Source organism: Macrobrachium rosenbergii, chromosome 43, assembly GCF_040412425.1.
Source record: "Macrobrachium rosenbergii isolate ZJJX-2024 chromosome 43, ASM4041242v1, whole genome shotgun sequence".
Taxonomy (NCBI): Eukaryota; Metazoa; Arthropoda; class Malacostraca; order Decapoda; family Palaemonidae; genus Macrobrachium; species Macrobrachium rosenbergii.
In genome coordinates this window covers 50,138,110-50,282,288 of record NC_089783.1, presented here as the reverse complement: position 1 = coordinate 50,282,288, position 144,179 = coordinate 50,138,110, and the positions used below count along the sequence as shown (strand labels likewise).

At 37.0% G+C, this 144,179-nt stretch overlaps 7 protein-coding genes across 8 annotated transcripts in view; 4 read left to right on the top strand and 3 right to left on the bottom strand.

Moving 5' to 3' along the window:
- The window catches only part of LOC136828888 (kelch-like protein diablo), a 69,368-nt gene extending 19,930 nt beyond the window's left edge, over nucleotides 1–49,438 (bottom strand). Inside the window, 8 exon segments of the mRNA XM_067087185.1 lie at nucleotides 4,313–4,543; nucleotides 8,177–8,389; nucleotides 9,938–10,029; nucleotides 10,032–10,141; nucleotides 10,764–10,929; nucleotides 37,607–37,654; nucleotides 48,278–48,399; nucleotides 49,314–49,438. Coding sequence (XP_066943286.1) covers nucleotides 4,313–4,543; nucleotides 8,177–8,389; nucleotides 9,938–10,029; nucleotides 10,032–10,141; nucleotides 10,764–10,929; nucleotides 37,607–37,654; nucleotides 48,278–48,398 — 981 coding nt within the window. The 5' untranslated portion in view covers nucleotide 48,399; nucleotides 49,314–49,438.
- Nucleotides 49,439–50,485: 1,047 nt separating this feature from the next.
- On the top strand, nucleotides 50,486–65,093 carry LOC136828885 (ankyrin repeat and SAM domain-containing protein 3-like). The gene is made up of 9 exons (XM_067087182.1): nucleotides 50,486–50,653; nucleotides 52,686–52,860; nucleotides 53,903–54,101; nucleotides 55,904–56,025; nucleotides 58,587–58,777; nucleotides 59,096–59,212; nucleotides 60,429–60,570; nucleotides 61,192–61,363; nucleotides 63,292–65,093. Exons 2-9 carry the CDS (start codon nucleotides 52,697–52,699, stop codon nucleotides 63,598–63,600), a joined length of 1,416 nt encoding a protein of 471 aa, XP_066943283.1. The 5' UTR covers nucleotides 50,486–50,653; nucleotides 52,686–52,696; the 3' UTR covers nucleotides 63,601–65,093.
- A 10,064-nt stretch (nucleotides 65,094–75,157) lies between these two features.
- On the top strand, nucleotides 75,158–85,162 carry LOC136828884 (delta(24)-sterol reductase-like). Its single transcript, XM_067087181.1, has 11 exons — nucleotides 75,158–75,453; nucleotides 76,482–76,620; nucleotides 77,744–77,899; nucleotides 78,551–78,656; nucleotides 79,766–79,884; nucleotides 80,243–80,337; nucleotides 80,544–80,715; nucleotides 81,168–81,311; nucleotides 83,258–83,455; nucleotides 84,272–84,450; nucleotides 84,890–85,162. The coding sequence occupies exons 1-11, from the start codon at nucleotides 75,401–75,403 to the stop codon at nucleotides 85,041–85,043; spliced, it is 1,515 nt and encodes a 504-aa protein (XP_066943282.1). The 5' UTR covers nucleotides 75,158–75,400; the 3' UTR covers nucleotides 85,044–85,162.
- eEFSec (eukaryotic translation elongation factor, selenocysteine-specific) lies at nucleotides 84,944–93,250 on the top strand. 2 transcript variants are annotated; one of them, XM_067087180.1, is made up of 2 exons: nucleotides 84,944–85,080; nucleotides 91,304–93,250. In XM_067087180.1, exon 2 carries the CDS (start codon nucleotides 91,315–91,317, stop codon nucleotides 92,989–92,991), a length of 1,677 nt encoding a protein of 558 aa, XP_066943281.1. In that variant the 5' UTR covers nucleotides 84,944–85,080; nucleotides 91,304–91,314; the 3' UTR covers nucleotides 92,992–93,250. The 2 variants fall into 2 exon arrangements, with proteins under 2 accessions (XP_066943281.1, XP_066943280.1); XM_067087179.1 differs by lacking the exon at nucleotides 84,944–85,080 and adding an exon at nucleotides 88,947–89,095.
- Nucleotides 93,251–95,813: 2,563 nt separating this feature from the next.
- Nucleotides 95,814–125,737, bottom strand: Slh (sec1 family domain containing Slh). Its single transcript, XM_067087178.1, has 14 exons — nucleotides 125,618–125,737; nucleotides 122,780–122,942; nucleotides 122,327–122,540; nucleotides 120,515–120,602; nucleotides 118,516–118,605; nucleotides 116,649–116,799; nucleotides 114,168–114,385; nucleotides 112,155–112,373; nucleotides 108,324–108,421; nucleotides 107,571–107,750; nucleotides 105,860–105,988; nucleotides 102,238–102,378; nucleotides 99,168–99,314; nucleotides 95,814–98,660 (listed from the first exon to the last, which is right to left on the bottom strand). Exons 1-14 carry the CDS (start codon nucleotides 125,646–125,648, stop codon nucleotides 98,631–98,633), a joined length of 1,899 nt encoding a protein of 632 aa, XP_066943279.1. The 5' UTR covers nucleotides 125,649–125,737; the 3' UTR covers nucleotides 95,814–98,630.
- A 1,783-nt stretch (nucleotides 125,738–127,520) lies between these two features.
- On the top strand, nucleotides 127,521–136,635 carry LOC136828881 (pyrimidodiazepine synthase-like). The gene is made up of 6 exons (XM_067087175.1): nucleotides 127,521–127,840; nucleotides 131,556–131,661; nucleotides 132,093–132,312; nucleotides 133,679–133,832; nucleotides 135,121–135,218; nucleotides 135,458–136,635. Exons 1-6 carry the CDS (start codon nucleotides 127,657–127,659, stop codon nucleotides 135,581–135,583), a joined length of 888 nt encoding a protein of 295 aa, XP_066943276.1. The 5' UTR covers nucleotides 127,521–127,656; the 3' UTR covers nucleotides 135,584–136,635.
- A 2,329-nt stretch (nucleotides 136,636–138,964) lies between these two features.
- On the bottom strand, nucleotides 138,965–140,116 carry LOC136829070 (synaptonemal complex protein 1-like). Its single transcript, XM_067087452.1, has one exon. The coding sequence runs from the start codon at nucleotides 140,114–140,116 to the stop codon at nucleotides 138,965–138,967; it is 1,152 nt and encodes a 383-aa protein (XP_066943553.1).
- Nucleotides 140,117–144,179: the final 4,063 nt, after the last annotated feature.

Below are 144,179 nucleotides of genomic sequence, written 5' to 3'. Positions count from 1 at the left end.
CTGAATTTCTCCATAAAATGCTGCCTTTGATCAGCCAGTGTAATGTTTTCTAGTATTCCTGTGCTACTTATAATGAAATAACTACTTTAGTAAGTTGACAATTACCATGAGTTAAACTCATTTCATTGCTTATTTTCAAGTTACTAATATCTGTTCCTCCTTATGTTAATTTGTTGCTCAGTGGTACATAATGTTTATTTATTATGAATTCAATATCATGAGTAAGTGTTTCTTTACTGCCTTTATTCCCCCTTGTCTTACTGATCTGATCATATGAAATTATGGCCATCAAGCCAAGCACTTGGGCACTTTCAGGCATTCAGTGCTTAACACATTGACAAGAAGGACCTAGAGTGGTTGGATGGCAAGATTAAGAAATCCAGAAAATAAAGGAGATGACGTACAAAGATCTAAAGGTAAAATTTGGTGAAAACTCCACAGAAATATTAAGAAGTACAGGTTTACTATCCATTATATGGAAAGCTCTAAAAATGTTAATTTTTAATGGATAGTATCAATTTGAAAAAGTCAAATATAGCATAGTTGTATTTAAAATAGTGATATTTTTTTGTTTTTCATACTGAATCTAATTACAGTATACTGCATGAGGTATTATCATTGTATTATAAACTATAAGCAATGCAATCATGTACCATTTGCATTCTGGTGATGTTCACATTTTCAAAAATCATCAGCTGACAGAGTTTTACTGACGCTGTCATTATGTAGTTGCTGTATGATAAATAATTTGGGTACTCTTTTGTATACAGTATTAACAAAGCTGAGCTAAAAAATGCACCTTACCGTCATTTATTTTAAATACATTATAAGTGCAATTTTGTCAGTTATGGATGCTCCTTCTGCCTATTCCAAAATGTTTTGCAGCCTGCACGTCATTTGTTTTTTCAGCTGCAGCTACAAGCTGCAGCTAAAATTTAGCCATATACAGCACTTTCTTAAGACCTTCTCCATTACGTGAAGGATGAAAAAAAAATTTATTTTATTTTTACTTATGGAAGTCATCATTGAGAATAAGCAAGTCTTTCACAAGTTGACAACTGTGACGTAACTCTTCATAAATGTGCAATAGCTACAGTAACTATAACTGGGAAACAGCTGTTTGTCAATTCAGTTATCTCAGAATTTAATGTTGTTTGAGCCAGTGTTTTGTAAGATACCATAACTGGTTGTTAATTGCAAGAAATAGTCAGTAATGAATTATTAGACAAGCTATAAGTCTAGTAAGCCTGGCTGAATGTATGATGTTTTGCATGTTGACTACTGAGCCTTCGCTCCTAGACCTATTACTATACAGGTACTTAGTTGAAAAGCTAACTAGATCTAATAAGCATATCAATGGAATTTAAGAAAACAGACAAGCATAGTACAGTAAGCCTAACATAGTATAACCTACCAAACACTAAATTCACAAATTAAGCACAGCCTAGTGTAATCTACTGAAAATGAAACTTGCACAAGACACAAGATACATGATGAAATCACATATCTCAATGATGCAAAAGTATATACAGGCGGTCCCCGGTTTACGACGGGGGTTCCGTTCTTGCGCCACGTCGTAACCCGAAAATCGTTGTAAACCGGAAAATCATCGAAAATCGTCAAAAATCATAAGAAAACCTTACTTTTAATGCTCTGGGTGCATTGAAAACGACGTAAACTGCATTATTATTGAGTTTTACATAAAAAAAAAACCTTCAAATTATGATTATTCTGCCGTTTTGGGGCCAAATTTCTTCCGTCGGATCGGCGCGACGACGACGCGTCAGAACCCGAACATGCGTCATAAGCCGGGAAATAATTTTTGATGAATATATTTGAAAAGCGTCGTAACCTCGGAACGTCGTAAGCCGAAACCGTCGTAAACCGGGGACTGCCTGTAATTATAATTCTTTCAGTGCTGTATATATTTGAGCTTTACAGAATGTTTTTATTGGAAATAAGATGAGTTAGTGTACTGTATTTATAGTGCAAGCTTCAGTTCTGAAATTAAAAAAAAATCGAAAATCCAAAATGCAGCTGGCCCCATGAGTTTTGGATAAGGGATATTGAACCTGAAACAGTCAGCAGCTGGAGACAACTGAAGAAAGGAGGCAAAAACTGAAGTCAAGTAAAAGGCTAAAAAGTGGGTGCATAATGTCAGGTGCACTAACAGCACTACTTCCCTACAGCTTTTTCTTACTGATGGTAGTACTGCACTATATTAACTAATTAACAAATTGTAGGCCACTTGTTTGTGGGTTAAGTCTCCTGCTGGTGCTCTTGTAACTCTGTTGGTGTATTTAGCATTAGAATGATTTATATATATTTTAGGTGTATTTAGTATTAGAATGATTTATACATTTCAATTTTATTATTTTAATAAAGTGAAAGAAATTTCTGTGCTTTCCTTACCCTGCTTTAGCTACTTGATACCAAGCCATATGTGTGGATGGCTCACTAATCACTGGAATGTCTTGTATTTTTTCTTCAGTGCAAAGTAACTGCTGTTTTTCTTTTTTATGTGAATTTACGGGACTTGGAGTTAGTATTCTACCATATCATTTCAGTTTTGGCGAAGTTTCGAATCAAATAACCTGCTAGATGCGTTACATGATAATTAAATCAATAATGTTTTCGATTCTTTATTTGTGCAATTTGTACAAAAAAGTTAGCAGAAGGAAAAAATCATGTTAAATATTACTGTAACTCCAAATTCATTTTCAGATAAATCTTTTAATTTCCATAATATTAGTAGTGAAAGTTTTCTGCTAAACTTTATACTGTACCTTCAATGTCAAAAATTTTTTATACACTGTGCTGTATTTTATATTTTGCATTTTGTTATGCCTCTTTTACTATGTTAACCACAGAATTTAAAAGTAACTAATATGTACATAATATACATACACTATCATATTAGTTTTTGACAGTGAACTGTTTTAGCTTTGCAATTACCACCTGGGAACAGTGGATTCTCCTGATCTCAACCATCAGCCTGCAGGGTTTTGCATCAACCAGATGGGACTAAGTCTTTCATACAGAGTTCATTTTTGCCAAATCTAATATCTTTTCCCTATTGCGGCTTTGTCTGGAAAGTGTTCTACCCTATCAAGCACTAAGAACCTGGGACTGGCAGAGAGAGATTATGCTCATGTTAGAACCAAAGGAATGACAGGAGTAACTGATACCTGGAACTTGGTGGTGGTGGTACTGCGCTTGATTAATATGGTTAGCACAATCAACCAAGAGAGAGAGAGAGAGAGATGATGGGACACAGCCAGGTTCCAGGGCCTGTATTACAGTCAGGGTCTTGTGCTCAGCTAAGATGACCAATGGAGTCTGTGGATATGGCAGAGGAGGCTGACATGTCAGGGTCCCATGCCTAACAGAGACTGCACGGAGTACTATGTGGATTTAGCAGAGGAGGCAGACATGGCCAAAGTAATAGACAGGAACACGGCTGGTGATACCCTAAAGGACAAGGGCAGCTGACAGAGCCTGTGGATGTGGTTGCAATTATGTCTGCAATATGACCTTGGTCCCTGTCCAACTGAGTTACTCAATACCTATTTCATTTGTAAGATAGAGTGACTGGTTTGTCAACTTCAACTATCCCTCTGTTTCGTGATGACATCCTTCAGGATATGGATGGCTGAGGGTGTTTCCCAATACATGTTGTGAATATGGTCAACTACTACAATTATTCTATGAAGTTTTCATAGAAGGGGCTCACAATAACTGACTATTTGATTTAACGTCTTTTGCAGGGCTTTAACCTCACAAAATCTGTTTACTTTACAACCAGGAGGCCTTTGTTAATCTCAATCCCATGATTTTCAAGTTGGACCATTCTTTCCAGTCAGCTAATTTCAAGGGTTTCCTTTGGCAGTTTGCTCTTTCCCATCTAGACTGACTTGGGCTAATGTAAATGATGGAATTCTTGGTACAAAAAATTAACTTTTTTCACACAAAAAAATTATTTTTTTTTAAATAACATCCCATCACTCCCATAAAATGTATCACTAGGAATCCAAGAGCCACAGGGTCCCAGCAAAAGATCATATTTTGAATCACGAATGGAGTATCTAGGATTCATGAGGACTACCAATTTAGGTTAATTCAAATGACTGGACAGTATTGAAAAACAGTAGTTTTTTTAAATTCCAAATTTTATGAGAACAACTACTTAGGCAAATAATAAATAATAAAACATTTATGCACCATACTACATGCTTCTAAATTACATGACTAAAGTATAACTTGTTTGTTAAGTTAATTTGCATTTCAACAAAAGTTTTATAAACAAACTTACCTCTTCTAGATGATCATTCCTTAATCTTTCTTCATATGAATTAGCATCAACAGTGTCATAAGGAATAATTGTTTCTTTGACCTCTTTCGTTAATAGTTTCCTTTCGCGCAGTGTTTCTATGGACCTCATCTTGGTATCCGATGCTACTAAATCTAATTTGATTTTTGTCAAAAGCTTACACAAATATTCAGCCCGAGAACTTGGACTATCAGAAACCCATTCAATTACAGCCTGAAAAAAAATTAATTGACTTTATACTTTTAAATGTACATGAAACTGAAAAAATAATTTACTGGATAGTTGACAAAAACTACAGTATTCATTCACATATATTTTACACTTTTCACTCAAGCTAATAACATTTTAGTTGAAAATCAAACTCACAGATATGAAGAATATCTGAAAAAATTTGCTTCCTAAATTTAGCCCTCCATTTTTCCAGTTTTACTAAATTGGATATAACTGTTTCATGATCCAGATACCAGGTTATTAGAGAAAAAATTAGAATTAAAATGACAAAGGACCTGACACGCTAAACATATTTACAGATTCTTTGTGTGTGTTCAGAGCACAATCCTAAAATTACACTACCCTTGGCCACTTCCTGAAAAATTTTTCATTTCGGTACTAATATATACTACCCATAATCTGGTCTTCAACTGTCACCAGATCAGTAACAGATCTACTCATGCACAAACTGGAGCCTCAGGTGCCCACCATCCACCTGACTCGCTTCATCAGTCAAGCGGCATTGTTAACAGATGAGCAGAATTCCTCACTGTTCCTTTCACTAAAGGATCATAACTATTTATTGTTACAGTAATACCTTGAACATTTGCGAGGTTAGGTTCCAGAACCTGTTGCAGATCAGGAGGAATCGCCATTGTTTGGTATGAGTCACTAAAAATGCAAATAAAAGCTTATTTCTAGAGTTTAAACCTTAAATATGAGCCAAATCATGCTCCCAAAGCACTTTAATTTCATTTAAAAGTTAGCTTAATACATTACCCTGAAAAAAGAAATAAATGGTTGACGTGGAAATATGTAGAGTACAATATCGTCCAATGGTTATCTGCCATACTAGCGCATTTACAGTACGGTATACTGATGTTACCCTTATACTAATTCATTGGTTGCTGTTTTCTTTTGCAGTTACAGTAAGGTAAAACCAAGTAATGACTGACATTTTCTTTATCACTGTCAGCAAGGTAAACTAGGTAAACTTCAATTTCACAGAAGTCATATAACGAAGGTACAATTCAATAAAACAAAGAAAACGTACGTACTGTATGCAGAGGATATGTGTATTTAAATAATTTAAAATTACGTACACGTACAGAGAAATAATAAGTTGTAAAAATATGTGTGCGCACTAACTATGAGAAAGGAAGAGGCAGAGAGAGAGAGAGAGAGAAACAAATTTTGCAAATTTGTGAAAAAATCGCGAATGCAAATTAGTTAGGTTCCAATGAAAATCTGGAGAATCCATGAATTCACAAATCCAGGTATTAGGTACGACTGTATTCCTAACTTATTACGTAATCCATTTATTCTCATGTAGTTCAATCTTCTATAGCTTTTCATCCATATTTCATGTTTCACAGTGTGATCTTTACAACACAGCAAGTAGTTATCTTTTGCCAGTTACTGCCTTCTGAATTACCAATTATGAAGTTAGGAAGTGAAATCAAATGCTTATTTCCTGTGATTTTTGTATATTTTTTTACTTTTGTATCATTTTTGTGCATTTAATACATTTTAATGCTCACGGCTAGTTAGCTGATGAGTGGTTAACTAGAGGTTTAAATTTGGTGTTGGCTTGAATAGATAACTTTAGGCTGCATACATTTCGCTGTACTGTGAGCAAAAAATAGGTTGGATTTTCCTTGCCTCTTCATATTGTAATTCTAGTACTGTACTTTATTTTTTTATATTTTGGGTGACTGTAACATGAACTTTGCAGTCTAAACTATTTTGGGGCTTTGCCTTGCTAGTTTAACTTGTGGTATCAGTGTATTTAGGTAGGCCAGTTTGTATACCTACTTGTATTTTTTATTTTTTTGTTTTGTTTTAAGGTGTTTCACTTAATTTCATTACAGCGCTGTGTTGGTAAAATTATTTGCTATCTTTTATTTGTTTGAGTCTGCTAACACTGTTACACTTGTCTCTTATAATAATACTAATACTGTATTGGGCTTTGATCCATACTGGTAATATAGTAATATTGTGGTGCTGGCTCTTCCATTCTGTGGTTTTTGCACTGTATTGTACAGTTTGCATTGATTCTTTTTAATCTCTAGCCTTCTACAGGGTAAAGTGTTGCCAGGTAAGCCCTACTACTTATTCATATCAGATATAAACTGAGACCTGCATCTGTTGTGGGCTCTCCCTACTTCACCTGCAAGTTGTAGCGTATCTGGTTGTCCACTCAAGTGCTTCAGAATCTTCACTTTACATCTCCAATTTGTTAGTGGAATTTTCATGCTACTTACTTTTGGCAAAAGAACACCTCTTATTCATTAATAGTATATGAATCCCAGAAAGGATGACTTCTGGGGTTACTAATTTTATGTTTCACATATCGGTAAGTGTCCTTGTTTTTCTGAATCAGTCTACATTTACTTTAGCTTCAACAGACTTTCTCTTCCTTTAACAGCCCTTGAGCTGCCAGAAACTTGGTTCCTCACCTATCATAGTCTCCAGTGCTTTCATGAATCATTCATGTCCTGATCAACATTTTGGGAAATTTATTAGCTTAGTTCTCCTATGTAAATTGGGACTTGGGCAAATAGGAGTTTTGGGGTTGTAATGAGACAAACTGAATTATTTTATGAGGCATAATCATTCTTTTCATATAAACCCCTCACTCATCTAATGAGCTACCTCCTCCCTGCCCCCCCTGATCTTGTAGTTTCATATCCAAACTACTGTACATGAAAAGTAAGGCACATGACTGATAGTTACCCAAGGCTCCAGGAAACATGTACTGTGCAACTACTGATCTTCATCTTTTGTTCAACATTAGAAGATCAGGAACGTAGGATGAATTATAGGTTTGTATGAAAATGCAAACACTAACAAAAAAAATAAGTTTTTTTTTTACTTTCCTCTTTATAAGTATTCATTATACGTAATCCTAAAATAGCCGAATCAAACCAATTGGTCATAATGATTCTGCTTAACTTGTTTAATGTTAATGAAAAAGTTCTGGTAACAGACGACCTCTTCTGTAGAAAAAATATATAGTAGTCCTTGTACATACAAAGAAAATAGGAAACTCGGCATGAAATCGTTTATCATAAATCTAAACTTTGTGTAAAAAGGTTAAAAACTTCAATAACTTGAAAAATTTCCTTCAATACAAATTACTAGTCAATTATTGGGGGGCATAACGCTGAAATCATCTGTGCATAGGTACACTGCCTTTATTTATGATTTTTTGGGTCAACTCAGATGTTAAATTTGGCTGTAAAAAAGCCTCTATGCTATTGCCTTCCACAGCCAAGGGTTAAAGTTCCCTTGCTTAATGGAACACTCATGCACAAGGTAGCTTGATTCTTTTTTTGCTTTTTGTATATCCATTTTACTTACTGTATATCATGTAAAAAGTGTGGATAATGCAAAAGGTTCTGACTAAATGGCTAGTATGAATGTTGAAAGAGAAGGACCTTAATAATCAGAAAGCCCAATTGTGTGTGAAAAAAAAACTGTCAGTAACATAGAGACTGTGTGTGTGTGTGTGTGTGTGTGTGTGTGTGTGTGTGTGTGTGTGTGTGTGTGTGTGTGTGTGTGTGTGTGTGAGAGAGAGAGAGAGAGAGAGAGAGAGAGAGAGAGAGAGAGAGAGAGAGAGAGAGAGATACTTACCTTTAATAGTTCATCTTCCGAGTCAATACTTAAGTAAGACTGCTCCAACAACTTTATAACTGTTTCTGGATGAGCAGAGAGAAATGTTGGATGACTTATGATTTCTGAGCACTGTGATGTGGCAACAAACAAGGAACTTGTAGCCAAATCATGGCAGTTGTGAAGTTTGGCCAGCTCATACACACCAAGACAGTTTTCTGCTGTCAGATTATTCTGTAAATAGAAAAACCTTTAGTATGTGACAAAACAGTGACATAATTAGCATGTGCAGTCAACCCCTGCTTATTCACAGTTCAGCATTCGTGGCTTCCGTTATTTGAGGTTTTTCTGTCGAACATATATCCACATTATTTGTGGAAACTATCATCCTAAATATGTTAGGATGATAGTTTAAGGTATATTTGGTGTTTGAACTACTAAAATAGACAGTTATAAGCATTTTAGAGGGGGTTTTTGGTGTTTGAACTCTTAAAATAGGCAGTTATAAACGTTTTTAGAGGGGGTTTCGGTTTTCGCATGTGGGTGTGGTATGCATCGCCGCGAATACCGGGGGCCATCTGTATATACTGACTTTTATACTTTCTCATTAATATATGAATCAATTCAAAGCTATACTGTATTTGTTTATCACAAGCCAAATATTTTACAATAAACTATCCTGTGAATCTTCAGACACACTCCAAGAACACCTCCACCTGGTCAGGCATGTATCCAAGTCCCTCTGTGCCCCTGGTGGCAGTAAAAACATTCCATATCCTGTGTGTCTGTTTGGCCATTCACATCTTTCAATTTGGTCATAGAGTTGGTAACTTCTATATTAATTCTCTTTAAAATTACACATTTTTATATCAAACTTTCCCACAGGCTTCCTTGCAAATCATAAGTGAGTGGTTTTCCTCCACTGCTCAAATAATTCTAAAAGTGCCGTCTGTCTGTTGCATTTTGCTTAAGTGGCTGGCTGACTACCTGCACCTATAAATTTTGGTTGCTAGGTAATCTCAGAAGCCAAATTTACTTAACTTACACTAATGGATGACCATATAATCAATTATCTTTATCCCTGGCTGTGCCACAGCCTCTGTGCCATGACATTCCAAAATGTTGGGTTTGAGTTCACTTGTTTGGGGGTTGTTATTCGTTGTAACAACAGCACATATATCCAGTTTGATTTCATATTCAATATTCAGTTCTATTTCTAGTTACTCTATTTATTGCTAGCCAAGTATGAGATTCAAGATGGATCAGTACGTGATGTATCCAGCAGGATATGAAAATTAATTAAAGCAACATTACGACAATACTGTACAGTGCAAATAGGTTGACATTACCTTTGCCTCAAATATTTTTGTTTTTCAGAACTTCACAAAAAAAATATCATTTAATGCTGAAAAGAAAGTTAGGTACTGTTGCAAGTCTGTATACATATTGCTTTACCACTGTTGATATATTTATCTCATATTTAGATGTCAAGAGCAAAACTGCTAAAAGTGCTTAATGCTACATGAAATATTTCAAAGTTCCCTGTCCTTTGTAATACTGTGCAACATTCAGCTATTGCTTGGAAAAGACCCACTCATATGCATTAGCAGTTATTACTCACAAAGTCATTCAACCAAGTATATAGTTTTATTCTAGAAGTAGACTATATCTGAATAACATGAAGACTAGTCTTCTGACAGATTTGTAAAAAAAAAAAAATGACACTCAAAACTATTTATGTTATCTTTACTGCTACAAGAGCAAAAAAATTAATACACTCACCGCAAGATAGTAGCAACACAGTTTTCTGAGAGCATGTATCTGGAAATAATCAGAGAGCGTTAGCACCTCCTGTACATTGCTTTCTGTAAGGGGGCTTGGCCAGTGTAGATGTATGTGAGGACGATTCGAATCAATTCTCCAGGTATGTCCTCTAAAACAAGAGTCTGTGTCAAGCCCTCCATCAAGCCACCACTTAGCATGGCACTGTGAAAAAAATCAATGCAATGTTTTGACGCATGCTTAAGGATATGATATAAACATTCATGATAAGATGTAAAAGAGATAATAATAATAATAATCACAAGTTGTACTCACCCTTTTTGCCAGAGTTAAGGTTAAAATGCAAAGTAATAATACCTGGTTTTATATTAAACAAAAAAATCTGTAATATTATAAAATTCTAACTGATGCTGATTATTTGACTGCAATACTTTTTAAAGAGCTGAACTGTATATGTCCAATAAAGGTTAGGCCTATGTGTAGGGCAAGCTTCAAAACCTAAAAAGTTTAATTATCAGCTTACAAATAGTGAAATACACAACTACTGAGTGTTGAACAACTAATCTACTAGCTTCTTAGGCAGATTATAACAAAACACTTGAAACACTTGTTTCTAATAGAGTTATAGCCAATACAATAAAATTCTTTTTATAACCCTCTCAAACAAAGGTAATAAAATTCATGACTTGAGTCATGAAAAAGACTGTTCTGTGTTTGTCTCAAGAATGCAGATTCAGCCATCTCCAGAAACATTATTCGTCCTTACAAAAATGTTCTTTGTACAGTCTTTACCAACAATGCAGCCACGATAAACACAAATACTCACCTAAAATAAGGTGAAGCAGCAGCGAGAACAACTTTGTGAGCTTGGATGACTTCATCCTGAGTCTTAATGACGAGATCAGTGAAAAGCTGCCTCTCCCAAGCACTGTGGAGCCCAACACTTAGGGCAGCTGGCCATCCGCTATCTGTTAGAGCTTCGGTTTTCATGCCTGAAAGCAGAAAAAGTCCATGATGAACAGGCAGTCATTCCTCCATATTTTAGAGTTGAAAATATAATGAAGTATTACCTAATGCACAGAGAAGATCATCTGTCTGAAATAACCATTTTCATGAAAGATGCCAGCGTTAAAAATTTTCCGAGATGTACTTTTGACATTTTCAAATACAATGGTGTTACCTCATTAACTGATCTCTGGAAACACTCTCCAATATCAGACTCTCTACAAAATTATATTTTTGCAAGTAAAATCACCTGAAATTGTCAACAAACAATATTTCACTTTTGAGTGCTCCTGAATGAGGTGGAAATTCAATTGACTGAGAGGTGATTAGTGAGTGAAGGTCAGTGATATAACCTGCGACCTCTGGGCGGTGGGTCCAGATGAAAAATGGAGGCATGTAACCGTCAAGCAAGGCTCAATGGTTACCTCTGGCTTCGTTGCTAGTCCTATTCGGAATGCCTTCATTTTCCAACACCTGCACTGTCAGATGTGCAAGAGCTTAAAGAACCTTTGAAAGACTGGATTTCAAGGCTACGTTAATTAGTAGGTGGACCGGAATGTGAGTGCGCCAGTTAAGTTTTCAGTACCATGCATGATACCTTAACAAGAAACTACAGTAACAGGCCACTGTATGTATAAAACAATAACAATAAACAGTATAAAATAATCCAGTGCATTTCAACTGGAGAGAGAGAGAGAGAGAGAGAGAGAGTGAGTGAGTTTGCCTTAATTATGAAGCAATCAAATCTGCAACAACCACATGCAACTGATTTCTGTCTTTGACCATTACAAATATTTAAACTCAAGTCGCTTCAAAGTTAAAGCAGGTTTCCCACGTGAAAATTTTAATGAATAACCGTCTGTTGCCTGACAACACACAAATATGTGTGTATATGTGTGTGTATATATATATATATATATATATATATATATATATATATATATATATATATATATATATATATATATATATATATATTATGAGTGTGTGTACGGATGTATGTATGTTCGTATATAACATCAGTGGGTTGGTGTTTGTATCAGAACCTATATATATATACTGGCTTTGTGTATAGAGCTATGCCGTAGTAGCAGTAGTAGTAAACAGGAGTTTCCTTTGAAACGGCTCCAGGAGTAATAAGAGTAATGACTAACAAACAATAGTGAAGTCACTCGTAAAAGTTCAAGGGTGTTGTAACTATAATGCTAATATACAGGGAGGGAATAACATGTTACTAAATCTTAACAGCTATTACTTGAAATATCAAAATGAACATACAGCAATATCGATAAACTCCTCGATATAAACAAAAATGAGAGACAAAAAATACATGACATAGAAAGAGCAGAGACTCTGGATTCAAAAATACGAAAAACTGTAGGAAAGGCTAAATTTAAGATTTTCCTGGCAACTGCCAGAGCCACGAAAGTAGCATGCGCATGCGTCTTGAGTAGGATAAGGACCAAGGGACTTCTTAACACAAATGAAAGGCTTTGATAGATAAACAGAGAAGTCAGCTGCCCAGCATGTCCAAGGGCACGAAGCCTTTGGAAATGCCCACTGGATTCTCCAGGAATGCTTCATGAGTTGAAGCCTGCTTCAGTGGATCCTGGAGTCGTGAAGACGCCTTCAAGTATACCCAGAAACCTTTGTAATTCCTAGAAGTCTTCTCTCGTCGTCGGGAGATTATATATATATATATATATATATATATATATATATATATATATATATATATATATATATATATATATATATATATATATATATATATATACATATACATACATGTATATACAGCATATATATGTATATTTATATTTATATATAGATAACTCCCGACGACGAGAAAAATGGATACGAAGATGATTTTTCGCTAAATTTACATTTCTTTCTTTCTTTCTTTAAAATATTGATATTTTCGTGGCAATAAACTTTCAAGATCGACTAAAAGAGATTTTCCAGAGGGGAAAAATATATCAGGAGAATGACGGACAACTCCAGTCTACAATTGTTTACCGATGAAAATATGGATTACTTTGCGGAGCAGTACGCAGTCGAGGGTCCTGGTTTCTGCGATTATGGATTTATTCAGCATCTCTACGGTTGGATCGTCGCTTTGGACGCAAGTTCTTCATTCGCAATAAGGGAGGAAATGATCAAGAAGAGAGGAAGACAGTGGCGTGGAGGAACTGAAGAATTTATACGAAATAAAAGGTAGAGAACTTGGGGTGTTTTCTAGGCTGACTGAGAGGAGATTTTGGATGCCCAAAATTACCACTTGGGGCAGTTCTTCGCTCGATATAAGAAAGATAAGGAATAAAGAAAAGAGGACATCGGTGTGGAGATACACTGAAGAACGCTGACGTGGAAAAAAAAGTAGAGAATCTGAGTTGTTAGAAGCTGCCCGAAAGATTTTGGATTCAAAGAATTCCTTTTTGGAGAAGCAAGGAAAAGTCGAGGGGATGATCAATATCGTCAGTAAGAGGGAATCCCATAAGATTATAGAAGACGACTCGTTAAAGAAAAGAAACTGCTTATGTATCAAAAAAATAACTCTAAGTAATGGTTAACGCGGTGTTAAAATGATCTTAAACCTTCGGGAATCCTTCAGTCTCCGGCTCCTGGGAGGACGAGAGAATAATCACATTTGCACAAGCGCCGAACTCCAAAGTCACCAGGAACAATCTCCGAGATGCTTCAAATCGTCTGGAAGCCTTCAGAGGGAGTAAGTGTCATTTCTGAAAAGCAGGGTAAAAGAAAGCAAAGAGTATGGTGAAGGGACTTGGATATCAACGCAGATCGTTTAAAAGGAGAAGATAAGGAAACTAAAAAAGAAGTTCCTGAAGAAAACTGCATCACGGCAATGGAAGTGGTAATTCAGAAGAGGACGAGAAAACAAGAAATTCAGGATGGAGACGACGCAAGAAAACAAGAGTGAGGCCCAAAAGCACCCAAGGCCCTCACCAGTCTCAGGATGGAGTCCAAAAGCTGCCTCGGAGGAAGGCAATCCCCAGGCTGGGGAAGCGGGCCTGGAGAGGGCCCAAAGATCAAGAGTGAGGCCCAAAAGTCTCTTGAGGGCCCTTGAAGGGAAGGGTCCAAAGGCTCGCCAGTCTCTTGAGGGCAGCCTTGAAGGGAAGGGTCCAAGGGTAGCCTTGAAGGGAAGGGTCCAACCAGAGGCTGCTTCCTCGGAGGAAGGCAGGTATCCTGCCAGGCTGGGGAAGCGGGCCTGGAGAGGGCCCAAGAACTTCAAGGATGAGGCCCAAAAGCCCCAAGACTCGCCAGTCTCTTGAGGGCAGCCTTGAAGGGAAGGGTCCAACCCAGAGGCTGCTTCCTCGGAGGAAGGCAGGTATCCTGCCAGGCTGGGGAAGTGGGCCTGAGAGGGAAGAACTTCAAGGATGAGGGCCCAAGAACTCAAGGATGAGGCCCAAAAGCCCCAAGGCTCGCCAGTCTCTTGAGGGCAGCCTTGAAGGGAAGGGTCCAACCCAGAGGCTGCTTCTCGGAGGAAGGCAGGTATCCTGCCAGCGGGCCTGGAGAGGCCCAAGAACTTCAAGGATGAGGCCCAAAAGCCCCAAGACTCGCCAGTCTCTTGAGGGCAGCCTTGAAGGGAAGGGTCCAACCCAGAGGCTGCTCGGAGGAAGGCAGGTATCCTGCCAGGCTGGCCCAAGAACTTCAAGGATGAGGCCCAAATCCTGCCAGGCTTGAGGGCAGCCTTGAAGGGAAGGGTCCAACCCAGAGGCAGCTTCCGGAGGAAGGGGCCCAAGAACTGGGGAAGGATGAGGGCAAGAACCAAAAGCCCCAAGACTCGCCAGTCTCTTGAGGGCAGCCTTGAAGGGAAGGGTCCAACCCAGAGGCTGCTTCTCGGAGGAAGGCAGGTATCTTGCCAGGCTGGGAAGCGGGGAGAGGGCCCAAGAACTTCAAGGATGAGGGCCCCAAGACTCGCCAGTCTCTTGAGGGCAGCCTTGAAGGGAAGGGTCCAACCCAGAGGCTGCTTCCTCGGAGGAAGGCAGGTATCCTGCCAGGCTGGGGAAGCGGGCCTGGAGAGGGCCCAAGAACTTCAAGGATGATGAGGCCCCAAGACTCGCCAGTCTCCCCAAGACAGAGGCTGCCGGAGGAAGTCTCTTGAGGGCAGCCTTGAAGGGATGAGGTCCAACCCAGAGGGGCTGTCCTTCAGAGGCTCTTCTCGGAGGAAGGCAGGTATCCTGCCAGGCTGGGGAAGCGGGCCTGAGAGGGCCCAAGAACTTCAAGGATGAGGCCCAAAAGCCCCCAAGAGTCTCTTGAGGGCAGCCTTGAAGGGAAGGGTCCAACCCAGAGGCTTGAGGAAGGCAGGTATCCTGCCTTGGGGAAGCGGGGGAGGGGCCCAAGGATGAGGCCCAAAACAAGGCTCGCCAGAGGGCAGCCTTGAAGGGAAGGGTCCAACCCAGAGGCTGCTTCCTCGGAGGAAGGCAGGTATCCTGCCAGGCTGGGGAAGCGGGCCTGGAGAGGGCCCAAGAACTTCAAGGATGAGGCCCAAAAGCCCCCAAGACTCGCCAGTCTCTTGAGGGCAGCCTTGAAGGAAAGGGTCCAACCCAGAGGCTGCTTCGGAGGAAGGCAGGTATCCTGCCAGGCTGGGGAAGCGGGCCTGGAGAGGGAAGGCAGGATATCCTGCCAGGCTGCCAGGGGGCAGCCTTGAAGGGAAGGGGCCTGGAGAAGGGGTATCCAAGCCAGGCTCAAGGATGAGGCCAAAAGCCCCAAGACTCTACCAGGCTGGGGCCAGTCTCTTGCCCCCAAGGAGGCAGCAGCCTTGAAGGGAAGGGTCCAACCCAGAGGCTGCTTCCTCGGAGGAAGGCAGGTATCCTGCCAGGCCAGGCAAGGATGAGGCCCAAAGCCCCCAAGACTCACCAGTCTCTTGAGGGGGCCTGGAAGGGTCCAACCCAGAGGCTGCTCCTCGGAGGAAGGCAGGTATCCTGCCAGCTGGGGAAGGAGGGCCCAAGAACTTCAAGGATGAGGCCCAAAAGCCCCTGAGGCTCGCCAGTCTCTTGAAGCCTGAAGGGCGGGGGTCCAACCTAGAGGCTGCTTGCTCGGAGGAAGGCAGGTATCCTGCCAGGCTGGGGAAGGGCCTGGAGAGGGCCCAAGAACTTCAAGGATGAGGCCAAAGCCCCAAGACTCGCCAGTCTCTTGAGGGCAGCCTTGAAGGGAAGGGTCAAACCCAGAGGCTGCTTCCTCGGAGGAAGGCAGGTATCCTGCCAGGCTGGGGAAGCAGGCCTGGAGAGGGCCCAAGAACTCAAGGATGACAGTTCTTGAGGAGCCTTGAAGGAAAGGGGCCCAGAGGCTGCTTCCTCGGAAGGCAGGTATCCTGCCAGGCCAAGGATGAGGCCCAAAATCCCCAAGGCTCGCCAGTCTCTTGAGGGCAGCCTTGAAGGGAAGGGTCCAACCCAGAGGCTGCTTCCTCGGAGGAAGGCAGGTATCCTGCCAGGCTGGGGAAGCGGGCCTGGAGAGGCCCAAGAACTTCAAGGATGAGGCCCAAAAGCCCCAAGACTCGCCAGTCTCTTGAGGGCAGCCTTGAAGGGAAGGGTCCAACCCAGAGGCTGCTTCCTCGGAGGAAGGCAGGTATCCTGCCAGGCTGGGGAAGCGGGCCTGGAGAGGGCCCAAGAACTTCAAGGATGAGGCCCAAAAGCCCCCAAGGCTCGCCAGTCTCTTGAGGGCAGCCTTGAAGGGAAGGGTCCAACCCAGAGGCTGCTTCCTCGGAGGAAGGCAGGTATCCTGCCAGCGGGCCTGGAGAGGGCCCAAGAACTTCAAGGATGAGGCCCAAAGCCCCAAGGCGGGCCAGTCTCTTGAGGGCAGCCTTGAAGGGAAGGGTCCAACCCAGAGGCTGCTTCCTCGGAGGAAGGCAGGTATCCTGCCAGGCTGGGAAGCGGGCCTGAGAGGGCCCAAGAACTTCAAGGATGAGGCCCAAAAGCCCCCAAGACTCGCCAGTCTCTTGAGGGCAGCCTTGAAGGAAGGGTCCAACCCAGAGGCTGCTTCCTCGGAGGAAGGCAGGGAAGGGCCCAAGTCAAGGATGAGGCCCAAAAGCCCCCAAGGCTCGCCAGTCTCTTCTTGGAGGAAGGCAGGTATCCTGCCAGGCTGGGGAAGCGGGCCTGGAGAGGGCCCAAGAACTTCAAGGATGAGGCCCAAAAGCCCCCAAGGGTCCTTGAGGGCAGCCTTGAAGGAAAGGGTCCAACCCAGAGGCTGCTTCTCGGAGGAAGGCAGGTATCCTGCCAGGCTGGGGAAGCGGGCCTGGAGAGGGCCCAAGAACTTCAAGGATGAGGCCCAAAAGCCCCAAGGCTCGCCAGTCTCTTGAGGGCAGCCTTGAAGGGAAGGGTCCAACCCAGAGGCTGCTTTCGGAGGAAGGCAGGTATCCTGCCAGGCTGGGGAAGGCCTGGAGAGGGGAAGGATGAGGCCCAAAAGGCCAATCTCTTGAGGGTAGCCTTGAAGGGGGGTCCAACCCTCGGAGGAAGGCAGGTATCCTGCCAGGCTGGGGAAGCGGGCCTGGAGAGGGCCCAAGAACTTCAAGGATGAGGCCCAAAAGCCCCCAAGACTCGCCAGTCTCTTGAGGGCAGCCTTGAAGGGAAGGGTCCAACCCAGAGGCTGCTTCCTCGGAGGAAGGCAGGTATCCTGCCAGGCTGGGGAAGCGGGCCTGGAGAGGGCCCAAGAACTTCAAGGATGAGGCCCAAAAGCCCCCAAGACTCACCAGTCTCTTGAGGGCAGCCTTGAAGGGAAGGGTCCAACCCAGAGGCTGCTTCCTCGGAGGAAGGCAGGTATCCTGCCAGGCTGGGGAAGCGGGCCTGGAGAGGGCCCAAGAACTTCAAGGATGAGGCCCAAAAGCCCCCAAGGCTCGCCAGTCTCTTGAGGGTAGCCTTGAAGGAAAGGGTCCGACCCAGAGGCTGCTTCCTCGGAGGAAGGCAGGTATCCTGCCAGGCTGGGGAAGCGGGCCTGGAGAGGGCCCAAGAACTTCAAGGATGGGGCCCCAAGAACTTCTTGAAAGGAAGGGATGAGGCTGCCTCGGAGGAAGGCAGGTATCCTGCCAGGCTGGGGGCAGGCCTGGAGAGGGCCCAAGAACTTCAAGGATCAAGACTCGCCAGTCTCTTGAGGGCAGCCTTGAAGGAAAGGGTCCAACCCAGAGGCTGCTTCCTCGGAGGAAGGCAGGTATCCTGCCAGGCTGAAGAGGGACCAAGAAGGATGAGGCCAAAGGGCTTGCCAGTCTCTTTGAGGCAGCCAAAGGGCAGGTATCCTGCCTTAGGCGCCTTAAGGAGGCCAGTTCTTTGAGGGCGTCCTTGAAGGGGAGTGTCCTCTCCAGAAGAGGAAGGCAGGATTCCTTGGAAGATTTGATAAGAAAATCATTGCAGCTTGATTTCACATTAATATAATGTTCTTTATTACTCTACTTCTGTTTTCCAGGTGATTAAAATATATATTTTTTTGTATTGTGCTCTGCATCACTTAGTTTGCATCAAAATTCTCTCATGCAAAGAATTCATTCATGGGAAGGTGCATTTAGTATTACTGCAATCAGTCTGTGTGTAGCACTTTGCGTTGGTTCAGAGCCCCAACCTTGGGGACTTGAGAAACCGTTTCTTCCCAGAGTTCGCTGATGAAGAGGGTAATTATCGTCTTTCCTGGGATGTCGGAGAGGATGTTTTGAAGTTTGTGGAGGCAGCTGGTTTTCTTGAAAATTTATAACGTATCGTCAATTTATTTTTACCATTTTATCAATTTCTTGGAAATTTTATGTTTTTTATTCCCTTGAGGCCACATTATTTATTAATGGCGATGATGACCATAGGTATTGCAACGTTGATTTGTATGAGGTCAATGTAACTCCCGAAGTGAAGTCCTTTAAGACGAAGGACCCAGTTCACGACTGGCAGCCGTGTTTAAACAGGGAGTCCTTCGACTGCCTTCCTGCCCCGAGCAGCATAGCGCACGCCTCTCGCTTATATATATATATATATATATATATATATATATATATATATATATATATATATATATATATATATATATATATATATATATATATACCCTGATGTGGTGTATCAAAAATACACGAAAGCGCTGGGTAGACACATGTATATATGTGTGTATAGACTTTAATTACAAATGCATGCATAGTGACAAGCATAGAAAATACGTCTGCATACATAAACAACGTGGAAATTACGTCTTATGACAACGAATAATGCAGCATTTGCCAACAACTCCATTTTGGGTCGAAGGAATAACGAGGGCTGGGGCGGCGTTAATTGGAATGGACAACAGTTCAGATGGCCTTCTTCTTACAACAAAAATTATGCTGACATTTCTTGCAACCATTACGACTGCTCCTGTTGATGGTCATTCTTGCATTATTGAGTTGCATTCTTCAGCTGTCTAAAAAAAGATTTAAAAAAACTGAATTTTTGAGGTACATTGCAGTCCATGTACTACTTAGTCAGTTTCCTAGTAAGTACAGCAGAGATTATGCTACTGCTTTAATTTTCGATATCCTACACTCCTACAGGTACAAGACGTGACTGTCACTGGCCTCGTGCACGAGGATCCTTAATCATTTAGGTTATTCCTTATCCTAAAGAACCCAAAACCATTTTCAAGACAAAGTCCTGACTTAGTGCACTAGCCCACTGGCATTTACTAAGGTAGCAATGCTCAACTGGTTCCACATACTTGTCGAGGCAGTAGGCAACCGCTGCATATATTGCATTTACCTTCAAGGTCTTGAATCCTACTCGTTAGTGGCACCATCACTTTTTTCTGAAAGACAGCACCACAGCCAAGTCCACATTCATCCTTTCACCGCTGAAATATCAACAAAAAGACGCGGCCATATCAACAAATGCATAGCCTTACGGAAACAAAGTCGAAACCAATGCGAGAATATGTTATCGTAAAAACAGTGAGGAGAGAATACTCATACTTTCACTCTTGTCGCACATCTTGTTCTTACAGTATATCTTAAAGTCCACAGCCTGTAGTTATCAGTTACTGCGAGTGTTAAGATCAGCGCGGCTTGTTGTCAAGAAGCTATCTCAAAACATCAGGATCATTTTCTTTAAAATGATTTTTTATAATGTTTCCGTCCAATGATTCAAGGCCTTAAATCCTCATTGCTATGGAATAGTTGGTTGCAAGAGGTTTCCATATATGTCGGTTGCTTGTCCTGAAAGCTCCTTCAGAATAAAAACCGCCGTTTACAATTTGATTATGGAGCGATCAAGATTAGTTTTATAAAAAAAACACGTGCCTTTCTTAAGTGATATATATATATATATATATATATATATATATATATATATATATATATATATATATATATATATATATATATATATATATATATATATATATATATATATATATATATATATATATATATATATATACCTATATTACAGTATTGTGTCTGTGTGCATAATCATTAGCAAAATGCTATGTTTTACCTCTTTTTTTTAAACATGAAATCTATGAGAAATTTACCTGCGAGCTCTTGTCAGATGAAGTAGAGTTTGTTATAGTTGGCAAAAGCACTTCTGATTCAATCCTTGAATTCCTCGGTCTCGGGAAGCAGCGTCCTACCAGCCTGGGATGGAGTACCAAAATTCATCGGCACTTGTGACAGAATTATTTTCTCGACTAACCAGAGGGCTTCGGTCAGACGCTCCCATCCGTGCGCATCTACGAGAAACAGCTGTTTATCCGACACTGGCGAGAGTGTGTGTGAACTGTGTGATCCACTAAAGTACCTGTTGTTGGGATGTTGGTGAGGGCCGGGCTGTACCTTGGTTGTACCCTCTTAATCTCACGTGAACCTGCAACGCGGACTCGCTATGAAGAGGGCCGTATTTATGTGATCATGTGGTGGCAACAGAGTGTAACTCCTCCCGCTCTCTCCGTTCCAGACAAACTTATACACATGGCTGCCGTTATCTTGGGCTGTTTCTGTCTTGTACTACGACATCGTGCCAAATAGAGGCAACATTACTTCTATCCTAAAACAATGTTCTTTCTTAACTAACCCACTGGATAACTTCTGTAGCACATAAGGCACTATTGTAAAACAACATTCCATTCCTGGCTTTTTATGAGAGAGAGAGTGGGGGAAGGGAACGGAATTTGCAAAACCAGACTGCAACTTGGCAAATGGTAATCATACAATCGCTCAGCTTGCAACCTACTTAAGCCAAACTGCCATTACACTAAATCTACATGAAAGGTCAAAGTAATGATGAGACTAAACCATCAAAATTGTTAAGGGTGGGAAAAATTAAGCCATCAAAATTGTTAAGGGTGGGAAAAATTTTCAAATTTCATGAAACGGCCCTTGCAATCTACAATGAAAACAAGTCGAGAACACCACGATCGCGTGGGAATACCAACGACATAGTATATATCTTTTTGTACCGTTTTACAGATGAAAAGGTATATATTGTCAGCGTTCGTTTACTCTTTCTCTCTCTCTCTCTCTCTCTAGTAATAATGATGGTAACGTGGTGTACTGGGTGCTACAATCTTGTCATAAAGATGAAAAACTTCTCTGAAGGATAAATTATATGAATAAATACTATAAGCCAGCGACATTAAGACTGCATAGTGTTCCTTGCTGACCGGCCAGAAACACCTGAACCCTAATTGCCACGTGATTCTTTCGCGATGTATAACCCATATTAAGAAGTAAGATGGCGAACCTTATTCAGATAGTCAGTCCTCCACGGACTGTTTAAAAGTTGCATCTGTCAGACTGGTTAACGATCTCAAATTGATCAGACTTTCGGAGCGTCTCATGGCTAGGCCTAGTTGTGGATGAGTCCTTTAACGTAGGAATCTTCACAATACATAAATTAAAGCTCTCTCTTCCACTGGGCAATGGAAAAATGCCAACACAACAATTGTCACCAGCAACATCAAGATTCATCAGCGAAACTTTAGATTTTTCTATTTTATTGGCATGTAGTTTTGATCGTTCAATGCAAGCCGTTCCTTCACACTACACAAACTTAATATTTGAGCGTTTTCTTTATGCAAAGCCCACAACGCCATCGTGATCATTCTTGTAAGAGAGAGAGAGATGGGTTGCTTTCTTGGCGTCAGCGTACCCCCTTCACAAAATGTGAACGATACTGTCATGTGCTCATTACATGAACAGCCTATATCAATTTTTTTTTCAGGCCAAAATTCGGGTTAGCTGAACGCTGACCCTTACCTTACCTATTCTTTAAATTTTATGTCTTTTCCTTGCGATTTCCTTTTCATAAAGGCTCAATTCCTCCACATTGCGAAAATCAGCAATCTTGCAATTCGGTTTTCCCTGATGCCTATAAACGTCCATTTTTCACAAGGTGGGTCTGTCAGTTCCTTTTGTGTAAGGGTTAAGCCCCATTACTTTTCCTTTGTTTCTAAACGGCCTTGGATAATAAAGGTCACTCCATGGGTTGTCAGTTCTAGAGGTCTTCACCTGGGATCTTTTTCGCCCATGGGCACAGGCGATACTGAAAACAAAATCTCGATCCCAGGACACCAAGAATGTTTAATAGGATGCCCCAAGGCCTTACAAAAACTCCAGAAGAAATGAATGATATATCTAAGAACACTTAGGACACACACACAAAACGATTTCTTCCAGAAAACCATAGACCAACAGAAAAACAACTGGGGGCGTGTTTGGCGGACTGAATAAGGGACGATGTTAGAGCTTCCATGAAAGTACACCAAGATTAAATGAACGACCTGGTTATCTTGTGTATTGCGCTTAACGGATAAAACATATTTCACGCATTAATAGGTCCTTAACCTTGAAACCTCCCCTTCTTTCATTTACTACTCATGGCATATCAAATCAAATGCTATATTTAGGTAGTGTCTGAAAAACATAAGGCATCTTCAAGGCCAACTATTCTCAGGAGAAAAATCAGTCAGGGATCATATCAGCAACAGAGTAATCTTCTGAACACCTAGAAATGCAAAAAAAAAAAAAAAAAAAATAGGGCTTAGATATTTTTTTTTCTAAACGCCGTAAGATGATGCTTGAGATTTCTTCTTTCCCGGCTCAAGGCACTAGAATGTTTCATACTTGTAGAAGACTAAGATGCCATCTTGCAAAGCACTATTTATAAGTTATTTAGATGGTATCCAGGCCGGGTTATCACGAATCATATGTTACAATGAGAAATGAGTGAATTTAATATTCAGTTAAAACTGTCACTTCAACAATGAGCCTAAAATTGCCTATCATTCTCGACTCTTCCCGGTCTGCGTTGCACCAAGTAACCTTGGAAAAAAAATTATATGTACAGAAAGAAATACAATAACTGAATGGTACTCCTGTATCATATACACACCACAAAAGACTTCAGTAACATAGGCCTATATATCTTTTTATAATGACAAATTCTACAGTAACAATTGCTTTCAATTCGGAGCCAGTAATTCTAGTCAAATGCAATGTCAAGTTGGTCTGCTTTGTGACTTCAGATTCTAATATATCTTACAGTCTTCTCAAACTCTTTAACCTCTATCTGTAAGAAAGAAAACAAATCCTTAGAAACTGACTAATCTACCTGGTTACGTGGCTACGCTACCTAAAAATCCTCAGCTTCCCATTTTTTATTTATCTTTCGTACAGATGTTCAATTCTCAAGTTTTTTTTTTTAACAAGGGACGTTTTGTATAAATTTCCAACACAAAAATTCACATTTATCAGCTTCAAAATCATTCACTTGGAATAGCAATCTTTTCTACAGATAACATAAACAGACGGGTATTCATATCGCAAGTAAGCTGATCGGCAGAAGCTGTCCACATGCATAGCTAACTTAAAAAAAAAAAAAAAAAACGGGAGTTGCAAACGCATAGGGAAAGTCGAGTAGGTTCTCCGTCCCTGTGTAAACGGGCTTAAGAATACTGGCTGGACACTATTTTAAGTATCAAGGACACCTAAAAGCTAACATGTAAAAAAAAAAAATCTAGCAAAGTCCATTGCAGGTGTGTTAAACAAATGAGCTTCATCAGACTCCTCTAGACAAAGCTTTGTCAAGTTCAAAGAACAGACAGTGATAAGACTAAAGTAATAAAAAAGGGGGTGAGGCGTCTAACAGTAACTCCAGATAACACAACAACATATTCATATGATAGTGTTTGTGCGTTTGTATGTGCGTCTACAGACGGAGAAAGGAGGTGCAAATAGAAAATAATCAATCAACTGTCCACGTGATGTCGGCGTGCTTCTCGACGAATCCGTACCCAACGGAGGAGTCGTGGGGGGGGGGGGTTAGACGAAACGGGATGTGATTTGAGAACGATAACCGTTTACAGTGGTGGGTTGAAGGGTCCGGATATTATAACAATAAATATTTCAAACCAAAGTAAAGCGATAAATAAAAATAGGACAGAATTTCTCGCCGCATTGTGGAAGATGCCATAAGCGAGAGACTAGTGTTTGATGCAATACTGACGGAATAATTGGCAACTTACAAAGAGACTTTTCTTTGGACTTCGAACTCTGGAGCCTTTTCTCTTGTCAAAATACTCTTAGGCTCACCTGACATCTGACACATTTACCACGACCAAAGGGGAACATATCAAAAGCAAGTGGCAGAATACAAGTTCATCGCGTTATTCTGGATTCCCTTCTTCAAAATGTATACAACGACAGACTGAATAAACTTTGATAAAAGAACTTTTCTGTATACTCGAAAAACAGATCTTGTCTTCCGGCCATAGTTTAACTTGACGATACACAGAATATCCATTCAGGGATTTACTCAGTTGTTACAACTGGTGATGATTAGGCCTAAAGAATCGTTATTCTCTTCGACCTTGAACAAAACTACTTTGGAGTACTGGCAAAAATTGGTAATTTTTATTCCTGTGAATCACAGGGCGCACATTTTTTAGTTAATACCTATGGATTTGGCTTCCCAAGTACATCAAAAAAGAAAGGAATTGATGCAAAGGCTGTTTTCAAAAGAAATCCGAAAATAACTCTTGAACAAAGCGTCTCATACACATGTGCTGAAGTCTAGATCATGGTCTAGACCGTAGATGATGTTTATAAGTCTGGAGACGCTACCGCGAATGGATACCAAACTGTACAGCAGGCTCATTTTCATTAAGAAGTACAAGAGTAAATAAATTTTTAAAAATCAGTATATTTTAATACCTTCTTACGCATTTAAAAAATCTAATAGATCATTTAAAACCCAAATAAAACTAAAATAAACTACAACACAAACGAGTTTTACAGATCGGACTATACATGAACTACAACCAACAGAGTTTTATTTATAGCACACAATTATCACGCGAGCAATTTCAAGGAACAAAAGTGTTCGACTGACTGAGTAACGTTGGCGAAGGTCCTGATCGAGAGGTCACACAGGCAACCTTAGTATTGAACTTGACGAACATCAAGTGAAGCTTGACGGTGTAGATATTTCATACAAATCTCTGGAACGTAGTTTGCGACAGCCAAACTTGTACCCAAATTCAGGATGCATAAAAGTGAAATAATATGTCAGGATGCTGCTCGTCAATCTCATCCAGACTACAGTGGTTTTCTTTTTCCCAATTCATTGACATGAAAATTAAGGATTTTACTAAAGACACCTGTACTAGCAAAACAAAAAAATGGCTTTATATTTACCATTTACGATAAATGTTTTAATCTAATATAATTCACAATAGAACATTATGATTACTTATAGAAAAAGATTATTTCTATACAAAATCATATAAGGATTCTCGCATGCTGAGGGAAAATGTCGTTTTTTCTGCAAATATTGAGAAACGTAATTATTCATCCAGATTTGGATACTGTAAAATTTAGCAGATGAAATCGTTCCTTACGAAATCCTACTATAATGCTATGATGCATTTCGGCAGTCAAGTCATAAAGACTGGTCTCATAAACTTCCTTAAAGGACGAAAAGTATTTCATTATTAGCTGCTATATATAAAAAGAAGAAACAAACATTTGGAAACAATATTATATTTACAAGACCTTGGCAACCACCACGGTGGAGCAGAGTTAGTGCGCACAATAAATTCACAGATGAATATATTTTGTATTAGATAAGAAACTGGAGAGTTTATTCCTTTGGAACACTGGAGATTAACTATTACAACTGTACGATGAATGTAATTAAGGTGTAGGTATAATGCTAGCAAATAAATAGACAAAAAAACGACAAAAAGTGGCAAAGTCGATGCCCTTGAAAATACACTTGTGTTGCAGGTGACGACTGAGACAGAGAATGTTCTCGTTGAACCCTGGGAAGTGAGGCAGCCTGGTGGAAGTGTGATACATCTTTTCATCTGGGATGGGACTGTGGACCTTCAAACAGCAAATGAATTTAAATGAAATATAAAATTTGGGCCAAGGGCCAAGCGATGGGATATATGAGGTCATTCAGCGTTGAAAATAATATCAAAACAATTGTTAGGAGAGGGTTGACGAGTGTAAGAAGGAAGAAAGAGAATGCGGATAGAGGTACAGTACAAGGAATGAAAGGGGTTGCTGCTAATGGCCGAAGGGACGCAGCGGAGAACCTTGAATGCCTACAGCCGCGTGAGGTACACTGACAGCACTGCCACCCTTAGGGGATTCAAACAGCAATCCTATAAACAATGCTTGGGTCTCGCGGTTCGATGACTGCCTTTCTATCTGCTGCCATGCTTTGGAATTCCCTTCCTGCTTCCGTTTTTCACGATCGCTTTCATGCTCCAACTTCCCAGAGGCGAATCCGTTGCTCGCTGCGTAGGCCCCACCTCGCATAAAAACTTCTGTAATCCTGATCACTTGTGAATGTGGGCACTTGGTAAGTGACGAGTGTATTTATACAGGTGTGGCATGGCGACATTTGTGATATATAGAAGCCGGTGCTTCTTTTCATAGAAAGGAGTCGGTCCAAAGTTGTGTTTTGGTTCTCGTTAGCTCCCACCTGTGTCGAGTCTGGTGGCCTTAACCGTAACCACTGAAACGATTGAGTTCGCCATAATATTAAATCTGGTGAAATCCGATTTCCAGTGTCCTCCTGACAGAGTCATACTGTTAATTTTAACGCATTATTATTATTATTATTATTATTATTATTATTATTATTATTATTATTATTATTCAGAACACGAACCCTATTCATATGGAACAAGCCCAAAAGGGCCATTGACTTGAAATTCAAGCTTCCAAAGAATGTGGCGTTCATTCGAAAAAAAGATAGCAGAAGGTAATGTGAATTACAGAAAGGGGAGATCGGTTATTAGAAAAACATAAATTAACAATATAAATAAATAAACAAGTAAAACATGCACTTAAGTTTCGCCGGAGCAATCGGGTTTTCTGCACAGCGTATAATCAAGGCCACCGAAAACAGATCTATCTTTCCGTGGTCTCGGTATCGGCACTATCCCCCTGTGGGGGAGCTGACCTTTCACGCTCTATCAGCCTATACTTAATGAGAAGGATCTTCGATTTCCCCAACATATATTTCTTCGCAGTTACAGCAACTTATCTTATAAACACCGGTGTCTACTTTTTTTAATATACATTAACGAGTGAACTCTCGATGGCTCTGGGATATTGAAAAATAGATTATTAGATTAGATTTATATTATCATTAAAATCTATTTGCTTGTTGTCTGTGGGACCTTAACAATATATTTTGTTTGCTTTATTGATAGTCTTCTTGATAATACATGCTGGGTAGAGTCATTGGGTCAGATGTTGACTGATCGTATTATATTCTTTTTCTAGATACCCATAGAAACATATTCTAAGCCAGCCCTCTGAGAAATAGATTGTAGCCAACCACGATCTTTACAGAGACATCATGACAACTTAGGAAATGGATATAGGAAACAGCGAAAGTAGGCTTCCTATGTACTGTAAAGGCGTATATATTCTGATCTCTTATGTTGATTACACTTAGGAAAGGCAATTTACACTCCTTTTCTTATTCAGTTTCAAATTCAGTGGTTGGGATTGGTATATTTAGTCTATAAAATGATTAACTGAAATCTCCCCAACTATCGTCCCAGAGCGTAAAGATATCATCTGCGAATCTGAGCCAGATCATGTCACAGGGTGTGTGATCAACGGCAAATTTGTTTTTGTTTCGAAATCCATACAGTATAACGGTTCGCTGAAAGGAGGGGCAGACGAACTTTTGTTTGTAAGTTGTCATTAAAAGAAAAAGCTGTTGGTTACCCTTAGGTTAATCTTAGCGTTTTTTCAGTGCCACGAGGAAAATGTTCTTCGTATGACTGTAATTTCATACCTAGAAAAGACTGCACGTCGGCGATCGGGACTTTAGTCAATAACGATTCTACACCTAGACTAAGCATTTTGATGCTGTTCAAGGGGATACTGAAGCTAGTAAATAAATGTATAAAATCTTCCGCGTGTTTCCCATGGGAGGATTATAAGGTTCCTGAGAAAGCGGATAACAGATCTGCCAGCCATTTAGATAGTTTGTACGCGAATGAACCCCTACTGGATATCACGAGGAGGGGAATTTCATCCATATATGGGTTAATCTTAAGACCTATTCTCAAGTAAGTGTTCCAGCGGATATGCCCACCGACTGACCTCTTTTTATCACACCTGTATATGCCTATAAATACACCTGTCGTTTACCAACTGTCCACATTATTCAGAGCTCAAGATTACAGTTTGTTAATCACAATACTGTACATGGTTTTTATGTGTAAACTATCTTTATGGGCCTTTTTTTAACTATATAGAACACTGTTAGATTACAGCATTCGTATATCTATATCTATCTATCTATCTATCTATCTATCTATGTCTATATACTGTATATATATACACACACACCTATATAAATACATATATATATGTACGTATTTATTTGCGTGTGTGTGTATGATGACATTTTCTTAAAATATAAGCCCAACATACTAAGTTTCTTTTTCGTATTTACCAAGAAAAACGCTGTAAGTGGAATATACGTCGTTCTGAATTATGGAAATGTTTAACCATATAACTTAATTGTCACAGGTAAGAATGCGGCCTACTCATGCTGAGGTACACAAAGGGTGAACTGACCCTCTAACCTTGGTGACCTTGGTATGACAACCCAGAGGGCATCTGGCTGGTAAAAGGTTGACAACCCTTATCTGAAGCCTCCAGCAGCCAATTCATCAATCCTTCCAAGCTTGCTACTGCTCCTTCATTCAAGCTAGCCATAATATCTAATTCAACCGTTTTGAAATTGGACAGGTCTGTATTTCAGCAGGGTCAACTGTAAAATCTGTAATATGTAATAATGTTTTGTACTTAATCCGAAGATTCCTTTCATTCCGCTGTCAAGAATTACGTTTCCTTTGAGATTCAACAGTGACCCAAAAAGCTTTTTGACTGTATTAACTTAAATTTTTTTTTATTCCATGGTAAATGCTTCTAATATTATCCCTGACAGCATCTGTTTTATACTGAATTGAGAAAACAGTCCCGAACTGACTTGCACTGCTCTGGGAGTCTTCAGAAAGTTACTCCAGGAAATATAAAATGCAATAAAATTCTATTCATTTGCCACCAGCTTGCACTCTAAAAGGTGGATTTTCTCTTATTCTTCTAACAAGGTTAAAAGTAATGCATTATCTTCGAACAAGTCAGCAATTTTCACTGCAAACAAACCAAAGCCACTTGCAGTAGCACAGTGGAGTGAACTGCTAAACGCAGTCTAGGATTGCTGCGCATTCGTATTCAAAATTACAATCCTTAGCAGTGCGTATGCAAAATCCTGTCTTTTAAATTGGCGTGTTCATACTAAAAATGCTTTAAGACGGCTGCACTTGTTTCCAGTGTAATGAATCTTCTTTAATTAAAACAAACCAAGATCTAAATAGTAACTTGCTTTAGGTTTTGATGCAAATTTTACCATGAAGTAAGGTTGTTTACACGAAAATGTCTACAATTCTCGGCCAGACAAAGTCATTTGAAATCCACCTTAGTATCTACAGCTTCTCTTACAAGCGGGCTCCTATATCTGTTTAGGGAATGGTAAGCAGCACTAGGAATTTCCAACATCACAGATATACGAGGCACCTCACTGATTACGAGAGATAACCGAATAATTAAACTCTCAAAAGTACAAGGACGTACGTAAAAACACTGTACATTAGATGGATCAAAATAATATTTATGTGATAAAATACTCAAGGTTCTGAGAGCCCCTTTAACAAATAATCAATAGTAAAAAGTTAGTTAATACTGCATGCCTTGCATCTTCTGACTAATATAAAGGCAATTTGCGTGTTTCCTGAAGAGGGCACGTGAACCATTTCATGTATTCTGTAACGTGATCTGAACCTTAATGGAATCAAAATCCTTGGGACACGACACATTATTATCCTACATCTGGCACTTTCTGGGGAAATGGTGTCCAGTAGAACTGCTAGGTAACACAAAGGTAACGAGCAACTATAAACAGACCGTTCTGACACAGATACAGTACATAAACTATATTTGTGAAAACTTATGAGAGAAAAATCGCACAAGGTCTATTAATTTCTTTATACTGAACTCTGGCGACGTCGTTCAAGAAGCTCACTGCTCAAGATGGGTAAGATGTTTCGTGATCCTGATCATCCTAGGCGTTCAGATCTTCCCTGATTTTGGAATACAGAATTCAGGCCAAAGTCCAAGCGCTGGGACCTATGAAATCATTCAGCGCTGAGAGGGAAACTGGCAGTAAAAAGGTTTGAAAGGTGTAACGGGAGGAAAACCTCGCAGTTGTACTATGAGTCAATTGTTAGGAGAGGTTGGAAAGTAAGGTGGAAGAAATAGAATATGAACGGAGGAACAGTAAAAGGAGTGACAGGGGTTGCAGCTAGGGGCCAAAGGAACGCTGCAAAGAACCTTAAGTAATGCCTACAGTACACCGCATGAGGTGCTTAATCCTGTGGTTGAACGGCAGGAACTCCGGAAGTTCAAACTTGGTGCAAATGCTTTTTGTTTTAGCAGGCTGATTTGTAGTTTATTTGGTGTCAGTCTTACTTTAAATTGTTGCTTATGTATTTGTTGCTTCTTATTTTATTATTTTATTTATCTTCCATATCTTAATCTTTACTTTCAATTTCCTTTTCTCATGACTAAGATGGCCAAAAGCAGTATTTAGCTACCCAGCATTTCTGCCCACTTTAAAATATTTCATATAACTGTTTCATTTCAGACATAATATTTCCCTTGCCTAAACCTACACTATTCCTCCCCTGTCAATCCTTCATTCCTTTCTTTAGCAAAACATCACCATACACATTCCACGGTTTAGCAAGTACTGTAATCCTATGCCCCTATAATTCTTGAAGTTATCTCTATTACCTTTATCTCTGTAAAACAGAACAAATTACTCCTGCCACCCAAATTATGTTACCCAGGCACGTCTTGCAATCCCTGTTAAACCATTCATTTAGATTATAACCGCCGCGCTGCAGAATCTCGTTTGTAAATACATGAACTCTCGTTTCTTTTCATTCTTCAACCTCTCAAACTCCCTCAGTTCCACGATCACTCTCACTTCCACCAACACTTCTCACTCTTGTGACGTTCAGCTTCGCTTCTCTGCTCCCTTCCAGTTTCAACAGGTCTTCTAAATACTCACTCCAGAGACCCATGACTTTTATTCTGAGATGTGACTGTTCATTTATCTTTCCCTGCTGAAAAACAAGGTACGGACCTATCTTCTTTAATTACGAATCTATTTTTTTCATTGTTGGTGGCAAGACAACAGTTTCATGATCACTGATATATACAGTTTTGATCGCTGTCTCTCACTAAAACATCTGAGTAGTAGTTGTAATATTTGTCGCCCATCTCCAGACCTCCACCGTTAAACCAAATTCCGTGTTCCCTTAGAACTATTTTGGACAATCTCCTTTGCCTAGGAATCTGAAGATGACACTTCCTGACAGAAGAGCATCACCTGTGGAACCATGGCGCGAGATGGTCATGATAATCCAGGTATATCCAAGGTCCAAAGAAAGGGGACCTTGGGTATATCATTAACAAGGATTAGGCCACGTGGCCCGCCATGTGACGAGATAAGCGTTTGTTTGTCAGTCATTCGGCACACATTGCCCGATGCCATAGCAAATTGCTGTTTTTCTGTCCTCATTACTCAAGAAAGTTTTGAACACATTATCATTTTTTATTGCCTTTCTCTGACAGGATCTGCACGTTCTGTTATAATTATGTAAGTATATAATACTATATATATCTGTATATATTTATATATATACAGTATATATATATGTATATATATATATATATATATATATATATATATATATATATATATATATATATATATATATATATATATATATATATATAATATAATTATCTCTTACACAACTGTTCTGTGGAACTGATACAATTAATCAAAACCTCATTTCAACTGGTTGGTATATAGCGGAGATATGTATTCTACAGCTACCAGGCGATGAGGACAGTTAGCCCTGAAAAACTTGTAACTTTTCCTGAATAAATATCTCTGCTAGACACCATCCAGTTTAAATGAGGTCTTTTTTTATTAAATATATATATATATATATATATATATATATATATATATATATATATATATATATATATATATATATATATATATATATTATCATGTTAGTCTTTAATAAGACTGATGGTCTTTAATAAGACTGGATGGCTCAGATTCCGGATTCTTCAATTTCCAAAGTACTACAAGCTTTCGAAGACATACAGTCTTCATCAGGTACAGATGCACCGCATGTCTTTTGTAACTTTAGTATTTTGGAAATTAAAGACCTGAATCTAAACAATCCTGTCTTACTTAAGCCTAACACGAGTAGTATGAATATGTATAGACGGTGAAGGTGTGTGGTTATATGTATAAATATGTGTATATATATATATATATATATATATATATATATATATATATATATATATATAGAGAGAGAGAGAGAGAGAGAGAGAGAGAGAGAGAGAGAGAGAGAGAGAGAGAGAGAGAGAGAGAGAGACATTTGTGTGTGCTAAGTCGCAACAAACACCACGTTACCGAACTGTTTCCAATTCAGATTTATTTACGTACGTTATTCTGGGGTAAGGGGAGAGAACGCCTTCCTTTACAAAAGAAAAAAAATAATATAATAATAATAATGCGCAAATTCATGTAACTATCCAAAACGCTGGCTGTAAGCCACAAAAAAAAAAAATAATAAAGAATCTTTGACCCAAAGTTAAAACGAAACTTTACATAAAGTACAATCTAGGAGATAACCGGGTCCTTGCTATGAAGAAAGGACGCCACACCTCACCTAACATCAACGGCTTAGCTATAAAATACACCTAAACCGTGCCTACACCTAGCGTCCAGCCAAACACCCGACCCAAGTCACGAGACCTTTCCACGTGGTTCTTTAGTAACGAGTCACCAACGGGTACACGTGACCTCCATCCGGCTGAATATGGGACGTCGGGGATAGAACTGGCACCTGTTTATGGTGACTGGCGATTATGACGATAACTTGTAACGGATACTTGACAATAACGGTCGCGGAATTATACAAGACGTTAAATATGAGGAGTTAAGTTAAAGAGAAATGATGCGATAGGGGAGGATGAGGAGTTAAGTTAAAGAGAAATGATGCGATAGGGGAGGATGAGGAGTTAGGTTAAAGAGGAATGATGCTATAGGGGAGGAAAAAGTGTTGCATGGAATCTTACAAGAAGTTTTGATTCACTTCCTAATTTACGAAAATACGCGAAGACCATCCGTAAAAATATCGCTGAAATAAGAAAAAATGTCTACTCACATCTATAATTCATTGGCTTGTAAAATCAATTCAACTGGCTGATTGATTATTAAATATTTTTGCCTTTTGCAATCTGACATCGCAACGACTGTACTCATCGACGACGTAAATGATTTTGTTGATGAGCATCGTAAAAAAAAAAAAAAAAAAAATTATATATTTCAAAGCAAAGACAGCTTCAACAATCATGATAGCAAGTTTTCTCATTAAAATTAACCTTTAAAACAACCATAAAAATACTCTTGCATTACAATGGAGCTGAATCCTAAATCCAGGCTTCTGCCACGAAAAGAGGTGGCCGAGTTTTTGCTTCCCTTTCATTAAAGTCAATTGAAATGGTTCCCATAGTATTAACACAAACCTACGAAATACGCGCCTACGTGAAATTAATGCATTTAACTTGAACCCTGAACAACAAAAAAACTACAGAATTCATCTATTTTCGAAACTGCAACACAGAAACGGTGCTACTAGGGGGAACCGCACACACGAAAAATCGTAATTGAAGAGGAAATTCCCAATCTAGAGGCAAGATATTATCATTAATATCGAAAGCAAAAACATTAATTTTTTCAGGTCCCGAAAACCGACAACACAAATCACCATTTTCAGTATCCGGTACTGCGTTCATCTCTGATCGACAACAAAGATTTATTTCTGTCTTGCTTTTATTCTTCAATGGCAAATTCTCCCCAATCAAATAATTGTTTATTTGCAAGAGTACACAAGAAGGTTTGCTGTTGCACGAAAACCACAAAATGTGGGCCTCGTGACTGGCACCAGGTGATTAGATTTAGGAAGGGACAGGGGAGCAGGTATTATGGGGTTAGACTGCTCAGTCTTGGCGAAGTTTGCGTTCTGCAAATGTGGTCTGGTTTCTGAATGCAACATTTCATGCCATTACTATAACTCTTTACTTTGTGATTTTTAATGCTGTTATAACAGCTTACTGTACATCTCAAAGTGAGGTCTGATACTGAAGCTTTTACAGCACGTGCAAATGTTGAAATGAGTCACTTTTTCAGAACGAGGCCGAGTTCTTGACCTTCCCCGTTGAGCTAGACCTTTCAGTGCCACGTCTCAGATGAAAGGCTGCTTATCAACAGAGTTATTGGCACTATCTTACAGATTGTGAACTGAATGTCTGGCCTTCAAATGGAACAATTTCAAATACATGCATCTTTTATTCAACAATACACACTTGACTCAATGCAGCACGTAATAGGCAGGGCAATAGTCAGTCATTATTCCTGTCGAATTACATGAATTCCGTATACTTTCTGACCATCCACGTTATAGCCATCGCTATAATGGGAACCTTCTCAAGACTTCAGTCACATTATTCCTGTCGAATTGCATGAACTCCGTATACTTCTTGACCACCCACGTTATAACTTCATTAGGAACAATCTCAACACTAAGAAATCAGTGAAACCACAAATGCTGAAAGTTAGAATGACCCCTTAACTGTGCACGCCATTTGGGGCAGAATTCCTCCGGGCATACATACCTATCTATCTATCTATCTATCTATCTATCTATCTATCTATCTATCTATATATATATATATATATATATATATATATATATATATATATTATAATCATATTAACACGTAATATGTTTATCACACATCCACAGGTGAAAAAATAAGACTTGGTGTAGATCCTGACCGGTTTCGACTTTATTTCCAAGTCGTTAACGAAGAGCTGATACAAAGTGGTAGAAATCCCAAAACATACATAAAGTAGGAACAAAAACACAAAACCGTTGAAGGTGTCGATGGGGGGGGGGGGCGACAAAACTCATTAGCAAACTATGTTTACAAATATGATAATCCTTTTTCCATACATATCTACTGCTTTTCTTAAAATGTAAGCATTTCACAAATTTCTTTTGAAATTTTAGGATCAAGTTTACACATGCCTTGACTGATATTCATGTTATGACCATGGCTTTCTTTTTTAAAACTAGATTCAATGATAATCCTTTCCAGCGCATTATTAGAATACGCTATCCTTTTAGCCCCTGCCCAGTAAATTGTAAAAATTGTTCTCACTAACATGTACAAAAATTCCACTGTCCACCTGTGCATATCTTACACATATTCTCTTCTCCCGTGTTTGCCCAGTTATCACAAGACTTATATGGAATTTTATATAAACCCTTCAGCATTGTCCAGAGTTCTTTATAAGTACAAGTTTCGTTGTAATTTTATATACACACCCTTCAGCATTGTCGGCAGAGTTCTTTATAAGTACAAGTTTCGTTCTAATTTTATATACACACCCTTCAGCATTGTCAGCAGAGTTCTTTATAAGTACAAGTTTCGTTGTTATATTGTCCTCAAATGCTACTGTTAACTCCAAATTTCTTAAGATGGGGGCTATCTTTCATATAATTATTATACGGCAGTACAAGCAATTCTCTGTGTTGTAAGTTTTTTTTCTATAGTCTTCTTTGCCGCTTCTAACGCATTTTCTGACACGTAGTCAGGATGTTTCAATTTCTTGCCTGTATTCCTAACCTCATCTATTTCATCATTAATGCATTCAGAACCACAGATGCGTAGCCTAATGCTCTTAAAAACATACATGTCAATACTGATCTCTTAACTTTATCATTTAGACCTGAATAAAAATGAGCATAGGAAGGAATATTAGTAGGTTTTCTGTAAAACCTGTATTTAAACACATTACTGTTTCCATGTATTAGGCAATCCAAAAATGGTAGACACCATTCTTTTCCATCTCCAATGTGAATTTAATTTATAGTACTTGTCTATTTGTCAAAATAGTTATTTAAACTTTCGTTCCCCGGCCATACACAAATTATATCGCCAACATACCTGAACCATATTACGTTGCTTGGAATGATTTTGTTCAATATTTTGCTCTCAAAAAATTCCATACACAAATTACTTAACACTTGAGACAAGGGATTGCCCATCGCGATTCCAAAATTTTTGAGTAAAATTTCCCATTGAATTAAAATTTACACATAATTTAATCAGTTCAATTAGAGTGTTATTGGAAAAAGGTAATTTATATCCAGGTGCCTGTATTTTAATAATTCCGGTAACAACTCCAGCAAATCGTGAATTTGTACCTTTGTGGATAATGATACCACATCAAAATTCACAAGCCTGGATTCCCTGTTAATCTTTAAATGATTTGGTTTATTTATCAAGTCCACGTTGTTCTTCATATTAGCATCAGAGATGGTACCAACCAACGGGTTCAGAATATCCAGTAGGTACTTTGCTACATATTACGATGCAGAACTAACAACGTTATACCTCAGGACCAAAATATTTTATCCCTTACGGACAAGATAATTAAAACTTGTCATTCACAGTGTCCAAATTTCACTTTACTGCTGAAAGTTTCTTCTTGGGGACTGACAGGTTTACAGAGGAAGAGATTCTTATCTTAAGTTCAATGTCAATTTGTTTACAATGTGAAGTTTTGGGAAAAGAGACACAAGTTTTCCATATTTGCAGTCCAAGATTTAAAAAAAAAAAAAGTACTAACTCGTGCGATATATTCACATCTAAAAAAAAAGACACGATAAAAAAATATTTTACCATATTGTTCTTATCGTTCTACTTGCTATTGCTAAAATAAAATAGCGCCATACTTCTTTAAAAAAAAAAAAAGCATTAAGTACATTGTAAAAACAGCAAATTACATATATAATAATCATGAAACAAGGGCGGGGCCCATGAAAGCGCGGGGCCCTGGACACTGGCCCTTTGTACCCTGCCTTAATCCGGCCCTTGTCATTTATAAAGACTTCTTTAATACAGCCATTAAAGAATACTAAATAGTTATATGTACTTACGTTCCTCCAGTCGACGCGTCGGCATGTAGCTCTCGCCGTCCTTGGACTCTGAAAATTACACAAATTCATATAAATAAAAAGAAAAAAAATTGTCCGAATGTTTTGTAAAACAACATTGGCCTGCTGTTCGATGCTACGTAACATATTTGTCTTGTTTCTCAAGTGATATTCTTTTGTGAGTGTATTCAATTGCTTTTTCATTTGTGCGTCCTTTACGTAACTGCCAATTTCATCTATTTTCGTTGCTCGTCTTTCCTTATGGCTAGGTTTTTTCTTTCTCACGAATGAACACTGTAACTTAAAACAAACTTGCTTAAGTTCTTCATCCACCGAAAAATTTCTGCATTGAAAAACGAAAAATTCAAGAGATAAAAGTGCAATGCAATGAAAAGTAAAATATCAGTAAAAAATTATAAAACTACAAAAAAAAAACAATAAATATACGCATGCAAGAACACTACATGTGAAACAAGACAGCAAAAATAATGCAAAGAAGCGTTGCATTTTTAAAATACCCGTTAAGTTCAAGCTTAGCAACTCCGCGAGCGCCCGTAAGGCCGTAATCCACAAGACGGCTGGGTCCAAGAAGACTGTAAGGCAGTTTCTCAGTAAGCAAGAGAGAGAGACCTTTGATACTGGCCTCTTTGTCACTATAACGCCTCAAAAGAACACGGATGCTGACGTTCAACGAAATTATATAGTAACTCCAGCCATCCGGGATCACAACCAAAACACGTGATACCAGAAATTCTCTACAGATATTAAGCTTGTGGGGGACAACCGTACACGATATCCTATGACACCAATGGACTAAAGGTTAAATTCCATTGTCAGGGAAAATGAAGCAACCACTTTGAGCAATTTTGTCTTAAAGATAAAGATCATTTGACGTTACTGACACAAATGAGCCTAATACACACACACACTGGTAAAATATATGCTAAGAAGTATGCGGCATTATACCAGCTTCTCCACAGATCTAAAAGATCGTAAGAACATCAACTAGCTTTAAAGCAGCATTAGACTGTAATTTTAAAGCTGTAAAACGATATCTTGGTTCGAGAATAAAGCAAAACGTTGTCAGATTTCCAGTATTTTACGTGGTGTGTAAATTAGGCACAATAAGTCCTAGAGAAGGAGCATGGTAAGAGAATAGCTAATCAAATAAGTTTTGTCGTAAAGTTCGGCCTCAACTGCCATCTTGACGCAAAACTAAAAATATTCTTTAACTGCTTATTCCCAGAAATCTGCTTGTCAAATTACACAGCATTCTTGGCCGCATAATGACGAAAAAGGAAAGGGGACGGCCTAAAACTTGTGACCTTACAACTAAATATGTTATGTTTAATGACAGTTCTGGGATCACGTCAAGATTAGCGAACCCACTCGCAGCAGGGTTCTGTATTCTTTACAAGAAGATTATTGGGTTCGTTATTCTTTACATGGGAATAATCGGGTTCGCTGTTCTAGACCTGAATACTTCGGTACCATACATTTGATCCCCCATGGGCTAGTACTAAACAAGGCGAAATACATTTGATTTAGGGCTAGTACTAAACACGGCGAAACAGTGTATATGAATCACTGTTTCGCCGTGTTTAGTACTAGCCCTCATGTGGAATTGGAGTTCGGACCGGAAAGGGTTGACCATTCTTTACATGGAGATACTAGCGGATCCAAGGAAGGGGGGGACGTGCCATAAAAAATGACAAAATAATATTGAAGATTTAGATAATAACAACATAAATGGGAAAAATAAAAATCTATTATAGAAATAAAATTGAGAATATATATATATATATATATATATATATATATATATATATATATATATATATATATATATATATATATAGTATGAAAATTGGTGGCCATTCCACCATGAAATTTTTCTGGACCCGCTGGTTCATGGGGATCATTGGGTTCGCTGTTCTTGACATGGAGATGTTGGGTTCGCTAATGTTGACATGATCCCAGTTCTGTTACCTGAACTATTGAGAAGTAGCACTGTGTCAATTACATCGTCTTTCACTAACAACAGAAGTTCCCACGTAAAATAAATACAGCTGTTAATCAGCTCAGTGGTAAAATAATGATCTTGTAAACGTGAATGCTCAAAATAAACTTGTAAAATGCCATTCATTATTCTCACGAAATCCAGCTAAGAGCAAAAAATGGCGAAGAGACCGAAAAACATTACATCCTAGGCAGAAGTAAAAAGCTAAAAAATATTTACAGCCCCACAAAACGATGTTTAAAAATTATATTTTGCTTTCAGTATCAATTTCTGTCGTTCCGGTTTTCTAATTCTTAGCTCTCGGAGGTTTCAGTCACACACACACATATATATACACATATATATATAGAGGGAAAGAGGTAGAAAGATAGATAGATGGATGGACAGATTGACAGATATTACAAAATAGCCACAAAACTTTACTGTATATAGGCCTATATTAATACTACTCATGTTGCGCTTCAATTAGATGGGATGGTTTAGATTCCAGATTCTTTAGTTTCCTAAGTACACACACATATATATTATATATATATCATCGTAAATTTTTATCGTATTTAGTGCCTTCCGCAAAGATATTTTAACTAGTGCAGGCATTGCATAATTCTACACAAAAACAATAATCATCACAATAAATTTTTTTCAAGTTCTTGGAGTGAGAGACAACACAGACTGGTAACAGTCCGGTTCTTCTAGAACCAGGAACCTATTATAATACATGGGTCAACAAAAGCATAATGGATTTTTCTGGAAAAGAGCCAATAACCCATAATCCAAGGGAGATCGACTGCACTTGAGAAATATGAAAAAAGTCATTACTTTTTTATATCGAATATCTAAATCCCTCATGCTACACATCAGCAAACTGATAGATTCCCTGGGTCATTAAACTTCCATTTCTGGTTTTCGCCGGTTTGTACTACTTTGGGGTTTTCAAAGACACCCTGAACTTTGATAAGGACACTTAGCCCTCCCGATATATTGACTCACTGATAAGAGCTTCTCGTCTTCTTACCGTACGTATCAGTACTCCACGGCACGTACATACAGTGCATATGTGTGTATACACACTATATATATATATATATATATATATATATATATATATATATATATATATATATATATATATATATATATATATATATATATATATATATATATATATATATATATATATATATACATATATACATATATATAACTATAGATATATTCTTTATTTTACTAAACAATAGAGAAAAGGTGTATATGTGCAGTAAACGCAAAATCACTCGAAAAACGTATCGAAATAATGAGATTTTTTTTCGTTTATGCTTTTCCGAAGCAAATCTTCGCGGAACGCCATCTAGTACCAGCCTATCGGGGATTAACGTAAAGTAATAAACAAAAGGTGGTAAATGTCTCATATTATCTCGGCAAAATTTTCAAGCTACCTCGCCTGCACTGAATCATATACACTTTTTTTCTATATTGTTCCGTCCAAAAAAAAAGATTATATATATACATATATATAACTGTATGTGTATATATATATATATATATATATATATATATATATATATATATATATACATTTATGTATTAATCTGGAGTGAAAATATGGGGTTCTTTTACTTGGACAACTAGGGTGCAGAATGAGAAGTCTGTAATATACTCAAATCAAGTGAGTTGAGTTCAACAGGTAGACTCGGTGGCCATGGTCTAGGAGACTCCCTTAGACTATCTTCTTCTTCTTCGTTTAACGTGCTTTTTTCCCATTTTTCATATGGGGTAAGCACGATATATATATAAATATATATATATATATATATATATATATATATATATATATATATATATATATATATATATATATATAGTGAGTGCTGAGAGAACTGTACCATATTTAACGTAAATGAAAAAAAAAAAAAAAAAAGGAGTCGCTTAAGAACCAAATCACTGATTAGACAATATGACCTTTGATATAATTTCAGGGGGGAATCAGGAAAAATCCTTAAAGGATTGTTTTGATTTGCCAAAAAAAAAAAAAAATCCTATTCTAGTGAAGACTCTAGAGTTTATAAACACATCCTTGCTCAATTAGTAACCTATTATAAAACGAGACCACTTTACAAAGTCCTTCAGAACATTAGCATTAATCATTCACACAAAAAGAACGAAATATTAATATTCTCTACTGTCGGTAATTCTCGTAATAAACATAATAAAAAAACACTGGAACTTCTGAAGCAACTGCCAAACAACCTTATCAATAATAGCTTTCGTATCTTCTTGAGAGAGAGAGAGAGAGAGAGAGAGAGAGAGAGAGAGAGAGAGAGAGAGAGAGAGAGAGAGAGAGAGAGAGAAAAGAACACTACAGAGAAATGCATCCTTTTGGATAATAATAATAATAATAATAATAATAATAATAATAATAATAATAATAATAATAATAATAATAATAATAAACATCTCTCAATGAAAGTTCCAATTCGATAAATTTAATCAGCACTATCGATAGAGGTTAACGTGATTACAGATATTTCTGTAAATGCTATAAAACACACACACACACACACACAACACACACACACACACACACACACGTACACATACAATAAGAGTTCACTAGTTTCTTTGTCACTCTTTTTCGTGCTGGGATAAATCCTAAAGCAAGATTACCATTGTTGTGCTGAAAACCTAACAAAATCTTATCATGTTGAGTTCTGATAAGGATAACAAATTAACATCTGCACCGTTACAAACGTTGCCGCTTACTGGACTCGTTCAAAATAAAAACTAACCAAAATTTTACCAAAGTAAATAACATAAATCTATAAAGATAATAGTAAAATAAGGTGAAAGCAAAGAAAATGAACATGAAAAGAAGGGAGAGAAAATACTTCAAAAATCATGAAGTAATTCCGATAAAACCATTCATACGGTTTACAGATATTAAATATTGGAAAAAATCGACCAACAGCTTGGGAATTTTCAAAAAGATTTGCTACTTCTGCCCTTAAAATATTCATAGTATTCAAATAACTATTGAAGAAAATTACACCCAATGACCTACGTTAAATAGGATTTTACTGAAGATGCATAATACATTTAGTGTTTTTAATTTTTAAAAAACGTATTTTTGTCTGGTGAGCAGTAACCCAGAACTTGACTAAAGATACGTAATCCATCTAGTGGTTTTGACTAAAAAGTAGTTTTTTCTGGTAAGCAGTGGAACGGCAGTGACCCAAGTAGAACTTTAGCTGTTCTTCCCTTATCAGCGGAACTGTGTACCTGGCTTCGATTAACTGTTTTGAAAATTATCGAAGTTACGCAGTATTATAGGGAATGCTTTGGAACTTTTAGTTGCGCATATGGTCAAATTGTCTTCCTATTGTTCGAAAGTCTACCTGCAAAATTACTGATGGACAAAGAGCAATCGAGAGGTAGTTAAACAAATCTGAAAGCGATTTATTTAGTGGGTTTTCTGGACCAGAAAGCAAAAGTATTTTTCTTACTTTTGCTCTTTGTGACAGAGGGAGGCAAGGAAAGTCTATAAATACAGGAGGCACTCTAGCTTATCTGTTCTCTCATTAAAATCTTATCTTATTGTTAATTTTGAAGCTCCAGCTTCAAAAATAATGAACTTATTCAATGAAAAAGCCTGGAAAAGAACAAGACTATGGCATTCATGGCGACAGTCTTAGAGGAATGATTCTAGATCTTACTCCCGAGCCCTGCATGGCCCTAAGGGTACAAAATAAAGTTTAATACATGTGGCACTGCCATAAACTGAAGTCGTCCCTTGGAAAATGTGCAACATCACTAGTTCAGAAAAAGACACTTGCTATCAGAAATTAAAAATATTGAGTGACGGATGCAGAAAAAATGAAGAATCTACATGATACTGTAAAACTGACATAAGATTCAAGGGTAATCAGGAGAAGCAGGAGAATCTGTTAACGATTTCTTATATTTAGAAGCTAAACTCGAGTTTAAGTTCTGCCCTTACGACATTACTGATCTTTTTAACTAATACATGGTTAAATGCCTTCAAAGATCTTATGAAAAAAACACCACCCTTTTCATGGCAGATAGCAACGTGACCACTGAGGGCAAGGAAAAGCAACTCCTGGATTGCCCATTAGAGAGAGGCAAGGAAAGAAGTGGAACCCAGTATGACTTTGCAGGACGCAGTACCACATGCAGTGGAAGTCTTCCCCAACTGGTTGTGGTGACAATGGTTTTATCCACCCCCTCTCCTCTCAAAGGACCAGAACCAGACCCCTCCTTGGACAAGCATGTGCAAAAGGGTCTCCTAAAGGAGCACAAAAGAAAGACATGTTCCTTTGCCACCTGGCATATCTCAACAGTGACCCCAAGAAGGATTCCTTTGAACAGAGAATGATCCTTGACCCGTCAAGGCTGAAAAAGAGGGAGTTTAACTGGTGGCCTACCTAGAAGATTAGCTGGGTGGGGTACCACAAGAGAGGAGTGCCTAAAAAACCTGCGAATGATAATAAAGGCTTGATCAAAAGGTTTCTCATCAACTGGGACAAGTCCTGCCTCGTACCCAACAGGTGTTTTCTGTGGGTATGACTCTGTTGGAATAAGCTTAGTGGTTAGCTGTTTCTTGTTTCATTATCATCTTCACCGGCAAAATTAGATGGCTGGGAAGATACCCCATCTCTGGACCCAAAAGGGTGCTCTTGCTAAACAGGTTGATCTGTCTCCTTGATAGGTGGGGTGGCCATTGATAGGATTGTTAGGTAGCTGAGAGATTGTCATCTGCTTTAAGGTGGAGTCACAGAACTTTCTGGGACATGATGGCTGTCTTCCTGTATCTCTGAAGACTGAACCCTCCAAAGAGGATCCACATCATCTTGTTGGTCTTAGAAAACATGGAAGCTCCTCTCAATGCATGTCATGTGGTCTATCCTACAGATGGTTTGGGCAAAGGAATGGCACTTGTCAACTCATCTCACAGGGTTGCTCAAAATGATAGCACACTGTCGAGGCAGACAGCTGCTTCAAGTAAGTGAACACTGGACAAACCCTCCCTTCAAGTGATTGCCAACCTGCTTCCACATCTGGAAGTGGACCTGTTCACTACAAAGGAGAAACACCAACTTCCAGTGTGTGTCTCCAAACCTGGATATTCAGGCAATAACAAGAGTTGCATTCCTACAGGGCTGGCTCAAATGAAGGGCAATCTACCTCTTCCGTCCATTGTCCTAGATTTTGAAAGTAATGAACAAACTGCTAACCTTCAGTAGAACCTCCTACCTAGTGGCACCAAATTGCCCAAACAATCATTGGTGTGGTAATCAATTTCAACGCCATCAGTTCTTCTATCCCAGGGAGTAGGAGGGAAAGTCATTTAATCATCCTTCTTTCTGAACTGCAATCTTCATGTGCCGATTTTCTAAATCTATACTGTACTATTGTACAGTGAAAATAATGCATCTAACATTGCTAGGTACTTGGTGCAGAATCTATTGGACCTAATCTATCTGGCAATATCAGCATGTATGACAAATGTGCACGGCTTACTTCCACACAGAAAGCCCACTGAAATAATGACTGAAAGATTTCTAAATTTCTCAGCCAGTTTGAGGACATACATCCTTGGCAATTCCACAATTATGACATTCAAGGCTGCACTGTGAGCCCTTGCTTTATGGGTTTGACATAAACTCCGGTGCTAAAATCTTTAGCTCCATTTTCCAGGCTGTTAAACTGCAAAGACCAGCTCCTGCAATGGCTTATATTCCCTTGTCCTCGATTAAGGTTCTTTGACTCCTGTTGTCTCCTTAATTCCATGGTCTTGATACAACCACAATCCACATAGTATTCTGAAAGACAATCTCCTTGGCCGCATCAGAGTGAATCAAACTCTATAAAATAGGGACAACACTTCATCGCCCACACAACTAGCAGTCACTTGCTGTTGTTCCCTGGCCCAACAATCCTGGATGAAAATGAGGAACAGTTTAAGAGGAAACCCTTCTTCTGTCAGGACCTCAGTATTAGACAATATGCACAATCCAGTCACTTCAGGTTTACATAGATGTCATGGCTATCTTCTCAGACTCTTTTCTTACACCCACTAACACTAACATGATTTTAGTGTCCCTAACTAAAAAGGTGAACCTCACTCCTTTCCTAAATCACATAAAATCCTTAAGGTTGGCACCTTATTGGCTTTCTTTGGCAACATTTCTTTTGAAGAAGTTTCTGAGTTTATGGGCGATCATCAGAGACAGAGTTCTTCAGGCATTAATGTCATGACATTAAAGAGGTTCAACTGCAATGTGAGTCAATAGGTGGTAAGGTAAGTCCTGGCCCTACAGGTCAATGGCAGAAAGCTGAGATAATACTTGGATAAAGTGCTTATCCTGCATCCTATCCCATCATGGTTAGGTAAGTCACCTCATTTTTGTGCAGTTGACACACAGACAGGTTCTTTAATCCTTCTTATTCATTGTAATCCCTCAAAGGAATCCTGAACAGAAAGAAGAGGTGATTCTTAATGTGACTTTACCAAGAACTGTTTTTCATCTGGATAGTTAGGATTCCTTTCTCAGAAGTTAGGCCATTACATCACCTGTTAGTTTCTTTTATATGCTCCTTTGAGGACAAACAGCAGCTATGCTATCAAAAAACAAGTTTTGTCATGGATAAACCTTTGACTACAAAAAATGGGTTTTTCCTATATCAAAACCTGTTTTCTTTATGAAAAAAAATGCAATATTCTTTCTAATGAGGAATACTGCATCCCCCTATATTATTTTAAAATTCAATAAATATTTTTTTTAACTTTTGCTAATCTCTCTTTAAAACAAATGATAAAATTCCATCCTTTAGAAAGTGTATTATCTTTCTAATGGGCTATATTAATCTATGTTCCATTCATCGACTTTCCATGCAGTGAACTGGCCTTTCTTTCACTGTTAAAATCTAAACATTTTATTAAAATGTTTAGAGCTGAGCACTTTTTCAGGCAACGTGGAGTGTCATTGGGCGGAAAAAAAAAGCACCAACATTGCTTTGCTGGCACCAACCCAGAGGTTGTGGTGGTGCTTTTCTCTAGCCCTGCTCCACATGTTATGAACTGTAATCCTGTTGGACTAATCCCAAAGAACTAAAGTCTCCCTCTACAGTCGGCTGCCTTTGTTATGCAAAAAAGGCGCTGCTTTACCTGTACAGTAGTACTGTACTTGCAAAATTGATTAGAAATATGAAAATCTCCCACTTTTAAAATGGTAATGAGGTTAAGTAAATTTGTCGTGCAATCTCCAATTTTGTTCCAGGTCTGGCTAAATAGAGTCTTTGTTGTTTGCTTCTGCTAATTACAGTGTACTCAGTCCTCATGTAACCAAGGGAAAATGTCTATTAGTAGTTTTCCTTTTATCACTCCCCATAAAGGATTACAATTTACAGTGTGCCTTGAATGACACACTTCAGATGTTACTAAAGTGAGCCAATTTCCTAATGCCCACCTAAAATGCTACTGTGCAAGATTGACAATATACAGTTGCAAGTGTGACCCAAATGTAATCTAAACCTACTTGATGGGTTGACAGCATTACTAGAGTACAATCTTCTTCCAGCTGAGGAATTTGACAGAATGCCAAGAGTTCTACCAACAGGGCTAACCTATCTTTAGAATCCATGAAACATTTTTACATGATACTTTACCTCAAGATATCAATTTGAATAATTAAACTGATATCTCCTAGTTGCAAACAGCTCCCACTAATACCATCACATATGGTCCACAATTCACCTATGATGCCTTTTCTAACTCACCAGTGTATAAAATTTCGACAAAAGCGTACTACAACCAACCATCTTTTATTAAAAATAAATTTTTTTTAAATACATGAAAGGAAACTGGAAAGGATGAAAAGTAAAAATTTAAAAGGAAGCAGCTGGATAGAATGAACACTGTCTGGAACCATTACTGTAATGTCTACAGTGTGCCACAGAAAAATTAAGATATAAAAAAGATAGAAGTTGGGTGGTGTGAATGTGATAGCAGAAAAACTTTAATATATAAAAAGTAGAACATGAAACCCTTAGGGAATATCTGTGTTACAAAATGGGATATGTTCAAATGGTAATACCTGTACTGTACTGTACACTGTAGTCTCTGTAAATTTTGAGTTATTTCTAAAAGATTAAATTTTAAAATGAATTTACTATTCATTTGTGAGCTCTATTGTACTGTACACTGTAGTTCCCTGTAAATTTTGAGTACTTTCTAAAAGATTAAATTTTAAAATGAATTTACTATTCATTTGTGAGCTCTCTGTACTGGATTGCATTACGTATATATGTCACTCTAATTGAGCCTTTGTGAAAAATAATCGAGCTTCATGGCCACAACATAAATCATGGATGAATAATCATTGATGCATCACTGCATCATTCCCTCTCTTTAACATAGCCTAAGTAAATCACACTTCTTTTCATGTAGTCTAGCATTTCCTAATAACACAATAGGTCCCTTTCATTCTAACAGTTCTATGCCTTCATTAACAGGGTACTTCCCAGTCTCCTCTTTATCCTCCAGCATCAAAAACTTACAATTAACAACATATGAAAGAAAACCTACATAATACAGATAATATAAAAGGGAAAACAAATAAACATTATTGTATGCTCACCAAGAAGAACTGACACAGTATGATTTGATCGAAGTCTTACTTTCTCTCTGTTGCTCAGCTCTGGTTTGTATAAGCCACCAGTCATACAGCAAGACCAACAAGGAACACTATATTGCATCATGCTGTAAAATGGGAAAAATAAATATCATTATTGTACCTCTAAACACTACAGACAAAACAGAGGCTTAATAAGAAGAGGTTTGGCACACATTATGCAGTTTCAGGGAAGATAGTTATTAGATTGTTATATGCTTATCTCCACATTGCCATAGATATAAAAATACAGTACTTAGTTATTCTTACTTCCTTGACCTTGTAATGATGATCTGTGAACCTAGAATGCCAAATAAATATAGGTAACGCAACTGGAGATAATCAAACACTGACATCAACCTTTGGAGAAGGAAGATGCTCAAATGTTCATCTCTGCTTCTTGTGAGAAGTATTTAAAAAAAAACTGGAATTGGAATATTAAATTTAGGCCAAAGGCCAAGCAATGGGATCTATGAGGTCATTCAGTGCTGAAAATAATGTTGAAATTATTGTTAGGAGTGGGCGGAAGATGGGAGAAAAAGAATATGAACGGAGGTACAGTAAAAGGAATGAGGTGCAGCTGGAGGCCAAAGGAACGCTGCAAAGAACCTGTATTACCTATAGTGCACCATGGGGTAAACTGCAGCTACCCAACTAAGGGGTCTTTCAAAAAGGAATGATTACTGCACAAAACCTCAAGTATTACCTACAGTGCACCATGTAAGGTAAACTGACAGCGCTACCCCACTAATGGGTCTTTCAAAAGAAGGAATGATTAAAGCATTAGCATAGTATTACTAGGCTAGACCCTTATTAACTACAGCATATAAAAACCTTTCAAGAACGGTATTTCCAAAGCTACATCCGTCCCCATGAGTCATCACAAAACCCTAGGCTACATCTCACAGCCTAAGCCAAGCAAAGCTATCCATAGATTATCTATCTTACTATGCTAAAATTCAGTAACTTCTAAGCTTGGTGATTTTACACAACACACTGTTACCTGTATAAGACATATACAAATTACAAAACTGGTAAGCCTTGTGCTATTCGTTGATGGATAGGTAGTGACATTTGTCTCGCCCTAGCTTGGCTATGAATTGTGAAGAATGTTCTCAATGTCGATTTGGCAAATTACATACGCTAAACTTCGGACTTAAAAACTACACACCTGTCCTCAATTATCGAGACGTTAACAAGTAGCGTAAGCAAGTGGTTAATTACATCAGCGTTTTTCGAAAGAACGAGTTTTAAAGTATACGTCAAAAACAGCTGATATTTCACCGTGACGTTTTAGGTAATGTTCATCATTAAGGATACCGAGCGCCCTTGAAAAATAACAAGAATTCATTCCTTTATTGGCCTTTTTCTGTCGAAGCATTCAGCAAATCAAATTAATAGGATATATAAAAGGCACAGACAATGCAAGTACAGTAAAATTTATTGCTTCTACCTAAAATACTAGAAAAGCCTACTACAGTAGTTTAGGATGACTGATAAATCTTTATTTTTCCTGTTTTCTGGAATATTTGCCAGATCATGTCACCTAATTTCACAGTTGGCTGTAAATTTTACAATGAAATAAGCCCTCACTACATTTAATTGTATTTAATTCTTCCCTTATAAAAAAAATAATAGTTTCAGTCCCAACAAGCAAGCAACGCATGTTCACGGAGTTACGGAACTGCACTGATAGTTTTTAAATATCTGTCATTCATGCTAGATATATCTTTCAGGTTTTTCCTGTTATATCTAGGCGACTTTACTTTCGCTAGAAACATATTAAGTTTGTAATGAGCCAATAGTTCAGTTTTGTTTCAATGCATTCGTCCTAAATACGTAACCAAGAACCTATCTGATCCATTGTTCACACGTAATTTTAATGCACTTTGCTCTTGATATAATTTTAAGTAAGAAAAAAATCATAGTATCTCAACAGTTCTTAATACTGTAGTTTATGTCATTTTGATTGCTACAGAATGAAGTTACGTTGCGCATAATATAGTTTTAAGCAGGAAAAAATCATAGTAGCTCAAAAGCTCTTAATAATGTATTTGATGTCATTTTAATTGCTGTGGAATGAAGTTACAATTGATTTCTATAATTTTATATAATTTAACGGAATCATTAAAACTTCCAAAATTATTTAAAGGACACAAATATATATTTATTTCTGATCACTATTCAACGTTGTCAGTTCGGGGTAGGATGGTGCTAAAAAGTTTGTTTATTTCCACGAGTACAATGAAGTTACTATGAGCGCCTCTTCATTCAACTCTTCTGCCTTGAGTGACGTCGAATGATCAGCTGGGCCAGTCTACCGTCTGTCAATTTGGTTTTAAAGTAAATATAATAAACTTTTAAAGTTTGTGAACAGAGAAACTTAGAATAGCCATAAACGTCGAGCATGCAACCAAATCTGGGCTTCTTACTTTAGTTAGTAAAACTTATATAAGTTAGCAGCCTATGGTTTAAGAACTAGCCTGCTGTTACCGTCTAGGGTAGGTTTAATTAGTGTCTGAGCTAGGGCATGTTAATTAAGATTTGCTTTTAAGTAATAGACCCACAGCCTTTACCCTTATGACTTGGTTAGTTAAAGATTTAGCCTAGATTGTATATATATATTCTTGAAACCTTCGTATAATACCCTATGCCCAATTAAGCAACCTAAATTGCTATTAGTCAGGTTAATTTATATTAGAATTGTGCAGTTTATGCTATGAGGTCAAGCACAAGTTGATGAAGATTATGCCTTATGTACATTACCTTGCATTTCTGGGTATTAGGCCTTGTTAGGGGCCTAATACTAGAACTTCAGGCTAAATAATAGAATCATACATTTTTTTAACTGCTTTTATAGTGTTGCACGTGTTTCTGAGAATCATAGTTTGTGCGAATCACTGGTTTTTGTATTTCTTTAGCCTTTTTTACAAACAGTTATAAGGTACCTTTATGGAAAATTGGGGTTGTATGGAGAACCAACAGTGTGTGAATTGCACCAACAAGGGGAGTCTAAAATAAATAAATTATAAAATAAGCAGCTGGAAAAATATATGGTTTATGGTTATAAGCACTGTCAGTCACAAAACTCAGTATAAATGACAAAGATGTCACAAGATCAATCAAAGGGATGCATCTTAACCTAACCTTCCCTAACCTAAATAAACTTGGGGCTCAGGGTCCTTAGCCTGTTTGGATCAGGGGGTGAAGAGACAAAGTCCTAACCAGACCGATGGGAGAAGGCGCTGGCTGGGTGACAAACCCCAGTCTAACCAGACTTAAAGTACCTTAAATCATAAAAGTAAAATTCAGAAATTAAACATGACCTAACCTTATAAACTTTGTCCTCATTGGCAGTTGGACCACAGGCAAGGTTGTCTCAGTTGAGTTGAGGAGAGGCTTTTTTTTTTCTTTTTTGCAAGCAAGAATACTATTCATCGCCATTTACATGGGAGCGTTCCTGGAAACAGTCATTAAGGCTGGGTGGCAGCTGGGTGAGGGGACCACTGCCCATTCGCTGGACATAACCTAGCACTTTTCCTTTGCCCAAAGTTTGTTAATCAGGTGGTTAACTGGAAGTAGGTGGGTGCATGGAGGTATTGCCCATGCTGAATATAAGCCTAAAACTTTTTTTCAGCCCATGTTGAAAGAGGACATCTCTCAGTTGAAGCAGTTTCAAAGTAGAATATAGACTATTGTTTCTTATTCATGGCTTTCAATTTGGAACTGATCAATGTGGGCTAAATTTTGTTAATAAAACTTGAGTGCGAGAAGGATGCTATCTGGTCTCCCTCATAAAATAAAAGACATCTTTTTTGTTACCAGGATGTGTTCACTGGTTCTTTAAGGTTGTTGGTTCCCATGTCTTTGACACCTCTGAACAAGCAGAGTTGTGGCCTGATGATATTCTCCTTTGGTTTGGTCCACAGAGCATTTGGAAAATACAGCATATGCAATTTTATGAATTACAAGAAGTGGGGATTGTAATTCATGGTTAAAAAATGCATGAATTGATTGATGTGTCAAATTCAGTAAAAGTTTTGAGATGATACATAATTCATAAAATCACATAAAATTGTTTCAAGGAGATTTAAAAGACAAAAAGTCATCTTTTTTGTTACAAAGATGTGGTCAATTAGAAGAGAGATGCCTTGCTGCAAAAACAGGATTAATAATATTTACAGAATAAACTAACATTAAAAATGGTTTTTTTTGATGTCAGGGCCAGTAAAAGTTTTGAAAGCTTTGAAAAATCTTCTTTGACAGAGATTTTAAAAAAACTTGAGAATCAAACAACAAAGTAAGTAAATAAAAGTAAGTAAATAACATTGAGTTATTCAGGTACTGCATCTTATTAGATATACTTATATTACAGGATCATGCAGCATGTCGGAGTTAGAGGAGACCTGGACGGAGAAAAGCTTTTATGACAAACCACTGAAAGTTTGGCTTGGGAATGAAGACTGTAATGATGATGGTTGTCTTCAGCTTGATGTCTTCACAGCAGCCAGTATTGGATGTTTAGACAGAGTCAAGGAAATAATACGTCAGTGAGTTTACAGTTAGTTCTCTTTTTTTTTCAGCAAAGCAAGGTAGAACCATCCATTTTGTATGTCAGTCATTTGTTCATAAGTTAGGTCATTGAGCTTGGTAAGTCATTTGTTCATACAGTAATAGAAATTATCACCTTCAGCATAAGTTGGAAAAAGGTCATTGAGCTTGGTAATAAGGTGGGTTAACTGGTGGCTAAGGGAGGTGAGTAGGGGAAAATCTTTTTTTAATTGCCATCACTATGCACTTTTTCTTCATCTGTCATTGAGTGAGAATGAATTATTGCATTCTTACCTCTCCTGAAATTTCCCTATCTTCTCTATTTGCTATTATAAAACATTTTGGGCATCAAAACCCTCTATACTGTATTTTGGATGAATCTTACGTTCCTCCTGTAGTGTGCGGAAAACACTTACTTTCTGGCTTCATGAAGGAATTAGTGGTCATACAATTTGTTGTGTGAGGAGGATGGTTGTCTGGTCCTGGTGAGAGTTATTGAAGCCAGGGGTGTTGGCCTGTCCCTAGCCATTCAAAGAACTTTTTGGTTCATAGAATGAGGCAAGTATCTGGCAGCATCAGACTACCTTTATCACATTTTGCCCAAGGGATGTCTCCTACAAGTCCTTAGACTTATCTCTTTGGACCTGAGGTGGCTGCCCAACAGGTTATGCAGTTGTTATCTCAAAACTAGGGTGTCATTGAAGATCTGATTATCGCGAATTTTTGGTTCAGGCAGTTGGAATACAGAGCGGTACCGATAACCGGGACTGCCTGTAGTTATTTTAAGATTAAACCAGCCTTTTGTGGAACAGGCCCTGATTCCAAAGGAAAAGTAAATGATACTGGTGAATGGGAAAGTTACCCACCTACCACTAGTTACCTATCTTGTTACAAAAAATGATATCAGGCTGAGTTATTTGTACACCTATGAAAAGTACAGTGTTTTAAAAAATATATATGTGTTAGATATAAAAAATACTGTACACATTTATTTTGATGTAAGAGAATAATATATTGTATATTTTTTTTATATTTTGTCAGAGATAAAAGTATGTGTGATAAAAAAAACAGCAGTGGATGGACCGCCCTGATGTATGCTGCCCATTATGGCCACATGGACATAATTGATTTCCTTCTTGAATCCAAGGCATCTGTTCATGTTAGGAACCACCATGGCTGCAATGCCCTCATGGTTGCAGCTGTGTGTGGTAATGATACTATCGTAGAAATATTGATAAAGGTTTGTAGAACAGTTGTGTTCTCACTATTTCACTGTATGTTCATTTTTGCCTTTATGTATACATTTGTTTTGGAAAATGTTCAGTATTCCAAGTTATTTTTTTTAATAATTGTGTAATGATTTGTAAGATGTATTTTCTTTTTCTTGTGATGCATGTGGATATCTTTAATAATTCACCCGCATTTTTCTATAACATTGAATCTAAAAACCCTGTTGTTTTTGGGCTTTGAATATCTGTTAACAAAAATTTCCATTGTTGGGGAGTTTCATTGTATACTGTTCAACATAATGTTATCAGCTCCTTGGGAGCAGATATGCCAACTGTGGTATACTTTAAGAAATATTAAATGAATTTTATCTAAAGTCTCTAGCTGCATTGCTTTCTGTCTTTCACTCCTCATCCATTCTTTGGTCGTGTCACTTCTGTCCCATTTTATTTCCACTTTATCTTTTTCAGTATTCATTTTTCATTATCTATTTCAGTACCGGTATTCATTTTTCATTCACAAACAAGTTCTTCAGGCGAACCCTATGAGAGTTCACTGTACAAAATTGCAATTCACTGGTCTCAATCATAATGATAATTATAATGTACTTTTGCCTTCTTCATTCTTGCTCTGTTGGATATCACATACTCATTTCAGACCCGTCCAAATTAATTTAGGTATCTTAACATTCCCAAGTTTGCTTAATTATTCGTCACTTTTCATTTGGTCATAATGTTAAATTAGATTACATTTGGGGGCAATAGGTATTGCATGTTCATATGAGTTCAAGACAATAAAATGATTAGATATATGGCATCTAAATCTTGTTTGCTGTGTGTTCAGTTGTAATTGATTAAAAAATCTTGTATTGCTCTCTCTCTCTTTTACAAATTCATAGTAAGAATTTGATGTCATCAGTAAATTGATAATAGTAAGAATTTTAATACAGGAATACTAATGGAATACTGTAAAGTAATTAATATAATTGTTAATCAGTAAATTTCATGCATTATATATTTACCAAAGGTTTCAACCAATGATTTACCATAACCTAAGCTCTAGTAACCTAAGTTGTGTATCAGATGGTGTAAAGATCTCATAAATTTTGTGTGGCATTCAAAATAAATAACAATATTGTTGTAATACACCTTTAAATAGTCCACACACACACACACACATTTTAATGAAATGCTTATAAGATTTTTTATTGTGGAGGTACCAAAATGCAGTACAAAATGGTAGCTACTTGATCAGTGTAAAATTATCATGTGTATACATACATGTATGTGTGTTTGTGTATTTACACATATGCATCACATTGTTGTACGTTTACTTGACATTCTCTTTCTGTTTAGGGGATATTCTTTATAACAACAACAAAAATTCAAGTCCAGCCCATTTAAGCAGTTTTAGCATTGCTCACAGATGAGAGAGACAAACAGACAGAGAGAGAAATAATTTCAATGTTAAGTCTTGTCTGTACATTTTACATACAGTGTGCTGCACAGTTTGTTTTGTGTGTGTGTGTGTAAAATAATGTTCAGTATATTCTGTGTTGTGCAGAAGCACATTAGTCTACAGCACTGTGTAGTGACGAAATAGAGAATAAAAGATTAAAAAATTGCTGTTTTGCATCTGTGGAGTGTTATTTAATATCTGGAAATTTCCAAGATCTGGCAGGGCCATGGATGTATTAGTCGAAATAAATGAAGGATTACTAGAATTTTTCACAGTTTTTAATTTAAGAAGTAAATATTATCTTAAAATATTTGTTGAACAGCATATGCTGAAGGTGTCATCTTATGTAAATTTCAGGCTGGAAGTATCTTGGAGACTCGTGATAATCGTGATTGGACAGCTTTATTTCATGCAGTTTGTACTGGGTATCACAATGTTGTTGCACTGTTATTGAAGCATAGAGTTAACCTCAATTCCTGGTAAGTTTTATTTATTATTATTATTATTATTATTATTATTATTATTATTATTATTATTATTATTAAAATTATTATTATTCATAAAAATCGCATAATAGCATGTCACAAAAATGGTGAGGAAATTAGATATATATGCATAAACAAATGAGAGTTTTTGAGAACTTTCTCAATTCTCTTTCTTAAGGAATCGGGCAAGTTCTCAAAAGCTCTATTTTGTATATACTTTATATTTCTAATATATATTTACATTTACACCATTTGTGATTTCTTCACCATTATTATTATTATTATTATTATTATTATTATTATTATTATTATTATTATTATTATTATTATTATTATTATTATTATTATTATTATTATGAAAACTAATTGAACTAGAAAACTGAGTTACATAGGGTTCACACAAAGGATGTGTTCTTGAATGAGCTGTAAAATCTGAGCAATATAAAGTTTAACCCAAGTTTGCTATTAATAAAAAAAAATCTCAGTATTAACGTACAGAAAATCCCAGTTTCCCTATACGTACATACCTCCAAGGGTTTCTATGAGTAAGCATATTGTTCTATAATAGAAAACAGTGGAAACTGAGATTTAAAGAGTAACTCCTGCTTTCCACGCCAATAAATAACCTGTGCAGATGACATTTGAAAGCCAGAACAACTTAAGTGGATCTGGTAAAGATCAGTAGTAGTTTGAATCTGCATCCCCTGGATTACAACATTTAATGTGACTTGCTTGTTCTATGCAGCTGCTTATACTTCTTATAAATTCATTTGTTCTGTACTTCTCACAAATTCATTTGTTCTACTTCTCATAAATATATTTGTTCTATTTCAGTTTTACAGGCTACTCTATGAGCACGAGCCAGTGGTGGCATAACACCAGCTCAGTCATAAACAACGTTCATACTTACCTGTCTATCCAACTTCTTTATCTTGACTGCCAGTTGTCCCTCTCCTTTCAGAACCAATCCTTAGGGTGACCTTGTGAGATTCTATTAATTTGATTCAGTGGTTCTAGTGAGCTAATTAATGATAATATAGTAACAGTACCTTCTTCATTTCATTCCTAGTAAACGGTATAATTGAATATAGGACTCACTAGATATATCTTCATTAATACTGTAGTCTAAGAGTTGGTTAATTATTACTAATAGAATGCAAAAAACATTCAGGAAATTATTAGGGTCTTTAGAACTGTATTGTTGTTAGTCTGCTATGATATTTTATTTAGCTCATGGGCTTTAGGAGCTATTATAGAAGGAAAAGGTATTTCATTTAGCACCAAAGAATGTTGGCAGATTTTCCATGGAGATTCTATGCAGTAATGGAATTTTAGGATTTCCATATTGCACATCATATATTGGTTATAGTAAAATAACTAACTAGAAAAATTTATTAAAATAATTTACAAAACAAAGTTTGTATTTTACTTTGGTATTCAAAGGAATGCCAACCGAAAAATTTTTGAAGTGGCATTAAACTCCACTGCCTCAATAGCTCTTCTCTTAAATTAATACATTTTTGACCAATCAGAGGAGAATGAGGGACATGTATTAGGCAGTGGTATGAATCTGTGAATTTGAAATTTTAACATTTTCTTTTACATTTGTAGTGCTCACCATTTCCGTACTTAGATGAAATAAGAGAAGAAAATTCAGACTGGTGTTATTATTAAGTGTTGCTAGTGCTTCTGCCAGTCCCATATGTTGACAATCCACTAAAGGATGTACGGTTTTTAGAAGTTCAGGTTGGCAATTTAGCCACTAATAGCTTGTCATAGCAATGGTAGAATAAGGAATGGATTCCAAATGTCAACTTAGAAGGCTACATAGTGATGAGATAAAGTGCAAGAGTGTGGAATGAAATAAGAGCCTTGCCTATAATAGTCACAAATTGAGGTTGTCAAGGGATAAGAGGAACATGTCTTTGAGTTTGAGAAAAGCGGAGATGATTGACTGAAAAGTTGCACTTGGACAAGATAAAAGTGACCAGAACTCAAATTTGTTTTAGTCTGACTTAAGTGAGATTGCAGTTCTAAGCATTAGTAAGTCTTTTGATAGATTTTGAGATTAAAAAATGATCATTGTAGCTAAAAATTTTATCATTGTAGCTAGAAAAGTAAATGTTTAATAACCTTATGACTGTAAATGGATTGCATACTGAAGATGGACATGGAAAAAATGTGATTATGTGTGAAGTGCTGGTAATGGAAAAGTGTATAATTAATGTAATAGCTACCTGAGGATCCAGGTGGTGCATGTTCTGTTACTACTGATTATCTGTCTGTTAGACAAAAGAGCGTAAAACTGAGGACATTTCACAACCAGAAATGTTGGCATATATGAGTGATGACTTTGTATGAGAACTAATTTTGTCTAAAAAAATTCCTGTTGCCAACATTCATTACAGCTACAGTTTAGCAGTTACATACAGAGAAAGAACTTCTGTAGCCAAAGGATCAGCAATACAGATAGATAATTTTTTTTTACATACACAGTAAGAACTTCTGTAGCCAAAGGATCAGCAACACAGATAGATAATTTTTTTTTTTTACAGTGAAAGAGCCACAGGAATGACTCCCCTCATGTATGCTGCAAAAATGGGTGATATAGGATTGGTGAAAGCATTGTTACAAAAAGGAGCTGCAACATCACTCACCACTCATCAAGGCCACACAGCTGCAAGAATTGCTCAAGATGCTGGTTTTTACGAAGTTGCAGCAGCAATTACACAGTGTGGATTACAAGGTAAAGTTACTTATTGGTTTTTCATTGTGTAATTCTAGATTGTCCACCATCATCTTTCTTGTAATGTTAAAGATTTTAGCTCTCCTTCATTACCATTTTGTCTATCAGGTGCTGGTCTATTAGTAGTAAGTTTCTCGGCCTAAGCATTTTGCTCTTAAGCCACATCAGGTCCCACAGAGTTTCTCAGATTTCTTGCAGTCACGTTCCCCCACATTAGGGGTTACTGTTTACAAATGTGTATTAGTAAAGGATTGGTTATTACAGCATAACTCATTTTAGCACATAAGCACTTTATGTATTCTGGTTTCATACTTTCAGTTGGGAGTGCGCCTAGTTTGTATGATGGTCCAGCAGCGATAGAGGCTCGACGAACAGACCAGCAAGCTAACCAGAGAACAAGTAGGAGCAACAGTACTACGCCATCTGTAGATAATAGTAAGATGTCTTGTAGTTTTTCAGTGTGAGGCTAGAACCTAAGAGTACTTGAAAGCATCTCATTGTAATGCTTCTGTCAAGCAAATATTTTTATGCAAGAATTCATTTTTGTTAGGTTTCATTGAAAAATGGTTAAAGCTAGAACTTATTAAAGGAATGGAGGTGCATTCAAGAAATTTAATGACCTTTTTATGTTTTAAATCCCTAGCCATTCAAGAGTACTTTTGTCCTTTTAGTGATATTTAGCTGTTACATACCCCCCTTAAAAATGACCAGATTATATTCCCCTTAAATATGACCAGATTATTTTTCAAACATACTGAAAAATGTAAGAAGGGCTCCTACCTTGTCATTTGCCAGTTTTGTCTTGTTAGCTGTGAAATTATTCCAGTTTTGTCTTATTCCTTGAATTTTCAAATTTTAATGGTCATTTTACTTTTAGATTTGCTTTAGCATGATAATTTCACTCATTCCTACTGCAAATTTCACTCTGGTAATGTGTTTTTCATGTAGAAATATTAGAATAAATGTGGTAAAGTATTAAAGATGTTACTTGGCAGTAAGCAGTTTTGAAATAAGTGGTGCCTTTCTTTTCTGAATATCTGCTCTGTTTAACTTTGTTTATTATTAACTAGCTTAGTTTAGGTTTTGTTTTTCATACCAGTTTCTGTTTGGTATGCTGCTATTACTGTACATGTATAAGGCTGGTATCTTTTATTCTTCAAGATTTCTTTATTATATAAACAGTTCTCTGCAGATATGCTACATTAAAGAAAGTTTCACAGCTTCATGTATGCAGCAATTATTTCTTTTGATCACAGCCTGTGAAATGGTATATTTTTCCATGAGCTTTTCATGAATGCGTGTGGGGTAGTTTCCTTATTTTGATTAATTTAATTACATATGATAAGCATAGTGTTTGCATATCTCTGATTTTCCATTTTAGTATAGGCAAGATTATTAATACTGTAAACTATATGCAGTACTGTTATAATTATTTAGAGAATATGTATTAGAACTGCTGGTAAACAGTACAGTAGCTTCAATAACAGGGTAAGATTTGCTCATGAAATGTAGTTTTTTTAATGGACAGGTTTATGAATATAAATGATAGGTCTGAATTTATTAAAAACAAAATTTGTGAGTGTTTAGAACATTTTTAACATTTCCATTTCCATTTTTACACCAATGTATTTTTTCCTTTTTTTTTTTTCAGCAAATGTTCAACCAACAGACTTGGAAACTTTACTCGGCCAGTTAGGGCTGAGCTCTTACATGAATGTATTTCGAGAACAAGATGTTGATTTACAAGTTTTCTTGACCCTTACAGACCAAGATTTAAAAGAATGTGGGATTCAGTAAGTATATTTGATACAGCAATTAGAAAATATTTTAAGAATATATAATCCCTTTGAGTAAATGGAATCTGAAGAAAATTGAATTTGTGTAAACAAACATTCATTGTTTGATATTAGCCTTATCTTTGCTAGCAGTCATCTTCAGATACTTTACAGAAAAATAATCTGTTTTCCTGACTTTCTGACTGTGTCTCCAGTCTTCACTCTCCATGTCCAGTGTTTTATAACATCTGTGCTCTCATTCTTTGGAAAATTTTGACTTAAAATTTCTTAGAAAGAATTATGGCTTATTAGATCACTCACCCTATATTTATTGATCTTGCTATCACTTCCAGATTGATTAGTGTTGATATTTACTGGTATTTTCTTACTTTTCCCCCCATTTGTAAGTGTATACATTTGCCAGCTTGGACATCTTAGTTACTGCCTGTAGTTGTCAGCAAAATGTAAATACAATGGTTTTCTTTGAACAGCCACCACCTCACTTGATATTTTTAGCCTAGCTAGCCCTGGCTGTATCTTTTTCTGTATTTCTGGTTCTTGGTGAGATCTTTTAACTGTATTTTCAAGTCTCAATTTTTTCATATAGTGTATTTACAAATTGTAAATTTGTTATTTCAGGAAACTTGGCCCAAGAAGAAAAATGACATCGGCAATTGCTCGCTGGCATAGTAATGCTCCATTACGAAGTGATGTGGAATGTGCTTATGCTGACAAGTTGGAAGTAGAAATGCAAGAATTAGGCATGAAACTTGCAGAAGCCATGAAGACACTGAAACAAACTAAAACTCAGGTATGGGTTTTTCTGTCTGAAATGTGAAATAAAATTTTCTCAACCAAATTTTAAACAGAGCTTTCGTATTCATTTTTCTTGATTTGGAGAATAAAAGTATCTTTCATGTATTTAGATTGTTATGGCAGTATTGCTTGTTAATAAAGGGATTACAGGCAGTCCCTGGTTAACAGGGGGGTTTCTGTTCCCGGCCAAGCACTGCTAACCGAAAATTGCCAATAGTGGTGCTGATAATCGGTTAATGGCACCATTAATCAGTTATTGGCACCAATAAACTGCTTACTGATGCCGGTAAACTGCTTACCGATGTGGATAAACCGCTTACCAATGCAGCTAAACCTCTTGCAGATGCCAGTAACCACTTACTGGTGCCAAAAATTGCTTACTGGCACCTAAAATCGCTAGGTGCCAAAAATCTGGTTAGCAATGTCACTAGTCAAGTGCTGTAACACCGAAACACTGTTAACCGATGCTGCCGGTAAGCAGGGACTGCCTGTATTATTCTGTGGAAGGAGCTAAGATTAAGGTGAATGGTTAGTTTCAGAATACTGTATCAGATTCTTTTCATAGAGACCCATTATTTATAATATACATGTAGGACTCAGCAGCCCCCTTCATTGTTGTTAAAATGCCAATCCAGTTCAGTTGACAAACTCCTCATGGATGCTTCGCTAGGGATCCTACCTTAAAGACAGCATTCTTAGTAACCCTAGCTTTAGCTAGGCAAATGCATGAGTTACTTGCTCTTTCTAGCAAGGTTTCTTACTACACACAACTGGAGAGGAATTGGGCTTCCTATGTGACTGGTTTTGTGTTGAAGATACAGACGGCTGCTTTTCAACCTCATCATACACCTATATCAACATTTCATCCTTGCTTTGACCAAAAATTTTTGAAATTGGGAGCTTACTTTTTCATCCCCAAGCATAAGTACGATAGAACACCCACCTCAAGTTAACAGACTTCTGTACGTATAAGCTACATTGAATGTTTAGATTAGGAACTATGTGGAACTGATAATAGATAATATTCAAATGCACGATTTACAGTATATAGCGTCTTGGTTACTGAGAAGACTTTCTGTTGCATATCAGAAAGCCAGGCCCCAAAGTTTGTCAAGTTGAATGCTATTACATGTATTTCATTCTGCTTTAAAACTCATGATAACTTTCCCAAACTCATACCATTCAGCTCGTGCGATTAGGGCTATATTTACACCTCTGGCCTGTATGAGATACTGTATACTGTATGGAAATTTTTTCTGTTATCAGTTTTGCATTTATGGAAGTCCTCAAATCCTTTAAATGCTTTTACCTTGAGGCCTATCTCATAAATTCTTTGAATTTTTCTCAGTTAACCCTCTTGTAGCTGCAGGCCAGGTTTTTACTCTCCTGTGAAAGGAGAGGATACTCCTGATTATGACTCTTCCTCTTCCTAATCTTGGTCACCTGTTGCTTAGCAAGGTCAGCTTGGTTACTCATTTTTGTGCTGTAGACAGTAGTTGATAAGACCATTTTCTTCTGATAGGCTTTGGAACCCAGATATGAAGATGGTGAGCTGGATTCTTCTTTTCTGTCTGGAGAGTTGAAATCCCTGAAGGCTGTCATAAAGTGATGAGTTTTGAATGAATAAAATTAATGTTTTTTTAAATTGTATTTTTATCAGCAAAATTAATTTTTTCGTATTTATCCATTGCTCATAATGCAAATTTATGTAGCAGATCATGTATCAGATAACACAGATAATTACAGAAAAGCTGCTTAAGACCCATGGATTTGCCCATGCACACACAGTTCTGAAGTGTCTGTAACAATTCCATGGCAAACAAAAAGACAAATTATAAGTACAGTACCTGTTTTGTGTGAATAAATTAATTTTATTTTCAAAAAGTTACATTTTGTGCCATTTATCATGATTTTCTTTTATAGGTAAGCCAAGAGAATGATTTAAGAGTTGTAACAGAAGGTTGGGTAGTTGAGGCTCGAGGACGGTTGCAAGAATGTCACCAGCGTGGTCAGCTCTTGATGTCACATATAAGTACTGTCCAACAGTGTGTGTCAATTCTTTCTTCTCAACCACCAAGTGTGCCATCACCTTTGATGCAGCCTGCAATCTACTCAACTTTAAGGGAAAATATAACCCATATAACAGGTCAAACTGAAGCTATTCTTGCCCTCACAGACCCAAGCACACCAAGGGGACCCCGTAGTCCACTTTTAACTCGCAAAACATTATGAAACCTAAGCAATCATTTTAAAAACAATGGTGTTGAGGGTACTGATCAGCTACAGGTGCTGTGTACAGTATATCATAAATGAATAGGTATATTATGATAAGCCATCTTTAGAGTTATTACGTAACTTTATTATAATTCAAAATAGTTTCCTTTTATTGGTGTATCAGTGTCATAATTGAAGACAAATATTTATATATATCTTCTACAGTTGTGAAGATTTATCGTCAGTTGTAAAGCCCAGTCTATAGAATTGAAAGATGTGAAAAATGACTTGCAGTTTTAAAGAATCTATGCAGAAAATACATTAATGAGGGTAATGAGGGTAATCAACTGAATCGGAGGTTAAGAATTTACTTCATCTGTATAATAGCCATATTTATAGGTCACAACTCCTGTGGAATTTATAAATATTACTTATTACACTTTTATGAAAAAAGCTTTAAGCAGATGCTTTGGAAAAAAAATATATAGGACACAAACAAATGTTACCAAAGGTTATGGGTGCCAAAAGAAGTTGACAGTCTTAGAACCAGGGCAGTTTATTATACCAAAGCAAAGAATTCTTTTTGAAGCTTTTCCTAATAGTAATAGCATTCTGTTATCAGGTCTTTTAACAGCTAGATCTCCCTACCCTGATGTAAATTTTTTTATTGTATCTTGACAACCGTTGGTGCTCCTGCATTAGTTTAAGATAATATCAAATTCAAGTTCCCATGTTTTTTTTAAACGTGGTCTTCTTCCTCAAACATCAATATAGAAGAAAAAATTTAGTGACTGCTGAGTGGGTAGTTAGCTTGAGTTGCATTAGATCAACATTTTATCAGCCATTTAGTACTTCATCATCATTGTGTGGCTATTGCCTTTGACTTTGTTGAAATCACTTTGTTGTTTACATTTTTGTTTTTTCTTTGCAGGAAGTGCTTTTCTTTGATGTTTAGTTTCAGTATGGTGATGTGTGATTTTCATTTTCATGAGCTCTTTCTTTACGTTTTTTTTTTTTTTTTTTTTTTTTTTTTTTTTTAGTAAAGCAGCAAGAGTTGAAATATTTTCTCTCATTTCTGTATGTTGCCATAGTGACATTTGGTTCTTGCTGTTAGCTCAGACAGTCTTAACAAAGATGCTAATGCCCCACCTGATCGCATAGGAAATCGTCATTTTTTTTACTTTTAGGTTATATGTGACAGTAATTTTAAGATGATATCCTGTGATTAATTATGAAAGGGTAATTCTAGTAAGGTAAGCAGCATGGTTGAGATAATAATTCAACCAAAAAAAAGTTATTGTTGAAAATGGATATGCACTAAGTTGAGAAGCATTATTTTTATGCCATATGTACAAAAATAAAAGTACTGCCAATGATTAGATATTAAGATTCCTCAAGATAATAAAAATTTTAAAATATTTTTACTTATTGATGATGAGTCCTATTTGAGCATTCTCATGAAGATCAATTGTATAAATGTATTGTATAAAGAAATAAGATATCATTATTAATTCTGATTTTCATTCTTACTATTATGTTTTTAAATTAAGTAGATGGCAGATGTTACAGCTGACCAATTTAAAAAAAAAAATAATGAATTTGATAGTGACTACCCAAAGTGTTCCATGATTAAAGTACTTAGTTTTTAGTTTGACAAAAGTATTTTGTTGCCATAAGGTCTTGAACTCAAAGTCTGACTGTAGTTGATAAAATCATTAATGACAGACATACAGTGGGTTTAGGTGTAAGTAATGTGTTCCCTGTGTCTAATACTTATCAAGTTTTTATTATATAAAGCATATTTCTACGTAGGTACCCATTTGTCATACAGTATTTAGCATTTATTTAATCTCCAGACATGAATTGAATAGGTCTTGCAGACAGCAGTACTAGGGCTGACCTTTCACATATATGCTTAGGGTGGACGCAGAAGTGAGAATGAGATAGGCAACCTGTTCAAGTCGAAAGAGTTATTGACTAGTGAACTGTGTTCAATGATTGTTTACAAATTTGTGTGTGTCTGAAGTGTAGTTTGGAATATGTGGGTAGGTCAACGAAACTCTAGCAAAAAATGTGCTAACTGTAGCCATGCTTACTGGGACAAAAAGCCACTAAAGGACTAAATACTGTGATTAAGCTCTGGCTAGTTCTCCACTGAGAACTCAAGGTTATCCTCTGTAGACTCAATATGACTTTTGCATCAAACTAAGGAATATACAGGCTAACCCCTGAATGGGGGTAGCGCCGTTAGTGCACCTTGTGCGTTGCACTGTAGGCATTACTTGAGGTTCTTTGCAGCGTGACTTCGACCCCTAGCTGCAATCCCTTTTGTTCCTTGTACTGTACCTTCTTTCATATTCTTTCTTCCATCTTACTTTCCACCCTCTCCTAACAATTGATTCATAGTGTAACTGTGAGGTTTTCCTCCTGTTACACCTTTCAAACTTTTACTGTCAATTTCCGTTTCAGTGCAGAATGACCTCATAGGTCCCAGTGCTTGGCCTTTGTCCTAAATTCTGTATTCAGTCAGTCAATCAGCAGGCTAACTGCTGCAATGCCTAAATACAGCAGTGTCTGCTGCTATTGAGACAGTCCTGTAATGAGAAATACCACAGGATGTCCACGGACAAAGTAACAACACAAACACCATCAATCTGTCTGTCATTTCTCATTGACTGAACCACTTGTTTGACTCTGCAGAGCAGACATACCATCCTGCCCCGATAACAACAAGAGTTCAAAAGAAGGTAGATTATAATGTACAGTATTGTAATTTGCTGGATGTCTAATCATCATCATTGGTATGGAGTAAATAAGGAAGGAATGAAAGGCTCACTTAGTTGGGAGCATTTCATTTGAAGAAAATAGCAAGTATTTTTTTATGTAGTAATTACGTAAATCTACCCTATATAAGCTTCATTGATTTCATGTAGTTATTGTGAAATATTTCTGCTACAAGACTTCTTTTGAAAATAGTGTATGCATTAGAAAGGGAACCTCTCTCTCTCTCTCTCTCTGTCATTTTAACGACAGTGCAATGACTTGTTTTTTGTTTAGTTTTCAGCATATATAACATGGTAATAAAAAAAGAACAAGTAACGAAAATTTAGTACACTGGCATGTTTTATTTGAGCGCATTTTGTTTGCTATCCAATTTTTGACAAGAAAATAAAGTATTTTTTCAATACTTATCAGTTAATTATAATATATAAGAAAAATTCTTGATATTGGATTGTCACAGTGACAGAAAATTTTCCCCTTTTCAACTGACATATTGTGTCTATTCCCCTTTTCAACTGACATATTGTGTCTAGATGTTTGCAAGTGGAAATTAAGATTTGTTCTCATGTGTGATTTTAAAATACAGAAAGTTAGGTGGTTTGATAATGAATATCTAAGAAAAAATTAAAATCTTTATATAGCTATCTTATCAGCACACATACAGAATCAGGGGACCATATAATTTCAAGATAAGATTTGATAAACCTTACTGGTATGCTAATATTACATCATTTTCATTATCACGTTTGTGCCATTATCATCATTGGGTGTAGAACTCATCAATTGTCCCTGTGTATATAATTATATTCTATGTTGAAGCTGCCAAGAAAGGCAACCCAGTAGGAAGGAAAATGTAGGGAAAAAATAGTGGGATGCTAGCAAAGGGACTGTCTTTTTACAGAGCACAGGTAGTAGGAAGTGTGAAAAACAGAGTTTTAGTTTATCATTTTGTCATTTTAAAGATGAGGGAAGCCAGCTGGTAGGTGTCATGTTGCTCCTAAATGAAGGAATAATTTTTTTACCTTAATGGGTTATTAAAATTAATTTGGACATGTAAAATTATTTATATTTTTGATACAGTATAATGACCAAAAGAGAGAATGGAAAGGAGAAAATGCTAGAAAAATGAGAGCTCGTCATGAATGCATTTAAAATCACCATCATGGCACCTGCCAAGCAAGATGCAACCGAAACATTTTTTATCAACATTATGTTGGGATGTGTGTGTGTACGTGGGCTGGGGAGGGGTCATCACGTGTTAGGTTGTAGAGTGGTCAAGAATGATTACTGGTTCCTGAAGAAAACGGTGAAAGCTACTGGTTATCAGGGATGGGATAAAAGTAGCTATACTGGTGCTGCCTCTTAGTAGTCATGACAGGTGTAGTAGAATCTATGAGATTCAAAATCATTTCTCTGTAACCAGATTTGCTGTACTTCACATAGTGTTGTTGATGGCCTTACATCTGTTCCTTTCCCTATTTACAGTGATGTTCTGCTTGACTAATTTCTCTTGCCAACTCTTTATTCGCCCTTATCAAAGATCCACATTGTAACTCTTCACCAATAAGTCAAAACTAAATAACTATCTTCCACCTTTGGCCCCAAATTATTCTCTGTCATTTGCTCAGGGATTCATTATGTCACATCTGCCAGGAGAAAGTTTTGGTGTGCTTTTTCTGTTCTGTTCAGTAATATAAAGTAAATAACTGGCATCTTTATCAGCATTTTATATGTCCAAAACACTTCAAACTTATCTTTTAAAGGTCACATAAGTTAGATCGCTGATTATGCTTCTGGAGATTAGATGTCTCAGATTGATATGGAAGTATCTGTTTTTATATCAGTTACCAAATTTTAGGTTGTCCTTATCCATCCAGGACAGGACTTCTGTAGTTTTCAAGGTTGTTACAGTTTATATTAGCTTGTTCATACATTCAGAATATCACTGTTATATGTAATGTCTTCTTTTTCTCTAGATTCCTTTGTGACAGAAATGAATTCAAGAAATTTTGTGTAATAACACTGCCCCAATTTTTTCTTTATCAGCCCCCCAACCCCAGCCCACATCCTCAGCCTCTCTTTTGTAAGAACATTTTATATCTTGGAGTTGAAAATGAGAGCCTATCCCCTCCCCACTTTTACCTTTATGAACTGACATCCCTTTCTACAGTTGAAATAAAATAATGTACAGTATTGAAAATCTGGAACAATGAATGACTTCAGCAATGATGGCGATAATGATGTTGATGATAACAATAAAATGATGTTAAGTCTATGGCAATAATAGTTGTAATCACAGAGAATGATGGTAACAGCAACAGTAACAGTTTAGACATGATGATGATGATTATAACAACAAAAACAATGCATTGCAAACATGGATTATGCACTAACAATAAAAGTGAATAGGTGTAGTATAAAGAAAAACAAAATAAGATCAGAGGAAGACATTTTGTCTCCATACCGAGAAACTTTAAGAAGAAACCAGAGAGGAGCAGAATAATTGCTGAAAAGACCCTCTTAAGTCAACCAGCAAAACAAGAATTGGAATAATGAGGAGACTTCCCTCATCTGCCTTTACTATAATATAGAAAACCAGGGAAATTGCAAAAATCCTGAATACAAATAAAAGAAAAACAAAATGAAGTACTTCCCATCCGCAAATAATCTGTCTCATTAGCCCTGTAAAGACGTCAGACGTCTGTTGATTTCCGCATCAGTCACGTCATGCATTGCATTTCTTAATATGTCGAGAGACTCATGTAAATATTCATGTGTAGAATTTTCTGGCCTTTCCGTCGATATGTAATTCATCATTGTACATTTATTATGTCTCTCAAAATTGCTATTTGTTTGTCTGTCAATAAACACAAATTGCTCAGAGTGCAGGTCACAGCGATCAGAGGTCGGGCACCACATTTCCTTCCACACTCTGCCATGTATACCTGCGCTCAGGTAATGAACAATTTAATACCCAGTTGACCTTTCTTGTCCTCACAACTGATGACCCAAGGAGTGATGGCAAACACAGCAGTTTTGGCTTCGTCATTAACGGACTCACTACGGCCGCTTTACCTACAATGAGCCTTTAACGGAACCACATGGCGACAAACTCTAGGCCTCTGAAAGCTCCTCCCTCGGAGAACACCCACGGACTAATTACGGCGTACCCCTTCAGGTATGTTCTGGCATGCTCAAACGGTTTGGCCCCACCATTTACGATTCACGTCGACCATACTCAGAAGTCATTAACGGAACCACACGGCGTATAGTTTTGACTTCTGACTAGCCCCAAACACCATTAACGGACTAAATACGGCACGTACTTCGTGTTTTAGTGTGAGGAATAATGTCAGACACTGAGGTAGAAAGTCATTCTGAGGACGCACAGATCCCCTGCATCCCTCTCTCGCCTTCGAAGGTCAGCAATAAGCCAGGCAATAAAACTCTCTCCGTTCTTGTGACAAAACACCGCATCCTGGTTTCTGTGGGCAGATGTCCATTTCTAGGTGGCGAAAATTACAGATGAGGAGACCAAGGCGGATGTAACAATGACAATGCTTCCGGAGGAGGTCTTCAACAAAATCACCCCATGGTTGGACTCGTAGCTAGGGAAAGTCAAGTACAGAGACCCTGCGAGACAAACTCATCGAAACATACTCCATGCCCGTCCCAGAGAGAGCCCAACGCACCCTCAACCTGATGACCCAGCCCCTGGGGGACGCATCACCCAGGGACAGCTGGGACAAACTCCGAGGTCTCCTGATGCTGCCGGGGGTCGAAGCAGACGGTCAGAGAAGGAGATCAGCTTGTCGTGAGAAATATTTCTGCGGCGCCTTCCGCAGGAGGTGAGGAGGCAAATCATGGATGCGTACGCCCTTTCAATGGGCGAATTGGTGAACGTCGCACACAAACTACACGAGGCCACCAATGCCTCCAAACACGCCACAACACCTGCAGCCTGTAACCTGGTAACATAAGAAGACGAGGCAGAGGACACGAACGCAGTGTACAGGAAGAAGGCGGCGCCACAGAAGCAGAGGACGTGGACAAGTCCAGCCTGATGTTACTTCCATCAGAGGTTCGGAAGCGCCGCCAGAAATTGCAGAGCCCCCTGTTCTTTCACAAAAAACGAGAAAAGTGGCCACAAGTAACAGCAGTGGCCGCAAACCTTAAAGACTCCCAACCAGTAGGATTCTTCATCCACGACACCATATCGAAATGACGGATGCTGGTAGACACTGGGGCGATGCAATCGGTGTTTCCGCCGTCGAGAGAGAACTGCGACCGCACATCCAGCGCTGCAACCGCACTGGTGGCCGCAAATGGAAGCCCCATCCGCTGCTACAGAACTGTGACCCGCAGAATATCCATCCTGGGCTGTAAATATGATTGGCCCTTCATCATCACGGATGTCAAGTTCCCTCTCCTAGGCGCTGATTTCCTCGCACACCACGGACATCATCACGCCATTTGGAACATATGCCTTCTACCCCACCTTCGGCCTCAGGAACGCCAGGGCCACATTCCAGCGCCTTATGGACACCATCTTGGGGGAGCTACCTTTCTGCATTTGCCACATAGACGACATCCTGATCTTCTCCAGGTCCCCGGAGGAACACCTGCGCCACGTCTGGGCCGTGCTGAAACGCCTGCAGGAGGACGGTTTGGTCATCAGGTTTGACAAGTGTACCATCGGAGCAGAAAAGGTAGACTTCCAGGGCCATGAGATCTCCCCGGCAGGTGTCCATCCCATGGCCTCCAAGGTGGATGCAGTAAAGAAGTCCCCAACGCCAAAAACCATTAACTTCATACCAGACGTCGCTGCATCATGCATCCCCTGACGCAATCCTGAAGGGGAAGCCGAAAGCACTGGCTTGGGCAGCCCCACAACAGTAGGCGTTCGAGCAAACGAAGGCAGCCCTCACCAAAGCCACCACATTAACACATCACGACCCCACCGCCTCCCTGAGACTTACCACAGACACCAGCAACATTGCTTGCGGGGCGGTGCTGGAGCAGGTGTTAGATGGCTCCCCATGCCCGTGGCCTTCTTCAGTCGCAAGTTAACACCGCCGGACACCCACTACAGTGGATTCGACAGTGAGCTGCTGGCAATCTACCAAGCACTTCAAGTACCTCTTGGATGGCACTCCTTTCACCATCCTCACAGACGACAAGCCTTTAGTACATGCGTTCACAAAGGCGGGAGACGCATGGTCTGCAAGGCAGCAGCAGCACTTGGCCGCTATCTCCGAGTTCGGCTGCATCATTAGCTACCTCCCTGGCAGGAAGAACCCAGTAGCCAACGCCCTATCAAGGGTCGAGATAAATTCCGTCCACCTCGGCATAGACCACGAGGACCTGGCAAAGGAACAGGCCGCAGACCCGGGAACAGCAGCCTACCGCATGGCACTCACCGCACTGAAATGGGAAGACATGCCGATAGGAGGATCTAGTTCAACACTTCTCTGCGACACCAGCATGGGCCTCCCATGCCCCCTGATCCCCACATCCAGGAGAAAGCAGACGTTTGATGTCATCCACGGCCTGTCCCATCCATCAGGCCGAACAATGGCACGCCAGACATTTGATGTCATCCACGGCCTGTCCCATCCATCAGGCAGAACAACGGCATGCCTGATGACAGAGAAGTTCGTGTGGCATGGTATCAGGAAGGACGTTTGGCAGCAGGCGAAGAACTGCACACCATGCCAAACAAGTAAAGTCACCCGGCAAACGGGAATCAGGCATTGGAGAATTCCCTCAACCACGTCGGCGCTTCGGTCACATCCATATACTGTAGACGTCGTAGGTCCTCTGCCGCAATCAGGGGGCGCCAGATACCTCCTGATGGTCATAGACCGTTCCACATGGTGGCCGAAAGCAACCCCGATGACGGAAGCATCAACGAGCACCTGTGCAGAGGCCCTCCTGTCGAGTTGGATCAGCCGTTTCGGTGTGCCTGACAGCATAACTACGGACAGGGGCCCGGCATTCTTGTCAGAGCTCTCGGTCGCCCTGGCACACCTGATGAGGACAACTCTCCACAGTACGATGGCATATAACCCTGCATCCAACGACATGGTGGAAAGGGCTCACCATTTGTGGAAGACAGCTCTGATGGCACACTGTATCGACGACAATTGGAAGGCCCAGCTCCCCTGGGTCCAGCTGGGTCTCCACACCGCACCAAGGGCAGATGACGGCATATCTCCCGCAGAGTAAGTCTACAGCAAAACACCAGCCATTCCAGGAGAGTTCTTCTCCACGGCACTGGACGACGCAGATACCTCCCTTCCAAGGCTGAGGGAAGTGGCACAGAAGTTCGCCCCCTGCTGAAAGACTTTCACGGGCAGGACCCACATCTACAGCCCCGGGGGTCTGGATACCTGCACCCACATCTTCATCAGGATCGACGCCCACCTCCCACCCTTAACCAGACCATACAGGGGCCCATACCATGTTGTCAACAGATCGTCCACGGGCGTGAAGACTGGGTTTTCTGTCAACCGGCTGAAACCAGCTTTCCTGTTAGACAGCGAAACTCTGGAGGAAACCGGCAGGTGCCCCAGAATTCCTCCACAAAACGTGGCCGCAGATGATCCCATCGCCACCCCGAAACGGGGTCGAGGACGTCCCAAGGGCCGCACTAGTTAAGTCATCTGCTCGAATAAGCCGCTGGGCGATTCAGCAGTCGAAGCCTCCCCACGTCTGCTCTGCAGGTATCAAGAACTCGGGACCGGCTCCTGCTCCCAAAGCGATTCCGTGATTGATTTTTTTTTCAGATGTCTTCCAATCATTACTTTTGTAATTATTGTCTAGGGGTAGAAGTACCTGTAAAGACGTCAGACGTCTCTTCATTTTCGCATCAGTCACGTCATGCATAGCATTTCTTAATGTCAAGACTCTCATGTAAATATTCATGTGTAGAATTCTCTGGCCTTTCCGCCGAATAATGAACACAGTAGTAATGGGAAGATTTACTATTAAAGTTCATTACTGGTTGTAGCCCACGGTGCTTTTGGTTGTGGTTGAGAAATGTTTTCCTTTTTTATACTAGTTTGTAAGAGTTCGTTTACAATATGTTTTGTTGATCACCTCTCTGCGATATATATATATATATATATATATATATATATATATATATATATATATATATATATATATATATATATATATATATATATATATATATATATATATATATATATATATATATATATATATATATATATATATATATATATATATATATATATATATATCGATTTCTTGTAACACTAGGAAAATGTAAAAGTAAAGGTGATGGAGGCCGCTTTAAAAATGATAAATGTATAACAATACTTAGTATGTTACGGCAGGTGTTTGGTAGACTTTTTATAGATAAGGTAGAACAGATGACAGAATGATTGATAAGTAAGAGCAGTCTGTGAATAGACAAACATCAAATGTGGTTTTAATTAAATAGATATGTGAGAAGGATGAGAATAAAGGTGAGATTTCTTTTTATACAGAGATGCAATGTGGATCGTGCTGAGGATGTATGGCGGCAAGGTGATATGTTAAGAGAGTTTACAAGTTTTTTCCGGCCTGACCAAAGCGTATAAAACTATATAGTCTAGACTGGCAAGTGTGCATTACAATCATGGATCTGAGACGGGCCTGTTGGGTCTCCCTTTCTGTGCAATGTCTGTGTGAACGGAATGGTGTGAGAAATTAGGTGTGGGTGCACAGTTGCGGGTAACAAAGTAGATCATAAATGGAGTATCGGATGAATGACAATGATACACGGTTTTCAAGGATAATGAAGGAACTATTGAAGGAGTTCGCGTGTTAGTAAGAGGAAGAAGTCGAGAGTAAATACAAAGAAAAGCGCGGTTATGAGGAAATGGAAACCATTTGGAGGGGTTGAAGAACGAAACTGGTGACTCATAGTGGTATTTAAGAAATGAAACGGTTGATGATAAAATGAGAGGAGAGATGAATTGCAAAATCAGGCAACCAAGGAAAGCAGCAGGAGATGTGCAAAACATCTGAAAGAGAAGAAGAGTTTCAGTAGAAGCTAAAGTTGGAATGTATGAAGAAGTTGTTAAGCAATCTCTCGTTAATGACAGTGGAGCGTGAATGCTGAATAGCAATGAAAGGAAACAAAATTTTTGTTGAAGGTCTTAGGTAAATTACGTGTGAAGTGTACGTGGAGTTAGCATGTTTGAAATAGCGAGAAAAGTGGAAATACATAGAAGTGGTGAAAGGGTTAGTTAGCTTAGGTGAAAAGATGGTTTGGCATTATAAACATGGCATAATTCTTAAATGTTACTAGGATGGAGAAGGTCCCCCAAGAAAGTGCTGGATAAATAGAGTGGGAGAGGTATTGGAACAGAAGAATCCTAATACCCAGGAAGCGAGAGGATGTGAACAAGATGGAGGTAAGTGGTATTATATGTGCAAGGGGTTTGATATGCCATCTTTTGTGGGGGCATATTAATGTTGTGGTGTTTTCACAAAAACTGCCCCTCCGATTCAGCTGTGCAAGTAAGTGGTAGTGGCCCTTGTAATTTTGTGCTTTCTAAAATCTTCCCCTATTAAAGGAAAGTCTTAGTGTTGAAAAATATCGGCAATATTGAAGCCATGCAAATATCTGTACAAGAATGTTGTCCACGATTATACAATTAGGACATGAAAAGTGTATGAATATTTGCTGTTTTATCTAGAAAAATTCCACTTTATGATTTTGTCAAAACTGTAAATGTCTTTATAAGCCAGGTTCCGTAGAGTACTTTACACCAGCAACCACCTTAGTGTAACGCTGCATCTTAGTAGATTAACCCTGTTGCCCGGCAACAGACCTCATTGGAACCAGCTGAGCACAAGTATTCCCGTACATCTGGCAACCAATGTCAACTATGTCTCTCCCTTCCCACTGTCTCGTCATTGCCATCTTCCTGGTGAAGTAGGGAAGACCTGTGGTGGATCTGCATCTTTTGCGGGTTTTCTTATCTCTTCATTCGTTTTAGGAAGAGTAATCGTCGACGAAATGACGTCAGGAGGCAATCAAGGATGGCTGGAGTATATTCTCATACACTACCGGTAAGATATTGTTGATTTTAAAGAAAGAATTGTCTTCAGTTTGAAGTATGCAGATGTATATGTTTAGCTTGTTATATAGTACACTTATTTGTTTGCGTCAACGTTTATCATCCAGGAGTGTCGTGTGTTTCGGTTGCAACTTGAATAAACTTTGGGAGAGGAGATTTTTATCACTTAATGTAATATAATTGTACAGTTATAACTGTTGCTGTGGTTGATATTTTTGTTGGTCGAAATATCTTACTGATCATTTACTTTCGTAATCGTCACTTCAAGTAATAGAGCAAATAATTTTATATCTATTAAATAAATTAATGTGAAATAAACTTGAAATTTGTTTTATAAATCTTAAGGCACGCTGATCACGTTTGCTATCCCCCAGTGGTTACGTGGAATACTGTATACATAGAGCAATGTCTTCATAAAGAGTGGAAAGCGATATAGTAGTTGAGCTTCTATGCAACAGTAGCCTACTCTGTCAGGGGAAAAAAATCCCAACTATCCTTCACAGGTGTCAGCTGCTTTTGTTTAACTGTTTGTATACTTTCATCCTACCGTATATAATGTCAGTTTCATTTACTATATACAAGTCTTTTGGGAAATTTCTAAATGGACAAAACTGTTCCGCTCCATATCTCCTTTCATTTTAACTTCTTAAGGTATTATCCGTCTCTCTCTCTCTCTCTCTCTCTCTCTCTCTCTCTCTCTCTCTCTCTCTCTCTCTCTCTCTCTCTCTCTCTATATATATATATATATATATATATATATATATATATATATATATATATATATATATATATATATATATATATATATATATATATATATATATGTGTGTGTGTGTGTGTGTGTGAGCGCGCAAGTGTACATAGAAGAATACCGTCATCACAGTCAATTGCACTAATATTTAATTGCTAGGTAGAAAAATTTTGATGATTAATTTCCAACTAACACTTTCTTTTCAGAGCTAATTAGTTTCTCTTGATTTCTTATTACTCATTCCACTCTTCCGTCTCTCATACCAACAGATGGGTAATCGTCATCTTCTTCCTTCTCCCAGCATCGTTCTTTTATGATATCTATTACTACACGCGTTCGTGGATCATCTTCAAGCTCAACTCGGCGCCACACCACCACGACAAGAGAGTGAAGGAAGTCCAGAAGCAGGTTGGTAATGATGATGGTGATGTTGGTACCAGCAGTGTAAGTTCTCATAGGCCTTCCGTCCGCTTAATGTTTTATTCCCCTTATTTTCAGCAGTTTATTTATAACTGGGACGTCATATGTTTCACTTACAAAAGATAGTAGGTCTAGATTTTGTTTGCAGTTTGTTATATGGCTAATAATCTGGGTTTGATAATTCATTCATTTGCTTGTTGATTGATTGTTTAGAATTAATGTAAAAGGTGAACTTCCTAAAGTTATTAAACTAAGATAAAACAAGATATTTTCTTTACATAGTCGCCGAATAAAGACATTAATCATTAATCACTACGTTGTTGGTAGAAATGCATCACTGAAATCAGTCTGAAGGAATGATATACGATATTTATAAGCTCGACATTTAGTGAATGAAAGAAATAATTGCAAGAACCGGGATCTAAGACAAATATGCATCAGGCAGGTTAATCAAGTAAATGCAGCACTTTACGTGAAAGTTAAACTTCCAACTCCTATGCCCGTGAGCAGAACAAGCAATGTTTTACCCGCGAGACAGATTGCCAACCTAATATTTGTAGGATATACTTGTCTTTCTTTTGGGCAGTTATTATTCATCTCTAATGCACCTTTAACCTGTTATTTTGCAACAACACTTCCTGCACCTTTTCTTAATATCAAGGCTTAAAGTTCTGAATGAAAAGAAATATGGCTGTTGTTTTGCTCCATTTGTTTATCCTTTAGCCGACAGCAGTTTCAGCCGTTAACACATGGCTGTAATAAGGGCAGGTTTTACATAGAAACTACAATGCAGTTCAGTTGCACAAGCAGAAATTAAATATAAAAACAAAAGTGAAAAATAAGAAAGAAATATATGAGCAATCTGCTACAAAGCTTTACAAGACCAGCTCCCTTGACTAAGGTAAAATCCCTGAAGACCTACATCAAAACTTCCCTCTTCTGGAAGAGAGAATGTAATCTGAGGACACTTGAATATTCAGCAGCTGATTTAAATACATGGCAGCATGCATGGAGCATTGCAAGTCTCACTGCAGGTGTACATACTGAGAAGTATAAAAATTAGTTTACCCATTTAACAGTTATTAAAATTTTACTTGCTCACTATTTCCAGGTTAGAGAATGGAATGAGAGTGGCAGAGAAGTGCCCATGTGTACAGCTCGCCCGGGATGGCAAACCATTAGCTTCCGCGAGGGAGCGTACAAAAAGACATTCCACAAAGTTGCAATAAATATGGTTGACATACTGGAGATAAACACTGACAAGAGGGTAAGTAAAAGGTCTTTCTTTAACCAAAAAATGGATAAATTGACTTAAGCATTTTTTATTATACCACGTGAATGGTTTCTATAATTGTATCAATATGTTGTTGTGATGTCTTTATTTTAATTTGTTGGGAATATTAAATTTTTATGCATGCTTGTATGAATGGCTTTTCCTTGAATATAGTAGTTTTCCAGTTAATTTATAGGAGTACAGTATTAAAAACGATTAATTTTTAATTATGGAAGGGTTTTTTTTCATCAGTAATTTGTTTGTTTTTTCAGTTGCATTTCTTTTAGAGACAAGCAACATTCATATTTCTTTATTTTTCTCATTAATTGTCGTAGGGTGCAATGACAGGTCATCTTTGACATATCATTTCTAGACCTTGATCTTTGGTCCCTGACATCAGAATAGGAAATAGATATTTTCAGCCCAAAAAAGTATTGAAACCTTCTTTGATTTTTTTTTCCTGTCAGTTTTGCTAAGGCCCATCATTTGATTAATACAAGTATCATATGCACATTTTTTTGTAAGGAGTTTAGCACTTCTCCACTTAAACTCAGTTAATCAAATAACTTTTTCGAATACTGAAGGTCATAATTTGGTTAAAGTATTTTAATACTGTATCATATCTGTTTTTTTCACCTTTTCCAGACCGTTCGTGTTGAGCCCTTGGTGACCATGGGTCAACTGACGCATACACTCATTGATTTAGGCTGGACTATTCCTGTAGTTCCTGAAATGGATGATCTTACAGTAGGTAAGTGTGAATGTCATGAGAACTGTATTATTATTCATTGTCCTTTTAAAATAGCATGCTGTTTCTGTGAAGCCCTTAATTATTGCTATTGACAGTGAGGTCAAAGTCCATAGAGGGATATTCTTTAGCCATTGCCTAGTGTTGTAAAATCCTATATTCACTAAGAAGAAGTTCACATTTTTGTCCTTTCCTCTGAAGATTCATTGATTACTTTTTTATTACGTAGTTTGATTAATGAGCTTAAATTGTATAGGGGCATCTTGGTTTCTTACAAATCATTTGTCACCTTTTCAGTTAAACTTGTTCATACACTGATGCTCCCCCCGCCCCCAACTCCTATTTCCAAGTCAGTGTACTCACTTCCTGTAACTTCAGGAATCTCTCTTGATATGTGAGTTCCCCTGCTCTTCAGGTGGACTTACTCTCCAGTAACATATCTTAGTCATAGATTTAAGTTTAATCCCACTGGAATCATTTTACTTTCAGATTTGGAATTTTCTTTCCCATGTCATGGCTCTATTATGGTACCAATTTCAAGTTCCACCTTTGTATTTGTTGAAATTATTTTAGATAAAAGATAGTTCAGATATGAAATCAGAATTGGTAGATTAATCCTTGGAGATTTTACAGTTAAATTACTTGACAGATGGAACCCATATAATTCAGGTGCATGGGAACTTAACATGAGGAACATTGACAAATGAATTTAACTATCCACAGAACTTTTTTTTATTGTTTTCTCTCATCAAGGAGATACTTCAGTGACTTAGGTGGAGCTTTTGAACTTTTGCTCCCACCTATCATACTCTGCTTGTGTTGCAGATCTTATTAATAGTTTCAGTTATACAGTAAATCCACTTCAAGTATGGAATTATGATAATGCTGCCTTCATTTCCACATTGTGCTTTCTATGTTAAGCAAAATAAAAACCTTCATTTTTTGGCTTCTTTTTCTGACTGGTATTTTAAACATCTTATAACATTTGAATCTTAAGACTAAGTTTACAACTTAAGTAGAAATCATTCATTTATTTATCATGTGATGTTTGAGCCTATAACAGAAGAGAAGCTTCTCACCTTTTGAGCTAAAAATCTTCTTTGCCTTTTCAGGAGGGCTTGTGATGGGAACTGGCATTGAAACTTCATCTCATAAGATTGGCTTGTTCCAACACATGTGTGTTTCCTTCGAGCTGGTGGTTGCAGATGGTTCCGTAGTCACATGTTCAGAGGTTAGTAGTGGCAATGACTGTGGGTTGTTAAGAAAGCTTGTTTCTAACATTAGATTGACTAAAAAGCCCAAGAAGAATAGTTTTTCTGGTTAAACAAATCATTTATAACTAACTAACTTAAAAGTGCCTTTGGTTATATATCCTAATGAGGAGCATTCAGTGAATCCTACAAGTCTCCTTGGTCCTATTATATATATATATATATATATATATATATATATATATATATATATATATATATATATATATATATATATATATATATATATATATATATATATATATACATATATATATATATATATTTATATATATATATATATATATATATATATATATATATATCATTTTTTTCCAGACAGAGAATGAAGAGCTGTTTTACTCAGTGCCTTGGTCATATGGAACACTTGGATTCTTGACTGCTGTAGAAATAAAAATTGTTCCAGCAGAGAGGTTGTCATTGTTTTCTTGGCTAAGTATTATTCTATATGTTTGGCATGATACATTTCCTAAACAGTATTGGAAATATATCACAGCACTGGAAAATCCTTTATGTATTTTAAGATAACAAGCTGGTTCTGAAGTGACATTGATTTATCTTGCAAATGAAATGTATTTATTGCTGCATATTAAACTGATACGAAATCATTTTCTTTCAGATTTGTAAGAGTGGAATACAAGCCGTGTCACTCCTTGGAAAATTTGGTCAAAACTTTCCAAGAGGAAACCAGCAAAGGTGAGGGAAACCAGTTTGTTGAAGGACTGATGTATTCTCTGCATTCAGGCGTGGTGATGACTTGCAATATGTGTACATCAGCAGAACCTGGAAAGGTAATGATACGACATAAGAGCTCCATCCTCATTCAGGTCTTCACCATCTATAGATGTGTATTCAGAGTTCTCCTATTTTTTCTATGGGAGGAACTTTCATTAGTTAAACATACTGCTTCTACTAATGCTTTATCCTTTGGCTATAAGTCCTTGTTAGAGACTGCAATTTTTAATATCATAACTAAAAATTATTTAGTTGTTGTAATATAATAATCTGCTTCAATTATAATTAGTAACAACGATTTCCAGTGTTCACCATATTTATCAGAAATCTTGGCTGAATATTGCTCATATCATATTATGTTTTATTCATTTCACTTACATAGGAAATAAATTACATATGTGGCAATAGCATGTTCCCTTCCTTCTTGCTCTCTTTTTCTTTGAACATTTTTTACGTGGTTCAAATCTAAATACTGTACAGTACATGATTTCACATTGGGTCCCAACAGCTGAATGCAATAGGTCGATGGTTCAAGCCATGGTTCTTCAAGCACGTTGAAACTTACCTGGAAAGTGATACACAAGGAGTAGAGTACATCCCAATTCGTGACTACTACCACCGCCACACCCGTTCCATATTCTGGGAAATACAGGTATGTCCCTAGTCAAATAGTATATTTGTATTTATAGAAAAGTTGATCCTGTCATATTTTCATTTTTCATCATGTATTGTGTTGATTTATGTTAGAGGTCTTGAAGCCAGAGTAATAAAACTGTAACCAGAAGTGGAAATGTAATTTCTCATAAATGGAGTGATCCTAAATGCAATTGTCATATTCCACTAAAAAAAATTTTTTAATACATAAAATGCACCCGACTACTGTGAAATTTTTTAATCTTTTAATTTTAAGTTTTATCAGACAGCATTCAAGTTGATTTAAGCTAAATTGCTCAGTACATAGATAAATGCAACATTTAAAGAAGTAGTGTAGTGTATATTAATGTACTGTACTTTATTTTAAGGGTTATCTTTGAGGAAGGATGAGTAAGGGATTCAACAGTTAGACAATAAAGATAGCAAATTATAGGTACCAGTTTGTTCACAAACTTCTCAAGAAATACTGGTACATAGGAATACAATGAAATCCAGATGCATTTCTGATGATTAATAACATGAACCTTATGAAGAAATTATTTGGTAAGACATTAAATTAGATTAGGAACAATGGGAACTTTGGTATTACTTAAAGAAGAGTTTAGTGACAGTGAGAACCTATGAGCTAAACTTTCTTCTAGGAGAGCAAACTATAAACCCATCAAGATGGCAAATAGAAGAAAAGTTGGACTTGCAGAATTTTTTTACTAAGGAATGAAACCAGTATGTCAGATTTCCATTAGTATGATAAAACTCCCCTCCCCACTTCAAACCACAGAATTAGTTGTAATTTTTAACAGATATAAAGGAATCATGATTAGCAGAGGAAGGAGAAGCAAGGAGTTGATTAATGAACTAACTTTCACCCTGATGTCTGAGGAGCAAGAGAAAGTTGGGGGAAAAGTGTTCACAAAAGTGATATGAGACTAAGACTTTTGTAATACTAAGTGCTGGGAATCAGGACATTCTTGTGGTAGAGGTGATCCTCAAAGCATCAAAGCTGGCAATGAGTAGAGAAAATTTTAGTAGGAGAGGCGGAGTTAGAAGTCACAGAAGTGGAGATTGTGATCAAATGACCCAAGGGGGAAAGAGTTGTTGTAAAAGTAGTACGAAGTATTAATTAGAAAAGGGGTCAAAATGTGTTTCTGGCAACCAGAAACACATTTTAAAGTGAGGGGCCTCATTTCTTCCTATATCAGTTTGGAGGGAATGGAAGGTGTTCTTTGAGTGTGTATATTAAATTTTAGTGACATGTATATTAAGTTTCTAATATTGACAATCTCAGCATGTGTATGAGAAGGCAGCAAAAACCCATGACAAGAATTAATGTAGTGTAAGAAAGCATGAAAGCTAAATCAAAACCAGAGAATAATCGAAGTATGAAGAAGCTTAAGTCATTTTGCCTTTAAATGGAAGGCTCAAGATCTATGAGTGTAGCTGTGTGTCAGTATTATAGTAAACACACTCCCCACTTTTGAAATGGAACCAAGAGTAAAGGTTGTAGTGAACTTTTTTAAAAGGATCAGAAGCATCACTGAACAGCTGATTTATGGCTGGGAAGTTATAAGCTAAGGGATGACTATCAGAGGGAAGACTAGAAGAGGAGGTGTTGTTTCTTTGTTTAAATAACACCAAATTCTACCATTGTTAAAGATCATGTCATTGCCAGACTTTCAAAATTAGCTTTTAGGGAGTTGCTTACAGTTCTCTTCCTGTAGCTGGGGAAAGGTCATGAAAGTTATTTGTTGTATCAGTCACAGACATTTAATGCTTATGATAAATTGATTTAATGTTGTTAAAAGCTTTATGAGAGTTTGTGCATGTGAAGAATTTTCTAGCATATCCATTCATAAATCTGAAAAAGTTGAATACTGTACAGTATATCAATATGTTGTATATTGATATATGCTAATCAGTTTTGTTATTCCAACCCTGTACTTACAGGATATAATTCCATTTGGTAATAATGTGGTCTTCCGTTACCTCTTGGGCTGGATGGTACCACCCAAAGTTTCTCTTCTCAAATTAACTCAAGGTCAGGCAGTGAAGGAACTTTATGAAAAGAACCACTTCATACAGGACATGCTTCTTCCGGTTGCAGATTTGAAGGAAGCGCTTACGCTCTTTGAAAACGAAGTAAAGGTATGAGACATTTATATTATACAGTATTTCCAGATATCAAGAATTCACTGAGTAAGCAATGGCTCTTGTAAGTTTGAATTTCAAGATGATATTTTTCAGTTGTAAAAGATCTCTAGAGGTAGGCAAGAATATCAACATGCTTCTGATAATTATATGAAAGCTAGATTATATGTTGACCTTTTTAAAGGTAACACATCATACATACATATGAATAAATAGACTTTAGCTTTTTTTATTGGGAAGAAAGTCATTAGAGTTTAGCTACTTTTGCTTGCAGCAGAGTTTGGCAACTTCTGCTTTCATGCAAGATGAACCAGAAGCTCATTATTGTATATGTGCACATGATAGTCAAGTAATTTTTTTTTAATTCTTTGACTTCTCTTACAAATGTTATCTTCATTCAAAGACTGCAGTGAATGTGCTAGTTACATTCCCAAAAATTATTTTAATTAAACTACCGGTAGTGACATGATGAGTTAATAATATCTTCCGAAGATATAACTTGCACTTGCTGGAATTTCTCTTTGGTCTTTGCATTTTGCATATTATCTAGTTTTCAGTCTGTAAAATTTATTGTACAGAGTTTTTTTTTTTTTGTAAATATGGCCAATGTAGATATCTGTAAGGATAGTTTAGCTGTGGTTCAGATAACCAGCTGTCTGTATTTCTTAATTATTATATCAGTTATTATTATGTAAAACATGCATGAAGTAGACTAAGATCTTAATGCTTTATATAGGATAGGAAAACTACTTGAAACTATCACTTGATTTGCAGTAATGTTTGGTCACTATGGAGAGTGTTGCAATTTTCCAGATATACCCCATATGGTTGTGTCCCTTCAAACTACCTCAGAGACCAGGAATGCTCCAGCCTGTCCATGGAAAAGAAACCATGTATGTAGATATTGGTACTTATGGAGTGCCAAAGGTGGAGAACTTTGAGCCTGTTGAAACTACGAGACGAGTGGAAGAATTTGTCAGAGAGAAGAAAGGGTCTGTATTTTGTATTTTTTAAAGTAAACTGTAATAATAATAAAAGTTTTGACATTTTGGCTTTAATTTCTTTAGTTTTCTGTTTGAAATAAACCTTAGATTTCACAGTCTAAAGTATGGTATATACAATGCTGTTACTGTATTTCATTGTTAGATGATTGCCAATAAGCCCCCTACCCCATTCCCCCATAAAAAATAATGCAGTACAGTATATCCATAAAATAGTTAAACTAATTGTAAGTGTAAGAAGTAGAACTACAGTGGATGAAGATCACCATTCATCTATCAGGAAGTTTTCTTTTCTAGCAAAGCACGAAGATTGATCTTTGCATTTATCATAAAGCACTGTAGATCAAGAAGAACCAGTTTGGTTATAGGTAGTCACAAGTTACATTCTTTATTCATGTTAATTGTAATTCTTGACATTTCTTCTCTACAGATTCCAGATGATGTATGCAGACTCATATATGACCCGTGAGGAATACAGGCAAATGTTTGATCATTCACTGTATGATAAAATGAGGGTGAAATATGGCTGTGAAGAAGCATTCCCTGAAGTTTATGATAAAGTCAGCAGACAGGCTCGCATCTGAAACTTGCCTCTCAATTTATATATTTGTTTACATACAGGTAAATTATTTTTGTACCCCAAAGAAGTTAATGTTCCTTGGTTCAGAAGTGTCAAAGAAATGAATATTTGGCTTTTCATTAACTCACTGTTTCATTTTGATTTTGCTACTGCCATCAACGTGGTCAAACATGAGAATGTTGGTGTGTAAGCTTCATAACTTAGTTTTTGTAGGGCACATACTTGGTCTCCAGAGTTTTGCAAGTGACCATAGGCAAAGAATTATTATTAATAGTGTTTGAAGTGAGCTTGGATCTACTTCTCCGGGGCTTTGACTGATTTTAGCCTGTATTGTAAAATGGCATGATTGTCCATCCAGAAATCATGATTGTACAATATGTTGATGATGTAACTCTTGTTGCAGTAATTTTCTCCACATGAATGCAAAATGAAGTTGCTTTTAGCATTAACAGAGATCTTGAGTAGACTGGTAAGTGATGTCATAAGAGTATTAAGAAGCACACACCATGAGCAGTAATGCTTAACAGACCCTTAGTGGAAATAGTAGGAGTAAAAAGAGGCTACACTGGCAAAACTAAGCTTTTTGCTAATGTTTGATAGCCAAGTCTCTCTCTCTCTCTCTCTCTCTCTCTCTCTCTCTCTCTCTCTCTCTCTCTCTCTCTCTCTCTCTCTCTCTCTCTCTCTCTCTCTCTCTCTCTCTCTCTCTCTCTGTGCTGGGTTGGAGATTATGCATGTTTTTTTTAAACTGTACTTAATTGTAGGTCATAGATTAAAAGCATGATAATCTCTGAACCAACAAAATGCAAAGGATTGTTTTGAAATAGCATCTCAGCTTTACAGTCTCAACCAACTCTAACTAGTCATTTCATGTAAAATATTTTGTATCATACCTTGGGAGCATTCTGCTCCTGTCAGGAACAAATCCTCCGTATCATAAATGCCATAATTTCATGCATTTTCTTCAAACATATGTAAAAATTTTAGTCTCCTACCATTTGATTTGTTGCTGAGTTATACCCATTTCAATTTCTTATCACAATGAATATGTAACACAGGGCAAGGCTACTACAAATCATTTCGATCATTATGAAGATATTATACAGTACTGTAATATCTTTCTATACCACTATTAGAAGCCATTCCCTAAGAACTATGGACAGTTGAATGCAATGTGATTCTTCAAATTAATATAATTGAAGCTTAACAATTGTGATGGAATTTCTAAAATGGATAAGTGTAACTGTGTGGTGGTATCAAAGAGATTTCTTACTAGCCAAGCTTAGTGTAAGTATTTGGTGCAGCTGCTCAACTGAAGTTAATTTGGGATTAAGTGGTGAAGTAAAGGACAAGGCACTAATACCATTGCTAAGGCACTATGAATTCCACAGTCAACCATCTCGACAGCCTTAAAGAGAAAACACGACATTGTGGCTATCAGTGAAATAACCAAGGTATGCAAAGCAGGAGTGGAGGAGTTTCAGGACATAAATAAGAGGCAAGCCACCCATTTCTATCCAATTAAAGGATTAGTACACTTGTGAAACTGTAAATTCAAAATACTTGGAATAAGTTGTCTAACTGAATTTTGAATTAAAAATGCAAAAAATGTGTCTGACAGGGTCACCTCTTGAAAATTTATCGTGCAGTACATTTGGTCGATAGATGTAACATCATTTCTTGATAATAAAGGTAGTCAGAGTTTGTAAACTCTTCTGTTTTCATGACAAGGTGGAAATTGCAATATTAACTGTACTTTTCATAAAGTCTGACATTTCAGCATACTTATGATAAAAGAAAACAGTATGTAATTTTAAAAACTAAAATGTATGTAGCTTGAAATGTTTTCAGTACCCCTCTCAACTCTAAGCGCTCTCTCTCTCTCTCTCTCTCTCTCTCTCTCTCTCTCTCTCTCTCTCTCTCTCTCTCTCTCTCTCTCTCTCTCTCTCTCTCTCTCTCTCTCTCTCTCTCTCTCTCATTATCAATAATGCTTCCAGTTATCCCAAGGCCATAGAAAATTTATGTGAGAGCACAAAGATGTTCCTGTCTCTTAGCACTATTTCATTCAGCCAATGAATGGAGGCATTGTCTGAGCTTCTAAGGGGATTATTGTGGGGATTATTAAAGGGCACTTGCATCATCCCTTCAACCCCTAGCCGCACACAACTTTTAGTCTTTAATTTTATCTCTATCCCTGCTCCCTTTCTTCATCTCGCCGTCCAACCTTTGTAACTACTGTATTACTTCAAGTTCATCTTAGGGGTTTTCTTACACTTCCATCTTTAGGTCCTTTATTTTCTTTGGATTTCTGTTTTGCTGTCCAACCATTCCAACTCTACCTTTTTACTGCCCTAATCGCTGAATGACCGAAAGTGCCTTAGTGCTTGGCCTTGCAGCCTAAATTTTTTATAAAAAAGCAAGATTTCTGAATGCAGAGAGTTCCTCGAGTGAAGGACTAAGTAAAGGTTCTTGTTAAGTCCCCTACATACGGTGGTTTCTCCTAGGGGATTGAGATTGAAGCCAGTTTCTCCACAAATGGACAAAAACAGAAAATTGTTGAGAGGGTGCTTTTACAAGACTGTAATATAGCCTACCCTAAGCTTATAGAACGAACATTGACATTAGTAATAACGTCAGGAGGACATCCGAATGAACGATTCATAACTGGACAGTGATACATCATAGCACCTGTGTGAAGTGCAGATTCTGGAGCTCTGATGAGGGTGTAACATGCAAATATCTTGAGAAGCAAATACTAAATTTGATGGTTGGAACGCTCTGCTGAAAAGAGTATTGGTATGAACTAAGCAGAACATCTTGTAGCAGTGATCAAAAGCGTAATGTCATTTATAAGAAAAAGATCCCAGAAATCTGCTGACACAGTCAAAGAAAACTATTTTGCCATTAGTCGCACGAAAAGTTTTTATCATTTGGCATTGTCATCATCTCTTTGCTGACAGGATGTCAGAGGGTAAATAACTAAAAATACTTCTAGGGTATCAAGGGATGATTCGTATTTAAACGACACAAAAGAGAAAGCCTAGAGTCGAAAGTGCCACCAAATTATCAAATATTCAGATCTATTAAATAAGGTGTTACCGTTCAATATGATACGAGGTCATGGTTTATCGGTAATAGTTATGCTAAAGCTCTGACTCATAGCTAGCTTGACTGCTTTGATTATCGATTCCTTTCAGGTGTCTATGGAGGGTAATATCAACTTTTACATTTGACAGCCGATAATTACATCAAGAATTGCATCATCTGTATACACTACTATTTATTTTTAACCAACGTCATTATTATTATTATTATTATTATTATTATTATTATTATTATTACCAAGAGCATATGTTGGGTGTTCCAATCTAGTTTTCTTAGCTGGTCTCCTTCCTCCGAAGTACCTGTAAATTTATTTGTTATACGCACAAGTATCGTTAATATTATTTAATAATCATATTAGTATCATGAAAGGTAAAAATCCTCATTACTGCTGGCAGTGGTAGTGTATACAGTGAAGCATCCCAGGAAAAATAATCTTAACACTGGGGCGAGAAGATGGCAGTGCCGAAGACAGACATAATTTCGACACATTCCCGTGTAATGTAATTAACAACAGCAGACGCTACAGGAAGGATTGTACAAACTGAAAAAAGAAGCAACTAACGGTGAAAACGTTGAAAATTTCCACTCGTTAAACTTATTTGTTTTAAATGCATAGTTTTTACAGGAATGTAATTTAAGCAATTAAATTATCTTCGGATGTATTGAATGTGTATCGTTTGTTTTCAGCAAATCGTATCGTATTTGAACAAACCTATCTTCGAATTTGAATTTCGTTGTTTATAAGCCAACAAAATAGGTATGTACTTTGTGATTTTATTAATAAAATGTCAATGGTGCTGGAATGTCGCGCAATTCAACAGGTTAGGTTATCAGAGCTGGGTTATTGCACAAAACTGGAAGAAGATCCAGTCGGAATGTCCGGCAATGTTTTGCTTTTGACGAGTGATACGACTGATAGGAAACTTGTCACCGAGCAGAAGACGTTTCAAAATTGTAAGTTTTCCGATAAATAATTAGACTATTGGCTGCATGATTTGTAACTTGAAAGTCATCTTTTTGCATGTCAGTAGTTGTAGCTTATTGTGGTTGACACGAATAACGAAGTCTCGTTCGCAAGAAGTTTTATTTTGACAAGTAGTTGAGGCATTGGAGCGATAATGGCGATGTTTTAGACGCGGCTCAGACGGCCAATGAGGTCGTGCCATGTGACCTTAGTGTTTGGGTCTAAGTGGAAAACTCATTAGGGTATTGTAGACCACCTTGTGGGAGCGTTATGGATGTTAATGTATTTCTTGCCGAAAATAGTGAACCAGACATTTTTCCGACTAGCCTAGGCTACTTGTGCTGATGCTTTTCTGACGGAGGGAATACCGAGGCAATACAGGCATTTCAAAAGGGTTACCACCGGTTTGGGTAGGCAAGTTACAGGTAGGTAAGATCCAAGGGTTACCACCGTTTTGGGGGGGATCCAGTGGGTGGACAAACCCCCCCCCCCTCCAGACAGTTCAGGGTACAGTAAACACCTCTCTGTTGGTATTTTTAGGGGTGTTTACTGTTAGGTTAGGGGTGGTGGCTTGGTAGGTAAGATCTGGTTAAGTCAGGACCTGGCATTATGGGAAAGGTTATGTCTGTTTATGGATGAGGAACCTGTCCAGGTCGACGACTGTCTGGAATCAGGCCACACAATTAAAGTAAAGTTTTACAGAATATAACCTAATCAGGCTTACGTTTGCCTCACCTAACCTTGTCCTAACCTGTCTGGGGGATCTTTACCCCCTCTGGACCCATCCCCCAAGTAATTTGTGATCACCTAATCTGCAAAAACAGATTAGGGGGGTCCGGGCTGATATAAGCCTAGTAGACATTTCATACAGATTTTAACGTAATTTCTGACCATTAGCCTGTTTGTGCATTTTTTTTTTTTTTTTTTTTTTTTCTTTTTTATTTATTTATTTTTTTGTAGTCCCCCCCCCACCTTTTAGGCTCTAGATAAAGGTAGGTAACATGTTGGGGGATCCCCTTGGGAAATAGATTTGTATTGGGAAATAAAAGATAAAGTTAATTAAATCAGTAGGATTAGTTTAAAACACTTAAACCACAAGTTTTAACACTCAGAAGATGGTGAAACTGAAGACTGCTACCACGGCCTGGATGTGACCAGTATCAGATCAGAATATTTACTGCTTTTTATTTATGCTTTTGATTATGTTTGAGGAACAAGACAGGTCAGGCCATTATAGTACAGTATTTTGTACAGTAATCTTCTCTGAAATGGAATGCTGATATGTGAAATGAGAAGGCAGAACCAAAAGAAAACATTTATAGTACACAGAAAAAATAATCCATAAACAAAAGAATAAATAGGTAAATAAGGGGTTAGAAATGAATCGGCTACATTATGTACATGATTTTTATTTATCATTTATGGAATGAACATTTTGAAAAAGTTTTTGTAGTTAGAGACCATTTTTATATGCAGTATGTTCAGAGACCATTTTTATATGCAGTATGTTCAGAGACCATTTTTATTGTATGTTCATTGAAATTTTAGCTAAAAAGACTCTTTGTGAATTTGTGTCTTTGTATTTTATGTTATGTCTATTCCTATAGCAACAGTCAGTGTATATTCCTTTTCCAAAAAAAATTTTTTAGTATCCAAAGTGTTTTGTAAATTTATGAACATCAACCTGATAAAAGGATTTCAGGTTTTACAATAAAGGGTTTTCCAGTATTTGGCAGTATCATGTAGTGCCACTGTAAAAGCAAGTTTCTTCCAGTAACTTATGGACAGGAACTGCTTTTCATTTAGAGAAATAAAAGGCCTAGCAGGAAATCTAAGTCTACAGTTTTGACTGGAAGGAAAAGATGTTTAATGTTTAGAGATCCCAGTCTTTTGCTCTTTTGTTAAAATTAATTGTCCAGATCTTTTCCTTAATGTTTTCAGTTTGATTTTTTGCTAGTTCCAACTCATATTATTTTTTCTCGTGGTGAAAAGACTGTCAGGCAAACCTGACCATATCTGTAGTCAGAAGAGTTCATGGGATTCCTGCATTTTGATTGTGGATCAAGAGAAAAACAGGGACTACCAGGTTATAAAAGTGAATGGTAAGGACTGATAAAAGCAGTGGTTTAGCTTGTATTGTGTCTATTGTGTCTGTGAAGCATAAAAGCTGTTTTAATAACAAAAAAATTTATTTTCAGGTCCTGTGAATATGGAGGACAAGATTCTCAACTTTAATGTTGGGGTACTGGGTCATGTTGATAGCGGGAAAACATCTTTAGCAAAAGCCTTAAGTACTGTTGCTAGTACAGCATGTTTTGATAAAAATCCACAGTCAAGGGAAAGAGGCATAACCATAGATCTTGGTTTTAGTTCCTTTGTTGTTGATATTCCAGAACACCTGAGTACTTCAGGCTGTAATAAACTTCAATATACTCTTGTGGATTGCCCAGGACATGCATCCCTAATTAGGACCATAATTGGAGGAGCACAGATCATTGATGCAATGATGCTAGTTGTAGACGTTACTAAGGGGATGCAGACTCAGACAGCAGAATGTTTAGTAATTGGTGAGATTCTTTGTGACCATCTTTTGGTTGTCCTTAATAAATTAGATTTGATTCCTCCAGAGAAGCAAAAGGCAAGTATTGAAAAGATGACCAAAAAAATTCTTCTTACCCTTCAGCATACAAAGTTTGCAAATGCAAAAGTTATACCAGTTGCAGCAAAGCCAGGAGGCCCAGAGTCTCCAATAGTAGACCCTATTGGAGTTGTAGACCTAATTGAAGCTATGAAAGCATTTTCTTACATCCCCAAAAGGAACAGTAATGGACCCTTCTTGTATGCTGTTGACCACTGCTTCAGTATTAGGGGTCAAGGCACAATTATGACTGGAACAGTCCTTCAGGGATCAGTTGCTGTTAATGATAATGTTGAAATACCAAGCCTTAAAGTTGTCAAGAAAGTGAAATCCATGCAGATGTTCCGCCAGCCAGTTGAAAAAGCAACTCAGGGTGACAGGGTAGGTGTGTGTGTAACCCAGTTTGATCCCAAGCAGTTAGAGAGAGGATTGGTTGGAACACCAGGTCTCATACAAACTGCCTTCGCAGTTGTTGCAAAAGTTAGTAAAATATCTTATTATAAACTTCCAATTGAATCCAAGGCAAAATTTCATGTTACTCTGGGGCATGAAACTGTTATGGCTAAAGTGACATTTTTCGGTACTGAAGAGAAGTTGGCTGATAGTGATACATTCATTTATGATCATACTTATAAACACCAGCATGAACTGATTGATTTGAAAAAGGTAGACAGTGATGAAAGTGATTACATACCAGTTTGTCAATATGCTCTTTTGGAATTTGAAAGAGTTGCTCAGATTCTTCCAAACTCTATACTGATAGGGTCAAAGCTTGACATGGATGTCCACACCAACATGTGCCGTTTAGCATTCCAGGGAAAAGTTGTAGAAGTGTTTACTGAGAAGAACTATCATGAAGTACAGTTAGAAAAAATAAAAGTTTACAAAAACAAAAGTAAAGAAGGTGTTGTGGAAAGACTGGTGAGTGACAGTGAAGTGATTGTTAAAAATCTCTTGAAAAAGGATACTAATGTCCAGTTATTTATGGGTTTGAAGGTAAAACTTTCCACAGGCGAAGACGGAATTATTGATGGCACATTTGGCTTGAGTGGAAAGTTGAAAGTTCGTGTTCTCAATGGTTTACTTGACACTACAAAAGCATTACTACAGAAAGCCCCAGGAAAAAGAAAAGGAAAGGCAGCACAAGACAGTCAGCCCAGTGATTCTGAAAGTTCAGTGCTTATAAAGGTCACACTTAACTTCAAAAAGTTTGTGTTTAGTAATGATAAAAAGTTTATACAGTCGTGATGTCTAGCTTTAGTTTTCGCATATAGTTTAGGCCTTTAGTGTGAGAAATTAAGAACTGTTATAATTATGTTGACTTATATTTTATTATTGCTGTTGTTGAATGTCTTAAAAGATTTCCTTTGTTGCGTAGTCCTAAAGTTGATGGTAACAGTACGGTTTGATACGTCAGATAAGACCCACTTTATATATTTTTAGTAACACTGAAACCTTCTTACTGTAGGTTGTTGAACCTTTATACAATATAGCTGCAGCTGTTTAAGTCTCATTGTTTTATTCAATCCTCTGCATAGTGTTTTCTCACTGTGAGTGGAGAATTGACATTCACATATTTTTTATTTGTTGTGAATTTTTTTTCTTTATAATGTGTACAGTAATTCATATAGTAATGGTATTTCCCTGCTATAACCTCCATAAATTCTTTATTTTGTACTAATTTTCATACTCAGTTAAGATGTCAGTAGGTAGCACTAAGATTGGGTTACCTAATTACTGCTTTTTTTTATAGTGCAGCTGCTGTTCTAATTACTGTACATGTACTGCTTTAATTATAAGTTAAGTACTAGTTTCATTTGTTACAGTAACCTAATGTGAGGTGGTGCAATTTCCAGATATGCCCCAAAATAAAAAATTCCGCCTTGTACTTATCTATGTATCTAGATGCTGGAATGCCCATGGAGGTAGAACCGATTATCTGTTTGGCATTTGTAACACCAGCACTCTCACTCCCGAGAATTTAGTTTGTTCATATTTTGCTTCATATCACTGTTAATCCATAAAATCATTGCACCCTTTCGTCTTTTGTATATTAGAACCATACTCACAAATTTGGTGTTAAATTTTCTTCACTGTTCCCCTTTTTAGATATTTTTTGGGTGTGGAGCCCTCCCTCATCATGTGTGATACAGTTTTATTTTTCAAAATCCAATCTGTTCGCCTGTTGCTGTTAGGGTAGTTTGTGGGTTTGGGTTATATATTAACTGTTTTTGCTTAGAAAGCATAGAGTATTTAGTTTCTGTGCTAGTTAGTATTTGCTTCATGCTCAGTAGATCATATTTGAATTGCCATTCATTTAGAGCTTAATCATTCTAGCCTCAAATGTGTCATATTTGCTTGCTACTTATTATTTATTCTATTTATGTCTTGCTTATATTTAGTTACATTACTTTTATGATTTATGTAATTTACCTTTTTTTTTTCTTGCCCATTTTGTTGCTGTGTTTAATGTTACCACTGTACCTCTTGCCCAAATTAAACTCCTGTGTCAGCAGCATCATACCTAAATTATCTCCTGTGTCAGTAACATCATACCTTATTTAGTGAATGTATACTTATATTGGTTTCTACGTGTCTTGCATTTAATCATGCCTTAGTGTAGGTTGTTCCTGCGAGAATATATTACCATTTATATAGAAGTGGGCTTCAGTGTAGATGAGATCTTCAGTAAAGAATATGAGTACCGAGGAGATTATCCCCAATAATTGTTTGATAATGTTAGAAACTGCAATTTCTGGGGTGGCCCCTCATCCTGACAAAGCCATAGAGTTTGTGAATTGTTAGGTGCCAAAATACTGAGCCTGACAGTGACTGATAGACTTTTCGAGTGATTCCTCCTCTAATGAGTGTGAATCTGTGGCAATCCTTGTAACCTTTTGCTGAGTTAATATAGCCAATTTGGACCCTGCACCACTCATGGTTGCCCTTTTAAGGTTCGATCTAGAGTGCTAGATGACCTGGTGGTCTCTGGAGAAGAGGTCAACCTCCTGTTAGGGATTGTAGTGGCCTAAAACAATTGGAACAAACTAGATTTAGAATGCTAGGCACAGTTGTAGTAATTCCCACTCTACATGACATTTTGCCCCAGTGCGTTCTATGATGTTCCTCTTCAAAAATGTGAGTGGAAAGTGCTCAGATATCACTTCTTGAAGGCAGAGGGTATAGTTGTTCCTCTTGGAAAAATGTATGAGTGGAAAGTGCTCAGATATCACTTCTTGAAGGCAGAGGGTATAGTCATGGACTGTGCTGAGTGTTAGAATTCTTTCTTAGGGGTGCATTTGGGAGTTTATGCCCTTGCACATGGAAGCTGCTGCCAGCAAGTTTTCTATGCATTTCAAAGGAAAAATTCCATCAGACACTTTGCCAGCATCTTTTGTTCTTCAGTATAGATGTTGGAGAATGTGCCAGCACTCTTATAAGGAGAGAAGCCCAACTCAGTCCCAGAGCCCTACTGCATGTGTTATCCTTATGCCAGACTGAGCAGGAGGTTACAGGAGTCACTGACCCCTTGCTTGCTTTCACAACTGGGGTCTGGCATTTCCAGGTGGGTGGTTCAACATCCAGTGTTAATGGAGACAGCCTTCAACCTAAGGAGCAAGTCTTGTAAATGAAAGGCTATGGTTTGTATTTCTGAAGGAACAAGTGAAAATTTTTTATTAAAGTTCCTTAAGTTTCCAAAGTACACAGCATCAAAGGAAAAAGTGCATAGTGACAGCAGGTAAGTGAGATATACTCCCCCATTCAACCCTCAGTAAGTTAACCACCCTTGTCAATAAGTTTAATGGCCGTCTCCAGCTCATGCTTAAAGGTACTCCTTAAAAGGCCATGTTCTGTATACAGAGGAGAAAAATACAAATTCCATTAAAAATTTGTCATGCTTCTGGGGACATTTAGACTAAATGTGGGCTCTACAGTATAAGAAAGATGGGTTTGTGTGAAAAACAAATCTTTAAAAAAATATTCATTTCAACAATATGCTCATTTTCTTTTCTTTTTTTTGTTGACTGAAGCCTCACAGAGGTATAAAGGATGAATGAATATGTATTACATATATCTGTAAATCTATAATTCAGACTTGACATAACAAAAAAAATCAACAAAAGGAATCTTGGTTGTCTCCTGTACAATACAAGTAATAAACACATATCCAGTGAAACAATGAAACCAGATTGAATAGCAAAATAAAAGGGAAAGGATATGGTACAGAAGAAATTGTTCTGAAAACTCCTTGTATGGGAGTTTAAATTTTAAATTACAGTAAACTGGATGCTACATGAAGTTAATGAAGAACAAAAACTCACAAAATCTCAATTCCAAGTAATCTCTGCCAGTAGAGATCCAATACTACAAATATATGAAAACCCTATAATCAATTTTCTCATTATAATATCGGCACTCAAGACTACAAGCACCCCCTTGCAAACAGATAAATCAAATTGTAATTGATCTCATATTTTTTTTATTGCAGAAATGTCAAGACAGACATTGCCAACAATGATTGATGAAGTTAAGCCAGAGACTAAAAATTTACAATTCCTTAAGGTAGAAAGTGCAAAGTAAAAGTTTCAAACTGTAGAAATATTGGTGAGCCTTGACTTTGGCTAGAAAACTGGTTTCCTAATGTCACACTGAAACATGACTGTATACTGGCATTCACATACATAACACAGCATCTGTAATACATTACCACATTTTTAACAGTATAAGATGAAAAAATATATTCCTCACTTGCTCATTACAGACATTCATCGTATGCTGTCACGTTTAGAAACCAACTTGATGTAACCAAAACTGTGAAGATACTTTGTGATGCTGAGGAATTCTTCTAAGTGCTTTCAATAGCCTTAGATAACTTATCTTTCAGAGCACAAGTAGGTAACAGCACCAGTGAAAAAGTAATACAAAGGTCAAGGTACTGATATAATCTTTTACAGTACTAGTATGGATTTAACTAAAATATTAATTTTGAAAACTGGAAGACATGCAACCACAACCTGGAACTTAAGCCATTAAAAGTTATTATTCCTCATGGACAGAGCACCTACTACTACTGTGGATGGCCCACTAAGTTACAAGAGTATTGCCAAATACTAACCATGGAATTACCATTTTCTTTCGCAACACCAACCAGTATTAGGCAAAATTCACAGTCACACCTCACTGGAAAATATTCCATGTTGTAGTATGAACAGTACATTTCTCACATCAATTCTTCTTTTGAATAACCTGAAAAGTTGCAGTATTCCAAACAAAATGTTAAAAGACGAATACAACTTTGATCTTACTTGAAGACTAACAATAAGCCCATAAAATCTGATAAAAAATTGCGTTTGATTTAGAAACCTCAGTGTACTTTATAATAAACCTAAAAAATAACAGTGATATAACATCTGAAACTGCATGATAAAATACATAATAAACACACACTGAACTTAGGCATTTACCAAGAGCAAGGTCAGAGTTACGTGATGCAGGCAATAGCGATGCAATGAGCCACAATAGGTGGAAGATATAAGTGCTGAAAAAGAGTGTTGTCCAACTGCCTTCCATTAGTAACATTTACAAATAAAAAAATGGTTAGAGAAAATCCAAATGGAGCATCAGAATACAGGCATAGTCAGCACAAGGTTTCCATGTACAGTACAAGTAAGTGAAAGTATAAACTTCAATGCTTAATTATATCAGATAGTTCAACATGACCACCGAGCTGAAATTTTCAACTCTCATAAGGCTGGTCCAAAAACCGATTTTTTATTTAATGTACTGTATAAAGTAGTAAAAAAAATTACCAAAGAGGATACTTATACAAGAAAACGAGGCTTAGAAAGGTACAAGCAAAGCAAAAATACTCATAATTGGTTCTGGGTAAGAGCATTTAAAGATAATTACCCATATCAGTAATGAAATACCTTATCACTGATCCCTTACTGGAATGAAATTCTGGATTCTATAAGATACATTTTGTTCAAGCAACAACAGTACAGAAATGTCCAGTACAGTATTTGCTTTTTTTCATGTATTGCACGAAGCATATCATACCACAATAAAAATACTTTGAAAGTCATGTAATTTCTATCCTTTGTTTAACTTACAAGATTTATGTATACTACTGGATAAAGCTACATATTCTTTTGTCATTTGAGACCTGATTAAAAGAGATGAAATAGAAAATCTATGAAAGCACTGATTGTCACTTCTAGGATTTTATGGCTATTTCTTAATAAAACTAAGTATACAGTACAGGATTTCTTCAACTTGTGATATAAATGAAATCATGAAACCTTACAATCCCTTATTACAGTTTTGTATGATAGGAAATTCCACATACATCTGACAGTAAATATCTGAAATACTGGTAACATAAACATTGTGTGACAAAAAAAGGTTATATTTCACTGAAAATTCAGGTGCTGGTATTCTAACCATATTGATGAGCAGATTTAATACTCATAACCATCCAAATTTATATTTTTTTGAAAACAAAACACATTCCTGTAATTAACATAATTTGGCTATACATACTTAAAGTTGGTTATAAATACTTAAAGAAAGTAATTATTTACAGACCTTTTACTCACATTTCAAATTTTTTTCTGCCACTACACATTCAAATACCAAAATTCAGAGATAGGGCAGATGCTTAACAAACTAATGTTACAATCTGTAACTATGTAACTGAAAGGACTCCAAAACTTTATTCTAAACTGTTTCAAGACTGTTTTCACATGGCTTGCCAACCCTATAACCATTTCTTTTCTCAAACAGTATAGAAAAAATAGAGGTTACAAAACACAACATCATTCACACCCACATGCATACAATTTCTTTACGATGTACAACAGTTATCCACTATAATTTATCTTCCTTCAGGATATTTCAACACCCAGTCTAGTGAGCTGGAAAAGAAATGAAAATATTAATTAAACTGTAGATGTGGTAATAATTACAAAGGTATTTGTATAAAACATAAACTTCAATTTAAGATCTACAATCATTGGACCAGTAATGTTGCAATGTACTTTATGGCAGTGAAAAATTCATTTCAAAATTTGCTTTACTACTTCTCCATTAACATGTTATTTCAAGTAAGAAAAGAATATTTAAAAAGACATATTTACCTACTTATTAAATTAATGACATATGATTAGCTACTCATTACATCAAATAAGAAAAAAGTATAAATCCCTTCAAGGATTACAAAATTTTGTTAAAATGTATTCTGAGAAAATCTGGACACTGGGTATTTTTCATAACATACTACAGGAATGATTAATTAAGCAATTCATTTTACTGAAAATTATGTTCAATAAATCCCTACAGTAATTAAAAAAAGCCTACCCTACAGACACCATAATAAAGTGGAAGATTTTAATATGTGAAATATAAACCATTGCATATTTTACCTGACTAAGGAATTGTTCTGAATTAATGACATCTGTGCATCCATATATAACCCTCTTGTTTGCAGCTCCAGCTTTTTTCTTGGCATAACTGGCTATGTTACTATACTCCATGTAGTTACCACCACCCACAACAAAGACAACTGCATCCTTTAATGAAAAGTTTATTTAAAAAATTATGAATAATAAGAAAATATAAAATGGTCACAAAAATTATTATAAACACACAACTTAAATAATAGCCATAAGTACAAGTGCTTCATATCTTAGGCAGTGTATTTTAGAAACAATGATATCAGCTTTCTCTGAATTCATAATTTATGTGTATGATGACATATTGACTGTAATTTTTTCCATTACTGTTCCATACAGTGCAAAATTTTAGGCAATGCACCTATATTAATCCTCAAGTGTCAGCCAAGTCTTCTCCAAACATCCAGTTTAATCAATCCTGCTTGTGATAATCATGTACCTTGTGATCATTGCACTTTAAAGTCCAAAATTAGCTGATAAAACGGAGATTCTACAAACTTTACAAAATACAAATTTGTTTCAAAAGCCACAAGAATTTACAGTAATTATGAATCTACAATATGAGGAATAGTTCAAGGATGAAAATAGATTTGCACTCCCTATGCTTCTGCCAATACAACAACAAAAGTTGTCAATATTGAGAGATCTGTGTTTGGTCAAAACTGAAAATAAGTTGAATTTTTGGTTGGAATATACTGCAAGAACAGAACTGTATTCCTGAGAATAGTAATTGCATTAGAAAGTGCTCTGCCTATAAAAGGACTTCTCAAAATCAATTCATGGACCAAGTAAGCACCAAACCATTTGCAGCCAGTAGAGGATGGTTACATAGGTTTAGAATTAAATTAAGTCATTAGAATATAATAGAACAGAAGATTTCACATTTGCTGATCATGAAGCTACTGCCAGATTTTTCAATTAACTAAAAAAGACCATAAAGGAGAAAGAGTACCTTCTAGAGTGTTACTTCCAACTACAATGAAACATGCTTCTTCTGAAAGAAGACACCCAATCAGAACTTCATTCATAAAAGTGAAAGGAAAGCAAAACGCTTCAAAGCATGGGAGGGCAAACTTGCACTGATACTTTGTGGCAGACCTGCCAGTCAACACAAAAAAGACAAGCACTACTTGACACAGAACTAAGCAAAACTCCCTTAAGAACAAACTCAAGTCATCATCTTTTCTTTCCCCTACCATTTTATTTATGGAGTGGTTTTGCCGTTGTTTATGGAGGAAAAAGCTGTGCTTTTCCATCCTCATTATAAAGAGTACACCTGGCCATCCATAATCCTTAAAACGTGATCAGGGAAATTATGTTGTCACTCCAGCCTCATGACAACGTATAATTTAGTGTGATTCCTACCTATATACACCCCTAAGCATTTGATTGTATTCAACAAACCAACGATGCCAACCCTAATATTAATATCACATGGAATTTTTTAAGTAATTCATCAGAGCAGATGCAGTTCTGTTCATAAAATCTGCAACGGATAAATTAAAACCCGAAAAAGGCAATGTTGAATGACTCGGTGGAATTATGTGAATGACTTCAGTCTTCCATGGAATTGGCAAAGAGGGAAACAAATTTTAGGCAGCAAGAGAAGTTTATGAAGAAGAATTTGACAGATTCATGAATTTGAATATTAAAGACAAAGTTTTACCAAGCAGGAAATTAGATGAACTTAAATCACTGCATAACAAAGATGAAGAATATGAAAAGCAATATGTACACATGAAAAACTTGGCAATTTACTAAATGCCATAAAAATGCAAAGGACTTTCATAGGTGGATTTGAAGAGGGGGAGGGCATAAGGCCAGGATTCTCCCTATTTAACTGTTGATTATTGTATATTACTGTTGCAGTCATTCTCTGCAGGACACAGAATCTTCTTTTGAATGGACATTGTGGTAACTGGACAGCAGAGCCTACCTCAACAAGAAAACTTACCAGTACAATTTAAAAAAAACAGGGCCAAGTGTGATTTTCATGGGTGACCAAAGACTTACCAGGTCTTATGCTACTGATATTAGCAGGCAAATACTGAAAATTTCATTAAACATCATAAAATATTAATGTTTAACAGGACTAGTATCACACTTATTTTAATAGCAAACAGTATTTTGATAATTACCAGAGAACATCCCCTGATTGGAAAGGGTATCTTCCTAAGAGAAGCATTTGAAAGGACTAAAATAATATAACATGCCAAGTACTTCAAATCATATACGCAAAAACTTTTTAAACATTTCCAAGAAGAAATTACATGTATTTTTTACTTGACAAAGAACCTTTCAGTGATATACTTCCCTTACCACCATAAAATATAACTTGGCTTTTGAATGCTTTGAAATTATTTAAATGGATGTTTTTAAACATGCATTACCAACAACTACTTACCCATCAAATATTTTGAATAAGATTTTCTCAGTAACTACCAGGAGAATATACTATACACCCTCTCACAGTATGTGAACAAAATATAATTTAAATGATGCTGCCAAAAAGGAGGCATGTGAGAAATATAAGGAAAGGAATACTTAAAGCAAAAATCAGCTATGAGTGTCTCATAAGAAACTTACTGACAGCAAGATAGACACAAAGAAGCTCTTACCTATATGGAGCCAAAGAGCTGGAAAGCACATTAATTCTTCTTCCAACAAAACCAGTAGATGATCACCTTATAATAGTGGTCAAGGATTTATGAAGATAAACAATTTGGCAATTATAAATGATGGGTTTGTATAACACAAACAGAATTCTGAGCAGATGACCTAAAAGATTATGCATGGATTCTATTTCTGCATTAACTGAAGAACAGAGATTGCCAAAATCACAATGTGATATATAATAAATACAGTTCTATTTTATTACAACTACTTTAATTAATAGCATGAAAAAATGAGGTCTGACAAAATGCAATACCATTTCCATCTCTGAACCTAGAACCATTACAAAATATTAACAGCTGTATTACATTAACATATAGTGAATCTCAATGACTATTTCAATAACTTAAAAAAATTCAATACAAACCTGGAACGGGGTTCTCGTCCGACTTGCAGCAGTGTTATCACTTGGACGAAGTAGCTTTGGGTCAAAGTACCGGTATTCTTTTTCTTCTTCACTGTTTTTTAGTTCCATGAGATGATCTACTATCCTTGTAATAGGCAGTTTCTGAAATCAAACACTTTTTTTAAACACTTCTATTCAAGATGAAACTTACTACTTTAGAAATAACTGAATTAATTTATTTACTTCAGGATTTGCCTTTTATTAATAAAAGGATTTTGACTCTAGGGCCCGTGTCACCGGTGAAATAATCCATTCAGTCCACGTTTTTAAAAAACAATAATTTAGTCTCTGAATACAAACTACTTCATTTACAACATTACTGCTATATCTCTGGTATATTACTATTGAAGAATTCATGGAGAAGATTTTCCTTTGTCAAAAGATCAGCCGGTGAAATAATAACAGAGAAATTAATTTATTTAGAGATGTTGAAAACTCACCCTGAACATTTGCCTTTTATTAATAATAAGGTTTATACTTTTATTCAATATATCATAGTTCTTTGAAAATTTTACAATTAAATTACTTGAAAATGATGGAGATTCTGAAGAAATTTCTTCATCTCATTTGTTTCCAAAGCTTTATATTCATTGTCAATTTACACAAGTCAAGTTTAATTGTTGGTGTTACTCTAAAATGTGTGCATATAGGGATTAGATCACGTGGGCTATCCTTCAAATATCCATGGATCAAGCAAGACTGGCCAATTCCATAAGTCAAAATTACTTTCGATATGAAGGAATCCATGTTTCAGCATTGGGCTTGATCAGTTTTCATTTACTACGTTCGCATCCACCATTCTATGCATTCTGCTATTTACTGATTATAAGAATAAGAATATAAGATTTAGGCCAAAGGCCAAGCGCTGGGACCTATGAGGTCATTCAGTGCTGAAAGGAAAATTGAGAGTAAAGGAAGAAAACCTTGGAGTTGCACTATGAAACAATTGTTGGGAGAGGCTGGAAAGAAAGATGGAAGAAAGAGGATATGAATGGAGTTACAGTAAAAGGAATGACAAGGGTGGCAGCTAGGGGCCAAAGGGACGCTGCAAAGAACGTCAAGTAATGCCTACGGTGTACCGCATGAGGTGCACTGATGGCACCACTGTACTCCCCTACAGGGTTTACTGATTATAGTGGGTAAGTTACCTGCTTGAGGTTAAAACTCCATCAGTATTTCCTCACATCTTTGTCTTTAACATCTGTATTTGTCAATTTTTTGCCTCATCCCCTGCACTTAACCCTGGACAGTTCCATTACAAGAGGGCAGAGAAAACACTGGAAGATGGCTTGTCTGTAGTCTTCCAATTAAATCCCTTGATTTGTTCAGATATACTCAAGACTTCTTCAACAGACAGATTCTTGATAGGCTTTTTCACATTTTTCTTTTAATCTTTATATCTTAATTGTCAAGGGGGATAGTGGATCTCAAAGCTGATATCAAAGATACTGAACTTATTGGATATTTTATTTACATTACTGGAAACACATCATATCCACTGGATGTAAGTATCCTTACATTTATTTTGCAATAAATGAATGGAAAGTTATTAGGACTACGCATCTTCCACACAAGTAGTGCATCCGTTTGCTTTCCAGTAGAGGTATGTTACCCTAGATCAGAAGAAAACACTTCCTGAGAAGACAACCAAGGGCCATCCCTTTCAGGTGGGGAAGATTCAGCAAAGGGGTCCACTGCACCTATGTATGGGACATGAGTTTTTTATATCATTTGGTAAGGTATTAGCCTTGAAAGATATTCACGGTGCTAGTAAATTTTTCTTGCCAGGTCTGTGGTTTTATATTTCATTTGATATTAATGTCTTAGTAAAATGTTAGTCCTTTTTCTTCTCACATATCCTAAACTTTTGTGTTCTGCATCTGACTTAGGTGCTGATTCTTCAATCTGCTACTGAGGGTATTTATTGGTATGTTTAGCAACAGTTGTTAAAGTTCTGTGGTCTGGAGCAGAACAAATGGCACAGAGCTTTCATATTCACAAACCCAAGAATGATGTCCAAGTTTTAAGCCGTTATAAAACTGCAGAAATTGTTCACAAAGCAGAATGATATTCTCATATTTTCAGTATTTACATGGGAAGGTTCACTATGATCCTAAATTGTGTGAATGATCCTTATGGTTCTTAGGGCCCACATCTCTTCTGAGAAGTCATACAGGTCCCTGCTAAAAATCACCCTTCTTCCATAGCTAAATTTCCATTAGGTTTAATATCTGTGGACTTCTCACTGTCATCTATCTTTGTGTGATTTAGCATGAACAACTGTTTTCAATTTGGCAAGAATAAGATTTCTTGATTTGGCAAGAATAAGCTTTCTTGCCAAATCTACAAATGTTTCCACACCCAAATTTCTTGTATGTGAACTTATTAAAATAATTATGGTCATCCCTTCCTGATTTTGCAATAAGCCAGCATTGTTTTTTAGGTACTCTGAGATGGTAAACTGATTTTGGAGTCCATAGATTCTTTCACATACCAGTCAACTGGATGATAAATATCAAAATTTACAAACTTGAAAAAACTCCAAAAACCTCTACATCATTTATTTTTATTACTGCCATTTCTGTTACATGAGACTTGCACGACTGACTGAAATTATGTAAATGGGCCATTTAAACAAACAAATAAAAAGGCAGCATCTGCAATTTTTCATTAGGAAGAGAAAATGAGATACTTTTTCCTCTGCAAATTTGAAGACAGAAACATCTTTCCATATGGAATCTAAAATTTAAAATTAAATAATGTACCTAAATACTGCATAAGTTTTTAAAATGAACTCTGACATATTTATAAATTTCTCTAAAAAGGTTCTATACATTTACCTAAGTACTGCTAGCTGATTTATTTTGCTCATATCTAAATCCCAGTTTTTACAAACAGTGAAAAATTACTGAAGGAGAAAAGATGTAAAACTGGTATCATAGTGTGTTTATATTGAAAGTTTTTACTAAGGCACATCAAGATATCAGCAATGTTTTCAAAACTGTAAATGCTGAACATTGCCCAAGGAATTAAAAGATTAGTTGTTAACACTTTGTAAAAAAAAAATAGAAATAACTTGATATAAAATATAAAAGTCTATACACTGTTTAATTTATATCTACCATTGGTTGCTTGAAACATTTCAGGAAGTGCGAATGAAGAACAAGAAAATTATCTGGTTTCTTAAAAGTCATAAATTTCCTAACATACTGTACCTTTTAAAATAATTCTAATATAGCAGTGAAGTTAAAAATACCACAGCACTTATCAGTTATTCATCCATAAGTTAGCAAATTAGTAAGGGCCTTCTCAAAGCACTTCTCAAATACAAGTCACAACTTTACCTTCACAGGGTTGGTCTGAAGGCCAAATCAGCATAGACATCATTTGAGAATGTAGTACAGTAACCATACAGTATAAGAACATTTCAAAACCTCCCAAATAACAAGGAGCAAATTGACAATATACTGTATTCTTTAATCTAGAACATTTGTCACTACAATGTTTGTAGCCAAAAATACACTGTATTAGGAATTAGGGCTTGGAGGGGGTCAAAATTTATTTGCCAGTTTTCTATACTTACGTTTTCTTTGAGTACGAAGTTGACACCCTCTACTACTAAGGCAGAACCTTGATTCATAAGTTTGGAGAACATAGAGACAGTTTTGGCTACTCCACCAGTATATTCAGACATCCCAGCACCGGCAGTAATCTGAAATTTTGCCCTGATATTAATACTCTACTATACTTAACCATATGAAAATGAATCCTGTAAAATACAGTAATAGGTTTATACACAGGTTTTACAGGCAATAAATAATAAGTAGGGACATTCTTAAAGATATTTTCTGATTTTGGATAGCTGAACCATGCTGGTCACTAAAACTATAATATCAAAGTCTACAACAATCTTTGTTTCTTGGACATAAAATTCTTATACAACTTAAGATAAAAGCTAAAAAGACTGCTCTTTTCACTGAAGGCTATTATGACTTCAAGAAAGTTAAGAATGTTGTTAAAGAATTAGACTTTTGCACCCAAAACGTGTGTCTTCTTAGCACAAAACTCCTTCCTTGGAATCAATTCCTACCACTGGCTGAGGAGCAGAAGTAATCAGACCATGGATTAACAGGAGATTGAGCTCAACAAAGAAGGGGACAGATGATCAACCAGTCAAGTATATAAGGCAAAACCATTTATACTGAATTATTTTTAACTGCTTCAATTACAAACAAATTCTGTGGAGTACATAACATACAATGTAAAAGGAAAAATGCATCTGTCACTTGAAAGTTATCCAATCTGGACTTGATTGTGGGATAGTGTCAAGCACCCTGAAGACAGTCCTAAAGATTCTTTACAGCAATGCTTCAGCCACAGCCGCACTGCCCTCTGGCTTTTACCAAAAGTAAAAGCCAGAAAACAACTGCTAATGGCCATACTACGTTGAAAGCACCGCTTCTCGTCCAATCAATCAAAGGACACCTAAGGGAATGGAAAAAACATCTGTTCCCTTAGGTCTCTTCTCGCTTAGCCATCTAACTTCTTGAGCTTACCTTTTTCTGATTTTCAGTTTTCATTTAAGAACAGGTCCTAAGGAAAGCCTTGTTTGTTTCAAAGGGACCTGGTGAAATTGTTAAACTACTTTGTGATACATAAAACATATGTTCTTGGGCAGCAAGGCTAGAGCAGTTTTTGCCTGATGAACAAATCAACTTAAAAAGACCTCTCTGAACACATTGCATTCATAAGAAGATAATTACTTACAAAAATTCACTCAATGCTGCTCCTTTTCATCATGTCCCTTATTTTGCCCTAACATCTTACTCACACTCATAACTTCTATTGTTTTTCCTATGTCCTGATTTAACTAATCATATCACGTTGGCATACAATTAACTGATTATAATCATGTACCACTTGGTTATTCAAGCAACCATCCCTCTTGACCTTTCAGTAAAGGCTGCACATGTTAATATACTGCAAGATATGTGCTTGTGGGAAAGTCAAGGTTCTTTGTCTATTTCTCAGTCAAACATTTTCCTTGCACGACTACAAAACATATCTGCTGTCCCCAAACAAAAGGTATGTTAATTTTAGTTAGGAGTTATGTTCCAATTTTGTTGAGCAGTGATAAAAATAGGTAGTAAGAAATAGATTTTTGAGCAAGTATTTGGGTAACAAAGGTAAAAAAATTAAAAAGTAAATCTAAAACTATTTTACTAAATAAAAATTTTTAAATACTTAAAGTTTTGACACTACTTGAAAACTGGTCTTTCTAAAGGAAAGCTAACCTTCATTAGTGACTTCCAACGCTTCAAATAGGCAATGGCTCTAGTGTCAGCACCAGCTTCTGTCAGAGCCGTTAAATACTCATTAAATTCAGGTTCAGTCATGTTGCTGGAACAGAGGTACAGTATCAAGAAGACTCTCAATTTATCCTTTGCATTACCACATTCTGGATCTTTGATGATCTGCAATACGAAAAAAATGGCAAACATAAAAAATTCAATTAGTGAAAATTAAATTTTGGACTCATCAATGCATAAATTGCTTGATATTTACCAAGCAATATAATACTGTCTAATCTACAAAATCCTGTTATACCAACACCATCCAAGTACTGCATTCTCTTGAATTAATTTTAGTGCTGAAATGCTAGAGTTCCAAAACTAGTTCTGAAATCTACCAAACCATACGTTTTCCTCTTCAGAATGTTGAAAACCTGGCTTGTTTACAAATACCGTAGCTAAAATGTGAGTCATTCCAAGGAAGCCATACAAATCCCGTGATCTTGTCTTCTTTGCTGTTTATTAAAACCATAACCAGACCCCCCACCTTATCTCACTGCTATTTCACTAGAATTTAAGTTATCCATGTTATTACCAATTGCTTTTGTTTCAACTTCTCTGTATTCCTTCTTCCTACCACACCCATCCTCTTCCTACCTTTCCTACTACTGTATCTTCAATTATTGTACTAATTTTCATTCAAACTCTTTTACTCCTCTAGTGGGAGAGGAAAAAGCATTTGCACACAAATCTTACCTCCATTAAAGGTTTCTCCAAAGTTGTGCGGCCCATAATTTTCTCTTCCATTTCAAAGTAGACATCTAATTTTCGTGACTTTATGCTGTTTAATAAAGCTGTGAATGAAACAACAAAGATAAAATATTAACATTAACTTTTTGTGCATGATAATTTTTTAAATGAACATAAATATCCAACAATTCCAAACACTGTGTATCACAGTGTACAGTCCTTTTCCAATCATAACTCTATAATGCATATATAAAAGTATGGCTTGCATAGATCAAATTACAGGCAGTCCCCAGTTAACGGCGGGGGTTCCATTCCCAGCCGAGTGCCGCTAACCAAAAATCGTCAATAATTGCAATGACAGACCGCTTAACGGTGAAGTTAACCGGATATCAGCATTGCTAACTGGAGATTGGCACCGATAAACTGCTTACCAACACCGATAACCGCTTACCGATGCCAAAAATCCAGTTTACAGCGTCGTTAGACGAGTGCTGTAAAACCAGATCACCGTTAACTGATGCTGCCAGTAAGCAGGGACTGCCTGTAAATGCCTTCAATACCAATATGTGGCTATAAACATTGTCAATTCTGTTGTTAAAGATCTTGCTGTTAATCATCTGGCCGTATCCTCATTTCACAGGTATGATTCAGCTCATGGACTGCTGTTTGCAAAGTGCACATCATGAACAGGTGAATGTTAATCCTCCAAAAATAAATGATTACTTTCTGGATGAAGAGTCTATCATCTGTTTTCCACTCTTGTGTAAGCAGTGACATCTAATTTCCGTCATTTGCTCACCTGCGTACCATTAGCATGGTTATTACAGGGCATGTCAGTGTCCTCTGCTGCTAAATTTTAGCAAGTTGTCCACTTTTCTGAAAATCTGGCAACAAGAACTCACCCTGCAACTGGTTTTCTGAGACATGGTTCTCTCCATCATCACTGGTTCTGCTAATAACAGGAACCAGTGCTAATCTTAAGCCAATTCTCTCACAGAATGCAGTACTACTGGCATCATCATTGCTGCAACCAGACATTACTGAAATACCTGCGTTACTGAGAGGCCTGTGATCACTGCATAAGGATTGAGTTTATGGATGTATCAAGAAAGTCATTTGCAGGATCATCAACAGTGGCAATGGTCTTGCAGTACAAATAGAAATACTAATGGCTGGTAAGAGAAACCAGGTCCATTGAATGGCTTATTCTTTCTTCATGGGTCACAGTAACACCCAGTTCTTTTCTTGACTGAAACAACATAGAGATGGGTAATGCTGATGTTGGAGTCTACAGGTGGTTCTGAGTTAACGCAATGAATTTTGGGAGGCAATCCTAGAGCCCTGGAGGACTCTGAGAACCTTCCAACAGTCGTCTTCTGTAGGGCAAATATGGGTCTGGTTCACGGGCAGCTTGATATCAAGTCTTTCTTTGCTACCATCATTCTCTATGAAGATCCAGGATGACTCATCTAGGAGACCATAGCAGTGTTTAAGACATAAAATACTGACTCCTTTATTTTCCCCCTCTAACTTTGGCAAAACAGATATTGGAAGGAGTGAATGGACTTTTTCTGTCATGAATAATGCACATATCTTGGGCTGGTTCACTAATTCACAAGTGATAGGATGACTGGCAGGTAGTAACTGCTGCAGAATTGCAGAGTTTGCTGGACGTTACACTATGCAACAGCCCTCCTTGAGCTCTGGAGTTATGCTTCTCTCCCTTGCCCTCCTCCTATGAAGATGACATCATTCACCTAACCAGGAGTCTCCTTCTTTTGCAATAACATACATACAAGTCAACAGTATTCCTCAAAACTGATCCAATGAGTGGTCCTTAGAATTCATCTAACTTTTACAGAACAATCACCTCCACTATAGAGCTTCTTTTGAGGCCTCAGGCACCAGATGCTAGCTATCAGAAGAATTTTTTTAAGCCCACTGCAATTGTGCTTCTTTGGGACTCCTAGAAGCAGTGACTGAAAGTACAGCAGGAGCAACTACCACTACAGCAGGCTAGCAAGCACTACTGAAGTGGCCAAAAATGGAGGCATTAAAGCTAGAGTAAGCAAAGTGAGTTAAGTAAGAACAGCATGCATTCTAGCAATTCATAGGGCACGCAGCTAAAGCAATTACAGTCAAAATCCAATTTTCTGGCATCTTTCAGTCCGGAAAAACTTCTGGTATGGTATTCGGATCAAAAAGTCCCATTGTGTATTAAAACTGGTGGTTGGGCACCTTTCTACCAATATAATTTGAGTTTTACACTATCAAATGACATCATGTCAACAGCCTCTCACTCATCTTTTTTTTTGCCAATAAAAAACAATACTTTACATGATGCATTACAGTCCCATCTCCTAATATCTAAAATTCTTGTGATAAGAATTCAGAAAAACTTCACAAACTGTAAATGTATGCATGCAAACTTCTTTGAAAATTATGCAAAATGCTACACTATATTTTGCAACCTTTTTTTTTTTTTTATAAAATGAGCCTTTAGGATTGTAGAAAACAATCATTTTCAAATAAACACGACAGTACATACAGGCATAATAAATATCAAAACAATTTACATGTGCATACATTTGTTTGTTGATCTTGTCCTAGAGTACATTCGGATAATGTATCTATCGTTAACCAACCCTCGACAAAGTTAAATCACACACACACACCCTTCATTCACTCACTCTAGATAACTAATGTTTGTTAAAAACAATGTTAGAAATATACTGGAGGTTTTCATTTTACAAAAATCTATGTATGGTGTGTGTATGCGTGTGCATGCGTTATGTATCTGTGCCTTTGTAACCTCTTGTGGTTACATACATCACTAAGGCTTAAAAAAGTAGTACTGTACATAATGTCAACTGAAAGACAACACAGTATTACAGATTCAAATTACAGACAGCTAGACAAAACATAACTCATATCAGGTATAAAGAAAGCAACAAAAGTAATTTATGTACAGTCCAGCCTCTTAAATCCGGGAACCTTGGGACCAGGCCACTGCCGGACCTCAGAAAATCCCAGAATACAGAATACATACCTAAAAAATGAAGCCCCTACATAAACATAGTCCTGCAAGCTTATTCCACAGAATGCTGGTTTTAAGAGGTCTGACTGTAGTTATTTAGTTAGTTATAAATGATTTACTATGTAATATATATGTATATTGTACATTAAAAAGCAAAATAAAAATACCATGAACAATACTTCACACACACACACAGAAGAGATATGTTACATAGCAACTCACCTCTTCATGCTAAACCATACTTATCACTGAATGATTAGAACAACAAAATTAGAAATATATAAAAATTTTAAACTGTACAAAAATGATGAGAGACCAAGAAAGAAAGGACTTCACAACCCAGTGTGAATACTCTTTGTAAAAAATCTAAAGCAAATGATTAATTCACTGGTAGTAACAAAAATAGCTGAAATAAATGTATACGATAGAAAACATATTCCAAAAGTTAAAGCAAAGATGGGAAACTTTACGTGGTGCTCACAGTATAGACACATGCAACACAATGAAGTTATTATCAACTAGTAGATCACGGTGCATGCATAACAGCTGCATTTGTCTAGTCCATTATATAAATGTACAAGCCAGAATACATGAATCTGATGACATTCAGACTGTAAATGAGGGCTCCATATAACTGAAGGGTTTGTCATAGAACACTCAGCATTTTGGATAATCTGGATATTTTTTTCATATTTAGACAACCATCCATGGTAATACGGAATCTTTCTAATAATATATGTCTACTGACCCTTCAGATTTTATCTTCTTACTTGAGAAAAGATAGATCAATTGTAACTTACCCATAGCAATACTCATATGTTTATCTATATTTGCTTTTTTCTTCAACAATTCTGGCAGAGAGGTAATAGCAGAAGTTAATTTTGCTGTATTATCACTAAGGAGGTCAATGGCATCTTCATCCGGTATATCATTTTTTAAACTCTTCACATGTGTCTCAGCTGTCTTGTAGTCTTCCAATTCCTTTTCTACAGCTGCTGCAACATCAGGAAATGCACTACCTGATGGAGAGGAAATGCATGAACATTAACACAGGTATTACAAAGTCTGAAATGCAACATGAGACCCAATCCAACAAAACAACTAAACTGTAATAATTCCTAAAAGGAAAATTATATATACTGCATATATATATAATAATCTACCTGTCCAAATCCTCTCTTATTTCTTCAGAGCCCAAGTCTTTCAAATTAGACCTTGTCAGATGGCTTCTCATTATTAACAGATATAACAGCCATTTTTTTTATGTTGTATCCAACGACAGACTGATAACTATGCAAGCACCTTAAGCACAACACCCAATGGCACCATAACATTTACCACTATTATTTTAGTGGCAATAAGATCCATCTCAGGCTCTTAACTCACAATGAATAGTATCTCTTGTAAAGTCAATCCTTCTTCCTGAAGAAGCTAAGATATAAAGACTGACTCCTCATCTGCCCTCCAACTTGTATTTGCTGTGTCTTCCTCTTCTACACTGATCACCAGGTGAATGCCTCCTCCACTGTAGCTACTGGCATCTCCTCCTTGTTTCTATTCTCTTATTTGACAAAGTAGGATCTCTTATGTCTCCTCTATTTATGTGCAACTTTTCATGTTTTCATCAAGTGGTACAAGATGAGGTCATGAGGGAAGTCCATGGGCCAGCTAAATTCTCTCCCTTTTATGCCCTTTTATGAAGTCTTCTCTTCTAGCTTTGTGTGGCCACCAATAAAACAGGTTCCATGACATTACCCCCTGCAGCATTTGCATCAATTAGCTGGCATAATCTCTGCAACTCAACTTTGTCTTTCTCTGGGGGAGGCTCATTCTGTTTTTGCTCATTTGACCTATATCAGGGCTTGGCTTGACCTCATTTGGATGGTTCCTGAGTGGACAATTCTATCAACTCTATCTCTTAACAATTGCTTCTATACAATTTTGTTCTAACTTTTTTTCTTTGCAATTCAGATTCTGACTGATTCTATTCCTTTGTTTGCCCACAGGCACTGTAGGTTACAATGCATGGCCATCCTGACTAGGTCTGAAGCCACTAAATGCTCTCCATGGCTTTTGAGGATGTACTTGTAATGGCTGGCTGGAAGACCTGCTGCCTGCTCTTACTGCTGACCCATCAAATATAACATTCATTATCAATATCTTCAGATTCTTCGAAGCCTCCACCTTATGGGTACTAGGGTCAACCTGACTGGAGAGTTAAGCTCTTGATCTGCTTAGTTAGGCTGAAAGTAAATACCTACAGCCAATACCAGAGAAACTTATATTTTGATGTATCACACAGAGATACAATGAATATCCTAAATGTCATTCTAGAATAACTGTCCTGTATAATTTTGCTAACCAACAAAGACAATTTCATATTAGAGAGACAGCTAAGTGAATTCCCATTCTAATCACACAAACATGCATATTTACCAACTTCAAAACTCACAAGTATGTTGCATTTTTATGATGAAAAAATATTTTAAGAATAATAATCTAAACAATTATACCATAATTATACACACTTTTTAATTACAAAAATACTGGAGGCAAAGTGGGAGAAAGACTATGGAAATAGTGAACAAAATGCACACATTTGCTGCATATAAAAAGAATTTAAGAGCTTTTGACAGGGAAAACTGCAAGCTACCTGTGGTCAGAAGCTTCATCCAATCTCTAGCAAACACTATGCTCCATTGTGATTAGAGATTTACACCTGTTTGTTTATCCTGACTAAATTTAACAGAATTTTCCAAGAAGGAAAAGTATGACGGTTCACAATTTGTTAAGAACATATGAGTAAGACATACCTTTATGAGTGCTCCAGAACAAGTCAGAGTTATTAAGGTCATACTCCTTTGTCTTTGTTCTTTTGGTAGCATGTGTGTCATCATTCTCGGTTATAGACACCCTGTTCAAGCTCAGATTAAGAACATCATGTGCAAGTGCTTGGTACGTCCATGTATGATGTAAAGGAGTCGCTAAATCTACACCTCTGTCCACTAACACTAACAATGGGCGCTGAAAACTGAAACAAAGATATTCAAGGTCAATATTAGCATTTGCCAGATTTACTAGCTCAGGAAAAATACAGTATGTGAATGGATTTTAAAAAATTAATATTATATTGGATAAAACAAAATCATCAAAACCTATTCCATATTAGCTGAAAGAACCTCAAAAATTATCACATTATGCTGATTGAATCAGTATACCAGCTCCAAATATAGTATACAATAACGAACATCTTTGATGGCTTATGCACTCCTTGTCAACCCATGGCACCTAGTTACTGGAGTTCATATAACAGCCAATTAATCATCACCATCAATATCAAATACCACCACATTTTCTCTAAACAGAGTTAATTATGAAATGCATTCTTTCAACTCCATTATGCATTATTCCTGACCACATAATTAAACTCTGGACATCTTACTGGTTAAAATTATGGGAACTCACATCTCCTGAATTACTTCAAGGATGTGAAGAATTCATATTACAATCCAAAACGATCACACTAGTTATTCAATACCATAGAGAAAAATCAACATATAATGGTTGGTGAGATGAACTGGACAAAACATGATTGAAAATATAAAAAATTTTGAAAATTAATGAAAATAATGAAAAACAAACTCAGAATTTTATAATTTCTTCCTCTTTGCATGGTACTTTTCCAATAGTTGTTATATCATACAGATTGCTCTTTTGTTGATTTCCTTGGCATGAAGCCAAATTGACCATTAACAGTTCTTTTTCGCAACCTTTCCTATAACACCTTTTCTACATTTATATAGAGTAGTCGAGTAGTCTTATTTTCCTTGGAATCTCCACAGTGCAGTTCATCCCATTTTCACTTGTGCAATGATACTGTAAGACTCCTTTCCCATTTTTCTGGTCCTAGCGCTTCCTTTACATGTTTTCATATATTCTATTAATCCCACGAATGCCTGGCTCTCCTCCTGCTTTTATTGAGCCACTCACTACAACGGTTAGTCCTGGGACTTTCCCATTTTTTCACTGTTACAAGGACCCTTTTGATCTCTTGAGCTGTTATGATGTCTATTAGTCCATCTGTTTGTGCGAACATCCTCCTGTACATATCAATTTTGCCATTCAGGTTTTAAAAATGCTGTTGCATCCATTACAGTATCTATTTTAAACTTTAATTTTTCTATTTTCATCTTTTACATATGTTCCATCTTTCCATATCACTATTGATGGATTTCGTGTTATATTCTCCTTGGCACTAAGATCATACTGTGCTCAGTAGCACAGCACTGCCAAGCATGCAGGTCCTAGACATCTTTTATTTTTCTCGTTTGATTTTCATTGCATATGTTGCTTGTCATACTAGAAAAGAGGCTGTAAAACTATGCTATAAGGTCATCATCATAATCATCACCTCCAAAGGCATGTGATGCAAAGGGTTTCAATAAAATTCTGCCCGTCATGTCTTTCCTGTGCTTTGTCTTTCATGAATCTCCACTCATCTCCAGCCTCCCTCCTCATAGCTCTTATCCAGGTAGGTATAGTTCTTCCAAGTCCTCTGGTGTTCACAGAAGCCTAGCTGACATTATTACTGCCACACTAAAGTTAAAAATAAATAATTAAGTCAACAGTGTATCTAGATTTAATACAGCATAGCTTCTTGAAGGTGACCATTGAGAGGCTTTTGCAATTCAAAGTTGAAATACATCTGCAGTTCTAGAAACATATCTGAGAAGGACTGATTTAACAAGAAATAACATCAATCTGATGGAGCAGAAGTATTGAGATAAGGCAGCAAATTTGGATATAATAAAGCATGCTACATGAAACCAATCAAAGTTACAAATAAAAAATTTACATCAATTTTGAATTACCCATCACTGATTTCACTACTGAGAGTCATGCCCTACATTCTTCCATAGTCCATCACAGCATATGACACTAGAAGCTCTGAGCATAAGCCAACAAAGCATTATTATTATTATTCAGTAGATGAAATCTATTCATACAGAGCAATCCCACAAGGGCCATGACTTGAAATTCAAGTTTCCAAAGAATATGGTGCTCATTAGGAAGAAGCAGGAAGAAGTAAAGGGAAAATAAGGGAACTCAAAGTTATTCTATTTTAACAGGGCAAAAGTATGAGAGCTGTTACTTTGCATTTCTTTACCTGGAAAGCTGAAATTCTAAGACGCACAAATGAACTTTTGTATAAGGTTCAGCAAAAATAAAACAATGGTTAATTGTTTACCAACAATATCCGAATTAAAATACTTGACCACCCAAAATGACCTTACCTGAGTTGTCCAGCAGCAAATGAATCTGTACTGAAACCAGTGAAAAATGAATTTCTTGTATCACGCAAGTTCTCTCTTAATTTCTTGTCTAATCTTTCACCAACACTTTCGGCTGCATTCCCTCTTTGACAACGGATAATTGGAACCTGACCTGTCAGAGACAAACTTCAATATATACATATGTAGTTAAAATGTAAAAAAATAATTAAATTACAAGTCTGAGTTCAAAGTTGTAAAAAACACTTAAAACATCATGTAAATAAAATAAACATTTACTGTATATATACTATCATGAGAGACAATGTAGGCAGGTGACATCATCATTTCCTAAAAACACATAACATAAGCTACCAGTTAAGATAACACATAAACCATTTTCTGTGGTAATCATCAGTGCTCAAAATCTCTTTTCAAGAGTTTTGCTTTATTGACTGGAGAATCTGTGCTGCTATTTTTGGCTGCTAGGTCATCTATGGAGACACCCTTCGTTGCAGTTACTTCCGGCATACATTCCTTTGTTTATTCCTTATTGCTGCTCTTATTCATTTACTTATTTTTTATTATCTCTGCCAAGGAGGTTGTGTTCTATTTCAGCTTGTCTCAATTACACTACGTGTCAAAATTTTGAGAGCAGAGATCACACTTTGCCCAATGTGGCTGTACCCCAGGAGCTCTAAGAGGAAAGCCCTCCGTCATGATAACACGCACTAGCCAGGTCATTACTGAAGTTGCAAGTGAGTTACAAACTGTAGCCCTCACTACTGGCACTTTTACCTTGCAGGAGAATGTAAATAGCTGGAAATGCTTGTGTTCTTCAATGCTGGATCAAAACAGACATTGTTCACCAAAGTATTATATTGTCAAGGAGCTAGGACTCAAGATGGCTGGGCAGGTACAAATGGGACTAGCCACCTCTAACTGACCAGACCTCACAAGATACCTTGCTGGTAAGGGACTGTTTTTTACAGTCTTACAGAAATTGAATAATTCCCCTGGCCACCCAGAATCTCCATGAGTTCTACACCAAAAGTGTTGAAGTCATCTGTTTGACCCTTACAATAATATGTCTCTACTCCAACCTCCAGATCAGGGAATAATAAAGGTGTTAAAGGTCACCACATTAGCTACTCTATGAAGAATTGTTCAGGCTATGGAAAATGATTCACAAAAGAAAACATAGTGAAGATACAAAAACTTTATAAATATCATTCAAGCCATGAAAGCTATAAGCCTGAGACAACACACTCAACCTAAACAACACTTTATTTAAAAGGTAGATCCTATACCACCCAAACTGAGTTAGCTAAAAGTGACTTGACAGAGCTGACCCAAGAAGAAGAAGAATCCTGACCTCTCCTTTACAAAATTAAGAAACCATTCTTGGACAATACCTTAATTTTGTAAAGGAGAGGTCAGAATTCTTCTTCTTCTTGGGTTAGCTTTGTCAAGTCACTTTTTGTTAACTCAGTTTTAGTGGTACTGGTTAAAGGGCCTTATCTTTAGATACTTTCCCACTGACTTTCTTTGCTATTGTCACAATTTATTACATTATTTCTTTGATAGAATCTACCTTTTCAATAAAGTGTTGTTCAGGTTGCATCTCTAAAAGCTTCAAAGTTAATGTTTTATTAAAAAGATAAAGGTGTAAATGTCACCACTGCTGTAGTAACTTGCCTCAATCCAGGCAAGCTAGAGGTAATGTCTTTTGCCTGACACATGACTGACTGAATATAAAAAAAACATCGTGTAATCTTGCTAAATTCAAATGAATTTTTCTGTACTCCAAAAACATCTTATAATTTATTAACACTAAACTTCCACGTTGTGTCAAATCATTTACCACAAGAATCTTGTAAATAACTCTTACCTAAATTCACGAAAACAGAGAAGAGGCTATCTACAATGGAGTCCATGATGAGATCAATGTCTGAATCCTTCACATCACCACGATTTATTGCTGAAACAAGATAAAGTACGTTAAAATGAATAGCTATACCTAAATATACTTGCAATTCTCTTTAGATTTCTATTAATAATTAATACAATTCTTCTACCAAACTTCTAAGCTTTAGAAACAAAATTTATTGAAAGCAGTTACAGTATATGATATTCTGATTACATAGATGCTGGTTTTACATATACTGTTACTTCACTAAAGGTAGCATAAATCAAAGTCACCTGTGACAATATTTGCCAGCAAGCATTATTAAAGTGAGGCAATGGTGTGTTGCATCAAATATACTGTGCACAAAGTCAAATATAACTCTGTATTCTAAAATGCAAATTCCTTATTTTACTTAAGCTATACTACTTTGCACAGAGTGATTATAGAAGTTTCATCAATAAGAGAATCTTGAGTTTTCCAATTAGGTAAGAATCCATTTTTAGAGGTAGACTTTTACTTAATAAATCAAAAATATATCTGATGCCTCAGTAAGACGAAGCAAAAGAAAGGAAGTAAAAAAGATGCAGTCCGGAGTGTAAAGATTAGTATGATGTACGAGTGGTGTACGATACAAAGTACCCTGACAGGAAATGCTCAGGATTTCAGTGTTTAAATGGAGTAAGATATTTTCTCCTGTATGGGGACTCTTTTTGTTATCTTGTTGACATGACAGACTGAAGATGCAATTGGGTGGACACTAAGAAAAAGTGGCAACAGCCAGGCTAAAGTGAAGATGATACATGGGCCAAAGGCAAGTACGAAAACTTTGTAAGATTTTTGCTTTTATATGAAGCAGGGAAATAAACACTGAAAGAACACAGAGATAAAATTGTGAAAAAGAGTAAATACAAAATGTTGAGATGCATGGCTGGAGCGCTTTGAGAAGACTGTCATAAATGAGTAAGTTACTAAGATAAAGATGTGGTGTTCAGTGACTGTTCAACAGACTGAAAGAGTTTGGCACGAGATAAAAAAAAAAAGTGAGGAAGGCAACCCGGGAAGTGACAGAAGAGGAAGTAGTAAGATGCAAGCCAGCTGGAATGTCCAGAAAATCATGGAGAGAGTGTAAAGAAAAGGATGGACCACATTTAAATTGAGGCAGCAGGTGCATAAAGTAGAACAGAACAGAAAGAACTCATCAGATGTCTCAAACAGTGAAGTTAAAACTTGAAGTCATCAGATGTCTCAAACAGTGAAGTTAAAACTTGAAGTAAGAAATGTGAATATAATGACAATGGCAAGGAGCAGATACTAGGGTAACCAATATGAAGGGTTGGAAAGTGGAGACTACAAAACTTATGCTTACATAACTATAGAGGTTGAAGGCAGTCATAGCTATATAGTACTCTTGTTCAAGTGGATTTGTTACCATCATTAAAAATTAGTTTAAACAGACACTGAGTCAGATTTCTGGACCCAATGGCTTGCCTAAAAGGATTTGCTCTAAAAAGGTGGAAAATGAAGCTAGGGGATGTTAAGGAAGTTAAACAGGCAAAGAAAAAGAGAGCCAAGCGTTGATTCTGAGGATGTGAGGAGGAAATTTGGGAGAAAAAATTCAAATGGGCAAAGCAGTAGTGAAGTCCTACCCAAGCCAAGATTCACTTTGCTTAACACAACATTAAAGATACCTAAAGAGACTCTGATAACATACAAGAGCAGTGAAGCTCATACACAATATTTCATTATGATGAAAAAAACAGAGCATAAAATGACTGCACCATTATACCATGTGAGACAAACTTAACACAATGCAGACTGTTGTAATCTGAGCAACTACTGAGGAATAGTAACAAGATGAAAAAAGCAGCAATCAAAAGAATAAAAACATGGAAAATGACCTTTAAAAATAAATGGATGCTAATAGCCATCCATGCACAGAATTCCAAAACATTTAGGCCACCAGTTATTCACTACTACTTACCATAATATGAGAGTGTCTCTGATCCTTGATGTTTTAATGTGAACATGTCATCTTCCAAACAGATGAAATTTACATACTGATCATAAACCTGCAAAAAGAAATCCACCTTAATGAGTTTTCTGCAGGGTACATTACTGATATATTTTTTACACACACTAATTTTTCATACTAACTCATCAATGGCCACATTCACTGTCTTCGAATATCTCTTGACTCAAAGTTTTTGTCTAACAGGAATGGACCACCTGGAACCTTATATATCCACTAATCACGTTCCTCACATTTCACATACCAGTAATCTGGAAATGAGAATGCAAGGCCTTTATGGCAAAGAGGAAAGAGCTCACTTTACGACTGATGAGTTTGTATGAAAAAACTAGTTTTGTGTTATAAAACTAGTTTGTTTCATTACAACCCCATTACTCATTATTTATATTGGACCACAAATTAGCTGGAAAGGCAGAGTTGCCAGCTGACTGTTTTAGCATACACCTGCAGCATCAACGAATGCACTTTGAGAATGTTAGGAGTCAAAGACCAAAGCTCTGATATCTGAGATAGATGTTGAAAGGTAAGGATGAAACCCTTTAGAGTGTAAAGCAAGGCACTTGTAGTTGGTATTTTCTAGCCTCCAAATGCTACATCAGAACCAGTGGGAAAAAGGCAGGGGATCACAACTGTAATTGGAAAGAACAACAAGTCATCTGATGTTGAGTCTGATTCCATGTGAAAATCTCTCACTTCTCAAATGCCCAAAAACAATTCAGAGAAGAGGATGCAGCAAGGATCTCAGATTGAAGAAGTTAACAATTGCAGATAGAGAGGAGTAGACATACAGAAGTGTGACTTAATTAGCAACCATCACGTCAAAAACTCCAATGAACAAAATCTTTAAAGATTACATAACCAAAAGAGAATTATATCTCACTTGCAGACATTTTCACCTACTGGAAAAACATTCTTTCTTAACACAGTCATGAGGTTGTAATTATGACAATGGTTTGCAATTAATATGAATACAGTACAGTCTTCTTCACTTTTTTCTAAACAGATCGTTCTGAAAGTGTATGGTAGGCAGATAGTTTGAACAAAGCTAAATCATATAAGCTTTAATAACTACAATAATATGTTGCTCATATGTTTAGTGTCACTCCATGAAAAAAACTAGTGAAAAAAACCAGTATGAAGCAAAAATAACAGTAGATATATGGAGTTTTCAGTAACATTAATAGTCCCGGTTGCTCACGACGTTCGAGGTTACGACGCTTTTCAAATATATTCATCAGAAATTATTTCCTGGCTTACGACGCATGTGTTCACTCCCGGAAGAAATATGGCCCCAAAACGGCAGAATAATCATAATTTGAAGGTTTTTTGATGTAAAACTCAATAATAAACCAGTTTACATCGTTTTCAATGCACCCAGAAAAAGTAAGGTTTTCTTATGATTTTTGACGAGACGATTTTGGACGATTTTTTCAGTAACGGAACCCCGTCGTAAAACTGCCTGTATTAGGAAAATTATTCATAAAAGGACATAAATATTATGAAGACTCTTACTATTTAAAAGCCCTAGTAAAAATACAAGTATAATACAGTACTTGGATTAAATCTTCATCAATGCAACACACACTTTTCAAGTGACTACATTTGGCAAGAAATTTGCATTTTCTCCAAACTAGCATTTTTCTGATACATAAATATTCAGGTTAAAGTCCCTAACCTTATTAACTGTATTTAAGTAATCTATTTTCTACATACAGCACATAAAATAAATAAAGATCACTGAAAGAAAGTTCCTCTCAAAATTACCTTTTTAATACTAGCCTGGCAGCCTGCTTGCAAGGCCGCAAGAGCTAAGTCCTCCATTTTCTGACGACTTATTGGAGAGATGAAATTGAGGAAATATGAAGAATAGAGTCCCTCAGCAAAATCCTGACCAATGCGAGTCAAATTTTCTTCAGTTGGCTGACAAAAGTAAATTGCTGGGACATCTGGCACCTCCCCTCGTTCACTGTGCAGCAACCTGGAGTGAACCACAACAATTATTTCCAATGGCAAATGTCAGCTATTGTAAATAAAAACAATGTTCTCACAAGAAAAAATAAATAAAACTATTGTACTATAATACATAGAAAAAATAAGATGTTCCAAAAGTAAATGATAATGCATATTTTATTTCAGTTGCAATGTTTTATCACTATATGCAATAAATATCAAGATTAAATTGCTGCTCCATGCAGTCACAAAAAACCAACAACTTACATGTGCAAAGTGACACCCATTTCTCTTAGATCCTTAACGGATAAAAGAGGAGAAATAATGTCCTGACCATGCTTGTCATAGATGAGAACAGAGAATGTGGTTTCACTGCCAACATTAGAAGCCCCTACAGCACTATTCAGGTTGATCATACGTCGCAGTGATGCTAAGGGAAGAATAATAATAATAACATTCAGTTCCTTAATATTGATAAAAGACAAAATTCTATTAAAAATATGGAAATTTTAAGCATAATTTCAATACTACATGTGCTAACTGGAAATGAGACTAGTATTGAAGAACTAAAATTCATGTCCAAGCCACAAATGGCAAAGCACTGCTGAGTAGTAAAATGTTTTCATGGCATATTCAGCATGTTACAAAAATGTTCTTCTAGTGGACAAAATTACATCCCATGACCATACACTAACTTTGAGTGGCTACAACTCTTCACTTACTATGAACTGAAATTCTTTCATTAAGGCCTTATTCAAAACCAGCAAAGTAAAATTTTCTTTGTACAGGTACTATATTTACAAATGAAAATGTTAACTGTGGTTCAATGAAAACTCAAACTTTTGGACATATACTGTTATTACCCTGTAAATTGAAAATTATTTCAAACCTTTTTTTTTCTCAAAAACAGCTGAGCTGCCACCATTGGTCATATGGAAAAGGTGTCTAAGGACTTGTGAGCAACATCCCTAAGGTAAAATAAAGTGAAGTAGTCTGGCATTGCCAGACACTCATCCTCATTACCTGAAAAACTATAAAAATTCCTCTGAAAGACTATGAAAGGGCAATACCCAGGGCTTTGCGAGATCTCGCCCAGTTGGCTTGATCCACCACTTTCTGACAAAATTCTGCTTTACAAGAGAGTCAGGGTTGTAGATCCTAACCTTGCAGAATGAATGACGGGGTTCCGTTCTTCTTGTCGTAACCCGAAAAAAATCGTTGAAAATCGTCAAAAATCAACGAAAAACTTTTAAATTGAAAACGATGTAAACTGCATTATTATTGAGTTTTACATAAAAAAACCTTCAAATTATGATTATTCTGCTGTTTTGGGGCCATATTTCTTCCATTTACACACCGTCGTAACCCCAGAACATCCATCGGGAAATAATTTCTGATGAATATATTTGAAAAGCATTTGTTAAACCGGGGACTTTGGGCATAAAGCAGCTACACACCCTCTCACATCCATCCACTTTGTTGCTTACATTCATGAAGCAACAATAAAACTAACACCATACATACCTAAATATGAAAAAGCTTCAACTCTACAGTCAGAGAGCAGCACACACACACATCTGAACTTACAACAGCTGAAGAAAAAGAGCTGGTATGTGGTACTTAAGTAGGGGATTCTCCCCATTTGCCTACCTACCATCCATTCACCACCTCAATACCCAGTTTTAAGTTCATTTCCAGCTCTCACTGATAATACCCCACCATATAAGATGATGGTTTGTATTCCTTTATAAACAAACTTTACTTCTGACTGCCTCGTTTTATAATTTTAGAGGGGTATGAAATGAGAGAGCATATAAATAGAATATAAATTACAAGATACACAATTAGAAAAATATGGACTAGGCTAGCCTACATATTATTTTCATAGAAAATCATTTGGGTTAATATATGGGAACTTTATTTTTGGATTTCTTAGCAACTTATTCATGTTAAAATATGGGAACTCCATTTGTGGCTAAGACAGAAAGAAATACATGTAATGTCAATGGTTGAATGAAGATGAATGCTGCTTTTTTCCTTGTGGAATGTAAGAGGTGGCCTGCCACATGGCAATAAATTTCCTGGTTAATGTAGCAAGGTTTTGTACATTTTTCAAGTTCCATTTGTTTTCTCAAAATCCAGCAGCACCTCATTGTGCATGTACAGTGAATAGTATTATTCAATTTCTTCACCAATATCATGAGGTTTTTATTTCCAAATTGTTTGTGAAGCCTGAAATGTTTGATACTCAGTGGATTTTCAATTTTTCATGTTCATTTCAATAACAAGTGCTGTGAAATGCCAAGGTGTAATTTCCACTTGAAATAACAAACCGCGACGTTTGGTTAGGTTAAATCAAGGTCCTTCGAATTTTAGGAAAGGCTTAATTTTTATTTCTATTAAACATAAAGAAATCATAAAATTTTGGATTATTTCTGTATTTCAAGCATAATCCACCACTGTTACTAGAGCTTTTCAACCAACATTGTTTTTTCCTCACTCAAAAGTCGAGATTTCAAATCACCACTAAAATGAGTAGGGGAGAGAAGAAACCCAAAAGTGTTGGATTGACACAATAATAAAGAAGGCAAAAAAATTGTACAAGACACAAACTAAGCAGCAGGGAAAATTTATGATTCGCGTTGAGAACGTATTAATATAAAAAATAAGATAATGTTAACCTAAACCCTAAATGTTCTACAGCCACTGTGGGGGATAATTTCTCCGGCAGACTGACTGCACTTCGTTAGCAAGACTCCAAGACGAAGGCCCAGACTTGGTAAGGGTTAGGCTAGACTGGGATAGCCTAAAAGAGGTTACGATTGGTAACAACAATGACTGGTATTGTACAACGAATTCTGGAGCTCTCTCTTTAACTGTACTGAACAGTTAGTGATAGGCTACGTCAGTCTTACTCAAGTTGCAATTGATTAATCTCAGGCAGTCTGCAGGCTAGAATGACCTACGCCTATATCTACGCCTAGCAACCTACGACTGGTCTAGATTCAGTGAAAGATTTTACCCAAAATAACTTTTGGTCCATTCTTGACCAGAACCGATAAATAATAATTATATAAATGAATACATTTTAGTTTTATATATTACCGATCTGTTTCTCCCTTAAGCTGACAGCCATTGTTTACGTGGATGACGCAAATGCTGAAATGTCACTTGACATTACGGATAGCGAATCTTCTTCTTACAAAGAACTTGAGAAGTTCGAAAATGAAGGGGTAATTCTATTTCACGGATGTTAATATTGTGTATATATACAGTATACAGTATATATATATATATATATATATATATATATATATATATATATATATATATTCTTATATAACTCACCTTACAAATGAAATGATGTTAGTGCAATATATACATCCAAGAACTGCTGAAATAAATGGTTTTAAAACGGCTTGCCGTTATCTTAGTAAGAGTAACAATATCGCCTCTGATGAGCTGCAGTGCAAATTAGACCCTATCTCCTTCACATCTTTAAACATCAGTATAGGATTACCAGAGTTTTGGAAATAATGTTTGTATGGTGTAAGCGGGTATATTGATTAATGCCTGTATTTATGCATTGACACCTATAAGCTTATGAATGCATTTTATATCTTTTACGTATATATATGCGTGCATTTTAAAGTATAGCATTGCCTGATTTTCATTTTGTTCTTTTATTATCATAAAATCTTGAGTTATCCATAAAACTCAGCCATATGAACTTCAATGCATGTTGATCGTTATTATTTTTGTTAATATTTTATGGTTCAGTTTCATTGTTTAAATGCCTATTTATTCAGTTCACACATATTTTTCCTCGTTCCACATATCTTTAATTTAACTTTGTTTTGACTGGGATCTGACTGTTCCATGGAGTTCTTCATTTTGTCTTTTATTTTATCAAATTTCTCCTTCTTTTGTACAGGAAAATTTTTTGACAATGAATGATGAAGACTGACTGTAAAAATGAATCGCCTTGGAAGGGGTTCCTGAGAATGTAAAACTGTTTCATGGAATTCTTCATTTTGTCTTTTATTTTTTTTTTTTCAATTTTCTCCTTCTTTTGTACAGAAATTTTTTTTGACAATGATAAAACTGAGTGTTGGCTGAAGATGGTAAGCCCTTCATTTCTAGTACCACTTTCATGCCATCTCTCCAGTTTTCTAAGCCTCTCTCTCCTACTCCCTCTCAACGCTCCTAAATTATACATTCCTTTTACTACGACTAAACTCTCACAAAACACCCTAATGCATCCTTTCACATATGCTAACCTTTTGACCACTTCTATGCATCTCATTATTTCTTACCCTTTCAAACCTTCTTGCTCTACATATACTGCATGAACAGTTTATGTCAGGAACTTCAACCATTCCTTTCATTCACACTTTACTCCCATAAAGAACTGGTAGCTCAACAATCCATTTATAAACTGCCCCTTAGTTTCCATAAATGATTCAAGTCTCGTCCCAATCTTTTGCACACAACGTGCTAGTTCCTTGCTTCACCTATTATGTATATCATCTTCTCTGTCATTCTACCATGATCCATTTATTTACACGCAAATTCCTATAAAAATTTACCGTAGAACCTTTGCGGATGCAAATTTGAAAAGGAAATATCAATTTTTATTTAACGATGATTTTTGCAGAAAATTATTTGGGATATTAGTTTCTTTTATTCGCGTACCGGCAACTGTTCATTTTATAGCATATTTATTTTACCTTTCTGACTTGATAGAATATTTAATATATATGAGTAAAAATGGCATGTAATGTATTCATATGGGTGCTGAATCCGGCACACGAATGGCTTTAGACGATAAACTCGCACGGGTTTGATAAAGGCAACGACATCTTTATACTGAATTAAAGTAGAAATAATTTTTCATTTATAATAAGAGATCGCGTATTTTTCGTGACAAATTAATTTACACAGGGTTATTGTATCTATATATTTGGAAACGTTCAAATCCCTCAAGGGAGAGCCGAACCAAAGATTCATTCCGTAATGAAATTGTTTGAAGTAAAGCCTTCACAAATGCAAAATAGTGCTTGATCATGATTAGCATCCAGCCTTCGTTTATCCACTGTTTTCAGTTACATACATAACTGGCAACTTTTATTGGCGCGGTACTTATGGACAGCACGAACGTTCAGTTTGGTTTTACCACAGGATTCGGTTTTCACGTCGTCAGACTCAAACGTCACGTCAGTCAGTCAGTGTGTTGCTGTCCAGGCATTGATCTACACTTCTGCGCGACGGCCTGCCGTATACAAACGCTTCTCACCGGCATCATGAGTTCTGAACATCTCTCTCTTGGTATGAATAACTGTTTGCCCAGCACTGGATAGGTAGCATTGTTAAAATGGTGCAGCTTGTAGTGTAAACAGGGTTGGACATTGTTTTATAACGAGACGAAGTATGGGTCTCCTTTCCCCTACCGTAGCTCTTCCACTCAATCTCTCGGCAGTGTTTTATAACGAGACGAAGTATGGGTCTCCTTTCCCCTACCGTAGCTCTTCCACTCAATCTCTCGGCAGCGTTTACTTGCATAACAAACAAGAATGTGTTTTGCGGTTACCGCCCATAGGTAAGCTGTGAGAGGGGTTGTCGGTTAGGTGAGGTTCATATACGTCATTTAATAGTGCTTGGTACTATTTAAAGAGTTGTCCATATCGTCAGTTTATGGTATTGAAGCCACATAAATGCAAAATGGACAATTTTTTCAAGTTTGCTTGGCTGTTGTTTCTTAGCATGATGACTGAGAGGCAGAGACAGAGATTTATACAAAATCAATAATATATATATATATATATATATATATATATATATATATATATATATATATATATATATATATATATATATAGTTGTATGTATATGATGGGGTTATGTATACTTTAAGTGTTGAATCATGGATGGATCTTATGTGTAGAGAACTTTCACAACAGTAGCTGTTTTCAGTGTCACCAACTCTATGTTGAACCCCCATACACATCGTGCCATGCATTGCTATCTCGAACTCACCTCCTCCTCGCTTCCTGGATGTTGAGGCCATAGCCCACTCCTTTTCTCCTTTTTCCTCGTAGGAGGTGGGGTTAGTGCACCTCTCGGGGTGCACTGTAGGCATTACTAAAGGTTCTTTGCAGTGTCCCTTCGACCCCCTCCATTCATATTAATTTTCTTTCATCTTGCTATCCACCTTCTCTTAACAATTATTTCATAGTACAACTGCGAGGTTTTCCTCCTGTTACACCTTTCAAACCTACCTATTTTCAATTTCCGTTCTAGGACTGAATGACCTCATAGGTTCCAGTGCTTGGCCTTTGGCCTAAACTCTATATTCCATTCCATTCCATTCCTTTCCTTTCTCTCCTTTGCAGAAAGGAGCAGGTCCCTGTGTTCCTTAGCAATGCACACGCGCATACATACCCACACATATATTTATGTAACTCGTATTGTATTTTTGATCGACGGATATAGTAACTGTCTCCAGTATTATGTTTTATTCTTCATTATTGTCTATATTTTCACATTGTGTTATTCCTCATCACTTTTATTGACTGTTTAAATGTCTACGTGTTGAAGGTAGTACGTTATATAGTCGGATTGCCTTCGTATATTAAGCTGGGGTTATATACATAAGCAAGTGAGACGGCCACTGCTCTTCACTGAAACCCTGCGGTGGTCTCCATGATAGGGCAGATGTTTTCCCATCTGCCAAAGGTTTGAGGGATTTCCCACAAGGTGGATCATCTGTTCATTCTCTCTGTTAAGAACGTGTAAGTGGTGGCTGAAGATTGTGAGTGATAATATGCCGTTTATCGTCTTGTTTCTTATTTAAAGGCCATAGTATACACTCTTTGATGGCAGATTATAATTGTTTAGTGTGGTTCCTTGTTATCACTAGAAATGACCTGTATTACACGTCGATGAAAATATGTAAACAAAGAGACAAAACATGAAAAAAGATCGAATTGAATTTTATCTTGGTAATGAAGATCTGTAGTGCATCGCATAAAGAAGCCTAGATAGAGATCAAAGCATCTCACGTCGTTTAGATTAAAAAGTGACACTGCTCTCTCTCTCTCTCATATATATATATATATATATATATATATATATATATATATATATATATATATATATATATATAATTTGCTGTATTATATCTAAAATATTATGTGGATTAGAAAACAGAATGATTGTGTGTGAAGTAGTGGACACTATCACTGGTGTTAAAACTCTATCTTGTATTCTTAAGGTTTTGTTATTTCAACAAAACCTTAAGACGGTTTCTTAAGTAGCACAGTCACGGTATATTTTTCATTGTGTCTAGATAAGCTGCCCTATTCACCATTATTGCTATAACTGTTGCTTCGAGAGAGAGAGAATTTAATTGCCATCCCAAACAAAGTAATTAAGAAAAATTTTGCACTTCATAGGCCTTGTGACAACAAAAGCTAATAGATTTTTATAAAGATTAAAAAAGATAGAACTGATTTGTCTTAAAGGTGGCTTACCTAACGAACCACAAGAAGCTTTCTTCCACCCAGCCGTGACATAATAAGTGTCCTAGAGATTATTCTTACGTCTTGCCTAGCTGATTAACACTTCGTTATTGTCGCACATTATATTTTGAATTTTAGAGAAAAATACTAAATATCAGAAACTGCGTAGGTTACTACGGGTAAGTTTTGTTTTTTCATCTTTGTTAACTAACACATTACACGATTCTGAAACGCTTCAAAAAGTATATCGGCATTCTTGTGGTTATCAAGAGCAATATTTTAAAATAATTCAAATATGGAATAAATGATTAGGCTTTTCCTTATGGTTTTTAATAATGATAATGGATAATATTTTTATTAAGAGTATTTATTTGCAAACTAGCTTTCTGGGGATTTCGCCATGACAACTCTCTCTCTCTCTCTCTCTCTCTCTCTCTCTCTCTCTCTCTCTCTCTCTCTCTCTCTCTCTCTCTCTCTCTCTCTCTCTATATATATATATATATATATATATATATATATATATATATATATATATATTTATATAGTATACATACAATATATATACATATATATATGGGTGTGTGTGTTTGTAACAGAGTGACAGCTAATATACTTGTATCATACGTTTATATGGAAGTGTCTGATAACAAAAAATGACATATGTGTTATTTTGTTAGTATCACAAAGAGGTTGAAGTACCCTATGTGTATTATCTGATAAAACTTCTGTTTTAATCGAGGGATGATATTTCAGTTCAGCAGGCATTTTTTGATGGCTCAACTTAATACCCGAGAAAACCATTGCTCATTGTTGCTGAATCAGCACCCCGTACAATTTTCAGTGGAAAGGGTTGTATACCGTCAGTGCACCTCACGGCGTGCACTGCAGGCATTAGTCATACTTAAGGTTCTTTGCAGCGTCCCTTCGGTCCCTAGCTGCAACCCCTTTCATTCCTTTTACTGTACCTCCATTCATATTCTCTTCCACCGTCCTTTCCACCTTATCCTAACAACTGTTTCAACATCATTTTCAGCGGTGAATAACCTCTTAGATCCCAGTGCTTGGTCTTTGGCCTAAATTTTATTTTCCAATTCCAGTTGGATATAATATTGCAAAGAATGGACGAACTCATGATTCATTTTATATTACATTTGGCATACAGCGTTCGACTCTCCAACCGGCCAATGAAGAATTAGAGGAATTTATTTCTGGTGACAGAAATTCATTTCTCGTCATAATGTAGTTCAGATTCCACAATAACCTGTAGGTCCCGTTGCTGGGTAACTAGTTGGTTCTTAGCCACGTAAAATAAATCTAATCCTTCGGGCCAGCCCTAGGAGAGCAGTTAATCAGCTCAGTGGTCTGGTTAAACTAAGATATACTTAACTCTGAAGGAATGAAATTAAATATACAAGCAACCGACATTAGACAAGTTCATGTACTTTTTGCCTGTATTTTTGGACCTGAAATGACAAATGGAAGGAAATCACTAGCAATTATTTGTCTGTCTGTTTATTTTCCAGGTTCCGCGTGCCCTCCCGAGACGCCGGGGCTCCTTCGATGCTACTGCATGAGGTTTTGTCCCTATTGCCAGCGCCTGCGCCTGGTACTCATTGCCAAAAATGTGAAGTGAGTACTTTTTCATGTGGAAATTTAGTTGCTTCCCATTTCTCTGTGCCTCCGTTCATATTCTCTTTCCTCCATCTTGCTTTTCACCCTCTCCTAACAGATGTTTTGCAGTGAAGCTGCGAGGTTTTCTTCCTGTTGCACTTTTAAATTTCCCTGTCAGCGCTGAATGACCCACCGTAGGTCCTAGCGCTTGGCTTTTGGCCTAAAATTTTATTTTCTAGTTCCAGTTATATACATCAACTGCCACACACTCCTTTAGTTAGGATTTCTTCTCTCCTAAGTATACTTACGAATAAGCTCTGAGACCATGTATTTATAACAAACAAGCCCCTCTCTACCGATTGTGTGTGTGTGTGTGTGTGTGTGAGAGAGAGAGAGAGAGAGAGAGAGAATGCGCATAACATTAACTTTTCACATTTGTTTCACCTCAGGCATGAAATCGTCAACATTCACCTGAACAAGAAGCCAGAATGGTTCGTGAAGAAGAACCCCCTGCAGAAGGTGCCAACTCTTGAGCTCGACGGGAAGCTCATGTTTGAGTCTCTGGTGGCCTGCGATTACCTGGACGAAGCTCATCCTGAGAATCCCCTGCACAGGAAGGACCCTTGGGATAAGGGACAAGACCGAATCTTCATGGAACTCTTTAATAAAGTAGGTGTGAAACTGAGTTTTTTTTTTTTTTTTTTTACTTTTCATCTTACCTTTTGCATATTAACGCCCCCCCCTCTCTCTCTCTCTCTCTCTCTCTCTCTCTCTCTCTCTCTCTCTCTCTCTCTCTCTCTCTCTCTCTCTCTCTCTCCATATATATATATATATATATATATATATATATATATATATATATATATATATATATATATATATATATATATATGTGTGTGTGTGTGTATTCACACCTTTTGCCTTGAAGAGGGTGTCTCCAGAGGGGGGTTACAATTCCATCTTTTAGCTAGTATTTAGGGACGAGGATATTAGCTCTGCCCCTTGCACTAGGGATGTTCAAGGGACTTATGTGCTAACATTTCATCCAATATTTCATCATCCTTTTGCCTGAGTGTGTGTACGTGTCCATGATTTAGTCCTGTAGCGGCTGGGAGACAATTGAGGAGATAGGGTAGGTTCAGACTAGACCAGACCGGACACAGGAAGTTAAGGTTTCAGTAAAACGAGTCTACAGTCAGCCGATCACGTGAAGCGTACTGGAACGCTCCTGTCCTTACGAACGAGTTGTGTTCCAAACGGCTGTTCACATCTTGATTTGTTCGTAAGTCCAACCTGATATACTCAGAGTCAATATGTACAGTACTGTTTGTTTTTCATACTAAAACACGGTACTGTAGTAGTACTGTACTGTATTTTATAGAGTATATTAGTAATACAAATGATATAAAAACCTAAACACATTAAGCAAATTGTGATAACAATACAGTAAAGTACAGTGTTCACTTGCGATCACGGTTGTTTGTATCTGAAAATTCGTAAGTTGAAAGTTCTTAAGTAGAGGAGCGTCCAACATATGAAGGTGTAGGTTTGTATGTTAGGAAAATACAAATTTTATTTTAATTTTTTAGATTTTCCTTTACGGAAAATAAAAGAAAAAGAGCGTATTAAGGTATGGAGAACACAAAACTAGAAAATTAAAAAATGAAAGCGTGGACGAAGGGTTGCTGTGATTCGGCCAAATTTTGTTTCAAGAAGGAATTTACTTCCGTACCTGAGGAGGGTTTTGAGTCTTACTTAAACATAGTTAAAGTCCATTGCTTTCATTTAAGGCCATATTTCCTCTACGTTGTATTCTAAGAATGGATGGGAAACACTTAAACTTGTTGGTAATTCACTGTCATATAATTTCTATGTACAATATTTATGTACCATGTATTTACCTTAGTTTTTTGCAGGTAAATATTTGACAAACCCCTTTACCTTGATCAGTTTTCAGATGATGGCAGAATAACATCGACCCTACTTTATTTATATGGCTGTCTCAGACGCCTAATTATATGACGTATTCTTGTAGGTGACATCACCAATGTACAGAGTTTACCGCAATCATGTCGACGGAGAGGAAGGGGAGAAGAAGAAGGCCTTTGAGGAGATCCAGGAAGGGTTAGATCTTTTCGAGGCGGAGCTGGGCAAGAGAGGGACTAAATACTTCGGTGGTGATAAACCTGGTACGTGACTTACTTATCTTCTCACAAAGAAACTCAACGTTAGTTTTAGGTACCCCTTAGCGGCGTAACGCTGTCAGTGTACCTCATGTGCGGTGCACTGTTGGCATTACTTAAGGTTCTTTGCAGCTTCCCTTCGGCCCCCTAGCTGCAAGCCCTTTCATTCCTTTTACTGTACCTCTGTTCATATTGTCTTTCTTCCATCTTACTTTCCACCCTCTCCTAAAAATTGATTCATAGTGCAACTGCTTTGAGGTTTTCCTTGTTACACCTTTCAGACCTTTTAACTCTCAATTTCCGTTTCACCGCTGAATGACCTCAAAGGTCCCGGCGCATCGCCTTTGGCCTAAATTCTATATTGTATTCTATCTATTCTATTAGTTTTAAGCAATCTGTGTTATTGACTTTGCTCAGAAAAAATGCTATAGGTGGGTTGATTGGTCGGTCCTAGAAAATGTGAGATGAAACTGTCTAAAATATATAGAGAGCTTGCAAATACAAAAAGACGAACTAGGCTAGGGGAGAAAAAATTAGTGGTAGTGCTCTTTTTTGCCTTCCTGTTTCTACGTTTTTACCTTCACTGCTCTGCTTTTGCCTTCCATGCTCTGCTTTAGCCTTCCCTGCTCTACTTTTGCCTTCACTATTCTACTTTTGCCTTCCATGCTCTCCTTTTGCCTTCCCTGCTCTGCTTTTACCTTCACTGCTCTATTTTTGCCTTGGCTGCTCTACTTTTACCTTCCCTGTTCTACTTTTGCCTTCCCTGCTCTCTTTTGCTTCCCCTGCTCTGCTTTTGCCTTCCCTGCTCTACTTTTGCCTTCACTGCTCTACTTTTGCCTTCGCCCTCGAAAACAAACCATGTCGGTTATGTTTATCTCTAATTTTAAAGAGCAGAGTAACTTCTTAACATTTTTATGAGTTTATCAATTCTTGACATATTTGCAAAGCTGGAACGCTTCAATTGCCTTTTATCTTTTGTCTCGAGGCAATACAAGTCTTTGTCAAAACGAATTTAAAGATTATTGTAAGACATATGATCAGTTTTTTGCTGGTTTTACAAGAAATACTGGTTTATCTTCATTACGACTTCATCACAATAATAGTTACTTTGTGGTCACATCACCCAGATATTCTGTCCAGATAAAATAATTTTTTTTATCAATTATATATATATATTATACATATGTATATGTATATATATTTATATATATAGATATATATATATATATATATATATATATGTGTGTGTGTGTGTGTGTGTATACATATACATATATCTTCTTCATACTTTTAGGAATGCTCGACTACATGATCTGGCCATGGGGTGAGAGACTTCCTGTCATAGAGATGATGGTAGGAAAGGAGCTCGAAAAATCTCGCTTCCAAAAGATGGTGAGTCTCTCTCTCTCTCTCTCTCTCTCTCTCTCTCTCTCTCTCCTAATTATCTCTTTTCTTTAATCTCTAATATGTTCGGTGTCCTGATCATTGGTGAATTTGACAGACTTCGTCACAGATGTAGTCTTCTTTGTGCCATTTCTGTAGTCTGCATTGTTTTATTATTATTATTATTATTATTATTATTATTATTATTATTATTATTATTATTATTATTATTATTATTACTTCAACAGAAAACATGGATGAACGACATGAAGGAAGACCCAGTGGTGAAAGCAACATTCATCCCTCCCGATGTCCACAAGAAGTTCCTCGAAGGTGCATTCTCAGGGAACCCCGATTATGACATGAAATTCTAAGTCTTTTTCCGTTGCGACATGGTAAAAGGAAAATAAAGGTGTAATTTTCATTCATGGATTGGGTAACGTCCTTTTATCACAGTTTAATTTCATTATTGGCATAAGATATATTATTGTTTTTTTTCTCTTCAAACAACCTAAACCCTCATTTTTCTTTTTTGTTGCAAATTTTTCATACAAAAACAAGTTCAATGTTTTGAAGAGTTCGGAATATGAGTGCCATATATGAAGACATTAAATAGATAGAAAATTTAAACTATACAAATGGACAGTCTTTTTGCGTACGTGTTTGTGCATGTGAAGCGCAGTACAATTGTATAAAAAGAACATTGAAAGAGGCTGGTTAAATGTGGGACACCGAGACAGCAAAAACGAATACTTAAAAGTGGGTGTGATGCATAATCAGGCAGTAAAAGCCTACGAATCTTTAAGATAAAAAAAAAAATTGTAAAATAAGAACCATTGTAGGTAACCAGTCGATAGTGAAATGTACTTCGTTAATCGCTAAAGTAGATGTCAGAGATAACAAAATATTTTAGCAAGAAAATAAATGTCATGACATTTTGGAGTAAACGAAGTAGGAGGGAAATGAAGAAAGTACATTTATTCCATGATATTCATAGTTGTGTTCGTTGATTCAGAACCGTTCTCTGGGTTTTAGGTTGAATTATTGAAGGGTTTTGGCATAAAGAAAAGGTATATGGATTGTTCGTGAAGTTCCAATACTTAAAAAGAGTTGTATACATTTATTTCATGGCGATTTACTCATCACTCGGCGGTGCAAGCTTCCTTTGTGCGATAATGTTCCATTCACTGATATTTTTCTGTTTGATTCCCCTTTTAGTGACATTTCTAAAAGTAAATATGTTGTAAATTATGAAAATAAAATGGAATTCTGAGATATATATATAAAGTGAAAATAGCTATATGCAGGTGCATAGATTGAATATAATAGCGTAGGCTATGTGATGACAATGTTAGCATTCAAACCAAGCATAGGATAATTGCCTGTATGAAGGTTATTAATGACAGTAAAACAGATTTTAGATTTTCGAATGAATTATGATTGAACCATTCATCTGCCTAGTAAACCTAAAGGTGCCCCTTATAGGAATTTTTACGAATTACTTTACTGATAGTGAGCGGTAGACTCAGATTCTGCTGGAGCTTCATACACTGGGTAAAATGACTAACATCTGTAGGAAGGTAAAAATAGTAGTATACTGTCTTCAATATAAAACACTATATATATATATATATATATATATATATATATATATATATATATATATATATATATATATATATATATATATATATATATAATATATATATATATGTAGGTTTGTATATATAGTGTGCAAAAAAAACTAATGCCAAAAACCAAGAACGAATTCTCCAGAAGAAATTAACCTATGTGCCCCGCTCCATTTATTTAAGCAGCGGAAGCGAAGAATTCCCCAGGAAATTATTCCCCCTTGACTGAAATTCCCCCCGGGACAAATTAGCCTAGGATTGATATCCCCCCGGGAATTATAGCCCAGGCTGTTTTTCCCCCGGGGGGAATTTTGGACCTAGGATATTTTTCCCCCTCTAGGCCATTTCTCCCCCCTACATTGCGGCTTGTTTAGTACAAACCCGTAGGGAATTTCCGCATAAACATAAACAAAAGACTGTAAATAACAAAGATAATGACCCCAAGAGGTAGTTTAGTCGTGATGATACTCTTATAACCGTAGTGGGGTTGGGGGAATCTTGGGCCAGAGGGGGGAATATTATCCTGGGACCAAATTCCCGCAGGGGGAAATATATCCTGGGCCATATTTGCCCCAGGGGGAAATACAGACCGTTACACCAGTTTTCACTCACCTTCCGACGTGGACTTAGTGATACACACACACATATATATATATATATATATATATATATATATATATATATATATATATATATATATATATATAATGATAAAATCCACGAAAGAAACGGAAACACTGGAGGGCTGCGAGCCCTTTCGACACTTACGTCCTTTACGTAGCAGACTGAAGAAATATAGAAGTAAGTTTACAAAGAAAGCTCATATAAATGACAGATGGGGATTATAAAGGAAACATATGTACCTGGAATCCAAGTACACATGTTTCTTTTATAATCCCCATCTGTCATTTATATGAGCTTTCTTTGTAAACTTACTTTTATATTTCTTCAGTCTGCTAAGTAAAGGGCGTAAGTGTCGAAAGGCCTCGCAGCACTCCAATGTTTCCGTTTCCTTCGTGGATTTTATCTTTATTTATATATTCATCACGTTCCATATTTTTGTGATTCACTTATACATATATATATATATATATATATATATATATATATATATATATATATATATATATATATATATATATATATATATATATTGTATATATATTTATGGGCCTTTAACGATCTCAAGCGATCTCACCCCTGGGGCATCCTCGCCAACAGAGCGTCGTTGAATGGGCGTTTATTTTTGCCAGGAGTGGACCCTTCCCCATTCTCAGCTCCATCAACTAGCCAAGAGAGATGGTATCCTCAGTCATATGACCATACATCATGAGACGCCTGCCAGTCAGTGGAGAACCTCCAGATCATTCCTCTGCGATCGACGGAAAACAGGTGATTTCTTGACAGTCCAAAATCCAGAAGCCAGGTCTCTGCTCAATGTTGGAAACGTGTGGTTCCTTGATGAAATCCATAATCCAATCAGTCCTCTGCTACAGACGGGAAGCTTCCAATCTCCAAATCGCACGACGTTGAATTCCAGCGACTCCTGACGGTGCGTGCCCTTCGATGGCTTTGTGCCCCTGCCACACTGGGATCAAATGTTTTGCATATATAATAGGCATTAAACTTACGGGTTTTTACGCCGCGCCAGAGGTTGCCACAGTAGTATATGCAAGTACTTGATCCAGTGTGCATTGCATAACCCATATTTTGCATATATAATAGGCATTAAACTTACGGGTTTTTACGCCGCGCCAGAGGTTGCCACAGTAGTATATGCAAGAATGGGATCCAATATGCAATGCACAACCCAGTTCACATATGAAGCAGGCATGAAACTTACGGGTTCTTACGCCGCGCCAGTGGTTGCCTTCCAAGCATATGTGATTGGGCATTGATACCCCATTCCCGGGGGTAATCATGTGGCAGGAGTCCATTCTTTGGGCACTTGCCGCCCGTCCCACCAGCCGCTGTAGTCTCTCCATCGCGCAGAGGTGCGTCCACAGCTGTATCCAGGAATGATGTCCATCACAAAACTCAGGTTCTTTCTGTTCCAACATCAGAGATGTCTTGTCTTCTTTCTTCTGCAAGCAAACCACCCGTCTTCCTAAAAATGCAGAGTCCTCAAGTGACAGAGTTTATCTTGTAGAGCTTTCTTACCATTTCAGATTCTTGCTCCAGTTTTCGGAGCCTGGCTGCAGATTCCAGCCTCATTTTCTGATGCACTTGTTCTGTACTGAGGGGCTTCTTAACTGGTGGAGTTTTAGCCATGGCGTTTGAGCGTTTCTTGGTGCCAGCTGGATGCTGTTCCAATTTCCTGAACTGATTGAGTCCTTCCTCGATGTTGTCCAGTTGTCGGTAGAGGGCTTTACAGTCGATCTGAGGTTTCCTCAGACATCGAGTTTTGTCCAGAGCCTTTTTCTTTCCATCTTTCCTTTCTGGTACAGACTGTTCTATCGGCATCATTTTAACCATATTCTTTTTTCCGTTGAACATTTCCTTTTCCTTACTTATCAGATCGCGTTCCTTGACTGTTTCATTGACCTTTTTTTCTTTAAGAACCTTGACTTCCGTTTCCAAGGATCTGATCTTCGCATCCTTGGCCAAGTTCTCTTCTTGCAATCTTTCCATTTCCACGATTGCCTCCAACTTCTCGAACTCCATCGTCTCCAACTCCTCCTTCGTCTCAGCCAGTTCGAATTCTAGTTGGACTATCCTTTTCGTCATTTCATTTAGCTTTCCATTCGCCTTTTCTGCTGCAACACTTTTACATTCTTTCAACAGACCGATGACCTCCTTTTGCTTGAGAGAGCATTCATTCTCCAGTCGGAGGATCTCTCTGTCCCTCAGCAGGCTCTGTTTTTTCAGGTCTTCAAGTTCGTTCTTTCTCTCTTCTGTTTCCATTTTACATTGCTCGAGCTGCTGCAAATTTTCTTCAGCCCTCTGTTTCTCGATAGTGAGAACTCCTAACTGGTCTTCTAAATCTTTAATTCTGAAGGTTTTATCGTCGTTCTCCTTCTGCTTTCTGTTTTCATCTCGAAGTCCCTCCAAGTCCTCGTTCAGCCTGTTCAGTTGGACTTGTGTCGCATGTCTGTCATTTTCCATTTCGTTCAGATGGCGATGATGCAGCGTCTCCTTCTCCATTTCGAGGACTGCAACCGTGCTTTCCAAAATAATTAGCTTGGAGTCTTTATCTTCGTTCTCCTTGATTAGTTTTTCCGTCTCTTTCGTCTTTTCCGATATTTCTTTTCTAAGCGTTTCCATCTGGGCAGGCATTGAGCAAATTTGTTCTCCTTTTCCTGGTTGAGTCGTTCCAGGTGTCTCATGTTCCGTTCCATCTGCATTCCATATTCGGTCAGGCCTTCTACCTTCTTCTTTAATTCCTCTATTATCAGAGTCTTCTCTGCCGTCTCTTTCTCAAACCTTAAGACGTTTTCATTTTTCGTAATTGCTTCCTCTGAATCATCGTCGTCTTCAATTTCTGAATCATCGTCTTCTTCGCAGTCGGAATTATCTTCTTCACAGTCTGAATTATCTCCTCACAGTCTGAATGATCGTTTTCGCAGTCTGAGCTAAAGTCTTCCAAATCGTCGCCCTTTACAACTGCAGCTTCCTCCGGACGCTCAGAGTTGTCCAGAGCCATAAAATCAATGAAGAATTGAACCAAACACATGCACATTCCACGAAGTATAAATACTTCAGTGAAGAGCACAACAAGACTAATATAAAAGAGATTCTCGCGGGGGAATTTGACCCCGGAGCCAAAGCACTGTTCGAGCACGAAGGTAAGCAAACTTAGAAACATCTTTAGTTCGGTACAGATCGACTGCCTTTGCTCTATCGCCAGTTTTCGAAACGGACACAGGTGGGCGTCGGGATTCCGGAGGCATTCTGGTCTCCGAGGAAGCTGCTGCTGCTTCTGTCTTCGGGGATTCTTGGGGATTCCGTGGAGAGCTGGATTCCCTGGAGTCGTTGGAAGTTACCGATCCATTTATCGCTTAAAAATTCCCCTTCGGTGATGAATCTCCATTGAGGATAATCCCGAAACAGCGTGAATTGGATATTAAACGACATTTGTAGCTCCATGATTGTATATAAATCACGGTGTGATAAAAATTTTATATATATGTATATATATATATATATATATATATATATATATATATATATATATATATGTATGTATGTATATATATATGTATGTATATATATGTGTGTATATATGTATATATGTATGTATATATGTATGTATACATACATACATACATACATACATACATACACACATAAATTTATATATATGTATATATATTTATATATATTTCTTTTAAAGAAATAGGGAATACATAAAAAGTATTTCAAATATCGTTTACCGATAGTTTCCAGCTCATTACGCAATAAACTGTACAGCGCATTATCAAAGCCACTGAAAATAGATCTATTTTTCGGTAGTCTCGGTATGATGCTGTGTGAGCCTCGGCCCATGAAACTTTAACCACGGCCAAGTGGTGGCCTAGCCTATATCGTTGCCAGCAGCACGATTATGGCTAACTTTAACATTTAATAAAATAAAAACTACTGAGGAGGCTAGAGGGCTGCAATTTGGTGTGTTTGATGATTGAAGGGTGAATGATCAACATACCAATCTGCAACCCTCTTGCCTCAGTAGTTTTGAAGTTGTGAGGGCGGACAGACAAAGTTGGCACAATAGTTTTCTTTTCAGAAAACTAAAAAGAAAACCAGTGCTCCTGCACAGCTTCATAACCGCAGATAGAAAACTCAAGTGAAGGAGGTCAGAAGACCAACTTACGAAACCCCTATAAAGACTACCTGGGATAAATTGTGATATATATATATATATATATATATATATATATATATATATATATATATATATATATATATATATATATATATATATATATATATATATATATATATATGAATGTGTATGTACATGAAAGTAACAAGGTTTGTAATGAAAGTAACTAAAATAATGAGGCCGCGGTCTAGAGCTGTGGAGAGAGCAATTGAAGGACCCGGTGTAGCAGGAATTATTTCCCCCCTGACTGAAATTCCCCCCGGGAAAATTAGCATAGGATTGATTTCCCCCCGGGAATAACAGCCCAGGCTGTTTTTCCCCCGGGGGGAGTTTTGGACCTAGGATATATTTTCCCCTGTAGGCCATTTCTCCCCCCTACATTTATCCATCTTTGCGGCGTGTTAAGTACAAGCCCGTTAGGGATTTCCGTATAAACATAAACAAAAGACTGTAAATAACAAAGATAATGACTCCCAAGAGGCAGTTTAGTCGTGATGATAATTATCCTGTGTGGCAGGAGGCTGTCGTTGCTACACGTGGCCACCATGGCCATGCTCTTATAAGAGTAGTGGGGTTGGGGGGAATATTATCCTGGGACGAAATTCCCTTGGGGGGAAATATATCCAGGGCCATATTTCCCTCAGGGGGAATTTCGGACAAGGGGGAAATACACCGGGAATGAGCACGATTAATGTTGGAATGATGGCAAAAACATCAGGGGAATGGAAAGGAAAGGTAGACAATACAAAACAGGTCAAGTAATGCGGCTTAAGATGGAATGGCAAATGTGATAGAAGCGGGATGAATAATAATAAAGGCAATGCAAATGTTCTCTAAAAACGCTGCGAACATGAATAGCCTATCAGACAAAAGAATCCGTAGGCTGGTAGTGCCGTCAGTGCATTTCACGTGGTGCACTGTAGGCTTTACTTGAGACTCTCTCCAGCGTCCTTTCGGCCCCTAGCTGCAACCTCTTTCATTCCATTTTACTGTATCTCCGTTCATGTTCTCTTTCTTCCATCTGACTTTCCACCCTCTCCAACAATTGTTTCACCGCAACTGCGAAGTTTTCCGCCTGACACACCTTTCAAACTTTCCTGCTGTCAATTTCCCTTTCAGCTTGAATGACTTCTTAGGTCCCAGGGCTTGGCCCTTGGTCTAAATTCTATGTTCTGTTCCAATCTTATGGGCATATGTGAACTGGCTTGGTTTGAATATGAGTTGGGAAAATATAACTTTGAGAAGGAAGACTAGGAGGAAGAAGCAGCACTGAAATTTCAGTGTTTAAGAAACTCAGAGAACAATTGATAACAAACAAGAGCTGAGAAGCTGAAGCACAGAATGATTTTATTATGATGAAAAGCACAAATGACATCAAAGGAAACAATTCCTTAATATTAACAACACAGACTGCTTCAAGTAAATTGACTAAGTTGATAGATAAGAGAGGAAAGATATATAATGAAAATAAAAACGTGCACACTTTAAAAAGAAAACATCGAAAAGGAGTATAAAAGAAAGTTAGCAAATATGGCATTACAAGTGGAAAATGGAAAACACTGAACTAAGGCGTACAAAAGTCAGAAGAAAATGAATACATATTATGTAAAAGAGATGAGAGAGCCACCAAGCTCAGACAGAGATTTTGATATATGTATATATATATATATATATATATATATATATATATATATATATATATATATATATATATATGGAGAAGAGACAGGAAGTTAAAAAGTAGGTGGCGAGGGCATTAAAAGGATTTAGAAGGAACGAAATCAGAATTTCAACAGAACGGGAAAGAAAGCATTCAGGAGATCAACATGAACAAGAGAAAATGAAAACTAATTGTAAATATGGCATAGAGAACAATAAAAAAAAAAATGTAACGTCTAAAGGACTCATGAGAGCCACCACTTCTATTTTCCTCGTGATAAACGGATAAGTGTAACTTTCATATAGGCTAATATGCGCACGACTTATGGTTTCACTGTTGTCGGTCCACGGCTTATGATTCATTTAACAGAGATTTAGGCAAAATCAGTTCAAGCTACAAAATATGGAGGTATGATATTAAACCATAACAAAATTCAAAGTATGATTGTTAGCAGTTCTAAGACAGATCCCCTCCCCGGTTTTCCCTCCTAACTAATTGTTTCATTAACAACGTTATTTTAAATACATGCAACTCATTTGAAGTTATTGGCTTTAATATCAACTACAAATTCATTTTTGAGAGAAATTTCCTGTCTATATCTTTTTCTAATACGCAAAGGAATGGTTATATGAAAGCAAAATCACAAGACTTCCTTTATTCTACTTGGTTTGGTCGCCTGAAACTAAATTGCTGAATAAAGACTTGATTGCTATTAAATTCATTATTCGAGATTTTAGTATAGGTAGGCTATTAATCTTTGGCACCTTCATTAGATAAGCTGAGCTTGAATGCTTTATAAAAGTTTTCGTGATTACATTAAGGTCTCAGAAAATACTATCTCCTTAGGGTCATGAAAT

Bases quoted from the DNA above. Each gene is read 5' to 3' on its own strand.
- LOC136828885 (XM_067087182.1), top strand. From the start codon at position 52,697: ATGTCGGAGTTAGAGGAGACCTGGACGGAGAAAAGCTTTTATGACAAA. The intron at 54,102-55,903 runs GTTTGTAGAACA...TGTAAATTTCAG, and splicing joins TCGTAGAAATATTGATAAAG to GCTGGAAGTATCTTGGAGAC. The intron at 58,778-59,095 runs GTAAAGTTACTT...TCATACTTTCAG, and splicing joins TACACAGTGTGGATTACAAG to TTGGGAGTGCGCCTAGTTTG.
- LOC136828884 (XM_067087181.1), top strand. From the start codon at position 75,401: ATGACGTCAGGAGGCAATCAAGGATGGCTGGAGTATATTCTCATACAC. The intron at 77,900-78,550 runs GTAAGTAAAAGG...CACCTTTTCCAG, and splicing joins AGATAAACACTGACAAGAGG to ACCGTTCGTGTTGAGCCCTT. The intron at 80,338-80,543 runs GTTGTCATTGTT...ATTTTCTTTCAG, and splicing joins AAAATTGTTCCAGCAGAGAG to ATTTGTAAGAGTGGAATACA.
- eEFSec (XM_067087179.1), top strand. From the start codon at position 89,017: ATGTCCGGCAATGTTTTGCTTTTGACGAGTGATACGACTGATAGGAAA. The intron at 89,096-91,303 runs GTAAGTTTTCCG...ATTTATTTTCAG, and splicing joins GCAGAAGACGTTTCAAAATT to GTCCTGTGAATATGGAGGAC.
- Slh (XM_067087178.1), bottom strand. From the start codon at position 125,648: ATGGCTGTCAGCTTAAGGGAGAAACAGATCG. The intron at 112,374-114,167 runs GTATGTCTTACT...CCTCTCCATCAG, and splicing joins GTTCTGGAGCACTCATAAAG to GTAGTGCATTTCCTGATGTT. The intron at 105,989-107,570 runs GTTAGCTTTCCT...GCAAAATTTCAG, and splicing joins GTTGGAAGTCACTAATGAAG to ATTACTGCCGGTGCTGGGAT.
- LOC136828881 (XM_067087175.1), top strand. From the start codon at position 127,657: ATGGACAGCACGAACGTTCAGTTTGGTTTTACCACAGGATTCGGTTTT. The intron at 132,313-133,678 runs GTAGGTGTGAAA...GTATTCTTGTAG, and splicing joins TCATGGAACTCTTTAATAAA to GTGACATCACCAATGTACAG. The intron at 133,833-135,120 runs GTACGTGACTTA...TCATACTTTTAG, and splicing joins CTTCGGTGGTGATAAACCTG to GAATGCTCGACTACATGATC.
- LOC136829070 (XM_067087452.1), bottom strand. From the start codon at position 140,116: ATGCCTGCCCAGATGGAAACGCTTAGAAAAGAAATATCGGAAAAGACG.